This window comes from Pseudophryne corroboree, chromosome 9 (genome assembly GCF_028390025.1).
Source record: "Pseudophryne corroboree isolate aPseCor3 chromosome 9, aPseCor3.hap2, whole genome shotgun sequence".
In the NCBI taxonomy this organism is placed as follows: Eukaryota; Metazoa; Chordata; class Amphibia; order Anura; family Myobatrachidae; genus Pseudophryne; species Pseudophryne corroboree.
In genome coordinates this window covers 322,024,338-322,168,516 of record NC_086452.1, presented here as the reverse complement: position 1 = coordinate 322,168,516, position 144,179 = coordinate 322,024,338, and the positions used below count along the sequence as shown (strand labels likewise).

Here is a 144,179-nt window from a genome sequence, read left to right as displayed (position 1 = left end):
TCTGCTGCTGTATGTCCAGTGCTGCTGTATAGGGTGCTGTGTTGTGCTGCATCAGTTCAGTGGTGGTGTATTGTATTGCATCAGTCCAGTCACAGTGGTGTCTTCTGCTGCTGTATGTCCAGTGCTGCTGTATAGGGTGCTGTGTTGTGCTGCATCAGTTCAGTGATGGTGTATTGTACTGCATCAGTCCAGTCACAGTGGTATCCTCTGCTGCTGTATGTCCAGTACTGCTGTATAGGGTGCTGTGTTGTGCTGCAACAGTTCAGTGGTGGTGTTTTGTGCTGCATCAGTCCAGTTGTATTGTCCTGTGCATCAGCCATCAGTAATTCTAGTGACCAGTCACAGTGGTATACTCTGCTGCCATATGTCCAGTGCTGCTGTATAATAATAACAAGTCCCTTACAGTGTTGCTGTGTTGTCCTGCATCAAACCAGTGGAAGCGTCCTGTGCTTCAGCCATCAGTCATTCCAGTGACCAGTCACAGTGGTATACTCTGCTGCCATATGTCCAGTGCTGCTGTATAATAATAACAAGTCCCTTACAGTGTTGCTGTGTTGTCCTGCATCAGACCAGTGGTAGTGTCATGTGCATCAGCCATCAGTCAGTCCAGTGACCAGTCACAGTGGTATACTCTGCTGCCATATGTCCAGTGCTGCTGTATAATAATAACAAGTCCCTTACAGTGTTGCTGTGTTGTCCTGCATCAGACCAGTGGTAGTGTCATGTGCATCAGCCATCAGTCAGTCCAGTGACCAGTCACAGTGGTATACTCTGCTGCCATATGTCCAGTGCTGCTGTATAATAATAACAAGTATCTTACCGTGTTGCTGTGTTGTCCTGCATCAGACCAGTGGTAGTGTCCTGTGCATCAGTCATCAGTCAGTCCAGTGACCAGTCACAGTGGTATCCTCTGCTGCCAAATGTCCAGTGCTCCCGTGCCACATATTGGGGATCATTCCGAGTTGTTCGCTCGCTAGCTGCTTTTAGCAGCCGTGCAAACGCTAAGCCGCCGCCCTCTGGGAGTGTATCTTAGCTTAGCAGAAGTGCGAACGAAAGGATCGCAGCGGGGCTACAAAAAAAAGATTGTGCAGTTTCTGAGCAGCTCCAGAACTTCTCCTACCTTGCGAACACTTCAGACTATTTAGTTCCTGTTTTGACGTCACGAACACGCCCTGCGTTCGGCCAACCACGCCTGCATTTCCCCCGGCACGCCTGCGTTTGTATCTGAAACGCCTGCGTTTTTCCACACACTCCCCGAAAACGGTCAGTTACCTCCCAGAAACGCCCCATTCCTGTAAATCACTTTGCGGCCAGCGGTGCAACTGAAAAGCTTCGCTAGACCTTGTGTGAAACTACTTCGGCTGTTGTAAAAGTACATCGCGCATGCGCATTGCGCCACATACACATGCGCAGAAGTGCCACTTTTTTGCCTAAACGCTGCGCTGCGAACGAAAACAGCTAGCGAACTCGGAATGACCACCATTGTGTTATATAACTCCAGAAAAATAATGGAGAACAAAAATTTGGAGGATAAAATAGGGAAAGATCAAGAACCACTTCCTCCTAGTGCTGAAGCTGCTGGTGCCACTAGTCATGACATAGACGATGAAATGCCATCAGCGTCGTCTGCCAAGGCTGATGCCCACTGTGATAGTAGAGGGCATGTAAAATCCCAAAAACCAAAGTTCAGTAAAAAGACCCAAATAAAGAAATTTAAATGATCTGAGGAGAAACGTAAACTTGCCAATATGCCATTTACAACATGGAGTGGCAAGGAACAGTTAAGGCCCTGGCCTTTGTTCATGACTAGTGGTTCAGCTTCACATGATGATGGAAGCCCTCATCCTCCCACTAGAAAAATTAAAAGAGTTAACCTGGAAAAAGCACAGAAAAGAACTGTGCGTTCTGGGATGGTATCACAAATCTCCAAGGAGAGGCCAAGTGTGTCGGCGGTTATGATGCCTGACCTTCCCTGGACGGGAAGAGGTGGCTCCTTCCACCATTTGCACGCCCCCTGCAAGTTCTGGAAGGAGAACCCACAGTCCAGTTTCTGATATTCAAATTGAAGATATCACTGTTGAAGTACACCAGGATGAGGATATGGGTGTTGCTGGTGCTGAGGAGGAAGTTGACGATGAGGATTCTGATGGTGATGTGGTTTGTTTAAATGAGGCACCGGGGGAGACACCTGTTGTCCGTGGGATGAAGAAGCTCATTGTAATGCCTGGGAAAAATACCAAAAAAGCCACATCTTTGGTGTGGAATTATTTCTCCACAAATCCAGACAACAGGTGTCAAGCCGTGTGTTGCCTCTGTCAATCTGTAATAAGTAGGATGTAAGGACGTAAGGATGTCAGAGGCGGAACTACCGCCAGTGCAACCAGTGCGTTGCACTGGGGCCCACCTCTGTCCAGGGGCCCAAAGCATGTAATGAGTCAAACTGACTCATTACATGCCGCTGTTTGCTGCGGGCAAACGCTGCCCGCAGCCCACAGCCGCCCGGAGAGGAGCAGCGGTACGAGGGAAGGAGGAGGAGGGAGGTGGAGGAGGCAGCCGCAGCAGCGCTTTGTTACTGGTTGAGGCGCTGCTGCTGCTGCCCCTCTGCTTCACTATAGGCTGTCTTCCGAGAACAGCCTATAGTGAAGCAGAGGGGCAGCAGCAGCAGCGCCTCCACCAATAACACAGCGCTGCTGCGGCTCCCTCCTCCACCTCCCTCCCTCTCCTTCTCTACTGCCCGGGACTCGTCAAGCTGCACCGAGGAGCCTGAGCCAGCGTAGAGGGTAAGTATAATTCTTCTTTCTTTCTTTCTTTCTTTCTTTCTTTCTTTCTTTCTTTCTTTCTTTCTTTCTTTCTTGGGACTGCCTGCCGCAATGTGTAAAAAATTGGGAATCTGCCTGCCGCAATGTGTAAAAATGGGGAATCTGCCTGCCGCTATGTGTAAAAATGGGGAATCTGCCTGCCACAATGTGTAAAAAGGGGGAATCTGCCTGCCGCAATGTGTAAATATGGGGAATCTGCCTGCCGCTATGTGTAAAAATGGGGAATCTGCCTGCCGCTATGTGTAAAAAGGGGGAATCTGCCTGCCGCAATGTGTAACAATGGGGAATCTGCCTGCCGCTATGTGTAAAAATGGGGAATCTGCCTGCCGCAATGTGTAAAAAGGGGAAATCTGCCTGCCGCAATGTGTAAAAATGGGGAATCTGCCTGCCGCTATGTGTAAAAATGGGGAATCTGCCTGCCGCAATGTGTAAAAAGGGGGAATCTGCCTGCCGCAATGTGTAACAATGGGGAATCTGCCTGCCGCTATGTGTAACAATGGGGAATCTGCCTGCCGCAATGTGTAAAAAGGGGAAATCTGCCTGCCGCAATGTGTAAAAATGGGGAATCTGCCTGCCGCTATGTGTAAAAATGGGGAATCTGCCTGCCACAATGTGTAAAAAGGGGGAATCTGCCTGCCGCAATGTGTAAATATGGGGAATCTGCCTGCCGCTATGTGTAAAAATGGGGAATCTGCCTGCCGCAATGTGTAAAAAGGGGGAATCTGCCTGCCATAATGTGTAAAAAGGGGGACGCTGTCTGCTGTAATGTGTAACAAGGGTACGCTGTCTGCCGTTGTGTAAAAAGGGGTCGCTGTCTGCCGTTGTGTAAAAAGTGTACGCTGTCTGCCGTAATGTGTAAAAAGGGGACGCTGTCTGCCGTAATGTGTAAAAAGGGGGACGCTGCCTACCGTTATGTGTAAAAAGTGTACGCTGTCTGCCGCTATGTGTAACAAGGGCACGCTGTCTGCCGTTATGTGTAAAAAGGGGTCGCTGTCTGCCGTTATGTGTAAAAAGGGGTCGCTGTCTGCCGTTATGTGTAAAAAGTGTACGCTGTCTGCCGTAATGTGTAAAAAGGGGACGCTGTCTGCCGTAATGTGTAAAAAGGGGGACACTGTCTGCCGTAATGTGTAAAAAGGGGACGCTGTCTGCCGTAATGTGTAAAAAGTGGAATCTGTCCGCTGTAAGTTGTAAAAGGGTCTCTACCTGATGTAGTGGTGCTACTGTGCGGCGTAATTTGAATAATGGAGACTACTGTGCACCGTTGTATGAATTGGTATTATTTTGTGGCCACACCCCTTCCCCATGAAGCCACGCCACTATGTATTTTTGCGCGCGCCTACGGCGCGCACTGCCTCTGTTTTGCATGCAGGGGTGGGGCTCTGATGCCGTTTCTTGCACACAGTGCTAAAATGTCTAGTTACGGCACTGTTGCTAGGTATCCATTTCTCTGTCCCTGAGCAGGTCCCCCTCACCAGATCCTCTCCAGGGGTGAGGGGGTGGACTTGGATGGGATGGGGGGGCCCAAAGCTTTTTGTCGCATCTGGGCCCACCGCTCGCTAGTTCCGCCACTGAAGGATGTTAACCACCTAGGAACATCCTTCCTTTTACGTCACCCTTTAGCGCATTCATCAGAAGTCAGTGTCAAGTTGTGAAACTTTGGGTAAGAGCGTAAGCAGTCCAATGACATCTAAATCCCTTCTTCCTCTTGTACCCAAGCTCCTGCAAGCCACACCACCAACTCCCTCAACGTCAACTTCCTCCTCAGCCATGAACGTCAGTAGTCCTGCAGGCCATGTCCCTGGCAAGACTACAAAGTCCTCTCCTAACCGGGATTCCTCGCGAGGATACTTGAGTGGTACGCCTACTGCTGCTGTTGTTGCTGCTGGGAATCGATCGTCATCCCAGAGAGAAAGTCGGAAGACCACTTGTACTACTTCAACTAAGCAATTGACTGTCCAACAGTCCTTTGTGAGGAAGATGAAATATGACAGCAGTCATCCTGTTGCAAAGCGGATTACTGAGGCCTTGACACTTATGTTGGTGTTAGACATGCATCCAGTATCCGCCATTAGTGCAGTGGGATTTAGACAATTGATGTAGGTATTGTGTCCCCAGTACTAAATCCCATCTAGGTTCCACTTCACTAGGCAGGCGATACTGAGAATGTACAGAGACGTCAGAAAAAGTGTCACCAGTGTCCTAAAAAATGTGGTTGTATCCAGTGTCCACTTAACCACGGATATGTGGACAAGTGGAACAGGGCAGACTAAAGACTATATGACTGTGGCAGCCCACTGGGTAGATGTATTGCCTCCCGCAGCAACAACAGCAGCAGTGGCACCAGTAGCAGCATCTTGCAAGTCCAAACTCGTTTCTAGGCAGGCTACGCTGTGTATCACCGCTTTCCGTAAGAGGCACACCGCTGAAAACCTCTTACAGAAACTGAGGGACATCATCGCGCATTGGCTTACCCCAATTTGACTCTCCTGGCGATTTGTGATATCCGACAATGCCACCAATATTGTGCGTGCATTGCAACTGGGGAAATTCCAGCACCTCCCATGTTTTGCACATACAATTCATTTGGTGGTGCAGAATTTTTTGAAAAATGACATGGGTGTATAGAAGATGCTGTCAGTGACCCCAAAAATTGCGGGCCACTTTCAACATTCTGCCATTGTGTGCCGAAGACTGGAGCATCAGCAAACACTCCTGTACCTGCCCTGCCATCAACTGTAGCAAGAAGTGGTAACTGTTATGAGCCACTGCTGTGGCTTTTTGCATTTTGGTTATGTATTTTATGTTATACTTCTGTTCATGTTCCCCGTGGGTGTCATGGGGTGCTCGGAGCTCACCCTTAAGGAGGGGATACTGTTATGAACCACAGGTAGTGGTTCATTCCTATTTTATGTTTATAAAGTTGTCTTGCATTTCCTGTTGCTCTGTTTTAGAATACTCTTGTCTGCTGCCGCTGGTGAGTCTGTGTAATTGCAGCTTGTTCCCATGTGTTCAGCCTCACCTGGCTGCTAATTGCATCTTGTCAGTTTGGAGTCATGCAACAGGGCAGCTGCATTCGATTATTAATTAGGCCTCTCTGTTATATGCTGGCTGACTGCAATTCACAGATGCTGGTGATATTTCTGGGTATCCGGTCTGCTTGAGTTCTGAGCTTGGTTCCTGCTAGTTCCTGAGCTTCCTGTGTCGATTCCTGAATAAGTCCCTGTGTCGATTCCTATGTCTGATCCCGTGTCCTGCCGTGAGGCGTTCCTGTCCTGAGGTCCAGTGCCTTTGCCTGTGCCTGGTCAAGTTTCTGGCTTCTTGGTGTCCACCGGTCTTTCGTTTGGGATTCTGCCTGTCCTCCAGTTCTAAGAGTCTGTGTCAGCAGCATTGGGAGTTCCTGTCCGTTTGCCAGTATTCGTACTGGTTCCGTGAGTAGCGGCTCTGCCGCGTCCGTCGGCCTAGGCCGCTGTATTCCATTATTATTTCTTTCACTGGTGTTTTGCAGAGGGTTCTGCTTATGCTGTCACCGCCGGTACACAAAAGTATTGTGTGGGCGTGTGGTCAGCATTTCCTTTGTTGTTCTTTTCCTTTGGCGGCAAGCTGCACATACATTTAGTTTTAGGCTAGTTAGTAGCCCCTGGCTTTGGTTGTTTCAGTAAGAGGGCCCCTTGTTATCACCCTGTCTCGGTACACTCTCTTTGTCTCTCATTAAGACCTGAGGGGGCATCGAAGTTGGGCAGATGTAATCCGCCCTTCAAACGCGGCTGCCATGGGCTCAAGCAACCATATTCTCGCAAGAGTGTACTGACAGCACAGGCGAGACAACGGAGATAGGGCGCCAGGGGCTATTCCCTTTCCATTCCCCTTTCCCAGCATTACGTTCCAGTGTCCGGTCCTTGCAATAAGATCTCCTCAGACCAGAGTGCTGGAATCATAACAGTAACGAGGTGGAATTCAACACTCTATATGCTTCAGAGGATGGAGGAGCAGCAAAAGGCCATTAAAGCCTATACATCCACCTATGATATAGGCAAAGGAGGGGGAATGCACCTGACTCAAGTGCAGTGGAGAATGATTTGCGTCTTGTGCAAGGTTCTCCAACCCTTTGAACTTGCCACACGTGAAGTCAGTTCAGACACTGCCAGCTTGAGTCAGGTCATACCCCTCATCAGACTTTTGCAGAAGCAGCTGGAGAAATTAAAGGAGGAGCTAAGACGGAGCAATTCCGCTAAGTATGTGGGACTTGTGGATGGAGCCCTTCATTCGCTTTGCCAGGATTCAAGGGTGGTCAATCAAGCACTACATTTTGGCCACCGTGCTCGATCCAGGTTTAAAGCCTACGTTGTATCTCTCTTTCCGGCAGACACATGTGTGTAGAGGTGCAAAGACCTGCTGGTGAGTAAATTGTCAACTCAAGCGGAATGTGACCCGTCAGCAGCTCCTCCTTCAATTTCTCCTGCCACTGGGGCTGCAAGGAAAAGGATAAGATTTCCTAGCCCACCCGCTGGCGGTGATGCAGGGCAGTCAGGAGTGAAAGCTGACATCTGGTCCGGACTGAAGAACCTGCCAACCATTACTGACATGTCTACTGTCACTGCGTATGATTCTGTCACCTTTGAAAGAATAGTGGAGGATTATATGAGTGACAGCATCCAAGTAGGCAGGTCAGACAGTCTGTATGTATACTTGCAGGAAAAAGAGGCAATTTGGATGCCCTTGCACAAACTGGCTTTATGTTACCTAAGTTGCCCCCCCCTCCCCCAGTGTGTACTCCGAAAGAGTGTTTTGTGCAGCCGTTAACCTTGTCAGCGATCAGTGTATGAGGTTACTTCCAGAAAATATGGAGAAGATGATGTTGATCAAAATGAATTATAAATTCCTCTGAGCAGACCTTGACCAGCAATTGTCTCCGGAAAGTACACAGGGACCTGTGATGGTGGATTCCAGTGGGGACAAATTAATATTCTGTGAGGAGGGGGATGTACAAAGTGAAAGGGGTGAGGAATCTGAGGATGAGGTCGACATCTTGCCTCTGTAGAGACAGTTTGTGCAAGGAGAGATTGATTGCTTCTTTTTTGGTGGGGGCCTAAACAAGCCAGTCATTTCAGTCACAGTCGTGTGGCAGACCCTGTCGCTGAAATGATTGGTTTGTTAAAGTGCGCATGTCCTGTTTATACAACATAAGGGTGGGTGGGAGGGCCCAAGGACAATTCCCATCTTGCACCTCTTTTTCTTCTTTGCATCATGTGCTGATTGGGGACTATTTTTTTTAAAGTGCCATCCTATCTGACACGGGATCCGGTCTGAAGATCAACAGTATCTAGGTCGACAATGTTTAGGTCGACCACTATAGGTCGACAGTCACTAGGTCGACATGGATGGAAGGTCAACAGGGTTTCTAGGTCGACATGTGCTAGGTCGACAGGTCTAAAGGTCGACATGAGTTTTTCACATTTTTTTTATTTTTTTGAATTTTTTCATACTTAACGATCCACGTGGACTTCGATTGGAACGGTAATCTGTGCCGAGCGAAGCGGTAGCGGAGCGAAGGCACCATGCCCGAAGCATGGCGAGCGAAGCGAGCCATGCGAGGGGACACGGTGCACTAATTTGGGATCCCGGTCACTCTATGAAGAAAACGACACCAAAAATAAATAAATCCTCATGTCGACCTTTAGACCGGTCGACCTAGCACATGTCGACCTAGAAACCCTGTCGACCTTCCATCCATGTCGACCTAGTGACTGTCGACCTATAGTGGTCGACCTAAACATTGTCGACCTAGATACTGTCGATTTGATGAACCACACCCTCTGACACTTCCGTATATGTCCAGTGGTACTGCCATATAGTTCTAGTGATACTGCCGTATATGTCCAGTGGTACTGCCATATAATTCCAGTGATATTGCCGTATAATTCCAGTGATATTGCTGTATAATTTCAGTGGGAATTGTTTGTGTCGCTTGGCTTAGTCAGACAGCTACCTCATTGCACCTCTTTGCATGAGGTGCTGTTTCGGGGCCTTTTTTTATAACTGCCCTCCTGTCTGACACTGCAGTGCCACTCCTAGATGGGCCAGGTGTTTGTGTTGTCCACTTCTGTCGCTTAGCTTAGTCATCCAGCAACCTTGGTGCAACCTTTTGGCCTAAAAACAATATTGTGAGGTGTGAGGTGTTCAGAATAGACTGGAAATGAGTGGAAATGAATGTTATTGAGGTTAATAATACTGTATAACAAATGAAAATTATATGCTTTTATAGTTATCAAATCAGGCGCTCCGTTTAAAAAGCAGATCAGTATAAATTTTTGGTCACCTAATTAAAAATGTATATAATATAGCAGCTCCCATATGAGTATTCTGTAGTACTCAAAATCAAAAATCAAAGTTATATGATAACGAGTTTTATGGTAAGAACTTACCCTTGTTAAAACTCTTTCTGCGAGGTTCACTGGGCTCCACAAGTCTGGACAATGGGGTGTAGAGTAGGATCTTGATCCGAGGCACAAACAGGTTCAAAGCTTTGACTGTTCCCAGAATGCACAGCGCCGCCTCCTATATCACCCCGCCTCCCAGCACAGGAGCTCAGTTTAGTTAACCAGCCCAATGCAGTAGCAGGAAAAGAGACGACAACGGTTAGTAGCCACATACACCACACTCTCACGACAAGAGAAGTGTCAGCGGCTAATGCCATATCAACCCAAAGAAGCTAAGTGCGCCAGGGTGGGCGCCTTGTTGAGCCCAGTGTACCTTGCAGAAAGAGTTTTAACAAGGGTAAGTTCTTACCATAAAACTTGTTTTCTGCTGCGGGGTACACTGGGCTCCACAAGTCTGGACAATGGGGATGTCCTAAAGCAGTTCCTTATGGGAAGGGACGCACTGTAGCGGGCACAAGAACCCAGCATCCAAAGGAAGCATCCTGGGAAGTGGCAGTATCGAAGGCATAGAACCTTATGAACGTGTTCCCGGAGGACCACGTAGCTGCCTTGCACAATTGATCAAGGGTCGCACCACGTTGGGCCGCCCAAGAAGGTCCAACAGACCGAGTAGAATGGGCCGTAATATGAACAGGAGCTGACAGACCAGCCTTCACATAAGCATGCGCAATCACCATTCTAATCCACCTGGCCAGGGTCTGCTTGTGAGCAGGCCAGCCACGTTTGTGAAATCCAAACAAAACAAAGAGAGAATCAGACTTTCGAATAGAAGCAGTTCTCTTCACATAGATACGGAGAGCCCGTACCACATCCAAAGACCGCTCTTTGGGAGACAAATCAGGAGAGACACAAGCTAGAACCACAATCTCCTGATTAAGGTGGAACGAAGAAACCACCTTAGGTAAATATCCGGGACGAGTCCTAAGAACCGCCCGGTCACGGTGAAAAATCAGATATGGGGAACTACAAGACAAGGCACCCAAATCCGACACTCTGCTAGCAGAGGCAATAGCCAGCAAGAACACCACCTTAAGGGAAAGCCACTTAAGGTCAGCCGAACCAAGAGGTTCAAATGGAGGCTCCTGCAATGCCTCCAAAACCACGACAAGTCACAAGGAGCCACAGGCGGGACATAGGGAGGTTGGATACGCAACACACCCTGAGTGAAAGTATGAACATCGGGCAAAGTCGCAATTTTTCTCTGAAACTTCACCGACAAGCCAGAAATACGAACCTTGAGGGAGGCCAGACGCAGGCCTAAATTTAGGACCTGCTGTAGAAAAGCCAAAAGTTTGGCTGTACTAAACTTGGAAGCGTCATAATGGTTAGATGCGCACCAAACAAAGTAGGAATGCAAGACCCGATGGTAAATCCGAGCAGAGGCCAGTTTCCGGGCCCGCAACATAGTTTTAATGACCTCTTCAGAAAAACCCTTAGCTCTTAAGACGGAATCTTCAAGAGCCACGCCGTCAAAGACAGCCGGGCAAGGTCCTGGTAGACAAAGGGGCCCTGAACGAGGCGGTCTGGGCGTTGTGGAAGTAGAAGTGGACGCTCTGACGATAGGCCTTGCAGGTCTGAGGACCAGTGCCGTCTGGGACACGCCAGAGCTATGAGAAGCAGATTTCCTTTTTTCTTGCTTGAACTTCCGAATTACCCTGGGCAGGAGTGACACCGGAGGGAACACGTACGGCAGCCGAAACCTCCACGGCACTGCCAGAGCATCCACAAATGCTGCTTGAGGATCCCTTGTCCTTGCTCCGAAGACCGGAACCTTGTGATTGTGTCGAGACGCCATCAGATATACATCTGGAAGACCCCACCTTTCCACGAGGAGTTGAAACACTTCTGGATGGAGGCCCCACTCGCCGGCATGCACGTCCTGATGACTGAGAAAGTCTGCTTCCCAATTCAGGACTTCCGGAATGAATATTGCCGATATTGCCGGTAGATGGCATTCTGCCCAACGTAGAATCCGTGAGGCTTCCTTCATTGCCAAACGGCTTCGAGTGCCGCCTTGATGATTTATGTAAGCCACTGTGGTGGCGTTGTCCGACTGTACTTGAACAGGACGGTTCTGAATCAAATGCTGGGCTAGGTTCAACGCATTGAAGACCGCCCGCAATTCCAGAATGTTGATCGAGAGGAGAGATTCCTCCTTGGTCCACCGACCCTGCAAGGAGTGTTGCTCCAGCACCGTGCCCCAACCTCTTAGACTGGCATCTGTCGTCAACAGTACCCAGTTGGATATCCAGTAGGGACGGCCTCTGCACAATTGTCGGTCCTGGAGCCACCAGAGCAGCGACAGACGGACCTCTGGAGTCAAAGAGATCATTTGAGACCTGATCCGGCGAGGCAGGCATTCCCACTTGGCTAGAATCAGCTTCTGGAGGGGGCGAGAATGGAATGGAGCATACTCCACCATGTCGAATGCTGATACCATGAGGCCCAGCACCTGCATTGCCGAATGTATCGACACTTGCAGACGAGAAAGGAAGCAACGAATCCTGTCCTGAAGTTTCAGGACTTTCTCCTGAGACAAGAACAACCTCTGGTTGTGAGTGTCCAACAGCGCTCCCAGATGTACCATGCTCTGAGCAGGGACCAGGGAGGATTTCTTCCAGTTGATGAGCCACCCGTGGGCTTGTAGAAACCGGACCATCATATCTAGATGACGCAGGAGAAGATCTGGGGAATTTGCCAGGATTAACAAGTCATCCAGATACGGCAGTATCCTGACCCCTTGACGGCGGAGTACCACCGTCATCACCACCATAACTTTGGTGAAGACTCGCGGAGCCGTTGTTAAACCAAAAGGTAACGCCTGAAACTGGTAATGGAGGTCGCCAATAGCGAACCTCAGGTATTGTTGATGTGACACTGCTATAGGAATATGCAGGTAAGCATCCCGTATGTCTAGGGAGACCATGTAGTCCCCAGGTTCCAAGGCCAGAACTATAGAGCGAAGGGTTTCCATACGGAATTTGGAAACCTTCACAAACTTGTTCAGGTCCTTGAGGTTGAGAATGGGCCGGGAGGACCCATTCGGTTTCGGGACTAGAAACAGCGGAGAATAGTACCCCCAGCCCCTCTGAGCAAGAGGCACCTGTACTACGACTCCTGTATCCAGGAGGGTCTGTACCACCGAATGCAGAATGTTTGCCTTTGTCTGGTCCGACGGGACGTCTGTCTGGCAAAATCAATGAGGGGGTCGGTTTTTGAAGGCTATGGCGTAACCTCGAGTGACGACTTCCCGTACCCAGGCATCTGAAGTGGTCTTCAACCATTCCTGGGTATACCCTAATAAGCTGGCCCCCCACCCTGGGATCCCCCATGGGGAGACCCGCCCGTCATGCGGCAGGCTTATCGGTCTTGGCTGCTGGCTGACGGGCAGCCCAGGCTCTTTTGGGCTTCGGATTACCAGGTTTGGAAGTGCGGGCCTGCTTATGGTACGCCTGACCTTTTGCTTTACCTGAAGGACGAAAGGGGCAAAAAGACGTGCCTTGGGCCTTCGACACAGAAGGAGCTATATTAGGCAGACAGGCAGTTTTGGCAGTAGCCAAGTCAGCCACTATCTTATTTAAGTCCTCCCCAAACAGAATATCCCCATTGAAAGGGAGTACCTCCAGTGTTTTTCTAGAGTCCAGATCCACAGACCAGGATCTCAGCCACAATATCCTGCGAGCCAGGACTGACGTAGTAGAGGCCTTGGCTGCTAGGATACCGGCATCAGAAGCCGCCTCTTTAATATAGCGAGAAGCTGTGACAATATATGACAAGCATTGTCTAGCATGGTCAGAGGAGATTTCAGCTTCTAACTCCAAGGCCCATGCTTCAATAGCCTCTGCCGCCCATGTAGCTGCAATAGTGGGCCTATGTGCAGCACCCGTGAGGGTGTAAATTGCTTTTAGACAACCCTCGACACGTTTATCCGTAGGCTCTTTTAGAGACGTGACAGTAGTGACAGGTAGAGCTGAGGAAACCACCATCCTAGCCACATGTGAGTCTACTGGAGGAGGCGTTTCCCAATTCTTAGACAGCTCTGGCGCGAGGGGATAGCGAGCCAGCATCTTCTTTTGAGGCACAAACTTCGTACCCGGGCTTTGCCAGGGTTCCTGACGTATATCCACTAGGTGGTCAGAGTGAGGTAAAACTTGTTTAATCACCTTCTGACGCTTGAACCTATCTTGTTTCTTAGGAGGAACGGATGGCTCGGGATCATCCGTAATCTGCAGAATTAACTTAATAGCCTCCAAAAGATCAGGAACATCCACATGTGAACTACCCTCCCCATCAGCCGTATCTGAGTCAGAATCTGTGGGGTCAGTGTATGTGCTGTCTTCATCTCTAAGCCTTATCCCCCTTGCTGGCAAAACCACCGGGTACTGTGGGTAATATTAAAATTGGTTTTAAGAGAACCTGACCTGCGCCCATGCCCTGGTGATCTAGTGGGATCGCCTGTATCCACAGTGTCCACCGCCAGCGCGCGCGGCCCGCCTCCCACTGACCGCGCCAGATCGTGATAAAGACCGGGTCCCGCGAGTGGGACCCACTTACCACCTCCCGAAGCATGGCCACGCGATCTTGGAGAGCCCCAGCCGTGTGTGTCTAACATGAAGAAAGACATTTACCACCACTACTGTCCTTGAAGTCTTCACTTTTTACCTCATAAAAATCTTTTCTCAGGGCTGCTTGTTAAGTGCCTGCTTACTGCAGCACCAACTGACAAACTGAGCTCCTGTGCTAGGAGGCGGGGTGATATAGGAGGCGGCGCTGTGCATTCTCGGAACAGTCAAAGCTTTGAACCTGTTGGTGCCTCGGATCAAGATCCTACTCTACACCCCATTGTCCAGACTTGTGGAGCCCAGTGTACCCCGCAGCAGAAAAACAATATCACAAGAGAGCGCTTATATAATAAACATGCGCTCGTTCACAGTTGAGCAAACATAGCTCACTTTTCATTCATCCACTGTACTTTTCCCTTTGGAACTGTTTGGGACCTTATTGCTATTTGGAGTCCAGTGGATTACCATACCAATTGTTCTCTGGCTGTGGACTTTATGTACGGTATGCAAACGGTTTATCATACATGGTAGCGTGGCTTAGTGATGTGCACCGGACATTTTTCGGGTTTTGTGTTTTGGTTTTCGATTCGGTTCCGCGGCTGTGTTTTGGATTCGGACGCGTTTTGGCAAAACCTCCCTGAAATTTTTTTGTCGGATTCGGGTGTGTTTTGGATTTGGGTGTTTTTTTACAAAAACCCCTCAAAAACAGCTTAAATCATAGAATTTGGGGGTCATTTTGATCCCATAGTATTACTAACCTCAATAACCATCATTTCCACTCATTTTCAGTCTATTCTGAACACCTCACACCTCACAATATTATTTTTAGTCCTAAAATTTGCACCGAGGTCGCTGGATGACTAAGCTAAGCGACCCAAATGGCCGACTCAAACACCTGGCCCATCTAGGAGTGGCACTGCAGTGTCAGACAGGATGGCACTTCAAAAAAATAGTCCCCAAACAGCATATAATGCAAAGAAAAAAAGAGGTGCACCAAGGTCGCTGGATGGCTAAGCTAAGCGACACAAGTGGCCGACACAAACACCTGGCCCATCTAGGAGTGGCACTGCAGTGTCAGGCAGGATGGCACTTCAAGAAAAATAGTCCCCAAACAGCACATGATGCAAAGAAAAATGAAAGAAAAAAGAGGTGCAAGATGGAATTGTCCTTGGGCCCTCCCACCCACCCTTATGTTGTATAAACAGGACATGCACACTTTAACAAACCCATCATTTTAGCGACAGGGTCTGCCACACGACTGTGACTGAAATGACTGGTTGGTTTGGGCCCCCACCAAAAAAGAAGCAATCAATCTCTCCTTGCACAAACTGGCTCTACAGAGGCAAGATGTCCACCTCCTCCTCATCGTCCGATTCCTCACCCCTTTCATTGTGTACATCCCCCTCCTCACAGATTATTAATTCGTCCCCACTGGAATCCACCATCTCAGGTCCCTGTGTACTTTCTGGAGGCAATTGCTCGTGAATGTCTCCACGGAGGAATTGATTATAATTCGTTTTGATGAACATCCTCTTCTCCACATTTTCTGGAAGTAACCTCGTACGCCGATTGCTGACAAGGTAAGCGGCTGCACTAAACACTCTTTCGGCGTACACACTGGAGGGTGGGCAACTTAGGTAAAATAAAGCCAGTTTCTGCAAGGGCCTCCAAATTGCCTCTTTTTCCTGCCAGTATACGTACGGACTGTCTGACGTGCCTACTTGGATGCGGCCACTCATATAATCCTCCACCATTCTTTCAATGGTGAGAGAATCATATGCAGTGACAGTAGATGACATGTCAGTAATCGTTGGCAGGTCCTTCAGTCCGGACCAGATGTCAGCACTCGCTCCAGACTGCCCTGCATCACTGCCAGCGGGTGGGCTCGGAATTCTTAGCCTTTTCCTCGCACCCCCAGTTGCGGGAGAATGTGAAGGAGGAGCTGTTGACGGGTCACGTTCCGCTTGACTTGACAATTTTCTCACCAGCAGGTTGTTATGCAAAACAAATGGACTCACAGACAAACTGGGGAATATGACATAACGTACACAGAAGGTGATAGGGTAACAAAATACACACACAGTGAACAGAGAAGCCCAGAGGCTAAGGAACTGGGTATCTCCCTTGTATTAGAACTGCTCAGATGTAAAAAGCAAGATGTTGTGTTTTAATACGTAGAGAACCCGAAATGCTGTTGCTAAGGGCAACAGCAAAACCCTAAAGGGTTACCAACGGGTGTGGCAGTAAACTCCTTGGTCAGAGATGGAATGATAGACACAAGGAGAGCCTCCACAATCCTGATTCTCACTTGCAGTGCACAGGTTTAAGCTTACTGCCACTAAACTGACCCCTGACACCTAGCACAGTGAGACAGGATTAGACAGGCAAGTGTTAGAATACAGCCGCAAACTTGCTAAGTTCACAGAGTAATAACAGAACCCCAGCAAGCTAAACGACTGACTCCAGTCTTACTGCTAGGTCTGGATTGGCAGAGTGTAATACCAAATCCCCAGGCCTATTTGCAGTAAGCAACAAACAAATACAAAGCTACACAGTACTGGCTAACTTTCATGAACTGACTAACCAACAGAGATTCAGCAGCATCTGCTTACCCTGAAAAGAGGCCTTATAAAGCAGGTGCTGTCCACGCCCCACTCAGACCTCACAGACTGTGAGCACAAAAACCAGCACCGGATCCCCTGCCGTGCACAGAGCCTATAACCACTGCACAGCAAAAGACCCGAACCGGAGTATCAGCTGCGCTCAGGTTACTCCACTAGCACTTGTCTCCCGGTTGCCATGACGACGTGGCAGCACAGGGCAGGAGACCCTAACACAGGTCTTTGAACCTCTGCAGACTTGTGTCTGCCGGAAAGAGAGATACAACGTAGGTTTTAAATCTAGGATCGAGCACGGTGGCCAAAATGTAGTGCTCTGATTTCAACAGATTGACCACCCGTGAATCCTAGTTAAGCGAATTAAGGGCTCCATCCACAAGTCCCACATGCCTAGCGGAATTGCTCTGTTTTAGCTCCTCCTTCAATGTCTCCAGCTTCTTCTGCAAAAGCCTGATGAGGGGAATGACCTGACTCAGGCAGGCAGTGTCTGAACTGACTTCACGTGTGGCAAGTTCAAAGGGTTGCAGAACCTTGCACAATGTTGAAATCATTCTCCACTGTGCATGAGTCAGGTGCATTCCCCCTCCTTTGCCTATATCGTAGGCAGATGTATAGGCTTGAATGGCCTTTTGCTGCTCCTCCATCCTCTGAAGCATATAGAGCAGGCATGTCCAAACTGCGGCCCTCCAGCTGTTGAGAAACTACACATCCCAGCATGCCCTGACACAGCTTTAGCATTCTCTTACAGCAAAACTGTGTCAGGGCATGCTGGGATATGTAGTTTCACAACAGCTGGAGGGCCGCAGTTTGTACATGCCTGATATTGTTAGGGTCTCCTGCTCTGTGCTGCCACGTCATCATGGCAACCGGGAGACAAGTGCTAGCGGAGTAACCAGAGCGTAGCTGATACTCCGGTTCGGGTCTTTTGCTGTGCAGTGGTTACAGGCTCTGTGCACGGCAGGGGATCCGGTGCTGGTTTTTGTGCTCACAGTCTGTGAGGTCTGAGTGGGGCGTGGACAGCACCTGCTATATAAACCCTCTTCTCAGGTTAGGCAGATGCTGCTGAATCTTTGTTGGTTAGTCAGTTCCTGAAAGCTAGCTAGTACTGTGTAAACTTTGTATTTGTTTGTTGCTTACTGCAAATAGGCCTTGGGATTTGGTATTACACTCTGCCAATCCAGACCTAGCAGTAAGACTGGAGTCAGTCGTTTAACCTTCTGGGGTTCTTTTGCTACTCTGTGAACCTAGCAAGTTTGCGGCTGTATTCTCAGACTTGCCTGCCAAAATCCTTTCTCACTGTGCAAGGTGTTCAGGTGTCAGTTTAGTGGCAGTAAGCTGAACCAGTGCACTGCAAGTGAGGACTAGGATTGTGGAGACTCTCCTTGTGCCTATTATTCCATCTCTGACCAAGGAGTTTACTGCCACACCCGTTGGTAACCCTTTAGGGTTTTGCTGTTGCCCTTAGCAACAGCATTTCGGGTTCTCTACGTATTAAATCACTACATCTCGCTTCTTTCCATCTGAGCATTCCTAATACTAGGGAGACACCCAGTTTCTTAGCCTTTGGGCTTCTCTGTTCACTTTGTGTTTATTTTGTTACCCTATCACCTTCTGTGTATGTAATGTCATATTCCCCAGTCTGTCTGTGAGTTCATTTGTTTTGCATCCCTCACCGTTCAGACACCAGTACATTCCTGCTGGCACTGGTGTGCATAACATATTCAGCAGCCTAATACTCCTGTTGAAATTTTGTGGGAATATGGAGCATACCCCTCAAAATACTTTGCAACAGGTGGTCGATCAGGTGCAGGTCCTGACTCGACAATTTAATGATTTGTCCATTAAAATGCACACCTCGCAGGCCACTGGTGAAGCTCCCGCAGCAGCAGTACCTTCAGGGGTTAAGAAGCCGAAAGTAAATCTCCCAGATCGTTTTTCTGGAGATCGCTCGCAGTTCTTTTGTTTCAAGGAGAGCTGCAAGCTATATTTCCAGCTTAGGCCTCAGTCTTCTGGGTCGGACATTCAGCGGGTGGGCATAGTGATTTCCTTGCTACAAGGAGACCCACAGGTCTGGGCATATGGGTTGCAGCCTGACTGTCCGTCGCTTAAAAGTGTTGATGCTTTTTTTACGGCACTGGGCATGTTGTATGATGACCCTGACAAGACGGCCTCAGCCGAGGCTCAGATTTCGATCCTTAAGCAAGGGCGAAGGCCAGTTGAGGTTTTTTGTACGGAGTTTCGGTAGTTGGCCCATGATACCCAGTGGAATGAACCACCCCTGAGACACCAGTACCGAAGAGGTCTTTCTAACCAGTTAAAAGACCAACTGGTACAATATCCCTTGCCTGATAGCTTGGATCAGCTCATGCAGTTATCCATTCGGGTGGATAGACGGCTGAGAGAGCACAGGCTTGAAAGGGAGACCGAGGTTTCCTTCTTTCCTAAGGGAACCTCAGACTCTGAGGAATTTTCCGAGGAGCCTATGCAGATTGGGGCTACCCGCCTCTCCTCGCGTGAGAAGACGCGGAGGAGACAGCAGGGGTTATGTTTGTACTGTGGGAATAAAGGTCATGTGGTAGTATCATGCCCAGAAAAGCCGGAAAACTTCAGGGCCTGAGGGTGATGGGAAATATCCTGTCAGGTCAGAAGTCGGAATTTCCCAAGAAGACTTTTATCATTCTGGTGACCTTGAAGATCCTCGGTCAAACTGTCAAGACTGAGGCCTTTGTGGACAGTGGGGCCGACGGGGTTTTTATGGACCGCCAATTCGCCCTGAAACACTCTGTTCCCTTAGTACCCTTGGCATCGGAAATTGAGATTTGTGGGTTAAACGGGGAACCATTATCCCAGGGTAAAATTACCTCTTGCACTAGCCAGATTTCTTTGTTTATTGGAGCCACACACTGAAAAATTGTCCTTTTATGTGACTGTATGTACTTTTGCCCCATTGGTGTTGGGGTTACCCTGGTTAAGGGCCCACAATCCTCAATTTGACTGGGTCTCTGGGGAGATTCTTAGTTGGGGTACTGATTGTTTCAGGAGTTGCTTGAGCCTTCCAGTCAGGCTTTCGCAGCTAAGTTTGCCAGGATTGCCAGGATGTTATGCAGATTTTGCGGACGTGTTCTCCAAAAGAGTTGCAGAGGTACTACCTCCCCATCGCCCCTATGACTGTGCCATTGATTTGTTGCCGAATGCTAAGCTTCCCAAGAGCAGGTTGTACTCCCTGTCACGTCCAGAGACTCAGGCTATGGCAGAGTACATTCAGAAGAACTTGGCTAAGGGATTTATCAGACCTTCACAGTCTCCAGTTGGGTCGGGGTTCTTCTTCGTGGGTAAAAAGGACGGTTCGTTGCGACCCTGCATCGACTTCAGGGAATTGAACCGTATCACGATTAAAAACTCATACCCACTGCCTCTCATTTTGGTCTTGTTTGACCAGCTTCGTACTGCCACCATTTTTTCTAAGATTGACCTACGCGGTGCATACAATCTAATCTGAATAAGAGAGGGGGATGAATGGAAGACTGCCTTTAATACCCACTCAGGGCATTATGAATATTTGGTGATGCCTTTTGGGCTCTGTAATGCCCCGGCAGTCTTCCAGGACTTCATGAACGATGTGCTCAGGGAATATTTGGATAGATTCTTAGTTGTATACTTAGATGACATCCTAATCTTCTCCCATTCCCTGGAGGAACATCGGAAGCATGTACGCTTAGTCCTCCAGAAACTCAGAGACCACCGGCTTGGGGCGAAGCTGGAGAAGTGCGAATTTGAAGTTCAGCAAATCGCATTTCTAGGATATATTATCTCCCCAGAAGGTTTCCAAATGGAGGGTTCCAAGGTACAGGCAGTCCTGGATTGGGTGCAGCCCACTAGTTTGAAGGCGCTTCAGCGTTTTCTGGGCTTTGCGAATTTTTATAGACGATTTATCGCTGGATTTTCGTCTATAGTGGCGCCCTTGGTGGCACTCACTAAGAAAGGGGCGGATGTTGCTCACTGGTCTTGTGAGGCCAAAGCGGCTTTTGCCCGTCTCAAAAGGGCATTTATCTCGGCCAAGGTGCTGCAACACCCAGATCCAGAGCGTCCTTTTGTGGTGGAGGTGGATGCCTCTGAGATGGGTATTGGGGCAGTGCTCTCTCAGATGGGGGTGTCTGATAATCGCCTTCATCCCTGTGTTTACTTTTCCCGTAAATTTTCGCCTGCCGAGATGAATTATGACGTGGGTAACCGGGAATTGTTGGCTATTAAGGATGCACTCGAGGAGTGGAGACACTGGCTTGAGGGGGCTAAGTTTTTGGTCTCAATTCTCACCGACCATATGAATTTGGCATATTTAGAGTCAGCGAAGCGCCTTAATGCCAGGCAGGCACGATGGGCTTTGTTTTTCGCTCGCTTTAATTTTTTGATAACATATCGCCCTGGGTCAAAAAACATCAAGGCTGATGCGCTCTCGCGGAGTTTTGCTCCAATCCAGGAGACCACCGAGGAGCCATTGCCCATTGTGTCCCCATCATATATTAAAGTGGGCATTACCCAGGACCTCTTGTCATTAGTCCTTAGAGCACAGGAGCAGGCTCCTCCAGACCTTCCGGTAGGTCTTTTGTTTGTGCCTCCTAGGTTAAGACAGCGAGTGTTCCTGGAATTCCATGCCAAGAAGTCGGCAGGTCACCCGGGTATTGCCAGAACTCGGGAGTTGCTATCTAGGGCGGTGTGGTGGCCCTCGGTGGCTAGGGATGTGGATCAGTGGGTTTGGGCATGTGACATCTGTGCCCGAAATAAGACTCCTAGAGGGGTTCCTGTTGGCCCATTACATCCACTCTCTATTCCATCTAAGCCATGGACCCACATTTCAATGGATTTTGTGGTGGACTTGCCCAAATCCTCGGGGATGACAGCCATCTGGGTTGTCGTTGACAGGTTTTCGAAGATGGCGCACTTCGTTCCATTGGTTGGGCTGCCATCGGCCAGACGCCTGTCTGAATTATTTATGCTGCATGTTGTACGCCTCCACGGGTTGCCACTTGATGTGGTCTCTGACCGCGGATCCCAGTTTGTGGCCAAATTCTGGAGGGCATTTTGTTCCGATCTCCAGATTTCTGTCAGCTTGTCGTCAGGCTACCATCCGCAGTCTAATGGGCAGACTGAAAGGGTGAACCAGTCCTTGGAGCAGTTCCTCAGGTGTTATGTCTCCAAGTGTCAGACTGACTGGGTGGCTCATCTGTCCACTATCCTGTCATCTGTCATCTAACCTGAACTACTAGCCATGAACATAGGCCAGGGCCTCAGTCGTTCCTTGCCACTCCGTGTCATAAATGGCATATTGGCAAGTTTACGCTTCTCCTCAGACGCTTTTAATTTTGCTTTTTGGGTCATTTTACTGAACTTTTGTGTTTTGGATTTTACATGCTCTCTACTATGACATTGGGCATCGGCCTTGGCAGACGACGTTGATGGTATTTGTCAAAGTCGAAAAATATCATGATGCATATGCCTTGTACTAACCCCTCATGCACATGCGCGCTGCTCGTGCACTCAGTCCGCCGTACGTGCACACATCCGCAAGTTGCGTAGGATCGCTCCGGCGATCGTGCGCATAATGTGGGTATTTACAGCGGAGTTTGTGAGCGTGTAGCGTGCGACTCGATCGTAGCATATTTAACCCATATAGTGTGTTTTGTAGTAAATATTCCCCTAGACAATGTCAGCAAGTATGTTTAGTTTAAACTGTTCCTGGACAGAGAGATTCCTCTTTACATGATAGGAAGGATCAAACAAAGGTTGAAAGGTGGTGTCTAGTATCCAGCTGTAGGGTATGTTAAGGGTAACATTCCGATGCTAGTTAGGAAAGGATCGCTCGCTCCTGCGTATAGTTATGTACAAATGTAGTTTATGAACATTAACTGTATTTGCTGTAAATTACACATGCGGCGGGAATCCTGAGGATACCTCCCACCAGAGCAGTTGGGGAAAGACACAGCCCACCTGTTCAAATCCACCTATGACCTTTGCTATAATGTAGAGACACATCCCTGTGTCCAATGAACAATGAGATACAGGTACCATTGTATTGTGAATGTATGTTGTGCTATATAAAGACCACCATTGCCTGGCCAGCCTCACTCTCTCTGAAGGCTTTCTCCCTGAATGCTGAGGACTGGATCCAGGTCGCGCATGCGAATCATCCCCACGTATGTATTATTCTCTGTAGCCATTTTGTTTGCCATTTTGTTCGCCATTTATGTTCTCAATTGTTCGCTCTTGTTTGCAATTATTCGCCATTGTTCACATTATTTTCTGTTATTCTGTTTAGATTTCTATGTTAGTTTGTAGTGTATAACTTGTATTGTGTTTCCCTTTTTCTCTAAACCATCCACGGCGGTGTTAGAGCTGCTGTGGTTTTTAAATCCAAACCAGGTCTTGTGTTTTCACTGTTTACTGCAAAGAGCTTTTCTTAGCATCTCAATTAGCTCAAACAGCATACACATTGATAAGGTTTTTAAGCGTTGCATCATTGTAGTATCTGACTACTAAAGGTTTAGAGTATAAGCATATTCTTACTGTGTTTATTAATAAGGTTTTAAAGGTTATCAACTGTGTGTGCGCTCGCTGTGTGTATTCCGTACACTCAGCACAGCGTGTGTACGCCACATGCGTACCACGTACGGTACTCTGTACGCAAATAGCGTGCAAAGTGCGTAGCACGTGGTCTAACGGCCATAGCGGCTCATCTGTAATAGTGTATAGCTTTATGTTTAAAGGTAATATTTGACATTATCAATTGGGGCAATCGTCCGGTTCTCCTCATATCCGCAGCCTAGCAGGACAAGGCAGACTTTTATCTATCAGCAAAGGTCGGGAAGGTAGTATCCCCTGTTAGCCGTTTTGTGGTCGGGGATACACTGGTGCTGATTAGATAAGCGTCTGCTCCGCTTGGTTTGAAGGGATGCTGGTGGGTTCCGGAAAGGTAAGAACGTAAAGCTATTTTTAAAGTCTGTGAATTTCTGAATACAAGCATACACCTGTACTCTGCATATCTGATTATATTGTTGCAAAAACAAGGTTCAAATGAGTCATATTGTGTTTGATTCAGATTGGATTGCTTATCTGTTTAAGTAGGTTTAAAAGTATATTTAAAAGTTGCTGCAAAAGCCTTGATATAGTGTTGTTTGTTTGTTTTTTAACTCAGGCCTAAAATAACTTCAGGGGCTTGCATGGTGATTTTTTTTTGTGACAAAGGAAGCCACATGGTCTGTCCTCCATTTTTTGTAACCCTCATGGATGTGGAAGGGGAAGGAGCAGCGGCCATTTTGGGAAGGTCATTTTTTTTAAATGGCTGATTTTCAGTCTGCTCAGGAATAATCAGCCGTCCTTGGTCAAAAAGACATCACCATTTATGAGTTACCAATGCATTTATTTAACCCATGCCATAGTCAATTACAAATAGATTCAGATGGGGCTTAATAAAAGTTAATAGTAAGATGAATACGTGATGTAAGAACCACATACAGATAAACAAAGTTTTTTTTCTTTACCTCTAGGATTCAGTTAAACTCTGCTTGTTGTAAGAAAGCCATTGAAATGCAAATTAACCTTCACAGACAGCCAAAAGCACATTCATATGCAAATTAGAAGCACTTAATGAGTAAATAAGTCTCAGGAGACCAGTGAATAGTACATAGATATAATATTATAATTATGTGTGTGTGTTTATATCAATGTATGTTCTGCAAGATAGCTATCCAATATGAATCATACTATTGGAAGCATTGATTACTAGATTCATTCAGACCTGTATTTTGTGTATTTTGCATATCTACCCGCTTGTTTGCCATTAGCATTGATTACGTGCTGAGAAATTTGTTGCTATTTAGTTAAAAGTAAAGAGTAATATTTAAGGGAGTAAGTGTAAAACACACACGCAGCCTGACCCAGTTATAAAGGTTTATACAGGAGATACTGTGTGGTGTGGGTAAGCGATTATAGTTGAATATCGTTTACATTTATAGAAGCATGTTATTTGTATTACTGCGGATGTATCCGGCCTTTGTACATGTGTCCCGGACAGCGTGCGGGACTGCGTACGCAACGCAAAGGCCTACACACAAGGCGTATATTACGCAACGTGCGTACAGGTACGCTCACTAAATACAAATCACACAATAGCATTGTTTTAGTTTAGGCGATACGGTAGCCACGCGATAATAGCACAAATTGATCAGTATCCAATATTTAGTTTAAAAACACCTTTTTTTTCTGTATTACCTCTGGGGAAAGCTATCAGTTAACAGGAAATGATTTTTCTGATCAGAAAACTATAGAATGATAGTGTGGGCTGAAAAAGGTATGAGTGTATTGAACCCCGCTTGGTGGTCTTGGTGATCTTGGTGAGCTTGGTGAAACTTGGTGAAGCTTGGTGAAGCACGGTCTAGGTGAAAATGTTGCGAGCACGGTCCAGGTGTACACGTGCGACGGAGTGTGATAAAAGTTTTTGTGGTATTACGCTCCGGCTGTTGTGGAGCACAGTAGGGAGACTCCAATGATCCTACCATTTATAGATAACAAGTGTCTATAAGTGGTACGATTGGACCGCACGGTTGTATGTGTAAACAATTGATGCAACATGATATGAGGTTGCATATTCGTGCGTAAATCTTATCCTCATACGCGTTGTAGTGAGCACATGTAAGCGTGATTTGTGTAAAATAGAGGTAGGGCCTGCAACGGCTACACGAGTCTGCTAGAAGGCGGACCGGGGATACCCGGAGCAGAAGAAGTTCAGTGGAAGAGCTTTAAGGATTTCCATCGTAGACTACTGTGTTTGGTGCATTTTAGGAAGTTTTTCTGTGTTAAAAAGGTCCACAATGGAAGCCAAGTGCACAGCACAGGGACGTTTAGCAGTCAGAGTTCAGACTGCAGAGTTCAGACCCCGGGGGTCTGCCCGGTTAGTAATGTGGGGGAAGTATGGTCCCCACACTGAGACCTTTTGTGATGAATGGACACGAATGACTGTGGGGGATAAAGCACCATTTCCTGGGATAGGTAGTTTTGACTCAGAGGTATTGCATAATCTAAGGCTTAGGATCTGTCTCATAAAATCCCAAAAACAGAGGATCAGACACACAAACTGTTTACATTTATGGCAACAAGAGAGTGATATACAGAGGGAATTAGCTTACACAGCTGGTTCTAACCCTAGCAGGAAACTGATGGCAACCGGAGAGACAATGGCTACAGAGAATGGCATACTGGGATATGATGATAATAGTGCACTTAATAAATGTATTAATGACAATAAGAGTAAACATAATAAATGTGTTAATGACGATAGGAGTAAAACTGATAAATGTACAAATTCTAACCCGTGCAAGTTGCACCCCATGTTAAACTTCCCTCAGGATTACAAGCAAGAAAGTGAGCCCAGCACGATGTCGGCACTTTCTCCAGCAGCCACCATACAGGGCACCCAGGTGGGCACGGCCCAATCGGTAAAGGCAGTAGTAAAGCCCTCTAACGGAGGGTCAGGTGAGGTCGTGTCCACAGGTAAGTACAGTATTGTATATTATGCACAGACAATTGCACCTCACATTGTAGAGTCAACACAAGATGATGTAGTTGAACTTAATCCTGTCAGGATGATTGCAGTCCCAAATGGAGAGACTGACGCTCAGGGAGTCACTCCCATCAGAGACACTGCTATGCATTGTCCCTGGTCCCGGACAGAATTGAGGACAATTATGTCTGAATTTCCCGATCCCAGGAAAGATCTAGCCGCATGCCAAAGGTTCATTAAAGAACTAGGTAACGCCGCCGAACCCACTAACAAAGATTGTCGGACAGTACTGCGGGCATGTTTGCCCTCTACTATTGACCCTTTGAAATTAATTTCTGATTATAAGTTAGATGAAGAGAAACCTCTCACTGATGCATACAATCAGGAAAATGTTAAACTGATCAATCTGCAGTTAGGAGTATATTTCCCAACTGTTGTCAAGTGGAACAAAATTTTCTCCATTAGACAAAAAGAAGGGGAAACTGCTTCTGACTATTTCCATCGAGCATTAGAGGAAATGGCTAGATACACTGGGATCACGGACATTGAGGAAAGTGTACATCATAGAGAGGTAGCGGTGTCCGTATTAATGGAAGGTTTAAAAGAAATGTTGAGAACAAGGGTACAGACCATTCAACCTAACTGGAGAGGTATCTCGGTGGCTGCATTAAGGGAGTCCGCTATCGAACATGACCATAATATCCAAAGAACCAGGGAAGCACAGGGAGAGCGGTTGATGGTGATGAGCATCCAAGCACTAGAAGAGGCATCAAATCGACCAAAACCCCCAGCCCCTGGCACATGGAGGAAGCCAAGGGTTTGTTATCTGTGTAAAAGGGAAGGGCATTATGCCAGCAACTGTAACAGCACACATAAAGTCAGACCTCCTAGACAAGAACACGAGCAAAGTTATGACACACTGTATGACACACGCAATTGTAATCAGGGATCATATAGGAAAAATTTTGGGCTGCACCTATAGTCTGCAGCCAGTGAAGTTGATTGTTAGCCTTGATAGTAAGCCTGAGGTTACAGTCGGTGTAATTGGTAGGTCATTCCTTGTAGACACAAGGGCGGCCAGGTAAACTCTGTGATTTATCTTTAAATGTTTCCTCTTCATCTCTGACATTCACCAGCAGAACTACAGCTCAAACGTCACATGTCTATTTGGTCTTTTCAGAGGTCTACCCAACCCCAGTATATCTTACCAGCATCATTGTGCCTGGCCACACACAGAGGGTGGAGAGTGGAAATACTGATGGGGGAGACTGTGCAGAGATACTGATGGACATGTTGGTGTGACAGCCTGATGGTGAACGGAAATCTGACAATTTTTCTCTTTTTCTATTATTCTCTCTATTTTTGTTTTTTCATGTTCTACGGATGATATGTCACACAACAGTTAAACAAATGGTAATGCAAGATTTATGCTCCTTACAGAAAGATCGCTGATTCAGAAAGAATATCGTATCACTGAAGTGTTCGTTTTGGGAAGACTGAGAGGCAGCACTGTTGAGACGGCATCTGAGCAAGAAGAACAACAAGACTAGAGGACAATTATCGTAACAATTTTCTTTCCCTCCTAAGTATTTTCTCTACCCCCATTTCCACTCTTTCTTTCTCCTCCTGCAAGATGGACTTGCCCCAAGAGACTGCATTCCATGTTTTCCTGTTGACCCTGTTGTTGACCAGAGCAGTCTGTTTCGGTGAGAGTACCAGAGAGGTCGAGAAAGGATCTGGAATGGGTTCTGATGACAAGGATGGATTCGTAGAATTCCAAGAGCAACACAATCACCGAGCAAAGGCGAGTATCAGAAAACGATCTGGTAGTCATGACACTAAGAGACATTGCGAAGGATTGTTAGCTGAAGAAAATTGTATCTGTAGGAATTGTGAAAACATAGTTGAGGACGGGTGCATCCAGAGATGTCAGTCCAGCCTTAATATCAACATGGACCGTCATCCATTGAGTCACTATCACTCATTAGTGGGTAAGGTTTTAAACCAAACGGAATGCTGGGTGTGCTCACAAGTACCTCAAGGTCATAGAAAGTCAGGACTAGTGCCATATGCTTTAACGATAGATGAGGTACTTGAATTAAGGGGTGGGAGACCGGTGGACAAGAAATTTAATATTTCTAGGCCTCCTAGTTTGAAGCTCCACCAATATCATGTGGATAGGTCCTTAATATGTTTTAACATTTCCAATCCCCGAAAGCCGGGAAATTGGGAAGTGACATGGAACAACCAAACCATAACATTCTCACACAGAGCCGATAGAATGCCCATAGACTCAGAGCTTATACGCCAAATAGCCAACGGTGGGAGATATTTTCAGTATAGGTACACTCTAGGAAGTAGGACCATGCGGGTTGGAGAAGTATCACCAGGATACTGTGCGCATATCAAACAGCCTGATATGTGTACTGAACAGATGAGAGTGTTAGGGATAGGATTTTTCACCTGGAAGGTTTGTAATATGGTGATGTCATATTCTGTCCCATATGTCCTCCCCGATGATGCATATTTCATATGTGGGAGGAAGGCGTATAAGTGGCTTGCCCCAAACTCAGAGGGATTGTGTTACATTGGAAGAGTGTTGCCGGAAGTAATGACCATTACCCATGAAAAGATGAAAGACGTTCACCGCAATGCTCAAGCTCCTTACACTCACACTCATTACGAACACATTGTTAAGAGACACCTTATAGATAGGACAGAGCACGCAGCCTCTGATTTGATCCACGAATCCACCGGGATTCAACTCCTACTCGCGCTAGATATCACCCGTACCGCCAGAGGAGTTATAAATTTTAGGTATATAACTGCGCTAGCGAACCTGATAGACAATATCACCGAGATGTATGATGACACCTTCAGGTATACTGGGAGAGAATTGCAAGCTTACAAAACGGAACTGATCCAGCACAGGATGGTTCTCAATTACATCACAGCGGTGACAGGCGGGTATTGTGTCACCCTAGCAACTCAGTATGGCGTGAAGTGCTGTACATATATCACAAACAGCACCGATGACCCAACCGAGGTCATAGATCAAAAGATGGACAATATCTTGCAATTGAAGTGGGAGTTCCAAAGGAGACACAACCTTACCCTTACTGCTGTGAGTAATGAACTGACCGGCTGGGTTTCATGGTTGAACCCACGCAATTGGTTCTCAGGTTTAGGAGAATGGGCTCAAAATGTTATCGTTAATGTAGGGAAATTTCTCTTATGTATCCTAGGAGTTGTCATAATGATTGGTTTGATATTTAGATGTGTTCAGATTTTAATGCATTGCAAGCGCAGTACCAAATTGATGAGTTTGAGGAGCGAGGGCATTGTTACAACAACTGGTTTAATTTATGACCCATCAATCGAGACAATGTTGTGATAAGACGTGATTCCACGGTCCGTTTCTTTCACCCGTTTCTCCTTTGTTTTTCTCCAAGGTAAAAAGACATCCACTCGGAAGAAGATTGTGATGCACATTTCTACAGACCATTGATGATCATTCCTGCAGACCTTTGATGAACTTTTACACAGACTTTGCAAGATACTTTAGAGACTTTAACTTACTATGGACACCTGAAAAACATTGCTTACCACTTACAGCAAAGGTACAGCAATCCGGACAAGACTTCAACAGACGCCCAAGGACAATCACATACATTATCATATGAATGCATTTATAACACTTGTTCCTTATCTTCAGCTCTACGATCTTCAGGTAGTGACACACATAGTCGACAGGTGATATAGGCACATATATTAGCACTCACATATTTTCCCCCTCCATGTATCATCAACTAATGTGCACCCCATTTGTTGGAACTAAAAGCCGAAAAGAGCTCGGTAGAGTTTGTTAGCCCACTTACAGACCCTTATTACGGGATAAGAAGGATTCAATGTATACTTCGCAATACCTCGAAGCTTGTACGGCACGATGATACATGACCCCTCAGACATGATTTTCATACATACATGCTTTTACTATCCCACTAGGTCATACATTTCCCACCTTCTCCTCTCCTCCCTACACCCAATCATATATCGGTATTTCACGGTATTATATATTTTTCTGCTTAAATTGTTTAGATAGTGGCAGTTATTGTTGACTGCCAAAGGGTGGACTGTCAAAGTCGAAAAATATCATGATGCATATGCCTTTTACTAACCCCTCATGCGCAAGCGCGCTGCTCGTGCACTCAGTCCGCCGTACGTGCACACATCCGCAAGTTGCGTAGGATCGCTCCGGCGATCGTGTGCATAATGTGGGTATTTACGGCGGAGTTTGTGAGCGTGTAGCCTTGCGACTCGATCGTAGCATATTTAACCCATATAGTGTGTTTTGTAGTAAATATTCCCCTAGACAATGTCAGCAAGTATGTTTAGTTTAAACTGTTCCTGGACAGAGAGATTCCTCTTTACATGATAGGAAGGGTCAGACAAAGGTTGAAAGGTGGTGTCTAGTATCCAGCTGTAGGGTATTTTAAGGGTAACATTCCGATGCTAGTTAGGAAAGGATCGCTCGCTCCTGCGTATAGTTATGTACAAATGTAGTTTATGAACATTAACTGTATTTGCTGTAAATTACACATGCGGCGGGAATCCTGAGGATACCTCCCACCAGAGCAGTTGGGAAAAGACACAGCCCACCTGTTCAAATCCACCTATGACCTTTGCTATAATGTAGAGACACATCCCTGTGTCCAATTAACAATGAGATACAGGTACCATTGTATTGTGAATGTATGTTGTGCTATATAAAGACCACCATTGCCTGGCCAGCCTCACTCTCTCTGAAAGCTTTCTCCCTGAATGCTGAGGACTGGATCCAGGTTGCGCATGCGAATCATCCCCACGTATGTATTATTCTCTGTAGACATTTTGTTTGCCATTTTGTTCGCCATTTATGTTCTCAATTGTTCACTCTTGTTTGCAATTATTCGCCATTGTTCACATTATTTTCTGTTATTCTGTTTAGATTTCTATGTTAGTTTGTAGTATATAACTTGTATTGTGTTTCCCTTTTTCTCTAAACCATCCACGGCGGTGTTAGAGCTGCTGTGGTTTTTAAATCCAAACCAGGTCTTGTGTTTTCACTGTTTACTGCAAAGGGCTTTTCTTAGCGTCTCAATTAGCTCAAACAGCATACACATTGTTAAGGTTTTTAAGCGTTACATCATTGTAGTATCTGACTACTAAAGGTTTAGAATATAAGCATATTCTTACTGTGTTTATTAATAAGGTTTTAAAGGTTATCAACTGTGTGTGCGCTCGCTGTGTGTATTCCGTACACTCAGCGCAGCGTGTGTACGCCACGTGCGTACCACGTACGGTACTCTGTACGCAAAAAGCGTGCAAAGTGCGTAGCACGTGCACGTGGTCTAGCGGCCATAGCGGCTCATCGGTAATAGTGTATAGCTTTATGTTTAAAGGTAATATTTGACATTATCACATTTCATCGTCTCAGCCATGACTAGTGGCAGCAGCTTCAGTACGAGGTGGAAGTGGATCTTAATCTTTCCCTATTTTACCCTCCACATTTTTGTTCTCCATTTTTTAATGTGTGGAATTATATGCCAGTATCAATAGCAATGGCCTACTACTATATATACTGTGCACAACTGAAATGCACCACAGGTATGGATGGATAGTATACTTGACGACACAGAGGTAGGTAGAGCAGTGGACTACTGTACAGTACTGCTATATATTATATACTGGTGGTCAGCAAACTGTGCAAAACTGAAATGCACCACAGGTATGGATGGATAGTATACTTGACGACACAGAGGTAGGTAGAGCAGTGGCCTACTGTACCGTAATGCTATATATTATATACTGGTGGTCAGCAAACTGTGCAAAACTTAAATGCACCACAGGTATGGATGGATAGTATACTTGACGACACAGAGGTAGGTAGAGCAGTGGCCTTCTGTACTGTACTCCTATATATTATATACTGGTGGTCAGCAAAATTATGCACTGTACTCCTACTATATACTACAATGCAGCACAGATATGGAGGGTTTTTCAGGCAGAGAACGTATAATACTGGTGGTCACTGGTCAGCAAAACTCTGCACTGTACTCCTCCTATATAATATACTGGTGGTCCCCAGTACCCACAATAAAGCAGTGTGAGCACAGATATATGCAGCACACTGAGCACAGATATGGAGCGTTTTTCAGGCAGACAACGTATAATCAGTGGCGGATTTAGGGGGGGGGGGCACTCGGGCCCGTGCCCCCCCTGTCATTTGTGACCCTCCCCCGGTGCCGCCGCCGCCGCATATGGAGATGACGGGTTCCCGCTGAGATTGTGTTACCAGCGGGCGCCCGTCTCCCTGCACAGTGGCAGCCGGAGGCAGGAGCTCAGTACTGAGCTCCGGCTTCCGGCGCTGTCACTGCGCCGTGTGCTATGGGAGAGACGTCAGTCATGACGTCTCTCTCATAGTGCTGAGTGACTGAGGAGCGGACGCCAGGAGGAGGAGGACTGCAGCGGCGCGGGAACGGGGCTCGGTAAGTATGTATTTTTCTTCCTTAATGCATCTACTGGGGGCTAACTATGGGGGACATTACTACTGGGGGGCATCAACAAGGGGCATTACTACTGGGGGGTCAAACTACTGGGGGCATTATAACTGGGGCATCTACTGGGGGCATCACTACTGAGGGGTCATCTATTGGGGGCAGCTTCTGGGGGCCATATTTACTGGGGGCCATCTACTGGGGGCATTACTACAGGGGGGTCATCTATTGGGGCAAACTCGTAGGGGGGCATTATTACTGGGGGGTCATCTATTGGGGGCAGCTACTGGGGCATTATTACTGGGGGGCATCTACTGGGGGCACTACTACTGGGGGGGTCATCTATTGGGGGCAGCTACTGGGGCATTATTACTGGGGGGCATCTACTGGGGGCATTACTACTGGGGGGGTCATCTATTGGGGGCAGCTGCTGGGGGACATTTTTCCTGGGGGGCATCTACTGGGGGCATTATTACTGGGGGGCATCTACTGGGGGCATTACTACTGGCGGGTCGTCTATTGGGGCAAACTCCTAAGGGGCATTACTACTGGGGGCAAACTACTGGAGGACATTATTACTAGGGGGCATCTACTGGGGGCAAACTGCTGGGGGACATTATTACTGGGGGGGGCAGCTACTGGGGGACTATTACTGGGGGCCAACTACAAAGGTGCTAACTACTGGCGGTGTAACTACAGGGGCATTACTACTTGGGGGCTAAACTAAAGGGGGGGGTAAACTACTGGGGTCATGACTGCAGGGGAATTACCACTGGGGGCATAATGACTGGGGGCATTACTACAGGCAACATTACTACTGGGGGCAATACGGGCATTGCATAAGGGGCACCACTACTATGGGGTCTATATAAGGGGCACTACCAGTACAGTGGACATTGCATAATGAGCGCTACAACTGTGGGCATTGTATAAGAAGCGCCACCTCACATGCACCGAAGCCGCACGCAAATGTACTTGCCCCTTCCATGGTGCCCCCCCCTATCATTTTCTTCTGGATCCGCCCCTGCGTATAATACTGGTGGTCACTGGTCAGCAAAACTCTGCACTGTACTCCTCCTATATAATATACTGGTGGTCCCCAGTACCCACAATAAAGCAGTGTGAGCACAGATATATGCAGCACACTGAGCACAGATATGGAGCGTTTTTCAGGCAGACAACGTATAATACTGGTGGTCACTGGTCAGCAAAACTCTGCATTGTACTCCTCCTATATAATATACTGGTGGTCCCCAGTACCCACAATAAAGCAGTGTGAGCACAGATATATGCAGCACACTGAGCACAGATATGGAGCATTTTTCAGGCAGACAACGTATAATACTGGTGGTCACTGGTCAGCAAAACTCTGCACTGTACTCCTCCTATATAATATACTGGTGGTCCCCAGTACCCACAATAAAGCAGTGCGAGCACAGATATATGCAGCACACTGAGCACAGATATGGAGCGTTTTTCAGGCAGACAACGTATACTGGTGGTCACTGGTCAGCAAAACTCTGCACTGTACTCCTCCTATATAATACTGCTGGTCCCCAGTCCCCACAATAAAGCAGTGTGAGCACAGATATATGCAGCACACTGAGCACAGATATGGAGCGTTTTTCAGGCAGACAACGTATAATACTGGTGGTCACTGGTCAGCAAAACTCTGCACTGTACTCCTCCTATATAATATACTGGTGGTCCCCAGAATAAAGATATGCAGCCCCCTGAAACAAAGTGAGAGGACGCCAGCCACGTCCTCTCACTATCATTTCCAATGCACGAGTGAAAAATGGCGGCGACGCGCGGCTCCTTATATAGAATCGGAATATCGCGAGAATCCGACAGCGGGATGATGACGTTCGGGCGCGCTCGGGTTAACCGAGCCATACGGGAGAATCCGAGTATGCCTCGGAACCATATAAAATGGGTGAAGTTCGGGGGGGTTCGGTTTCCGAGGAACCGAACCCGCTCATCTCTACTTATTATCAGCAGTGAATAATACTTTTATAGATATTTTATTCTATGCATTGCATCTATATACTTTTTATTATATGTGATTTAATAAATTGTCTATGACAAAGTTTTTTTCTATATAAGCGCTCTCTTGTGATATTGTTTATCGTATAACTTTAATAATACCGTAGGATTAAAATTATCCCCAAATTCTGTGATTTTAGCCGTTTTTATGTTTTTTTCAAAAATCATCCAGATCCAAAATCAATACACGAAAGGGTGGTTTTGGCAAAACCAAGCCAAAACCAAAACACGAAAGCGGAATTAGGACCAAAAACACAAAACACGAAAAGTGCCAGCCGCACATCTCTACTAGTTACAGCCCTGCCACAGCTCCTCTGCCTCTTAGCTGCCCAAGTCTGAGGGTATAACAGAAGGGCCCTCATTCCGAGTTGTTCGCTCGCTAGCTGCTTTTAGCAGCATTGCAAACGCTAGGCCACCGCCCTCTTGGAGTGTATCTTAGCATAGCAGAATTGCGAATGAAAGATTAGCAAAACTGCTACTAAATAATTCTTTGCAGTTTCTGAGTAGCTCCAGACCTACTCACAGATTGTGATCACCTCAGTCCGTTTAGTTCCTGGTTTGACGTCACAAACACGCCCTGCGTTCGGCCAGCCACTCCCCCGTTTCTCCAGACACTACCGCATTTTTCCCTGACACACCTGCGTTTTTTAGCACACTCCCGGAAAACGCTCAGTTACCACCCAGAAACGCCCCTTTCCTGTTAATCACTCACCGATCAGCAGAGCGACTGAAAAGCGCCGCAGGATCCACAGCAAATCGACTAAGTTTTTAGTTAAATAACTAAGCGCATGCGCCCTGCATGCCTTGCGCATGCGCATTTAGCAACAAATCGCAGCATAGCGAAAATCGGCAACGAGCGAACAACTCGGAATGACCACCCATGTACGCTAGCCTTCACGCACAGTCACTGCACTGTATTTCTATGCTTTCGCCCAAATGAGGAACTCGTCATAGAAATGCTCAATATTGTTTTTCATGCTTACACAAAGTATCAAGATTAAAAACTGAAACAGTAGCATTTGATAGGTACTGTAGGATGAGAACCAGGATAAGACATGTGTCCTGAAGACTTAGGGATTGTAACATCTGTGTAAGAAGAGAGTTATTAATCGTGTCAAATGCAGCAGAGAAATCCATAAGGATTAAAAGTATTGGCCTTTAGATTTAACATTGATCAAATCAATGACCACCTTTTTCAATGCAGTGTCTCTTGAGTGTAGCAACAAAAGTCTGACTGAAGTGGTTCCAATATGGTGTGTGAGGCGAGTATAGTCAAGTTTCTCAATAAGATTGGACTAGGGATAAGGGGACAAGAGAGCTGAGAGATGGGGATGAAATAGAGTTTGATCAAAATGTTCTTTCTGTAGAATAGGAGTAATAACTGCATGCTTAAATTATTATAGAACGATACCAGTAGAGAGAGCGAGATTATAGATTTACTGTAGGTTGGAATTAGCGCAGGATACCAGCATCAACTGATATATGAGGGGGTAGGATGGTGCAAAAGGTGGTAATATAAGAAGATAGTAGTTACTTCATATTCATTTGTGGGATCAAATGAATAAAAGAAGCCAGTGGCTTAGCTGGGTTTAACTATGCCTAATATAAACCTAGAACACTTGCTACTAGAGCAGTGCTGAATGCATATTGAGATGCCTCTGAGTCAGCACAATATTTTTAGAGTTTATTTTTTCTTGATGCACATGCATCAAACTGAACATAAGCACCTACTAGAGCAATAGTGATTACAGGTTCAGTTACAGTATGATATACCAGCACCTGGGATGCCGGCCATCAGTATACCAACAATGGCATCCCAGCCGCCAGTATGCCGGCAGCGTGGTGAACGCAAAGAGTCCCCTTGCGGGACGGGGTTTAGCGGGTGTCAGGGGGTGGAGCTATGCTCCGTGTCCCAGCACCTTGCAAAAAAAATATATATATTTGTTTAGATTTTACCATCGAAGGAGGGAAACCATCTGGTTCTCTCCCATCGATGGCAAAAGCATTCGACATCGACCATAAACCATGGATGATTTGGAATCATCGATGTTCGATGGCTATCCCTACCCCCAGAAGTGAAAAGATTCTAGCTTACAGGTCCTGATTGAGTTATCATCAGCAAGTCTATACTGAACTTGTTTACAACAGATAGTTACTTTGCACATTAATGTTTCACTGTTACCTAACTAAGTGGAATATCACATCAAGCAGGGGCACACACATACAGAAGCCCCCCCCCCCCCACGCACACACTATTACAAATATCTATCTATCTATACCCTTACACATACTTTCAGAACACTTCAAGCAATGGATTTGAACGCCAAATCTCCTATGCCGTATTCAAACACTTAACTTGTGAGCTATTAGTAACAGTGTAATTTGTGTGCACCTTGTCATTCTGTTACATCCTCTCTATTTTGAACACAGAACACATACAGTACTTCTAGCATTGTCATACCCAGTACTTGAACACATTACACTGAGAAACCTAGCACATGGAGCTATTTGCTCCTGCATAGAAATCTTGGTGATTCTAACTATATGAAACTAGCTGTATGGAAAGTATAAAACCACTGCAGTTAAGTAAATCTATGTAATGTGCAGCAACTATCCAATCCTCTGCAGATTGCCATGCAAACCCATGCCTTCACTGTGTTTTATGGATGAGGTGTTATGCTTTGGATCACGAGCCATTCCAATCCTTAGCCATCATTTTTCATTTCATCATTCTGGTACAGGGTGATCTTAGTTTCATCTGTCCAAAAAATGCTGTTCCAGAACTGGGCTGACTTCTTAAATTATTTGGCAACGTCTAATCTTGCCTTTCTATTCTTGAAGACTATGAATGGTTTGCAACTTGTGGTGTCCCCTTGTTTTGCATTAAGAGCTACTTTGAACACATGTTGTGGGTTCACAGCAACAGATCTCAAATGTAAATACCACACTTGGAATCAACTCCAGAGCTTTTTTCTGCTTAATTGATAAAGAAATAATGAAGGAATATCCCAGACCTTTCCATGAAACAGTTTTTGAGTCAATTGTCAAATTACTTTGAAAAACATGGGGCTACATATGAAACAGCAGTAATCAGTATCAGACTGTCCCACAGGGGCAGGGGCGGATTGGTTAGCTGGTACATCGGGTAGGTTCCCACTAGGCCAGCCCCTTATTAGATCCCTTGGACATCCGGCAGCCACACACAGATGCCACTAGCTGGAAGCGGCAGAGGCTGTAGCGTGGCTCTGACGGTGGTTACAGGGAGTCACGGTCTCAGCAGGGGCGGGGCTACATGGGACTCACAGGGGGCGGGGCTACATGGGACTCTGGCTTAGAATGAGAGCAGTGAGAGGAGAAGCTGGCAGCTGCTGCAGATCTAGGTTAGGCCGTGTACCATTGCCAACGGGACCCTGCATGAAATCAGGAACCAAAGGGGTCATTCCGAGTTGTTCGCTCGGTAAATTTCTTCGCATCGATTTTCCGCTTAGTGCGCATGCGCAATGTTCGCACTGCGACTGCGCCAAGTAAATTTGCTATGCAGTTAGGAATTTTACTCACGGTTTTTTCTTCGTTCTGGTGATCGTAATGTGATTGACAGGAAGTGGGTGTTTCTGGGCGGAAACTGGCCGTTTTATGGGTGTGTGTGAAAAAACACTACCGTTTCTGGGAAAAACGCGGGAGTGGCTGGAGAAACGGAGGAGTGTCTGGGCGAACGCTGGGTGTGTTTGTGACGTCAAACCAGGAACGACAAGCACTGAACTGATCGCAGATGCCGAGTAAGTCTGGAGCTACTCAGAAACTGCTAAGAGAGGTCTAATCGCAATATTGCGAATACATCGTTCGCAATTTTAAGAAGCTAAGATTCACTCCCAGTAGGCGGCGACTTAGCGTGAGCAAATCTGCTAAAAGCAGCTTGCGAGCGAACAACTCGGAATGAGGGCCCAAGAGTAGAGTAATTTCTATTCGGCCCAGCCAGTAAGACTGCTCTACGACTCTGATTAGAGTAACTGGTATGTGAGGTTGTGTGTGCGTGTGTTAAGTGACATGCATGTAAGATTGTGTGTGTGTGTGTGTGTGTGTGTGTGTGTGTGTGTGTGTGTGTGACACACATTCATGTAAGTGTGTGTAACTTTGTGTTGCTATAATTTCACTTTACTGCCAATGGCTGGCTGCAGCTGCATCACATGGGTGCAAAGGATGTGCTTACTATGGGGCCCAGCCACTTAGGGGGACCCACCAGCCCTGCAAGCTACCTCACTGCACAATGCATTTTTTACCCTTTATTAACACTTTGCAGCAGAAGGGGGTATGTGGGGCGGCGGGCGGGGTGTCAACTCCATACTTGCAAGCGACAGTGGAGGCACGGGCTGGGTAAGTTTGCTGATTGGGCTGTGCTGCAGCAGCAGGGGCACAGTCTGTATGGCCACAGCATACAACGCATGGCCCTTTCCTTCCTCACTGTTGGCTCCTCCTCCTCCTCACAGGTTCACAGTGCAGTGGAAGCAGGCTGCTGAGGGTCCCGCTCCTCCTCCATGGCGTCCGCCATGCTCGGCTAAGAGTGGGAGACTTGAGCAATAAGCAACACTGCAAATTCTTACCTACAAGTTTGGTAATCTTACATTGTTGCCTCTCTCTGTCCCTGCTGCCACTCTCTCTATATATATGTCCCTGCTGTCTCTCTCTATCCCTGCTGCAACTCTATGTATGTCCCTGCTGTCTCTCTCTGTCCCTGCTGCCACTCTCTTTATGTCCCTGCTGCCACTCTCTCTCTGTCCCTGCTGCCACTCATGTCACTGTGGCCACTCTCTCTATGTCCCTGCTGTCTCTCTCTGTCCCTACTGCCACACTCTGTTCCTGCTGCCACTCTCTCTATCTCCCTGCTACCACTGATATCCCTGCGGCCACTCTCTCTATGTCTCTGCTGTCATGTCCCTGCTGACACTCTCTCTATGTCCCTGCGGCTACTCTCTCTATGTACCTGCTGTCTCTCTCTGTCCCTGCTGCCACTCTCTTTATGTCCCTGCTGCCACTCATGTCCCTGTGGCCACTCTATCTATGCCACTGCTGTTCCTCTCTCTCCCTGCTGCCACTCTCTGTTCCTGCTGCCACTCTCTCCATGTCTCTGCTGCTACTCATGTCCCTGCGGCCACTCTCTCTATGTCATTGCTGTCTCGCTCTGTCCCTGCTGCCACTCTCTCTATGTCCCTGCTGCCACTCATGTCCCTGTGGCCACTCTCTCTATGTACCTGCTGTCTCTCTCTGTCCCTACTGCCACTCTCTGTTCTTGCTGCCACTCTCTCTATGTCCCTGCTGCCCATCATGTCCCTGTGGCCACTCTCTCTATGTACCTGCTGTCTCTCTCTGTCCCTGCTGCCACTCTCTGTTCTTGCTGCCACTCTCTCTATGTCCCTGCTGCCCATCATGTCCCTGTGGCCACTCTCTCTAGGTCACTGTTGTTCCTCTCTGTTCCTGCTGCCACTCATGTCCCTGCTGCCACTCATGTCCCTGCTGGCAATCTCTATATGTACCTGCTGCCACTCTCTCTCTTTCTCTCTCTGTCCCTGCTGTCTCTCTCTGCCCCTGCTGCCACTCATTTCCCTGCTGTCACTCTCTCTATCCATGTCCCTACTGCCACTTTTTCTATCCATGTACATGCTCTCTCTCTCTCTCTCTCTCTCTCTCTCTCTCTAAGTCCCTGCTGTCTCTCTCTGTCCCTGCTGCCACTCATGTCCCTGCTGTCACTCTCTATATCCATGTCCCTGCTGCCACTTTTTCTATCCATGTACCTGCACTCTCTCTCTCTCTCTCTCTCTCTCTCTCTCTCTCTCTCTCTCTCTCTCTATCTATCTCTCTCTGTCCCTGCTGTCTCTCTCTGTCCCTACTGCCACTATCTCTATGTGCCTACTGTGTCTTCCTGTCCCTGCTGCCACTCTCTCTATATCCCTGCTGTCTCTCTCTCTATGTCCCTGCTGTCTTTCTCTGTCTCTGCTGCCACTCTCTCTATGTCCCTGCTGTCTTTCTCTGTCTCTGCTGTCTCTCTATGTCCCTGCTGTCTTTCTCTGTCTCTGCTGGCACTCTCTCTATGTCCCTGCTGTCTTTCTCTGTCCCTGCTGCCACTCTCTCTTTGTACCTGCTGTCTTTCTCTGTCCCGGCTGACACTCTCTCTATGTCCCTGCTGTCTTTCTCTGTCTCTGCTGCCACTCTCTCTCTCTCTCTCTCTGTGTGTTCCTGCTGTCTCTCTCTGTCTCTGCTGCAATAGAGGTTCCCTTAGGTATAAATAGTTTGTGCTATGCACTGACCACCAGTATGGTTACATAAAGTTCAGAAAATGACCACTGTAGTTGGGTATGAGGTACCGCCTACTAGCTCATTCACTAACCCATCCAGTTTTGGCAGATAAAGTATAATGGTGCAGTGCGGTGCACTGACCTCTTATGTGGCATGTAGTAGGAGGTGAGCAGATTTAGGCACAATCCGAGCATGTACGGCTTTCACGCGTCGGGTGGCCAATCGATATCTTGCAATAAAGTTTTGTCTGTCCCCGCAGGCTTAATCAGGATCAGCACTGCATCATTAGACTTCTGTGTGTATAGGAGGGGAGGGGAGTTGATGAAGTGGGAAAAATGGATTGGCATACTGGGAGAAGTCAAGGGCATGAGTGGAGCAGTGTGAAAGAAGCATTGAAGAGGCACGAGGGGAGAAGTGTGAGCTGTCACTTCTAGACCCATGTGTACCTTAATCTGGCACTGGACATTAGCATAAAGCTGCAGCTGCAGCAAAAGATGTAATAAAAGCCCAACTGCGTCTAATCTTAGAATCAGGCCTTATGAGGAGGGATCCTACCCCTCTTGAAAGACCCCCCCCCCTCTCAACCCCCACCCCCCTCCCCCTATTAGGACTGCCTCCCTAAATTTCCCAGGTTGATTTTCCATCCCAATCTGCCCCTGCACAGGGCTATAGGGGAAACCCCTGGTGGGCACATCCTCTCCTCTAGGTTCCAGAATGAAATCATACATATGATGCATTATATACTGTTTTTTTTTTCCCATTCACAATTATTATGTTGTTATTTACCCAACTCCACCATCCTTTCTCAGAGATGTTGCTCTCCACAGACTGTACATCATAGATTATAGCCTACTCATTTGTTTTTTTTGTGGGGGATTTTGTGAAACTGGAATAAGCACAGCACAACACAGGATCTGCCAAATTCATAGAACGTTGACGGTGTCACAAACAGATGAGTTTTTTCCCTGATGATGATCATGATGTTTATTTTCCCCGTCTAAATGAGGATCCCATCCCCATGGGATATTTTCCATTTCCTTTATATATATATATATATATATATATTTATTATCCAGTCTTTAGGTCGACACTCATTAGGTCGATCACTATTGGTCAACATGCATTAGGTTAACATGGTCACTAGGTCGACATGGTCCCTGGGTCGACATGGCAAAGGTTGACACATGAAAAAGTCGACGTGAGGTTTTTTTATATATTTTTTTTTACTTTTTCATACTTTATGATCCACTTGGACTACGATTGGGAATAGTAACCTATGCCGAGTGCAGCGATGCACTCTGCTTGAAGCATGGCGAGTGAACTGAGCCACGCGAGGGGACATGGGGAACTAATTGGGGTTCCAGGTCTCTTGTCGAAGAAAACAATACCAACATTTTTTACAAACACTCATGTCGACCTTTTTCCATGTCGACCTAATGACTGTGTCGACCTATTTCAGGAGTCAACCTAGTTACTGTCGATCCCAATGAGCCACACCCATAATGGGGTGAAATTTGTAATAGATTTAAATAGTACTTCTGTTCTCATTATGTAAGTCTACAAACCTGGTATATTAACCAATTCCAGAATTGCTTTGTACAGTTCACACATTAGCTGCAAATAGTGACTATGATATATATATATATATATATATATATATATTAGTGATGTGCACTGGCAATTTTTCGGGTTTTGTGTTTTGGTTTTGGGTTCGGTTCCACGGCCGTGTTTTGGGTTCGGACGCGTTTTGGCAAAACCTCACCGAAATTTTTTTGTCGGATTCGGGTGTGTTTTGGATTCGGGTGTTTTTTTCAAAAAACCATAAAAAAACAGCTTAAATCATAGAATTTGGGGGTCATTTTGATCCCATAGTATTATTAACCTCAATAACCATAATTTCCACTCATTTTCAGTCTATTCTGAACACCTCACACCTCACAATATTATTTTTAGTCCTAAAATTTGCACCGAGGTCGCTGGATGACTAAGCTAAGCGACCCAAGTGGCCGACACAAACACCTGGCTCATCTAGGAGTGGCACTGCAGTGTCACGCAGGATGGCCCTTCAAAAAAATACTCCCCAAACAGCACATGACGCAAAGAAAAAAAGAGGCGCAATGAGGTAGCTGTGTGACTAAGCTAAGCGACCCTAGTGGCCGACACAAACACCTGGCTCATCTAGGAGTGGCACTGCAGTGTCATGCAGGATGGCCCTTCAAAAAAATACTCCCCAAACAGCACATGACGCAAAGAAAAAAGAGGCGCAATGAGGTAGCTGTGTGACTAAGCTAAGCGACCCTAGTGGCTGACACAAACACCTGGCCCATCTAGGAGTGGCACTGCAGTGTCACGCAGGATGGCCCTTCAAAAAAATACTCCCCAAGCAGCACATGACGCAAAGAAAAAAAGAGGCGCAATGAGGTAGCTGTGTGACTAAGCTAAGCGACCCTAGTGGCCGACACAAACACCTGGCCCATCTAGGAGTGGCACTGCAGTGTCACGCAGGATGGCCCTTCAAAAAAATACTCCCCAAACAGCACATGACGCAAAGAAAAAAAGAGGCGCAATGAGGTAGCTGTGTGACTAAGATAAGCGACCCAAGTGGCCGACACAAACACCTGGCCCATCTAGGAGTGGCACTGCAGTGTCACGCAGGATGGCCCTTCAAAAAAATACTCCCCAAACAGCACATGACGCAAAGAAAAAAAGAGGCGCAATGAGGTAGCTGTGTGACTAAGCTAAGCGACCCTAGTGGCCGACACAAACACCTGGCCCATCTAGGAGTGGCACTGCAGTGTCATGCAGGATGGCCCTTCAAAAAAATACTCCCCAAACAGCACATGACGCAAAGGAAAATGAAAGAAAAAAGAGGTGCAAGATGGAATTGTCCTTGGGCCCTCCCACCCACCCTTATGTTGTATAAACAGGACATGCACACTTTAACGAACCCATCATTTCAGCGACAGGGTCTGCCACACGACTGTGACTGAAATTACTGGTTGGTTTGGGCCCCCACCAAAAAAGAAGCAATCAATCTCTCCTTGCACAAACTGGCTCTACGGAGGCAAGATGTCCACCTCATCATCATCGTCCGATTCATCACCCCTTTCACTGTGTACATCCCCCTCCTCACAGATTATTAATTCGTCCCCACTGGAATCCACCATCTCAGGTCCCCGTGTACTTTCTGGAGGCAATTGCTGCTGGTGAATGTCTCCATGGAGGAATTGATTATAATTAATTTTAATGAACATCATCTTCTCCACATTTTCTGGAAGTAACCTCGTACGCCGATTGCTGACAAGGTGAGCGGCGGCACTAAACACTCTTTCGGAGTACACACTGGAGGGAGGGCAACTTAGGTAGAATAAAGCCAGTTTCTGCAAGGGCCTCCAAATTGCCTCTTTTTCCTGCCAGTATACGTACGGACTGTCTGACGTGCCTACTTGGATGCGGTCACTCATATAATCCTCCACCATTCTTTCAATTGTGACAGAATCATATGCAGTGACAGTAGACGACATGTCAGTAATCGTTGGCAGGTCCTTCAGTCCGGACCAGATGTCAGCACTCGCTCCAGACAGCCCTGCATCACCGCCAGCGGGTGGGCTCGGAATTCTTAGCCTTTTCCTCGCACCCCCAGTTGCGGGAGAATGTGAAGGAGGAGATGGTGACGGGTCACGTTCCGCTTGACTTGACAATTTTCTCACCAGCAGGTCTTTGAACCTCTGCAGACTTGTGTCTGCCGGAAAGAGAGATACAACGTAGGTTTTAAATTTAGGATCGAGCACGGTGGCCAAAATGTAGTGCTCCGATTTCAACAGATTGACCACCCGTGAATCCTGGTTAAGCGAATGAAGGGCTCCATCCACAAGTCCCACATGCCTAGCGGAATCGCTCAGTTTTAGCTCCTCCTTCAATGCCTCCAGCTTCTTCTGCAAAAGCCTGATGAGGGGAATGACCTGACTCAGGCTGGCAGTGTCTGAACTGACTTCACGTGTGTTTTGGATTTTACATGCTCTGTACTATGACATTGGGCATTGGCCTTGGCAGACGACGTTGATGGCATTTCATCGTCTCGGCCATGACTAGTGGCAGCAGCTTCAGCACGAGGTGGAAGTGGATCTTGATCTTTCCCTATTTTTTTAACCTCCACATTTTTGTTCTCCATATTTTAATGCGCACAACTAAAAGACACCACAGGTATACAATGTAGATGGATGGATATACTACTAGTATACTTTATGTATGACAACGAGTGACGACACAGAGGTAGGTACAGCAGTGGCCTACCGTACTTCTATATGCAGTATAATGGACCTGGTGAACACTGTCAGCAGACTGCGTTTATAGTATAAAGAAAAAAAGACACCACAGGTATACAATGTAGATGGATGGATATACTACTAGTATACTTTATGTATGACGACGAGTGACGACACAGAGGTAGGTACAGCAGTGGCCTACCGTACTGCTATATACAGTATAACGGACCTGGTGGACACTGTCAGCAGACTGCGTTTATAGTATAAAAAAAAAAAAGACACCACAGGTATACAATGTAGATGGATGGATATACTACTAGTATACTTTATGTATGACAACGAGTGATGACACAGAGGTAGGTACAGCAGTGGCCTACCGTACTGCTATATACAGTATAATGGACCTGGTGGACACTGTCAGCAGACTGCGTTTATAGTATAAAGAAAAAAAGACACCACAGGTATACAATGTAGATGGATGGATATACTACTAGTATACTTTATGTATGACGACGAGTGACGACACAGAGGTAGGTACAGCAGTGGCCTACCGTACTGCTATATACAGTATAATGGACCTGGTGGACACTGTCAGCAGACTGCGTTTATAGTATAAAAAAAAAAAAAAGACAGACACCACAGGTATACAATGTAGATGGATGGATATACTACTAGTATACTTTATGTATGACGACGAGTGACGACACAGAGGTAGGTACAGCAGTGGCCTACCGTACTGCAATATACAGTATAATGGACCTGGTGGACACTGTCAGCAGACTGCGTTTATAGTATAAAGAAAAAAAGACACCACAGGAGTGTTTTTCAGGCAGACAAACGTATACTGGTGGTCACTGTCAGCAAAACACTGCACTGTACTCCTGCTATAGCTGCTCCCCAGTCTCCCCCACAATTAAGCAGTTTGAGCACTCAGCACAGTCAGATATATCATGCAGCACTCTAAGGCTGAGCACAGATATGGTATGGAGCGTTTTTTTCAGGCAGAGAACGGATTAAAAAAAACTAGCAAAACTCTGCACTGTACTCCTCCTGTCCTAACAGCTGCTCCCCAATCCTCCCCACAATAAGCTAAGCAGTAGCAATCAATCAGATCAACTAACTCTAAGGCTCTATAACTAAACGGAGAGGACGCCAGCCACATCCTCTCCCTATCAATTTCAATGCACGTGTGAAAATGGCGGCGACGCACGGCTGCTTATATAGAATCCGAATCTCGCGAGAATCCGACAGCGGGATGATGACGTTCGGGCACGCTTGGGTTAGCCGAGCAAGGCGGGAGGATCCGAGTCTGCTCGGACCCGTGTAAAAAGAGTGAAGTTCGGGGGGGTTCGGTTTCCGAGAAACCGAACCCGCTCATCACTAATATATACACACACACACATATATACACACATATATATATATATATATATATATATATATATGTGGCACACTGTATACCCAAATGAGATTGCTGATTACCTCGGAGCTATTTATTTTAAGTGAGCCATATATATCTATATATATATCTATATATATATATGTGTGTGTGTGTGTGTGTGTGTGTGTGTATATATATATACACACACACACATATATATATATATATATATATACACACACACACACACATATTTATTTATATATATATATATATATATATATATATATATATATATATATCTCACTTAAAATAAATAGCTCCGAGGTAATCAGCAATCTCATTTGGTATACAGTGTGCCAAATACTTTATAAAATAAAAAATATAAAAAAAGTTTTTGATATATGTTATACCCCATATCAAAACCAATTTAACCATTTAAGTATTTTTAGTAGTTTCCCAATTATCTGACAAAAGAGAGATCTACTGTAGAAATCTAATCAGACATTTATATACAGGCGTATTTTTGTTTGAGAGTATTGCTATGAACTATACTGAACTATTCCACTATATTGTTGCATGTGGCTTCATCTAATAATTGTTAGCGATTACATTTTGTTCATGTATAACATATTGTGTGTATATATGATGTGCTCTCCCACCCTCTGTCTGTCTCTCTCTCTCTCTCGTAAATACGTATGTGTATCTTACTATATAACACATAAACCAACATATTTCTCATGTGTTGTATTTAGTCGGTATACTGTTCTAAATGTACTTTGTAGGCAGCGCACTGAGGGGTTAAAACAAGCAGTGCTAGCTCACTAGGGGAATAAAAATGAAGAGGGGGAGGGAGATATGACGTCTAGCCCTCTCCTCCCTTTCTAAGTCAGAGACCAAGCAACGGCTGAGCACTGGAGAGGGAGAGCAGAGTTTGATCTGGGAGCTGCACAAGGTTCTATCCATCTGCTCATGCACTCTGCAGCCGGGGGAATAACGTCTTCTTCCGTAGCAAGGCAACTCCTCCAACTCAAGGGCTCGGCATCTCTTTTCTCTGTTAGAGTGTCCCACTGTAGCTGTCACCCTGAAGTTTCTGGCTGTTTTACTGGTGGCAGGAATGCTTGCATTCCTTGGTGCCATCATCTGCATTATAGCCAGTGTCCATCCAGCTGCCAAGGCACCTGTCCATGGTGCTGAAAATGAGTCGGCTCCGGCTACTCCAGTGGAGAAGAGCTTAGGAGCTCTCCATGGTGTTAAGACGTTGTATGGATCAAAGGATGCGTTTCTGGAGCTCTCTGGATCCAAGAGCCAGGCACCTCCAAGCTTCAGCAGGCTCTTGTGCACACCTCTGGCCATGGAGTGCCCATCTGATGTACAGAGAGATTCCCCACAGGCTGCGGGAGAAGAGGTTCTTTCTTTGCAGAACACAGCAGAACAGCTGAGGCAGACTGTGCTGCAGCAGAAAAAGCAGATCCTCACCGATCAGGAGGCCATCAGGGAGCTGACCGGAAAGCTCAGTCGCTGCGAGAACAGTCTTGACAAGGGTTATCAGGAAGGAGCTGACGGATGGGGACCGAAAGAAGGAGCCATGGGAGATCTGCCCCTGGATTCCCCCCAAGCGGTCCAGGAACTGGAGGAGGCAGTCAGGACACTCAAAGATCGCATTGAAAAGATTGAGGTGAGCAGGAATCCACATGGGTGCCATTTAGGGCTGATAATACAGACATGAGCTATAGGGTGACTCCTGAGACTTACGTAGAGATTTCATTATAAAGATTAGGTTTAATTGAGTGGGCTTTCTTAACTAAACTGTGATTTACAGCTGAATAAAAAAAGATGAGAGACAGTTGTCTATGTTTACATGCTTATGTATCTAATTAATGAAATATAAAATGTTAATCCACCTCAACATTCTAATTCATTAAATATTGATGTAGACAGTGATGTTCATTGTGAATGTTATCCAGCAATAAGTAATAATAATAATAATAATAATAATAATAATAATGTTTAGGAAAAGTTTTTTTACATGTACTATTGTCACCAGAATGGTTTTAGAAAAAATGAATTGATATTGTGCCCCTGCATATATAGGCAACCAATCCAGAAAGACAACCAATTTGCTTATATAATAGTATTATTGTGTTCAATTACCTAATCACATTTATGCAAAGGGTCTAAAGATTGTCACCCAACCCCTATTTTTATTTTCTTGTGTTCACAATTTTTCAATATCTTCTGAATTGTCCGACTTGTGCAGTAACTTAGTAAATTGATACATATGGTTATTTCAATGATTAAAGTTGGGAAATGTAGTTTTATGATTTGCTTAGGCAGAATAAGGTAAATAAGGCTCATGGGTTTATTATTTACACTGGACGATAGAACACAATGAAGTATACTGTATGTAGTGGATTCTGCCATTGAGAAGGCCAGTATTCAAGTGAGACAATACAGATGATGACAGCAAATCCAGTCATATTTAGTGTGCTTTAAAATAATACTGGCAGTTATATTAATATGAAATATTTCCAGATTTATCCCCATCTGCCCTACTGTGCATTATTACCTTGACCAAGTAGACATAGTAATAAACCCACAGTGAACACACACAAAGGCCAATTTGCACACATAAGCAACCAAGAATAATAACTGTGTCACCAAAGACGGATGCAACAGGTAGACTTTGATAGTAATATATCATCCACATACACTATTTCATTTACTGGGGATCTCCAAATTATATATATCTATATATATCTATATATATCTATCTATCTATCTATCTATCTATCTATATATCTATATGGGAGGCAGTCAATTTACTGGCTCAGGACTGTATACCCTTGATTTATTACAGACTTGCCAAATAGATCACAGCATAAGAACTGGCATTATTTAGTAGGGTCTCCCTAGCATCGATGGTTTACTATTTACATGTTTTATATACATTGCATGATGTAAATTATACAGTGGCAATATTACAGATCAGCTATTTCCTTTTTTATCTTCTACAATAAATATCTGCGCTAATAGATTTGAGCTTTTTTATGTTATGCTTTTCATGTAATCAGACATAACATATTTTCATTGTATGATTCTATTATTGTCTTGTGAGATCCTGGTTTTATGTCAATTCCAAGCTGGTGTTATCTGGTGCATGTCTGTGCATTATGCATGAATCAATATAATGAATTCTACATCCCATTTCCGGCCTCCCTCTAGCACGCTCTCTATGCTGTCTCATTAGCACTTCTTCTCAATCTTTATTCTCCTAAGGAGGGACTTCCTCTTTCAAAGGAACATAATTTTCTTTCCATTACAACCAGGAGAATCAATTGAGTAAAATGATGCAGAGCTTTTTCATTCAATATACAGTACTCGCACCCCGAGGTAAAGAACCAGCAGGGTTGCAGGAAAAGCATTCTGTACACTATGAACACACACTGGAGAAAAAAACAGCAGAGATTGTGGAGTGTGAAATGCTGCTAATGCTGGTCAGCTCTCGTTTTTCAGCACTATTCTGTATATGGTTGAAAACTAGTAAGTGTTCTGGGATCAGTCAATTTTAAATCAATATCTAGTTCTAATCAATCAGATTTGTACTGTCTCATTGAAGTAAGTGATCAACCATTGATTTGCATATGTGTGTGGTCATTGGTTATCCACACTGTTTGCACACCACATGATACAGCCTTATCACCTGATCTCCAAATGACTAAGTCTGAGTGATGGTCATCCACATATGTGGTCAGAAGTGCTGAATTTACTAGACCCATGAGGCACGGGCCTTGGAGCACCACTAACTGGGGGACACAGCAGTCCCTCTGCATCAGAGCTTTCTAGTGCCCCAATTCAGCTGTGGTTATTTGAACATAAAACAAACACTGCATCCCCCATGATATATCAAGGAAAATCTCAGGAGCATTCGCATGTGAAATCCGGGAGACTGGAAAAGAAGGTTCTTGGCCCACAAAATCCCAAAATATCAGGTAACTGGAAGGGGCAGAGTCTCACCAAAATCCGGGGGGATGAAGAGGAAGATGGAGACATGCTCGTAATAATATTGTGCCAATGGGTGGCCAGAGCCCTAATTTTGCCCATACTGGTTAGATTGGTGAGTCTGGTCACTTGACTATTAATAGCCATTTTATGGGTAGACAAATGATTGGATATATTATTAGAAGGCATCAGATAGGTCAACATTTTGAGTGAATCTCTGAATGAAATTGATAGTTTAGATGTCAATAGTATATAAACAGAGAAAGTCAAAATGTGATTTTAAAATATGTTCTCGCTGTTAGGAGGATTATATGTCAACTCTGACTATAAAGTCACATCATTGCACACTGTATATTAAAAGCTACTTATGCAACTTGGGAGGTAATTCAGAGTTGATCGCAATCGGGCAAAACCATGTGCTCTGCAGGTGTGGCAGATATAACATTTGCAGAGAAAGTTAGATTTGGGTTAGTTATATTGTTTCTGTGCAGGTTAAATAATGGCTGCTTTATTTTTACACTGCAATTTAGATTTCAGTTTGAACTCCCCCCACCCAAATCTAACTCTCTCTGCACATGTTATATTGGGTGGACTTCAGTATACTGACTGTTGGGATCCCGGCACACAGTATACCAGCGCCGGAATCCCGACAGCCGGCATACCGACACTTTTTCTCCCATGTGGGTGTCCACGACCCCCCTGGTGGGAGAATAAAATAGCGTGGCGCGCATAGCGCGCCACCATGCCTGCAGCGTGGCGAGTGCAGCGAGCCCACAAGGGGCTCATTTGCACTCACCACGCTGTCGGTATGCTGGCGGTCGGCCTCCCAGCGCCGGTATGCTGGTCGCCAGGAGCCCGGCCGCCGGCGGTCGGCCTCCCAGCGCCGGTATGCTGGTCGCCAGGAGCCCGGCCGCCGGCATACCATACTACACCCGTTATATCTGCCCCCCCCCCTGCCGTGCACATAGGGGGTCATTCCGAGTTGATCACACGCTGCAACTTTTTGCAGCCTGTGTGATCAGATAGTCGCCGCCTATGGGGAAGTGTATTTTAGCTGTGCAATTGTGCGAATGCTTGTGCAGGGGAGCTGTACAAAAACAGTTTGTGCAGCTTCTGAGTAGCTCTGAACTTACTCAGCCACTGTGATCACTTCAGCCTGTCAGGTCCTGGAATTGATGTCAGACACCTGCCCTGCAAACGCCTGGACACACCTGTGTTTTCCTCTCCACTCCCAGAAAATGGTCAGTTGCCAGCCCGGAACGCCATCCTGCTGTCAGTCACCTTGCGATCGAAATCATCATTAAAACATTTGTTGCCTGGCTTTCCCCATCACCGGGCAGCGACGCGCCTGCATATTGTGGCCGCAGCACATACACATTCCGGACCCGATCGCACAGCTGCGAAAATCTGCAGTGTGCGACCCAGTCGGAATGACCCCCATGGTTTTGCCCAACTGCTAACAAATTTGCTGCTGCGATCAACTCTGAATTACCCCCTTCTATTTTTATTTCATTATTATATTCAGCTACCTTTTGAAGACCCATTGAACTCCACATAAAACATGTTGTGTATGGTCACCTACAAAAAGGCAGCCTGCTTTATTGCTCTTTTAAAAAAATGAAAGGCTGCGTCCGATGGAAGATAAAATGAAAAAGCCTTGACCAAAAGGATAATTTAAGTGAAATATGACTTAAGTGCTGTTAATCACTGGTTGGGTACACTATAGTTTAGTGCAGAGGTTCTCAAATGCGGCCCTCAAGGCACCCCAACAGTACAAGTGTTAAGTATATCCATGCTTGGCCACAGGGACTTAATTAGTACATAGTATCTGAGGTTGAAAAAAAGACAATTGTCCATCGAGTTCAACCTATTTGTGGTCTCCTATGAATGATGATTTGACTAAAATTTCTGACTGATGCTGCTGTCAGCCGTTGCATTTTATCCCTATTTATAGTAACTATAATGCATGACTATGCACCATACCCCTGGATATCCTTATCCATTAGGAATTTATCTAACCCATTCTTAAAGGAGTTGACAGATTCCGCCATTACAACTCCCTCGGGCAGGGAATTCCAAACACGTATTGTCCTTACCGTGAAAAAGCCTTTACAACGTATTGTGCGGAACCTGAGCGAGTGTCCACGAGTCCTCTGTGTTGATCTAAACAAAAACAGGTCCCGCGCAAGCTCTGTGTATTGTCCCCTTATATATTTGTAGATGTTGATCATATCCCCTCTTAGTCTCCGCTTTTCCAATGCAAAGTACCTCAGTCAATTTGATTTAACTATGTGTCCTGAGCCATGGATATACTTAAAACCTGGACCATTGGGGTGCTTTGAGGAATGCCTTTGAGAACCTCTACTATAGTGTATCTAACTGCACTTTTTCACTTCCCGCTTAAAAATGGGTTTTTCACTGATATTCAGGTAAACCTCAGGAGAATTGTGTATGTAACTTGTCTCCTCTTTAGATTTGCCCTAGCATTTTATTTTAACTTCCCATAAAACATTGCATGGCTTTAATACAGTGGTTTCTGACATAAGGTCTCATAACGTCAGTTTCCTTATTAATGGAATGTAGTTCCCTTTTGGCAGAAGTTGCAGTTGTATGTGAAGAGCATTTTGCCTGCAGCAAGATCACTTTGTAGAAATAACCAGCAAGAGTCACTGCATCAGAATTTTGGAAAGTAGACAGAAGTTGATATTTCAGTCCATAAAAAAAAACTAGAACATCACTTTATCACATTATGATTCCTCTTTCTATATGTGTTTTAATTTTTCATCAAGAAAGCCTTTAAATATTTCTCACCATTGAAAGGTGTTTCCTCTTTAACACAAACCTTGACTGATATCAGCGGTTTTCAATTTCAGCTCTCAAGTAGACCCAGCAGGTCATGTTTTCAGGATTTCTTCTTGTGGAAACAGGTTTGATAAATATTGATATACAGGGGTGCACACCGGTAATGAGAGGTGCGGAGACCTTTCAGTACTGCATACAAAGACAAGGTTGCAGGGGCACAATTCCAACACTACCAATTGATTAATAATTTATTTATTTATTACCAGTTATTTATATAGCGCACACATATTCTGCAGCGCTTTACAGAGAATATTTGCCCATTCACATCAGTCCCTGCTCCAGTGGAGCTTACAATCTATATTCCCTACCACATGTACACACACACACATTCAATCGAGGGTTAATTTTGTTGGGAGCCAATTAACCTGCCAGTATATTTTTGGGATTGTGGGAGGAAACCGGAGTACCCGGAGGAAACCCACGCAAGTACGGGGAGAATATACAAACTCCACACAGTTAGGGCCATGGTGGGAATCGAACCCATGACCTCAGTGCTGTGAGGCAGTAATGCTAACCATTACACCATCCGTACTGCCCATCCGTATTGCAATAATAATCATTGCAATAAAATTTAGCATTTTGAGCAAGGTTCTTCGCATAGTTATGGCCATAAGTAATGGCTTGCCCACTGCGTTCACGTGACCTCATTAATCATGCAAGTCCCTAATATATAGGGGGCTACAAATCTAGGGAACGGGACACCCCAAACCCATGCAGCTGAGTGACCCCCATAGTAACACTAGAGTAAAAAAAATATATAGTGTAAAAATGGGAAGATTTGTATGCAGGGATAAATATTAAGCAAGCAAAATAGAAAAACTTACCAGTGCAAGGTCAAAAAAATCCTGAAAACATTATGTGCTGGGAGTACTTAAGGATTGATGTTAAAAACGGTTATATTTAAAGAAAGTAGCATGCATCTGGCATTATTCATAAAGTTCATTATTTCCTAAAGCTCTTTTTTTTTGTATATTGTGATGGGGAATAACCATTCTATCAATATCCATTAATTCCACTCAATCAACTTTTCAATGGAAGTGTTTCAGTTGTTTTCAATACTCTTTTCTGGCTGCATCGCACTCTTCAATTCAGCTATGTACTTATGTGAAGAGCCGCTAACCAGGTGTGTGCACTTGCCCTGTGGGCGCACCTTTTACATACACCCCGAGTGGCCGAAATATCCCTCCTGCTGGCGGCCGCCCTCCCGCTCCCCTGTTCCTTGCGCCCGCTGCAGCCCCAAGCTCCGACCAGCTGGAACCACTAATTGCTCGCTGTCATGCTGTGTCTAGTCAGCAGCAGCGCTGAACAGGATATCCCCCCTGTGCTGCTGCGCTCCCGCGGCCCGCCCCCTCTCTGCCTGTGAAGTGGACAGACTGTGTAGAGGAGTCAGGAGCCGGCAACAGCGCTGGAAGAACTTACACATCACGTAAGTGCCTACACAGACACTGCACTAAACTACAGTACACTACACTACACTATATTACAATACACTTCACTACAGTACACTACACTACACTTCACTACACTCTAAGGGTAGGGGGGTAAAAGGGGGAATTTGCCTGCCATACTGTGTAAAAGGGGGGACTATCCTGCCGTAACGTGTAAAATTTGGACTCTGCCTGCCGTAATGTGTAAAAGGGGATGCTGTCTGCCGTAATGTGTAAAAAGGGGACTCTGTCTGCCGTAACGTGTAAGAGGGTCTTTGTCTGCAGTAATGTGTAAAAGGTGAAGCTGTCTGCCGTAATGTGTAAAAAGGGAACGCTGTCTGCTGTAATGTGTAAAAAGGGGACGCTGTCTGCCGTAATGTGTAAAAAGAGGACTCTGTCTGCCGTAATGTGTAAAAGGGGATGCTGTCTGCCGTAATGTGTAAAAAGGGGACTCTGTCTGCCGTAACGTGTAAGAGGGTCTTTGTCTGCAGTAACGTGTAAAAGGTGAAGCTGTCTGCCGTAATGTGTAAAAAGGGAACGCTGTCTGCTGTAATGTGTAAAAAGGGGACGCTGTCTGTCGTAATGTGTAAAAAGAGGACTCTGTCTGCCGTAATGTGTAAAAAGGGGACGCTGTCTGCTGTAATGTGTAAAAAGGGGAATCTGTCCACCGTAATGTGTAAAAGGGGCTCTACCTGGTGTAGTGGTGCTACTGTGCGGCGTCATTTGAATAATGGAGACTACTGTGCACCTACGGCGCGCATTGCCCATATTTTACATAAAGGGGGGGTGCCGATGCAGTTTCTTGCACACAGCGCTAAAATATCTAGTTACAGCACTGGCACCAACAGATTGTCTAGACCCTGGTACTTGAGAGTTGCTTGGCCAAGGATAGGCGCATGGTCACACCCTGACCCTATGTGTATATTGGGGCCCTCAGAAGAGGCTGCATGCTGAGGGGGCACGGACCTGTCATTTTGGGGCATGGTTAAATCTCACTGAGATGTTGATGCCCCTAGACAGTCCCTTACTCATGTACTCTGGAACGTCTTCCATCTTGGCATCCCTGCTTATGTCGTGTCATGATCTGCTAAATACATTATAGGTTGAGTCTAGTCAAGACTTTCGTAACTCTGGTCTTCAAGCTACAACTGGCAAACTTTTTAATGTGTCAGCTCTAGTGGGGACCATTCAGTACTCTCGCACATGGGTCCTTTCTTGTTTTGTGTTGCACCTTTGCAAAAGCAAGAAATGCAAAGAGCAGAGTCAGAATTTAATATATTCCAAAAGTCAAGAGTCAACCGTTCCCAATTTTTTATTGTAAGGTTGTGTAACCCTCACCGTGCTAGTATTCTGATAAATACTGATGCCATATCTCAACCAACATAAAATGTGATGTTCTCAGTAGTATTCATACAAGAACAATAAGCCTGATTCTTAGCAGTACAGTGGTTAAATAAGTATACTACATGATTATACAGTATTATTTATAGGATAATATTTAAACCTCTTTTAAACAAAATGTCCTGCCATACAATTTAGATGACAGTATGTTGTGATTAATCATAAAATGATTACATATTAAAGCACCACGGCTCCAAAATAACTCTTTAAGCCCCAGATATATCTCTAAGTAACCACGTTATGCTGTTGATCTTTGGTTACATATTAATCACAATAAACCATATTTTGCTAACAGATTTTTTTTCCATCTTCTGTTTTATAACCTCTCCAACCTGCACTACTTCCGCTTTCCCTCACTCTGCCTGTTTCTGTCTTTAATAATTAAGCATCACTAGAATCACAAGTTACATCTTAGCTGTGAGTGGCTTATTACTGGAGTGTAATGCTTGGCTGAGCTTCCAGCTCTATGGAGACTTCTATCTCATTAACATCAGCTGGCGAATTTATGAATCAATATTACCAAACTATGTGATGGTTCAGGGACACAGAATGCCAACTAGTTACTGTATACGGGAGGACAGGAGGAAGATTGGAGGCACCTTGGAGTTGAATCATTAAAAGATGTAACAGAAAAGTAGACTCTTGGCTGTAAATAAAAAGACTGATTAAATGTACTATGAGGCACTGGCCGTAGCAGGAAGCAGTATGAGAAATGTAGAAGGGATACGGAAAAGGACACCTTCAGGAAAAAAAAAAAAATTGTGTTTTGTAAGCTTGTAAGTATCGTGTGAATGTACAGTTATTGTTTTTTATTTCATTTTTTATTTGGAATGAAAAATCACTGAAGCCTATCATTTTCAATGTGGAGAAGGAGTAGTGCACTGGCAGGCACTCAACAATGGCCCTCAGAGACATACTAGAAAACTGGAAACTCAGAATGGTCAGCTCTTTGCAAAATAATAACAGTGCCTCGTCTTACTATGTCGAAGACACATAGTAAGCCCTACAGGCATATCACATTGGCCACATAATTTTATTTAATTATTGGACCAGCACCAATTAAGCTACTTGAAAACTTCCAATTGCCTAATTAGTCAAGGGTCTGGGACTCCAGGTCGACAACAAAAAGGTCAACACACCTTAGGTCGACGCCAATTGGTCGACACACCTTAGGTCGACATGGACAAAAGGTCGATAGGAACAATGTCGACATGGAAAAAGGTCGACATGAGTTTTTTATGTTTTTTTGGTGTAGTTTTCTTCGTAGAGTGACCGGGAACCCCAATTAGGGCACCGTGTCCCCTCGCATGGCTCGCTTCGCTCGCCATGCTTCGGGCATGGTGCCTTCGCTCCGCACAGATTACCGTTCCAATCGTAGTCCACGTGGATCGTTAAGTATGAAAAGGTTCCAAAAAAGAAAAAAATTGTGAAAAACTCATGTTGACCTTTTTTCCATGTCGACCTTGTTCCTGTCAACCTTTTGTCCATGTCAACCTTTTGTCCACGTCGACCTAAGGTGTGTCGACCAATTGGCATCGACCTAAGGTGTGTCGACCTTTTTGTTGTCGATCTGGAGTCCGGATACCTTAGTCAATAGGGGAAGGGGATCCAATGGGTTCTGGCAGGGTCCCAGACAGCAGTAGAAATTACCGCATCTGATTTCTAACCAGAAATTGAATAGGAAAAACCGAGCAATGTGAGGTTTTTCAAAATTTCCCCAGCAATTGGATATGCATGGTGTAAGGAAGAGCAGGGAAATGCCTGAGCAAGTCTGTATAGCTCTGTGTACAAGTGTATGTGCTTTAAAGATAAAACCTGCAAAAACATTGAGGTAAAATAGTGAAACCACTTTTGTAGTTTTATGATGTAATTGTGCCTCACTTACAAAGAACACTGAATGTGTACCAGTATTTGAACTTTCAGTTCCACTGCGCATGTCCAATATGTCTAATCAGCTCATGTATACACAAATCCACAGAGACTGGTCTGGTGAACTTTTCCAGTTTATCCATGCCATTGTTGTAACACCAATAATGATGGCTCAGTTAATATTGAGGAGCTGCCACTAGTGGTGGAACTACCATAAGTGCAGCAGGTGCTTTGCAGCAGGGCCCCTGGAGACTAAGGGACCCACTGCTGCCCAGCCCAGCAATGACTTTTACCCTGGGCTATCACACGACCATTTTGAGCAAAGGTAGGTGACTGGCTCAGTGAAGAGAGCAGGGTGGGCCATGAGAAACCTGCCCCTTACCTCATGGTTGACCTTTGGTGGGTGCAACTGCTCAGAATACCACCTGACCCAGACTGATAGGGGTATCCTGGTGCCTGTTAGCGCTGATGATTATTGATCACAGATGCAAACTGCCTCTAATTCAGAGAGCTCTGAATTATTCCTGAATCACAGCTGTCTGTGAATTAAAGGCAGCCTACGGCCTACGGTCTAATTGGCATTGTCGGAGCCTGTTTGACCATGTTCCGATCATAGGAAAGCACATGGGGTAGGGACCCCTCTCTCAGACAGGGCAGTGGCCGCTGTGTTCCCACTGTTAGAAATGATTTGTGTGCAGGAGTACACCTGCAGATGACTCAAACTATGAACAGCTCAGTTACTTAACCAGTGGTGTTGGCTTATTGATAGATAGCAGATTCAGCCATACCTACTATTACATGTACACTGGTGATGGAGCAGAGCTGGAGAGGATCGGAGTTTCATACAGCTCACCAGGCAGTAAGTATATACTGCAAACGGGTAGCTGAGCAGGAAGCTGGAACTGCTTTATAGCAGGTGTTAACCAGGTCTCTCATAGGCGCTAAGTAGTAGACTTCTCTCTCTGACCATGTCATTACATAATCTTATACAGTAACGAATAACATAGTCCCAGCACAATCTCAATAGTGATCTTGGCAGCTATCTTGGGATAAGGCATGAGGCATTCCTGGAGGACAGGAAGACGAGAGTCTGTTCAGTAGCACTCTTCTTTCAGTGCCCACCATCACCAAGGTACATCCTCCCTGGTCTCCACACAACACAGGACTGTGGGGGTCATTCCGAGATGATCATAGCTGTGCTAAATTTAGCATAGCTACAATCATTCACACTGACAGCTCAGCACAGGACTATCCCGCCCCGCATGTCAATGCCGCCCCCCCCCCCCCAGTGCTGCTTTAGCATGCTGGCCAGGAGCTAATCATCGCTCCCCAGCCCGCAGCGGTTGCGTGTAACGTCATGCAGCCGCTGCGGCCCGTTCCCCGTTCTGTCCGGCCACGCCTGCGTTGGCCGGACCGTGCCCATGATATGGTGCCCAAATGTGCCGTTCCGCCACCCCCTCCCAGAGGCGATCGTAGCGACCCGACGGCCTTCGGCGCCGGCGCATGCGCAGTTCTGACCCGATCGCACCGCTGTGATAAATTGCAGCGTGCGATCGGGTCAGAATGACTCCCTGTGTGCAGGACATTGTGATTGTACTGCTGTCACCCTCTCCCTGTCATTCACAACCTGTCCCTGTCACTCTGTGCCTCTCCCTGACACCCACTGCTTGGGATGCATTCAGCATGCCAGTCCCACTGCTACTCCCTGTCACTCACTGGTGTGTGGCATATTATGTACTTTGGGTGGGTCAGAGGAGGGAGCCCAAAGTATATTTTTGCACTGGGGCCCACCACTCACAAGTTCTGCCGCTGGAGTCTGCCCTCATGGTATTATATTAAAAAATAATAAAATGGGTGAGGATGCTGATAGCAAAGACAGGACAATGAAAAAATAGATAATTCTTTTTTTAAAATTTAATTAAATAAATAAAAATTCTAAAACAAAACAAACGTACACTTTTTTTTACTACTTTATCAAATGTGGAACTGGGAGCCCAAATACAGGTCTCCTGTACAGAGTGCATGTGTGAACCTGCAAAGCTAATTCACACACACCCGTAGGGATCCAGAATGGGCAGTGAAGCCCTAAAGGGCCCTATACACTGGGCGATTTGGGTGATTTGAACGATGAACGATATGAACAATGAACGATTATTCAGTAACGATTTTCTGCATGCACACTGAACGATTTGCATGAACGATTTTAACATTTGCAACATCGATATCACTCAAATTGGCTTGCAATAATAAATGATAATAGACCGCCGTTGAACAACTGCAGGGATGCACATCGCTCATCGTCGGTGCCTCCACACTGAACGATATGAACGATATATTGTTAATTTTTGAACAATATATTTCATATCTTTAAAATGTCATCCAGTGACCTGGTGCCCTCGCATCTCCATTCAATCTATCCCTCCTGCTCGGATGGATGTTGGCGTCAATGTGGTCAACGCGGAACCCTGCTGCACATTTGGTGGAATTGCCCGCGGATTAAGGGATATTGGACTAGGGTCCATAAACTTATTTTTAACGTCCTTGGCCTAGCGGTCCCGATGTCACCTTTCTATTCCCTGTTCTCTCGCCCAATACCTCACACTCCTCGCCAACAACAGAAGCTAACTAAGCATATTCTAAATACGGCCAAATGCCAAATTGCGGCTAACTGGAAATCTATGTCACCCCCTACAATCCCAGCTACCATAAATGCTATATGGCAAACCTATAGACTAGAACGTATTACTGCGGTACTCCGTGACACCCCAGACAACTTTATTGCCACGTGGTCTCCCTGGACGACATATTTTGGTGCTGAACCTCCGTTAGCTACCATATAATATAATATAATTTATCATAATATCTTATCCAATTGGTGTTAACCTGACGCATTGCTCCGGCGGTTGGGACCGACCGTCTATCCCCCCCCCCCTCCATTTCTTTCCCCCTCTTTCGCTCTTTTTTCTATCGCTACGTTTACTTCTTGCTCCTCTCTCATAGTTTGTATTGTTTCACTAAGAGATATTACTCCACCCTTAGCTGTGGTTCATACTTGATGCACAATACCACCTCTTTGTGGTTCTTCATGCATAGGCATACCTACTTGTTTGGCCTACCGCACTCCCACTATCATCTCTAGGTAGATATTCTGTTACTGCTATTTAACTGTTGAGTGCGATATGTGCCATTGTTTGATACCTGTAATTCATGCTTTACGAATATCTTGTTAAAAGTTAAAACTCAATAAAAACTTTTTCTCAAAAAAAAAAAAATGTCATCCAGTGTGTAGGGCCCTTAAATCCGCACAGTATCATTAGGTAGCTGAGTATTATTCAATTGCATCAACAAACTTATCTTAGTAAATTGTGGTTATAAATTATTTTCTATATAAGCAGTTATAAAGTATCAGCTCTATCACTGCAGATTAGTAAATTGAACGCTTAGGGCAGTATCATATTAGCTGCTGTGAATTACCGCAGCTAAATACGTCACTCTGGGCTTCCTAATTAGCGCCAATGACAACACTTTTCGGGGATTCTGCAGAGATAACCAAATCCACGATAAGAAGTCCTTTGTTCCCAATCACGTCCGCAAAAATACACAGGTCCGCAAATGTTTGCAGATCCTATGTATTTTAAGATGGCTTTAATTGGATATCCTCCAACAAATCACGAAAACTCAGTGTTTTTCGCATCTGAAATTATTTTGCGGCTAATAGGATACCCCACTTAGTCTCATGGGTTGGGTATGGGATCCCGGCGCTCAGGATGCCAGCGGTCAGAATACCGATGCTGGGATCCGACCGCCAGAATGCCGGCTGGGGGGAAAAGCGCAATGAAGGTCCTTGCGGGCTCACTGTGCTCTATTCCCACTCCATGGGTGTCGTGGACACCCAGGAGTGGAAATAGCTGTGGCGGCGCTGCCGACATTCTGGCGGTCGGTATCCTGACTACATCCCAGTCTCATACTTCCCAATTATTAGTTTATTAGAAAAATATAAACAATTTCTTCAATATTAATATAAATAATTAACAACGGGAACAAAAATGACCACAGACACAAAAAAAAAAAGATTTAAAGATTCTAAAAGAATATAAAAATCTCAAGTACAAACTTTAATATGCAAGTGAGTGTGGAATATTTATTTTTACTTTTATTTGTTAAACAATAGACACCAAAGGTGTACCCAGTGATGTACAAGAAGTAACTCATCATAAATACAATGCACAATGCAGCCACAGGGACAGAGTGACATGTACAGGGGAAAGAGTAGGGTAAGAGTCAGCAAGCAGGGATGAGTTGCAGGAAAATACACAACAGCTCACAGTGAACTTGTACCCTGGGCTGTAAAGGGTGTGTGTGGTGCCCCAAAGACTGAGGGGGTTGCACTGGTGTTGCCCTTGTGGTTGGGTGTGGTTCATCAAATCGACAGTGTCTAGGTCGACAATGTTTAGGTCGACCACTATAGGTCGACAGTCACTAGGTCGACATGGATGGAAGGTCGACAGGGTTTCTAGGTCGACATGTGCTAGGTCGACAGGTCTAAAGGTCGACATGAGGATTTTTTTTTTTTTGTGTCGTTTTCTTCGTAGAGTGACCGGGATCCCAAATTAGTGCACCGCGTCCCATCGCATGGCTCGCTTCACTCGCCATGCTTCGGGCATGGTGCCTTCGCTCCGCTACCGCTTCGCTCGGCACACTTTACCGTTCCAATCGTAGTCCACGTGGATCGTTAAGTATGAAAAAATTCAAAAAAAGAAAAAAAAGTGAAAAACTCATGTCGACCTTTAGACCTGTCGACCTAGCACATGTCGACATAGAAACCCTGTCGACCTTCCATCCATGTCGACCTAGTGACTGTCGACCTATAGTGGTCGACCTAAACATTGTCGACCTAGACACTGTCGATCTTCAGACCGGATCCCCTTGTGGTTACCTGTCTCTGGCTTGCAGGCTAACCTATAATGGCATTCTGCAGCCTAGAGAGCCATTGGGTCGCTCATGTCCTTAGATGCACCTGGTGATATCCTTAGGGTGCACCTGGTGCATCAGCTTCCTGGTCCCGGACCCTTCTTGTGACATGGTGACATTACATGTGCTGGGGAACAGGGGCCAGAACAAGGCACGTAAGTGCAGTTTGATGAACTGCCTGTACCCATCACAGACACTTTCAGAGCCACTGATGGGAGAAGGAGGCAAACAAGGAAGGCTGGTGATAAATCAGGGGAAGGAACAAGGCAAAAGCGCCAAGCCAGAGAGCTTACATTCATATTTTGCTATCTTACATATTAAATCCTATAAATAACTATTAAAATATTTCCGTGTAAATGGGAAGTAAATGTATGATCGAGTCTCTAATAAACATCTACCTGATTAGCAGACAGATGGACTCATAAACAAGAGTCACTAATAATAGATTGTATCCTTACAGTATTATTACTATCAACACTACACGCTAAAACAGGAAAGGTCTCAATGCTGGGAAAAGAGCCAATACAATGTGTATTCATGCCAGTCCTCCTGTGGATCTATCCATTCCTGGCACAACACTCTTAGCATGAATCAGCATCAATAACAGATACTAGTTTGTCTACTAACATCAAGAGGCATAATAATTATGGTGAGCAACTGAGCTCGGCATAGGCTGTCCAGAGCCACTTTATAACCTCTGACCAGAATCTAATCACTGCACACATCCACACAACATGCAGGAATGTGCTTCTTTACAGTGATCACTTTATGTATCATTGGGCAAGCCTCCCTGACTAATGTAACCTATAATACAAATATCTAGCTTGAATTTTACAAGCACTACCATAGATTACTGTATCCATAAATGAGTCTGCCATCTCCTCCCAGTCCTCCTCACTCAAACCGAACACACCGTCCATCCAAATAGCATAACAGTACGGCACTGGAATGGGGATCTAATACTAATCCTTGTGCAGTGCTAGTAGAATGGACATGAAAACAACGGGCCTAATTCAGACCCGATCGCTGTGCTACAAATTTTGTTGTCCTGCGATCAGATAGTTGCCGCCCAAGAGGGGTGTAAATTTGCCCGTGCAAATGTGCGATCGCATGTATACGCCATGGGAAAATGTGCCTCAGTCAGCGGACAGCTGCAAATCTGTTCACAACTCACCATCAAATGGTTTTTCCAGTTTGTGCAGTGTGTGCGCAGCCCAGGACTTACTCCTACAGTGTGAAAAGAACAAGCTGATCGGCTCCAGAGCTGATGTCACACCCCCTCCCAGAAAACTCTTAGGACGCCTGCGTTTTTCCTGACACTCCCAGAAAACGGGCAGTTATCACCCACAAACGGCCTCCTCCTGTCAATCAACTTGCGCATGGCTGTGTAATCAAAAATTTCGCACCAGCATGTCGCTGTTTGGTGACGCGCGTGCGCATTGTGATGCATACGCATGCGCAGTCAAACGATAATCACCTGCTGTGCGAAAACACACAGCCCCAGAAAATCTCCAGTATTAGGTCTATGAGGAGTTTATGCACCAGTGCTAAGGGAACAAACTGACTCTGACCGGCATGGCGGAACTGCAGAACCGAGTTTATAAAAATTATTATTATTAATTATTATTATTATTATTATTATTATTTAGACAAGTTCACAGACATTTTCAAAACTTATGATTCATGAGGGGGTATCCAATTACCCACGTTCGGTGAATGGGGACTATCCTGTAAGCCCCAATGCGACATGCTCCTCCCCCCGGTGCCGGCACTTAACGCAGATTATGTTCCAGGTACCTCAGGCCACGATAAGCAACTGCTGGAGCTGTGATAATACATGGGTCTCATCCCTAATCCCATGTGTTATTGCGCGTTCGCGGGTCCGTTCTTGGATGTTCATTACTCACGATATCCTGCCATTTTCACCAGGCAAAAACGGATTGTGGATAATTGAATACCCCCGATGGCAGGTACTTGGGTTTGTTGTTATGCAGTGGATGCTGGCATCATTCGCCCAGTTTCTGTACTCATTACTAAATGAAACTTATTTTCTGCTTCAGGGAACAGCACAGGTGTTGCTTAGCTCTGATCACGTGACTGAACTTCCATACTTTCTCCTAATGATTCCCCAGGTTTTTGTTTTTTTTAAGGAACAAGAAATAATCATTTTGAAAAAATCTGTGCATTAGTATAAACAATTAATTGGTGTCTCTATAATGGGTGCAATGTGTGCACACGGGCCCCTGGGTCCAGGGGCCCCACAGCACACACACTACACCCATATTTAATACTTACCTTTCCGGAGTCCCACGTAAGGTGCTGCATCCATAGTGAAGATCACAGCCAAGATGTCCGCCGTGCATGCGCACTAGTGAAATTGGTCTCCAGAACACGGCAAATGCCATTTTTCAAAGACCTGCGCATGCGCAGTAGACTCCGACACAATGCCGGCCACTATTGCGCCTTGCAGAGGAGGGGGCCCATTTGAGTCTGCACAGGGGTCCCTGTTAAAATGCCCTTGAAACGATTACTATATGATGGACAGTATATGGTAAGAAAAATTAACATTTATTAAAATTAAAATTAAAACATTTAAAATCACAAGATGTAAATAGCAACCACTAGTTTTTAGCCACATTTCTCATTTGGACATAAAATTTCCCACCTTTCATTAGTAACATGATATACCGGATACGTTCGGCATCCCGTGGTTGGGATGCCAGCGGTCATGTGACTGATGCCAGAATCCTGACACCATTCAGGAGACCGGTGCCGAAACACCAACAGCTGACATCCTGAAGTTGAGTTATCGGGGAACGGGTTAGGGTTGGGAGGGAGGGTTAGGGTTACACATTAGGGGGGTGGCTAGCCATAGCCGCAACCCCCCCTCCCCCCCCTCGAGGGCAGCCTAAGGGCCTCATAGGGAAATTACATTTGTATTATTGTGATTTAACAGATTAACCATTGCATAAAACCAGTGCGCAAAGTAGCGCAGTTCTCATGGAGATCACATTGGTACTTTAGCTATTTATGTAAATGAGTAGAGGGGAGGCAGTTGCAAATGCAGGATTCCTAGAGGGGGTTTCCAAATGCAGCCCACAGAGTCCCACTCTGCAGAACATTGGAGCAAGTGTGGGAGTCTGGGTAAGCGGTAGAAGAACCTAGTAACATTAATGGACATTAATGTAAACATTGGTCTTCTAATACATTATATACTATTTGGAATACAGTATTAATATTTAACACTATAGATGCTCTGTGGTAAGGTCTGTATCAAACATTTAAATAATGTAAATAAGTGGTCAGGAAAAGGTTAAACATACTACAATAAATAAATAAATAAATAGACAAACATAATAGAACCAGTACTGCACGTTCGTAGCACACATTCCAGTACTGCACTTCTAAGCACACATTCTCCCACCTAATGGTAAAGCTCCTGTCTCTTCTTCATGCTACAGTAGCTACTCTCTGGTCCAAAGCACTGATGGAGGACTCAGATCCACACACACTGCAAACTGCAAAAAGAAGACACTGCTATCACTGGGCATGTGCAGCAGCTCTGCCCTGTTCTTTGGACTGCATGATGTGGCGGCTGTGCTATTAATCATATTATATACCATTGCTACTAATAATAATATAATAATTTGAGCCACTAGCCAAGAGGAGGGGGTTTCCAGGCAACCGGAAACCCCCATGTGTTTGTCTATGGGAGGGAGACAAACAGAAAGGAGAACACAAGTGTATCTATTGTTGAACTATATTTTTATAAAATAAAGGGGTCTATGTACTAAGTCTTGGAGAGAGATAAAGTGCTGCTGGGAGCTGACGTTTATTTGTCATTTCTTCACTGTGCTGTGAAAGGCACAGGTTCTGGTGAACCTTCATGGGCTACAGACATTATCCAATGTAGCTGAGCAGATAACGCCAGCTACTATACCAGTGATAGGTTATCCTATTAACCCATACATGCAACTTTCATTCTGAGGTTATCCTCCTAGGGAATGGCAGCCTCTTAACAAAGGCAGGCTGAAAGGCCGGTGGTAAGTAAATCACATAGACATGATACAACATCCTCACAGTCTACACATGTTTAGCTCATTGCACTTCAGAAGGTCTCAGCTCAGTGGCCATACCTGAGCTAATTAGTGCTATGTAAGCCATTCTATCCTCAGAAGCAGCAGAGCCTGTGTTAGAAACTAAGGCAGCTGTGTTTAAACATCCCAAAACAGCTGATGGAAATTATGTTGGGTTACGCCCAATAAGAAGTTAGAATTTCAGGAAAGGGAATTCCAATTATCCTCGTCCAGCTGGGGACTGTTTAAAAAATAAGGGTGGCTCCCAAAGTAGATTCTCAGATCTTAGATTGCTGCGAAAATCTACATTATTTTTGTTTTCAACATAAATAAATGTTGTCACGGATAGGAGACTCAATGGTTTTCTAAAAGACCATTTTTTCTTTTTGTCTGGGACAATCATTAGACCAGCCTTGGTTGTGGCAGCCTGGGCTGATGCATTGAAAGGGGATCTTTCAATGGCATCTAAAAAGCAAAAATGCTATATTGCATATCAAACAGGCAGCGATAAGCGGACCTGGATATGGGTACAATTGCCTCTCAGACAGCAGCTGCAGCAGCAGCTCGCAGAGCGGGTTGGCTATGTACATGGTAAGCTGACTCCAGAAGTCAGAATCCAGGAAGTTTCTGGAGTCTTATCTTTGTTACTGGAAATATTCATTTTGGTAAATAATTAACAGTATTTGGAATCAGACTCAAAGAAAGTGAAGTTTCTTTTCACACAAAAATTCAAGCCTCATTTCCAGCTTTCTGGTCCTTTCAGAATCAAGGAAAAGCAAAAAGGAAAGGGTAAAAGGCAAACAGTCCCAATCCAACAAGTCTGGTAGGACTAAAAGGTATTGGGCTACCAGAGGACCGGTTTTCAAATCTGAAGATAAGCCATCAGCCTGATGGTGAGGGCCTCCACCTGGGGCAACCCAGGGTGGAAGGCTGATTTCTTCAGTTTGCACAGAGCTGGCAGCAGTCTACTACAGTTTACAGCAACAGATGTCCCTGGTAAATATGCGCAACAAAACTTGATGTTCAGCTACAATGTGCACAAATAGAAGTGTATCCCACACATCAAAGACAATGGAAGAAAAAAGAAGAAATATTGTACACACAACTGCAGCGCTCACCAAGCACCATGACACCACATGTGCAGACCAAAAAACATATCGATAAAGAATGAATGCATTCACCCTAATATGGATGATAATCCTCAATTTTTGAAAGAGCAAGTTGGAAGGGTAGGTTGTCTGTAAAATCTTTTCCTTCACATATAGGACCCAGCAAGCCTGATTATTCCTTGAAGGCACCTGGAAGAAAAGTACCTCTTTCCCCAGCAGAAATGGGAATGATGGGAGGTACTAAAAATAGCAGACCATAGTGTAGTAGTATTTAAAAAACACGCACCAGTTTAATGCCACAGATTAAACTTACAGAATACATATAAAAACATAGCATGTCATCCAATCACATAACGGATATATCACCAAAGGGATCCTCAAAGCCACATAGATCGATGGTGTGGAGTACTGGCAGGCTTTCCGGATACTCAGCCAGTGTGCAGGATCAAACCCCAGGCAGATGGTCGAACTTCCGTATGGATCAGAGTCAGATGCAGAATAAAAAACGGGAACCAAGCTTAACGCGTATCGGACGCAAAGTCCTTCATCAGAAGCGTGGTTCACAAGTACTGATAGTCCGTTTATAAACCCCATTCATTAGGGATACCAGCTGTTACGAATCTCCATTGAATCTCGCGCTGTCGGACGGGCGCTTTCCCCGTCATCATCGACGACCGGAACCGGAAGTGACGCTCGCGGTTCACCCGCGTTCCACGGGTCCGGAAGTCAAAGCGGCTGCTCTCCATAGCCGCGATGGTCAGCTGTTCCTGCGTTCCATCATCAGGAAGTATTGTACAGTGTTCTCTACAGTCGGAGTATGCCACTTTTTATGGAGATCTGTATGGTATCCATATACATATGGGGTCTTCGTAGTGTCCTTGAATTTATAGAGTCCCAGCAATAATAATTCCAAGTTACATTCGTAAATAAAAGAAAAAATAAAAGACAAAAAACAGCATGTATCAATGATAATTTTGAAATGTATGTAAAGTAGTATAAAGCAGTATTGGGACTGAGAGCTACATTAGATGAGAAAACATTTAAGCTCAAAGTCTCCATTGAGACCCTTTGGGATGAGAGTGCCCAGACGATGTATACTTTTCATCTCTGCTTGGGCCAATCTTTTTTCTAAATCCCTAGTTCTCCACTTTTGTTGCACTACTTGTATACCCCAAAAGTTTTTTAGAAAGCAAGTGTCCGACCTGTGTACTTTCTTAAAATGTGAGGATACATTATGGGTGTCTAAGCCCTTACGAATATTATATATGTGCTCGGCCCACCTAACCCTTGCACTCCTTCCTGTCCTACCAACGTAGGAAAGGCCGCAGGTACATTCAAGCACATATACAATATTCTTAGTGTGACATGTGATAAAATCCCGAATGGGATAAGTGTGACCGTTCACAGTATATTCTGTAAATTTCCTCACCGGGATCTTCACTGTCTTACACATTAGGCATTCACCGCATCGGTGAAAACCCTTCGTTCTCACACTCTGCCTTATTTCTGTATCTAAACTGCTTTTTACAAGTTGGTTTTTTAAAGATGGTGCCTTTCTATAGATAAAGGTGGGTCTGTTGGGAAGCACATCACCTATTACTGCGTCCTGCTTAAGGATATTCCAGTTGTTGATAAATATTTTTTCTATTCCTTTAAATGACTTGCTGAATTGACTTATAAAGGCCCATTTATAGCGATCATCATTAGTGTTCGGTTTTTCCTTAATTTCCAACAATTTAATCCTTTCTACATCATCCACTTTTTTTCTTGCTATATCCACAGTTCCTGATGTATACCCCTTTTGCAGTAGTCTGTCTGAAAGATCATCTAATTGTTGGTTACATGTATCTACATCTGAACAGTTTCTTTTTACTCTTATAAACTGGCTGAATGGTATTCCATCCAGCCAGTTTGAATGGTGTTGGCTGGTTCTGTCAATGAAACTGTTTGAATCAGTTTCTTTCCTGTAGGTTTTGGAATGAACCTGATTATCCAAGATATAAATACTTAGATCGAGAAAAGAAACTTCCTTGTTACTTTTGGTGAACGTAAATTTAATGTCCATATTATTGGAATTTAATATATTGCAAAAGAGTAACAATGACTCCTCGTCACCCCTCCAAAAAAATAGTACATCATCGATATAGCGCCGCCAGGACACCAGGCCCGCCACCAGAGTGCCATTTGGCCAAATCTGGATATCCTCCCAGTACGCCATAAACAAATTAGCGTAACTGGGGGCGAACCTGGTGCCCATGGCGGTGCCAACCCGCTGTAGATAAAATGTACCGTCAAAGAAAAAATAATTATTTAGCAAAATAAACCTGATACTGTCCAGTATAAAGGTTTTTGTGAGGTCATTGTAACTACTGAGATTTAGGAAATAAGAGACTGCTGTAAGTCCTTTCTCAATGTCTATAATTGTATATAGTGTACACACGTCAGCGGTACAGAGAAAGTCTCCCGCCTCCCATTCGTATGCTGTTAAACTTCTTAAAATATCTGCTGTATCTTTGACAAAAGATCTAGTCGTCATCACCAGCGGCTGCAGATAATAGTCAACCATTGCTGAAAGATTACTGGTTAGACTATTGCAGCCCGATATTATCGGTCTGCCCGGAGGGTGGAGGGGATCCTTATGGACTTTTGGGAGAACATACATGGTAGGAATGGATGGATTTTTTATATTCAAAAACTCAAATTCACCTTTTGAGATGATATTATTCTCCAATGCTTTAGTGCTTAGATCCAACAGTGCTTTAGCAATCCGCACTGTAGGATCTGTCCTGAGCTTTTGATAAGTTGCACCATCATTTAGTTGCTTATATACTTCCTCCATGTATGCTTCCCTTCTCATAAGGACCACACCTCCACCCTTATCGGCTGGTTTAATCACCAAGTCCTTGTCTTCTCTTAATGATTTTATAGCCTCAAATTCCTTTTTAGTTAAGTTGAGTCTATTGTTTTTGTTTTTGGGAACTTTTTGTATTTCCTTTTCAATTTGTTCACAAACCACTTTATTGAAAACCTCAAGGCAATTTCCCCTGTACTGGGTGGGGTAAAAGGTAGATGGGGCTTTAAAGCGAGATACTTCTCCAGAAGTCTCTACTCCTGGACTATCAGTCTCCTTATTTTGAAAAAAGCGTTTTATGGTAAGCTTTCGAATAAACTTTTGGACATCTAGAAATATATTGAATGAGTTAGGTTTACTAGAGGGGGCAAAGTTGAGACCTTTCTGTAGTACTTTAGTCTCATGGATAGATAGGGGTCTATCGGACAAGTTGAAAATCTTACTCTCTGAGGATACTTCGATAATTGGCTCTTGAGCTGGGTTAGGATCCTTATTAGTGGTAATATTTTCCGATGGAATTTTGACTTTATTTTTAAATGTTTTAGTTTTAGTCTTTTTACCTGCCCTTGTGCCTCTTTTTATTTTTGCATGTTTTTTTGAATTGGTAATTGCTGCCACATCACTGTTTCCTACCTCCATCTCAAAGGTGTCCTTGGGCCAAATTCTAAAAAAGAAGTGGATTTCTCCTCTTCTCTATTTCTTAATGGTAAAAATCTATTAGAGGTTTTTATCTCGAATGATCTATTTGTGGTGTTGGTCACATTGTGTCTAGGATGATACTGATAGTTCTTTCTCTCATTTTGTTTGTTATTTCTCCCACCTCGGGATTCATAATTCTTCCACTGATCTCCATAGGACCTCATGGTGTAACCGTCCCTTGGAGGATAGGGAGCTGTCTCACATCTAGGTTGATAACCTGTGTGATTATTCTTCCTCCATGCAGGGAGGTTTTCTAATCTATGGGTGTAATTACGGTATTTATCTCCTTTTAGGTTTCTATCAAAACCAGTGGATCTATTCTTTACATTCCTAGATTGTGCTTTCCTCATAGGGACCCTCTGTTCTACTTCCCTTACCAATGGTACTTCAATTTCAGAGTCTGGAGACTGTACTTTAACAGAATCTCTTTTAAATTTCTTTTGTTTCCTCTCTCTTAATTCACTTGTGCTCTTATTCATTTTTTGCAACAGAGATTTCTCTAGTATACCAAATTCCTCTAAGTCTTTATACGGATGTAATAGACTTTGAAGGATAGAGATTTCTTCATTTAATTTTACCAGATTAGCTTTTCTCTCTCTAATGATCATATCTATTAGAGCTGCTGAGCATGAGTAGAGGATTTTATCCCATTCCTCCCTAAAGTCAGAGTTGGGTGAGTTGAAGGATGGAGGTTTTAGAATTTTTATCCCCTATAGGTATAAGATGGGCTTCTTGGTAGCGTTCCAACGTCACTACCTCCCACCACATTCTATTCTCCTTCAACATCACCCCCTCCAATTTTTTAAAGGCGGAATTGAGATTCTCATCGTTAATATCTACATGTTCCCCAATTTCTGAGAACATAGTTTTTAGTAGAGCCTTTCTATTTTCCCTAAAAGAGAACATGTTTGCAGCAAAGTAACCAAGAACTAGGATAAAAAATACAATATACAGCAACAGATGTCCCTGGTAAATATGCGCAACAAAACTTGATGTTCAGCTACAATGTGCACAAATAGAAGTGTATCCCACACATCAAAGACAATGGAAGAAAAAAGAAGAAATATTGTACACACAACTGCAGCGCTCACCAAGCACCATGACACCACATGTGCAGACCAAAAAACATATCGATAAAGAATGAATGCATTCACCCTAATATGGATGATAATCCTCAATTTTTGAAAGAGCAAGTTGGAAGGGTAGGTTGTCTGTAAAATCTTTTCCTTCACATATAGGACCCAGCAAGCCTGATTATTCCTTGAAGGCACCTGGAAGAAAAGTACCTCTTTCCCCAGCAGAAATGGGAATGATGGGAGGTACTAAAAATAGCAGACCATAGTGTAGTAGTATTTAAAAAACACGCACCAGTTTAATGCCACAGATTAAACTTACAGAATACATATAAAAACATAGCATGTCATCCAATCACATAACGGATATATCACCAAAGGGATCCTCAAAGCCACATAGATCGATGGTGTGGAGTACTGGCAGGCTTTCCGGATACTCAGCCAGTGTGCAGGATCAAACCCCAGGCAGATGGTCGAACTTCCGTATGGATCAGAGTCAGATGCAGAATAAAAAACGGGAACCAAGCTTAACGCGTATCGGACGCAAAGTCCTTCATCAGAAGCGTGGTTCACAAGTACTGATAGTCCGTTTATAAACCCCATTCATTAGGGATACCAGCTGTTACGAATCTCCATTGAATCTCGCGCTGTCGGACGGGCGCTTTCCCCGTCATCATCGACGACCGGAACCGGAAGTGACGCTCGCGGTTCACCCGCGTTCCACGGGTCCGGAAGTCAAAGCGGCTGCTCTCCATAGCCGCGATGGTCAGCTGTTCCTGCGTTCCATCATCAGGAAGTATTGTACAGTGTTCTCTACAGTCGGAGTATGACACTTTTTATGGAGATCTGTATGGTATCCATATACATATGGGGTCTTCGTAGTGTCCTTGAATTTATAGAGTCCCAGCAATATAAATTCCAAGTTACATTCGTAAATAAAAGAAAAAATAAAAGACAAAAAACAGCATGTATCAATGATAATTTTGAAATGTATGTAAAGTAGTATAAAGCAGTATTGGGACTGAGAGCTACATTAGATGAGAAAACATTTAAGCTCAAAGTCTCCATTGAGACCCTTTGGGATGAGAGTGCCCAGACGATGTATACTTTTCATCTCTGCTTGGGCCAATCTTTTTTCTAAATCCCTAGTTCTCCACTTTTGTTGCACTACTTGTATACCCCAAAAGTTTTTTAGAAAGCAAGTGTCCGACCTGTGTACTTTCTTAAAATGTGAGGATACATTATGGGTGTCTAAGCCCTTACGAATATTATATATGTGCTCGGCCCACCTAACCCTTGCACTCCTTCCTGTCCTACCAACGTAGGAAAGGCCGCAGGTACATTCAAGCACATATACAATGTTCTTAGTGTGACATGTGATAAAATCCCGAATGGGATAAGTGTGACCGTTCACAGTATATTCTGTAAATTTCCTCACCGGGATCTTCACTGTCTTACACATTAGGCATTCACCGCATCGGTGAAAACCCTTCGTTCTCACACTCTGCCTTATTTCTGTATCTAAACTGCTTTTTACAAGTTGGTTTTTTAAAGATGGTGCCTTTCTATAGATAAAGGTGGGTCTGTTGGGAAGCACATCACCTATTACTGCGTCCTGCTTAAGGATATTCCAGTTGTTGATAAATATTTTTTCTATTCCTTTAAATGACTTGCTGAATTGACTTATAAAGGCCCATTTATAGCGATCATCATTAGTGTTCGGTTTTTCCTTAATTTCCAACAATTTAATCCTTTCTACATCATCCACTTTTTTTCTTGCTATATCCACAGTTCCTGATGTATACCCCTTTTGCAGTAGTCTGTCTGAAAGATCATCTAATTGTTGGTTACATGTATCTACATCTGAACAGTTTCTTTTTACTCTTATAAACTGGCTGAATGGTATTCCATCCAGCCAGTTTGAATGGTGTTGGCTGGTTCTGTCAATGAAACTGTTTGAATCAGTTTCTTTCCTGTAGGTTTTGGAATGAACCTGATTATCCAAGATATAAATACTTAGATCGAGAAAAGAAACTTCCTTGTTACTTTTGGTGAACGTAAATTTAATGTCCATATTATTGGAATTTAATATATTGCAAAAGAGTAACAATGACTCCTCGTCACCCCTCCAAAAAAATAGTACATCATTGATATAGCGCCGCCAGGACACCAGGCCCGCCACCAGAGTGCCATTTGGCCAAATCTGGATATCCTCCCAGTACGCCATAAACAAATTAGCGTAACTGGGGGCGAACCTGGTGCCCATGGCGGTGCCAACCCGCTGTAGATAAAATGTACCGTCAAAGAAAAAATAATTATTTAGCAAAATAAACCTGATACTGTCCAGTATAAAGGTTTTTGTGAGGTCATTGTAACTACTGAGATTTAGGAAATAAGAGACTTCTGTAAGTCCTTTCTCAATGTCTATAATTGTATATAGTGTACACACGTCAGCGGTACAGAGAAAGTCTCCCGCCTCCCATTCGTATGCTGTTAAACTTCTTAAAATATCTGCTGTATCTTTGACAAAAGATCTAGTCGTCATCACCAGCGGCTGCAGATAATAGTCAACCATTGCTGAAAGATTACTGGTTAGACTATTGCAGCCCGATATTATCGGTCTGCCCGGAGGGTGGAGGGGATCCTTATGGACTTTTGGGAGAACATACATGGTAGGAATGGATGGATTTTTTATATTCAAAAACTCAAATTCACCTTTTGAGATGATATTATTCTCCAATGCTTTAGTGCTTAGATCCAACAGTGCTTCAAAGTCCTTCAAAGTCTATTACATCCGTATAAAGACTTAGAGGAATTTGGTATACTAGAGAAATCTCTGTTGCAAAAAATGAATAAGAGCACAAGTGAATTAAGAGAGAGGAAACAAAAGAAATTTAAAAGAGATTCTGTTAAAGTACAGTCTCCAGACTCTGAAATTGAAGTACCATTGGTAAGGGAAGTAGAACAGAGGGTCCCTATGAGGAAAGCACAATCTAGGAATGTAAAGAATAGATCCACTGGTTTTGATAGAAACCTAAAAGGAGATTAATACCGTAATTACACCCATAGATTAGAAAACCTCCCTGCATGGAGGAAGAATAATCACACAGGTTATCAACCTAGATGTGAGACAGCTCCCTATCCTCCAAGGGACGGTTACACCATGAGGTCCTATGGAGATCAGTGGAAGAATTATGAATCCCGAGGTGGGAGAAATAACAAACAAAATGAGAGAAAGAACTATCAGTATCATCCTAGACACAATGTGACCAACACCACAAATAGATCATTCGAGATAAAAACCTCTAATAGATTTTTACCATTAAGAAATAGAGAAGAGGAGAACTCCACTTCTTTTTTAGAATTTGGCCCAAGGACACCTTTGAGATGGAGGTAGGAAACAGTGATGTGGCAGCAATTACCAATTCAAAAAAACATGCAAAAATAAAAAGAGGCACAAGGGCAGGTAAAAAGACTAAAACTAAAACATTTAAAAATAAAGTCAAAATTCCATCGGAAAATATTACCACTAATAAAGATCCTAACCCAGCTCAAGAGCCAATTATCGAAGTATCCTCAGAGAGTAAGATTTTCAACTTGTCCGATAGACCCCTATCTATCCATGAGACTAAAGTACTACAGAAAGGTCTCAACTTTGCCCCCTCTAGTAAACCTAACTCATTCAATATATTTCTAGATGTCCAAAAGTTTATTCGAAAGCTTACCATAAAACGCTTTTTTCAAAATAAGGAGACTGATAGTCCAGGAGTAGAGACTTCTGGTGAAGTATCTCGCTTTAAAGCCCCATCTACCTTTTACCCCACCCAGTACAGGGGAAATTGCCTTGAGGTTTTCAATAAAGTGGTTTGTGAACAAATTGAAAAGGAAATACAAAACGTTCCCAAAAACAAAAACAATAGACTCAACTTAACTAAAAAGGAATTTGAGGCTATAAAATCATTAAGAGAAGACAAGGACTTGGTGATTAAACCAGCCGATAAGGGTGGAGGTGTGGTCCTTATGAGAAGGGAAGCATACATGGAGGAAGTATATAAGCAACTAAATGATGGTGCAACTTATCAAAAGCTCAGGACAGATCCTACAGTGCGGATTGCTAAAGCACTGTTGGATCTAAGCACTAAAGCATTGGAGAATAATATCATCTCAAAAGGTGAATTTGAGTTTTTGAATATAAAAAAATCCATCCATTCCTACCATGTATGTTCTCCCAAAAGTCCATAAGGATCCCCTCCACCCTCCGGGCAGACCGATAATATCGGGCTGCAATAGTCTAACCAGTAATCTTTCAGCAATGGTTGACTATTATCTGCAGCCGCTGGTGATGACGACTAGATCTTTTGTCAAAGATACAGCAGATATTTTAAGAAGTTTAACAGCATACGAATGGGAGGCGGGAGACTTTCTCTGTACCGCTGACGTGTGTACACTATATACAATTATAGACATTGAGAAAGGACTTACAGCAGTCTCTTATTTCCTAAATCTCAGTAGTTACAATGACCTCACAAAAACCTTTATACTGGACAGTATCAGGTTTATTTTGCTAAATAATTATTTTTTCTTTGACGGTACATTTTATCTACAGCGGGTTGGCACCGCCATGGGCACCAGGTTCGCCCCCAGTTACGCTAATTTGTTTATGGCGTACTGGGAGGATATCCAGATTTGGCCAAATGGCACTCTGGTGGCGGGCCTGGTGTCCTGGCGGCGCTATATCAATGATGTACTATTTTTTTGGAGGGGTGACGAGGAGTCATTGTTACTCTTTTGCAATATATTAAATTCCAATAATATGGACATTAAATTTACGTTCACCAAAAGTAACAAGGAAGTTTCTTTTCTCGATCTAAGTATTTATATCTTGGATAATCAGGTTCATTCCAAAACCTACAGGAAAGAAACTGATTCAAACAGTTTCATTGACAGAACCAGCCAACACCATTCAAACTGGCTGGATGGAATACCATTCAGCCAGTTTATAAGAGTAAAAAGAAACTGTTCAGATGTAGATACATGTAACCAACAATTAGATGATCTTTCAGACAGACTACTGCAAAAGGGGTATACATCAGGAACTGTGGATATAGCAAGAAAAAAAGTGGATGATGTAGAAAGGATTAAATTGTTGGAAATTAAGGAAAAACCGAACACTAATGATGATCGCTATAAATGGGCCTTTATAAGTCAATTCAGCAAGTCATTTAAAGGAATAGAAAAAATATTTATCAACAACTGGAATATCCTTAAGCAGGACGCAGTAATAGGTGATGTGCTTCCCAACAGACCCACCTTTATCTATAGAAAGGCACCATCTTTAAAAAACCAACTTGTAAAAAGCAGTTTAGATACAGAAATAAGGCAGAGTGTGAGAACGAAGGGTTTTCACCGATGCGGTGAATGCCTAATGTGTAAGACAGTGAAGATCCCGGTGAGGAAATTTACAGAATATACTGTGAACGGTCACACTTATCCCATTCGGGATTTTATCACATGTCACACTAAGAATATTGTATATGTGCTTGAATGTACCTGCGGCCTTTCCTACGTTGGTAGGACAGGAAGGAGTGCAAGGGTTAGGTGGGCCGAGCACATATATAATATTCGTAAGGGCTTAGACACCCATAATGTATCCTCACATTTTAAGAAAGTACACGGGTCGGACACTTGCTTTCCAAAAAAACTTTTGGGGTATACAAGTAGTGCAACAAAAGTGGAGAACTAGGGATTTAGAAAAAAGATTGGCCCAAGCAGAGATGAAAAGTATACATCGTCTGGGCACTCTCATCCCAAAGGGTCTCAATGGAGACTTTGAGCTTAAATGTTTTCTCATCTAATGTAGCTCTCAGTCCCAATACTGCTTTATACTACTTTACATACATTTCAAAATTATCATTGATACATGCTGTTTTTGTCTTTTATTTTTTCTTTTATTTACGAATGTAACTTGGAATTTATATTGCTGGGACTCTATAAATTCAAGGACACTACGAAGACCCCATATGTATATGGATACCATACAGATCTCCATAAAAAGTGTCATACTCCGACTGTAGAGAACACTGTACAATACTTCCTGATGATGGAACGCAGGAACAGCTGACCATCGCGGCTATGGAGAGCAGCCGCTTTGACTTCCGGACCCGTGGAACGCGGGTGAACCGCGAGCGTCACTTCCGGTTCCGGTCGTCGATGATGACGGGGAAAGCGCCCGTCCGACAGCGCGAGATTCAATGGTGATTCGTAACAGCTGGTATCCCTAATGAATGGGGTTTATAAACGGACTATCAGTACTTGTGAACCACGCTTCTGATGAAGGACTTTGCGTCCGATACGCGTTAAGCTTGGTTCCCGTTTTTTATTCTGCATCTGACTCTGATCCATACGGAAGTTCGACCATCTGCCTGGGGTTTGATCCTGCACACTGGCTGAGTATCCGGAAAGCCTGCCAGTACTCCACACCATCGATCTATGTGGCTTTGAGGATCCCTTTGGTGATATATCCGTTATGTGATTGGTTGACATGCTATGTTTTTATATGTATTCTGTAAGTTTAATCTGTGGCATTAAACTGGTGCGTGTTTTTTAAATACTACTACACTATGGTCTGCTATTTTTAGTACCTCCCATCATTCCCATTTCTGCTGGGGAAAGAGGTACTTTTCTTCCAGGTGCCTTCAAGGAATAATCAGGCTTGCTGGGTCCTATATGTGAAGGAAAAGATTTTACAGACAACCTACCCTTCCAACTTGCTCTTTCAAAAATTGAGGATTATCATCCATATTAGGGTGAATGCATTCATTCTTTATCGATATGTTTTTTGGTCTGCACATGTGGTGTCATGGTGCTTGGTGAGCGCTGCAGTTGAGTCTACTACAGTTGTCTGGGTGCAAAAAAGCGGTATCTCACAGTATGATCTACAGCCACACCACACTGGACATGTCCAATTTTAACTGATCTTGGAAGCAAAGCAGTATTGGTCCTGGTTAGTACTTGGATGGTAAACCACCTGGTAATACCAAGTGCTTTATATGTTTTCAAGAAACACCCTCATACTAGCCCGTCTTCATTGGAAATGAAGATTAGGGCTTTGCAAGATGCAGTTCAGGTGCTTCAGTCAGGATTGATAATTCAGTTCCTCCTGCACAATAAGGACATGGTTTGATTCCAATCTGTTTCTAGTCCAGAAGCCAAATGGGTCATTCCGGCCCATACTCAATCTCAAAGCACTGAACAAGTACTTTTGGGTGCCTCGGGTTTCATATGGAGACTTTACGTTCCATTATTTCTGCCATAGACCAGGAGATTTTAGAGCATTCCGGAATATTCAGGATACCTATCCACATGTTCCTATAGCACTGTTCCATCAGCGCTATGTTAGGTTGCTATCCTCCAGCCTCAATTTCAGGCCCTACCTTTGGGCTGACCATAGCTCCCAGAGTATTCACCAAAATTATGGTAATGATGGCATCTTATCACTGTTAGCAGGAGATAAGTATTTTATAAAAACCCATACCTCGATGACTTAAGAATCCTGGCACAGTCTCAGGAATTGTTCACTGGCATCTGTAACAGACAACAGCTTGTTACAGAGATATGGTTGGCTCATAAATTTGGCAAAGTCGTCTCTGGTTCCGTCACATCGGATGACTCACTGGAGGGCTGTGCTGGAATTGGGCATTCAGAGAGCAATTTACCTCTGAACAAAATATCCAAAATTCACTTAAGGATTCAGGAATTGCTACACAGTCAAACGGTATCCATTTACGCAGTAATGCGTGTGATGGGTTTGAAGGTGTAGACATTGGACATGATGGAGTATACTTAGTTCCATTAGATACATCTGCAGTGTCTGGTCATTTGCAAATAGAAAGGTTTTTCATCAGACAATAAAAGTGAAGATTATAGTCTTCCTCTGGAAGTTAGGATGGTCAATAGCTTGATGGTTATTGGACATCCTATCCTATTCTTTGAATATCAGATGGCAATTCTGACAATGGATTCCAGCCTGTGAGGCTGGGGTGAAGTGTCAGGAAGGAGTTGCTTCCAGGGGCAGTGGACCAAGGAAGAAATGTTGCCTGCCAATAAATATATTGGAACCTCGGGCCATATATATGGCATTTATTCAGGCAAAAAATATACTTCTGATGAATCCAGATCGTATCTGCTCAGACATGCAATGGCAGTGGCGTACCTCAACCATCAGGGAGGATCTTGCAGCCAAAACATAATGACGAACGTAAGTCACACTTTAAGGTGGGCAGTCCCAAACTGGGAAGCAGATTTTCTCAGTCAACTCACCATTCAGGTAAACGTATGGACTTACACCCCAATTTCTTAAAAACTCTGGTAGATAATGGGGGATACATCTCATGCTGATCTATCAGAACAACAAAGGTTTCGCATATGGGTCAAGAACAAATCCCAGAGTGATCTTGTGGATGACTTGTCAACTTTCGTCTGGATCATGTGTTTCCACCAATCGCCTTGTGATACAGGGTGATACGAAAGGTAAGACAAGGTAAGGATGCCGTGATACTAATAGCTCTGGCTTTGCCCAGAAGACATTGGTACACAGATCTGCAGAGGATGTCGATGGATGCTCCATTTCTACTCTTTCAATGGCCAGATCTACCGTCTCAGGGTCCTGGTTATCACAAACACCTCGATGGACTGTTTTTGATGAAGTGACTCTCGAGACTTCCATCCTGAAGGCAAGAGGACCCTCACAAAAGGTCCTTCTAATTATGCTCAGAGCAAGGAAAGTTTCCTCAGCTCACATTTATAACCAAATATGGCAAACCTATATTCAGTGGTGCAAGGATCAAATATTTGACCGTTGGTATTTCAGAGTTTCCAGAGAGTTAGCATTCCTTCAGGCAGGAATGCATAAAGGTTTATGGCTGACTTCCTTGAGAGTACAAGTGTCAGCATTGACTGTATGGTTCCAAAAGAAATTTGTTAACCTACAGGATGTGCAAATTTTTTTTCCAAGGAATGCTGAGCATTCAACCTCCTTTTGTTCTTCCTACAGTGCTTTGGAATTTAAGTTAGTCCTAAAGACCCTACAGGTTGTCCCATTTGAACCACTTGAAAGATTGAATCTTAAATGGTTGACAGCTAAAGTTCTCTTTCTACTGACTTTTGCTTCAGTTAGAAGAATTTATGATTTAGCCGGCATTGTTATGTCATCCTCCATTTCTGAATTTTTTATCCAGATAGAGCAGTTCTTCTAACCAAATCTGGGTATGTTCCTAAGGTGGTTTCTAAATTCCATCTTAATGAATAAATTTTAGCCTTGGTCTTCTAGGAGCCGGACTTTGCTGCGGGAGATGCATCGTTGGATGTAGTCTGTGCCTTAAGGATCTACATGGATCATACCAGTGCCATCAGAAAGACACATACTCTCTTCATTCTCTATGAATTTCACAAGAGAGGATGGCCTGCGGATAAGCAGACACTTGTGAAGTAGCTTCGGATGAAAATTTCAGAAGCATACAGTATTCTCAAGCTGATCTCCCTGTTTCTAGCTAATGTCTCTGCTCGTTCTACTTGTAAGGTAGGCCATTATGGGCAGCACAATGTGCTGTTTCAGCAGAATAGATATGTTAGGTAGACACGTTCTCCATTTACACATTCATTAGACATTTTGCCTTGATACCTTTGCCTCTCAGGACACTGAATTCGGGTGAAGGATTCTCCTGTCTAATCAGGAGTGTCCTCACCACTAAATTGCTTTGGGACATCCCAATGTATCCTGTGGATACCCTGTGGACGCTGTAGGAGAAATATACCTTATGGTAAGAACTTACCCTCGATAACAGTATTTCTCCTAAGTCCACAGGTTCCACAGGGATCCCACCCTGATGCACCTGATTTGAGGCTACCTTTACTCACTAACCTCTTCCCTCTTGTATGGAAGGGTGTGCATGTGTGTTCTTCTCATCTGATTAGGGCTCTAGATGATGCTCCTGTCTTGAGCTTTGGAAAACACCTGATTTCCCTGAGCTAGGAGCCGGGGATATATGGACAGGCCTGTTTTATGCTGGGAGGCCAAAAAGCTTTGACCGTTTGGTGCAAATCCGCTGTCGCTAGGGAAGTCAATCCCGGGCCATTTTTTCAATCCCGATACCCGGGATTCCTGGCCAATCCCGGGATTCATGGGATACCCGGGATTCCCAGGATACCCGGGATTAGTTTTTAACTAGGTGGCCGCCCCCCTCGCCCCGCCCCGCACATATAACACCATATACCGGGGGCGGGCGGGAGGGGAACATCTTTTGAACGCTGCTGTCGGCTCCCAGCAGCGGCTGACAGCGCAGCGTGACCACTCATGCTGCGCTGGGGACCCGGAAGGAGGAAGCTGGGCAGCGTCTGAGCGCCCTGTGGACGCTCAACGCTGATCCCTCAATCCCCGGGATTGGAGCTTCCAATCCCGGGATTGAATCCCGGCCATTTTTGGCCTTAAATCCCGGGATTGGCCACCATAGCTGTCGCTCCACCATATCCCAATGTATCCTGTGGAACCTGTGGACTTACCATAACGTATATTTTTACTTCCAGTATCGCATGTGGCTTTGAATCAGGTCCAAAATGTTGCTAGAGGAGGCAAAACAAATCTGTAGTGTGGCAGCTGTCAGTTTGACGAGGTCGCTATCAGGGGGGACTGTGGGGACTCCAGTCCTGGGTCTTGGCTGCAAAGGAGCCCACATGGTGTGGATTAGAGCACACCGCGGGCTGCCATGGAGAGACTGTGATAGTGGCATTTTGAATTTGGAGTCAGCTGCAATATAAGCGGAGCTTGTGAACCAGCAGCTAATCAGGAGCGACCGCAGAGGCTGCTCCTGCTTTACTGCTGGTCTGCGAACTCCGATGGCCAGCTCCATTTGAAATACCCCAGGGACCAAACATTTCTGATGGCAGCCCTGAGTTTGATCTTATAATGTGGGAAAAACTCCTTTATAAGTTCTCTTGATCAATCACTGCAATAATGTCCTTTACAGAATAATATTATATTGTAATGAAGGAAATTAGATCTTTTCAAGATTCTGAATTCTCTGACTTTACCACAGTTAGTGTAAGCCCACTATTTTGCCTATAAATGTAATTAGATAGTTATCAGAATATAGAGAATCCCATAATATGCAGGGCTGTACCGGGATCCGGTGCTAGTGGGCGGCATGGTCTGGTCACACATAAGGGCTTGGCAAAACATTATAGGGGGCTCTATGTAGATGTGGCTGCTGTGCAATATAGGGAATGTGATTATGCCTCTCCTCTATTCCTTAGCACCCAGAGAGGTCTACTACCATTTCCATAAAGTCATTATTTCTGAGATTTCCTATAAACCTATTTTTTAATAACCATCTACCTTTTGTTTTCTCATCTGAGCTTATTTTGTTTACTTTGTATGTCCGTGTTCTATACTGCATACATGTCAGAATTTTCTGCCAGCCATGGGTATACTGGCATACTCAAGCAGGTTTCTGGTTGCCAGTGCCACAATAATGCTATTATTCATTATTTTTTTTTATTATTATTATTATTATTATTATCATCATCCTTTATTTATATGGTGCCACAAGGGATCCGCAGCGCCAAATTATAGAGTAATAAAAAAGGGAAAACAATGACTTACAGTTCAACACAATATAGGACAAGTACAGGGTATAAAAACATAGCTGCTTCAGCAGACGACACTGAAAAAAGTATTAAGGTAGCAGAAAACTGAGGGATTTGGTGTCGCAAAAGGGAATATGCAGTAGAAGATAGTTAAAGTAAGAGAAAGAAAAGCACATAAGGGTTGAGGGACCTACTCATGAGAGCTTACATTCTAAAGGGAAGGGGCAGACAGACAGAGGTGACACAGAGGAGTAGACAGTGAGCGTGGGACAGAGGGCTTAGGATGAGAGTTAACTGGGTTTGGTGAAGAAGGTGGTTTGTAGAGAGGTGGAGAGTCTGAGGCGGAGAGGTAGAGAATTCCAGAGAAAGGAGTGGAGAGGATGGAAGCCTCAAACAGTGAGTGAAAGAAAGGCAGTAAGGCGGTTGTAGACAATACGCTCAAGGAGGCAAAAGGGAGTAAGGAGAGGGGTTGTTAGATGGAGAAGGTGTTTGGATCAAGGGTAGGTTTTTTAAGAATAGGGGAGACAAGTGCATGCTTGAAGGCAGAGGGGACAGTGCCTGATGAGTGGGCGAGATTGAGGAGGTGGGCAAGACAGGTACAGGCAGAAAGAAAGACGTAGTGTAGGAGGTGGAATGGGATAGGGTAAAGTGGGGTGGTGGTGGTGGGGAAGTAATGTATAAGGGCCATGACTCTCTCACCAGATATATGGGAGAAAGATATCAGAGTTGGTAAGAGGGATGGGGAGGATGGTAAGAGAAAGGAGGTGGCTGGTTGCTGATGGTCTGATTGGATGTGATGTCCTAAAAAATGGAGTAAATTTTGGATGTGAAGTAAGAGGCAAAGTCAATCACAGTGAGTGAGGAGGACAGATGAGGTGGGAGTGGGCAGAGAAGGGAGTTAACAGTGGCAAAGAGGCACCGGGGGTTCAAAGACTGGTAGGAGATGAGGTTCTTTAAGTACAACCTTTTCACCAAGGGAAAGGGCAGGACCGAAGGATGAGAACATAAGTTTGAAAAGGAGGAAGTCTGCCTTAGAGCCTGATTTCCTCCACTGTCGCTTGGCAGTGTGCAATTTTGCAGATATCTCTTGCATTTGGTGTGCCAGGGTTGAAGTGTTGATCTCTGAATGTGAATAGTAGTCGGTGGAGCGACAGAGTTAAGAGCAGAAGTAAGGGATGCATTGTATAGGGGAGTGGCTTGTTCAGGGCAAGAGATAGAGAGATTGGAAGAGAGAGATTAGGAGAGAGAAGTGAGTCAAACAGGGAGGATAGGGATGTGATTTCGATAGTCTCAATATTACGCTTAGTGTTGGTAGCCTTAGGAGATAGAGATGGAGTTGAGAGGTAAAACAAGAAGAAAACTGTATTGTTGACGCACTAAAAAAGGATTAATTTGTCATAAAATATAACCTTTATTGAGTATGTATTCAAATATATTTTATTTTATTATCCCAGTCTACAGTGAAACATAGAGGTTAAAATCAGACAAACCAACAAATATGTGAATTCAAAAAGATTGAAAAATGTGAATAAAGGAATTAAAAACGTGTCCACATGTGGTTACTGTGTATAGCACTCATAAGATTACTGTACTTATCCTAGTGTTACTGAAATTCGGTCACTCCTGATATTTTATTATCTGATGACTGTCACAATTGATACTGGATTGATCCCGCTATCCGGATTAACAATTTTAAAGATCAATCCTATCACGTATACTTCGATTGCACAACAGAAATACCTAATGGGAAACCGGCCCAAATATAAAGGCTGTGAGTGTAAATAAATGTAAGTATATTGGGGGTAATTCCAAGTTGATCGCAGCAGGATTTTTGATAGCAACTGGGCAAAACCATGTGCACTGCAGGGGAGGCAGATATAACATGTGCAGAGAGAGTTAGATTTGGGTGGGGTGTGTTCAATCTGCAATCTAATTTGCAGTGTAAAAATAAAGCAGCCAGTATTTACCCTGCACAGAAACAATATAACCCACACAAATCTAACTCTTTCTGCACATGTTATATCTGCCTCCCCTGCAGTGCACATGGTTTTGCCCAGTTGCTATCAAAAATCCTGCTGCGATCAACTTGGAATTACCCCCATTGATTGGTCTCCAGTTAAGAGTTGCTTAAATTATTCATGCCGTCAATTGTCACTTCTGTACATCCCCAGTGTATGTGGTCCAGAGCCGGCCCTAACCAATATGATGCCCTAGGCAAGATTTTGGCTGGTGCCCCCTAGCACCACCACTGGTTCCGCCTCTGACCTTGCACCTCTTTCCCAGCACCATCACCCCTCCCCATAGCAGTCCTTATTTTGGTGTTTGTACCCCCTATATTTTAAATAGGAACAGTTTGCACATTTGGCACACAGCCCAAAAAGGGGTGTGTTCTTGCTGTGGAGGGGCATGGCTACACAGTAGTAACCCCAATTCCAATTACGCCACACAGTACTGCAACTTTATTCACAATTGATCATGTGATAGTGTCCATAATTCATATTACTTCCCACAGTAGTGTCACTTTACCTTATAAACATTACTCCTCACAGTAGAGCCCCTTATTCACATTAGATCCCACTGAATTGTTCCTTATTCACATTACACCACACCCTATTGCTCTTTATTCACATTAGACGACACAGTAGTGCCCTTTCTATATGCAACGACACATAGTAGAGCACCTTATACACATAATGCCACAGAGTAATGCCCCTTACACATATGAGACACATTATTAATGTCCTTATAAACATAATGCACCTTACGCATTATGACAACCTTTATTAATGTCCTTTTACACAATGTCCCTTACACATGTAACCCTACCCTCAATACCTTGAACGAGAGCTGTCTATGTATTCTATTAAGGGATGGTTACCTAATAGCTGTGCCTCCACTCAAGCTATGTGTAGTATTTAACTACCGTTAAGGCTTGCTTGAGTAAGCCTGATCTCTATCCTTAGGGGATGATTCCCTTATATCATAGATATATTATCTAATATACCTGTCTCTTTCTTCCTGGATCTTCAGATCAACTTCCAGACGGACCAGACACACATGGAAAGTATAACACTTTAATGACCAGTACCAAATGGATTAAGTATACAATAACATTTCATCAATTACACATTCCCCTTTAAGTCATTAATCCATGCTAACCCCCGGTCAATTAGGCCTATACACAGTACCTGCATGCAATACAACAAATCCTTTTTCTTTTCAAGACACCCTTAGGTGTTAGAGTGACCCGGGTACTCTTAATATGATAGTGCACTATAAGGGCCCATAAACTTCCTAAAAATAACAGCAGTTAATACAGAATGTCTGACACTATGTTTTAGTATCAACTATCAGTTCTCCCTTCAGTTAAAGAGAAAGATGTTTGGCTCAGTCTACTTATGGTAGCGATTACTTTCTCCTATAAGGTTACTTATAGTTCCTCCTTGGCAGATAACAGAAAGTATCTATTTAGCTCATAGATAGTAACATCAACAGTTGATTACCAAGGAATCTGTATCCTTTCCTCAGTAAAAATGTTACCGTAGTTGTCCAGTATTAAACTAAACTCCTAAGAAGCTGGTATGATAAACCTTTGTTATGCTGCGTCCTTGTGTCCATTTGAAGTAGCTGATGCTTTCTATATTTCAGAGCATATATAGCTTTTCGATTCCTGTATGCCTCAAATTATTGTTGTCTCTTAGGATGAGTCTATATTAAATATATCTGCAAGAGATGGTTTCTCTTATCATAGTCACAGCGAGCTCAAATCCTTTAACTTTAAAACTAATAGTCTCTTACGTGTCAGTCCTTCTTACGGGTTCACGAATATACATATAACACAGTTGTATTAAAGTGCCACAAGCTAGTCCTTGAATCGGGATGATAGTCTAATCCTTTGTGGCTAAGAGGCTTTAACATCCATCCAATGTCACTGTAGTATGGCTACCTTTAATGTCCTTGACTCTAATTCTGCTAATTCAGGGGCATAAATACACACATTAGGTGGCAGCTTTAGGGTGTTACTTTCTATTTAGCGCTGCGGAACAATGTCTCTGGCTCTCCTTTGACTGATGTGATGCTGATATATGGGGGAGCTTTAAAACTATTTATGAAGCGTTAAACAGTTCAAGTTTCACTCCACTCCTCCTGTTACATATATATACCCAGTGCTTTCTACCTTCTCCTTAGCACTATGATTAAGCCATACATGGAACTGTAATTATAGGTCACTCTGACTACTGTGACCCATTACTATCCTCCTGCTTAATAGCCATTATTGCGGCCTAGCCCTGGAGTCCTTAGTCCCAATATGAAATTGACTATGTACAATAGTCACCTATGGCTTGCTGTGCTTAGTGTAGGGGTAATATAAATGGCTGGATTATGCACTCACACTTCTACGATCTAGTGATGCTGCTGCAGGATGCTCCCCCGACTCCTTCCTTACACTGACAGCCACACAGAATGGAGCCTCTGCTGCTGGTCCTGGCTTCTTTGTTGTGGCTGTCAGAGTCTGTGCCGGTAATAGGAGGAACCCTCTCTGTCTCCCTGTCATAGGTGCGCCCTTCCAATACTGCTGGGTGAGTTGACTAGCGCTGATGCCGGGTTCTGTGAACAGTGCTGAGTCTCAATGCTGCTGTCACCACCTTTACAGTAAGGAAGCCCTGTTCTGGCTACACACACTAAGCCCCCTCCGGCCGCCGCAATGTATACCGCTCAGCTCTAATGCGAGCGACGGCCGGAGCAGCAAAAAACTATGTCCTCTCACCAAGGGATATGCAGTCTCTCCCTCAGCTACACTCACAGCACCTCTCCACCCCTCTCTAGTAGTCACATGACCCACTCTGAGGTGATGCCCCGCCCACTGGCAATCACCCCACTAGGTGATTGACAGTTAGGAGCACAAGGACATTAACCCTTTAGATACACTGTGAAACCATAAAATAAGCCTTCATTGTATTCACCACTACATTTACATCAATGTACATACAATTACATATATGTGAACTGTATTATTTACCTCAAAACATGCATACAGTATTACAACATCCATTAACTTTTATATGAATAATATATATGCTTATACTCCATTTTAGTCACCATATTATAACTACCTCAGTATAAGTGTTGTTTAAACCCTAAATCAGGGTTACACACATATGCTGCACATTATTAATGCCCTTATACACATAATGACACACATACAGTAGTACCCTGTTACACATATGCCGCACATTATTAATGCCCTTATACACATAATGACACACATAGTGCCCCTTGCACATGTGTTGCACATTATTAATGCATTTTTACATGACACACATAATGCTCCTTACACATATTCCAAACACTACTGCACAACCAACCCACTCACATGCACACAGGACTCACACTGCCACTAACACTGTGACCTCTGCCTCTGCTTGGATACAGATGTGTCCTCATAAATCTTGCCTCAATGCTAATGTTGGGCACCTTTATTTATGAAAATGCATCTTATTTGCATTGCTGTATGGCTAGGATGCACAAGCAGCTTCTGATTAAAATGATATGTAGCATGCCTATATACTGTGTGAGACTGTGGCTGTATCTGCATATGAAATGTTAAACACAGAATATAGGCATGCAGCATATCATTTTAATCAGCAGAAGCTGCTGATGCCCCTAGGCATATCAAATGCCCTAGGCAATTGCCTAGTTTGCCTATGGCCGGCTCTGATGTGGTCCCAGATCAAAATCAGCTGGGATATGGATCTCTAGATGCCAGAAAACATCTTGCACTCACTATATTATTACGAGAATGATAATGGATAATTCAACTATGCATGTGAGAGAAGGTTGCTTGAGCAATCCCAGTCTTAATGTGGAGCTTTAAGGGATATAGCAATTTCAATTTTAATATCTAGCAATCCACATATGCAGCAAACCTTTATTGGTCCTATTGTATCTAACTGGAAGTATAACGAGTGTTGCTTCTCTTAAGGGTATGGCAACCCCAATTCAAATGAAATTTAATTCGTATCTGGATATGGTCTAGTTCTTATATTCATACTCTAATTATAGTTACCTTTGGTTACTGTTACTATATAGCACTTATCTGTATAGTCTGAGTTCAGATTCAACTGAAATATAAACTTCCATATGTCAGGACAGATTGAATTCACTATCTATACAATTAAAGAAATAATCCTTATTTGTTTGGTTAGAAAGTATAAAAAAAATTCAGGGATATAGCAATCCCAGTTAAAGTATAAAGCGACCCACATGCACATTATTCCTTTGTGGCGATATATCAATCCTGTTTTAGATATAGAATAAGTGATATGCAAGGAAGTTTTTATCATTCATTCATCCTATCTGTATTCCAAAGATAAGACTAAAATTAAAGTCTGGATATCCATGTACATACTGGTGGGGTTTACAGCATTTGTAATAAAACACACTCTCCCATTGCCGTAACTAGACATTTTAGCGCTGTGTGCAAGAAACAGCATCGGCGCCCCCCGCCCCATATACAAAACAGGGCGTGGCTTCATGGGGAAGGGGCGTGGCCATAGAGTTCCCTTTTAAACATTACGCCAGCATAGTCCCCTTTTTACACATTAGGCAGGCAGAGTCCGCCTTTTTACACAACAGGCAGCAGAGTCCCCCTTTTTACACATTAGGCAGACAGAGTCACCCTTTTTTACACATTACAGCAGCAGAGTCCCCCTTTTTACACATTAGGCAGGCAGAGTCCCTTTTTACACATTACGGCAGCAGAGTCCCCCTTTTTACACAAATGTATGCATTGTATGGCAGCCTGCAAGCACCAGTAGGGGATACTATGGTGCTGAGGAGGCTCTGTGGGAAAGGTTGTGTCTATGTTCCCCCTGTGGGAAGCTTCTAGAGCCTGCTTACACAGAGTATGAGGAAACCACACAACAAAGGTGGTAAAAAAGGAGTACCTCGCGGCCACTCTCAGAGGAATACAGTATGTAAGCACCCCGAGCCGTGATAGAGACCAGACTGCACTCTCACATCCTTCTAGCTGCCTGCGCTGCTAGCAAGAGAGCTGTGACTGGGGGATAGTAAATACAGAGCAGGGCAGCTGGAGTGTGGCATGTCCTTCAGAGAGAGGCTGGTGGCGCTAGTACCTGTAATTGCGCCAGGAAGCTGGTCCCCTGAGCGGCTATCACGGCGGCATCTACAAGAGACCACAGTAGAAACCGCTCAGATAGCTGATGAGCCGAGCCGGAACAGAGAGCACACAGCACAGCACCCGAAAGTGAAAGCAGCATTGAGAGACCAGCCAATCCTGGGCCAGCTCTCAGTGGTCAATTGGAGTTATGACAGCCTGAAGCGGGAACTAAGCAGCAGTGAAGAGATTATGAGTTTGTAAGTGTGACTGTGATCTACGGTGGGCGGACAATGCTAGTGAGGCACGGGTGGCTCTGCGGGTGTTGTCAGTGGTTCTGCGCCTACAGTGCATAAGTGCTGTGTGCCAGGCACCACCGGCACACGCCTAGTTACGGCCCTGCACTCTCCCAGTAATAGCGGTTACAATATTCCATTACATCATGCAGCTGCTATCTAGTTCTTAAACGTTACCAATTTACTTGCTACAATGTTGATATATTAGTGTTGTTACTATCTCAGCCACTTGGTTTCCTAGAAATATCACAAAGTAACTACACTGTGTGTAAATAGCACAGTAATAGCTGTTACAATATTCCATTGGATCATGCAGCTGCTATCTGGTTCTTAAATGTTACCAATTTGCTTGCTGCAATGTTAATATATTAGTGTTGACACTATCACAACCACTTGGTTTCCTAGAGATATCACAAAGTAACTACATTGTGTGTAAACAATATAACATACACAGTGCTATTGGTATTTGTAACGGCTGACACAGGGGGTATATTTACTAAGGTCCCGATTTTGACCGAGATGATGTTTTTTCTTCAAAGTGTCATCTCGGGAATTTACTAAACTCAAATCACGGCAGTGATGAGGGCATTCGTATTATTTTGGAAGTCCTAGGAAAAAATTACGAATCAATACACCATCGGTCAAATACGCCTGCAATTTGGTAGAAATCGGTCATTTACTAAAAAGTGCAAATCACAAACACTGCTGACAATAGCCAAACACTGCCGTGCTGAAATACAAATCGTGAAAAAGTGCTAAAAAAAAACAGACCTGCTTTTTTTTACCGTGTTCGGATAGGCACGCACGGATCCATGAGATCCGTGCATGTTTTTCAGTGGGAAGGGGTGGGAAATTGTTTTTTTTGTTAAAAAAATTGCATGGGGTCCCCCCTCCTAAGCAAAACCAGCCTCGGGCTCTTTGAGCTGGCCCTGGTTGAAAAAATATGGGGGGGGGAATGACAGGGGTTCCCCCATATTTAAGCAACCAGCACCGGGCTCTGCGCCTGGTCCTGGTTCCAAAAATACGGGGGACAAAAAGCGTAGGGGTCCCCCGTATTTCTGAAACCAGCACCGGGCTCCACTAGCCAGATGCATAATGCCACAGCCGGGGGACACTTTTATCTAGGTCCCTGCGGCCCTGGCATTACATAACCAACTAGTCACCCCTGGCCGGGGTACCCTGGAGGAGTGGGGACCCCTTCAATCAAGGGGTCCCCCCCCTCCAGCCACCCAAGGGCCAGGGGTGAAGCCCGAGGCTGTCCCCCCCCATCCAAGGGCTGCGGATGGGAGGCTGATAGCCTATGTGTCAAAAAATGAATATTGTTTTTAGTAGCAGTACTACAAGTCCCAGCAAGCCTCCCCGCAAGCTGGTACTTGGAGAACCACAAGTACCAGCATGCGGTGGAAAACCGGGCCCGCTGGTACCTGTAGTACTACTACTAAAAAAATACCCCAATAAAAACAGAAGACACACACCTTGAAAGTAAAAGTTTAATACATACATCCACACCTCCATATACACATACTTACCTATGTTCACACGAGGGTCGGTCCTCTTCTCCATGTAGAATCCATGGTGTACCTGTTGAAAAAATTATACTCACATAATCCAGTGTAGATGGCTCCTCTTCTTTTCTATTTGTAATCCTGGTACTTTGCAAAATAACAAAATGAACACCCGACCTCACACTGAAAGGGGCCCCATGTTTTCACATGGGACCCCTTTCTCCGAATGCCAGGAACACCCCCTGACTTCTGTCTAAGAGGGTTCCATCAGCCAATCAGGGAACGCCACGTTGTGGCATCCTCCTGATTGGCTGTGTGCTCCTGTAGTGTATGACAGGCAGCACCCGGCAGTGTTACAATGTAGCGCCTATGCTCTCCATTGTAACAAATGGTGGGAACTTTGTGGTTAGCGGTGAGGTTACTTACCTTGGGTAATCCAGGTTTCAGTAATGGCTAGGAGATGCAGGGGGTTGGAGATGACGGATAGGGAGTGTGAGTTTGTGGGAGAGATGCAAGTGAGATTATCAGGGTTGCTGTAGCGTTGGGGTGATATTAATTTGGATGGCAGGAATAAAGGGTGTAGTATTGGTGCTGGCTCCTAAACTAAGATGGGAAACTGCAGGAGGTGAGCAGGGAGGCTGTGATGCGGATACAGGTGAGGTGAAGTGACAGAGAAAGGAGGGAGGGAGCAGGGCCGAGTGGTGGGGTAGTAGTCCGGTATCTGGACTCCAGGTCGACACCAAAAAGGTCGACACCTGCAATAGGTCGACATGGACAAAGGGTCGACATGAACAATGTCGACATGGAAAAAGGTCGACATGGGTTTTTCACATTTTTTGTTTACTTTTTTTGAACTTTTTCATACTTTAAGATCCACATGGACTACAATTAGGAACGATAACCTTGCCGAGCACAGCGGTAGCGGAGTGAGGCACCTTGCCCGAAGCATGGCGAGTGAAGCAAGCCATGCGAGGGGACACGGTGCACTAATTGGGGTTCCCGGCCACTCTACTTCAGGTGTCGACCTAAGGTGTGTCAATCTTTTTGGTGTTGACCTGGAGTCCCATACCCATAGGTCCATGGTGGGGCAGAGGTGACTGAAAGCCAGGGCCGGTTCTAGACAGTGTGGTGGCCAGGGCGAAAGTTTCCTTTGGCGCACCCCCCCTCCCCCGCCACCATCACCTCCCCAACAGGTAAAACAGGTTTAGTGCACGCCGTAGGTGTGCGGCCAAAATAGGGGCATGGCTTCATAAGGATGGGGCGTGGGCACAGTTATGCCCCCTGTAGTTGTACCCCCAATAGAGTTATGCCCCCTGTAGCTGTCCCCCCAGTAGATTTGCCCCCTGTAGCTGTGCCCTCAGTAGTTGTGCCCCTGTAGTTTTGCCTCCTGTTGCTGTGCCCTCAGTAGTTTTGCCCCCTTTGCTTTGCCCTCAGTAGTTGTGACCCTGTAGTTTTGCCCCCTGTTCCTGTGCCCTCAGTAGTTTTGGCCCCTGTTGCTGTGCCCTCAGTAGTTGTGCCCCCTGTTGCTGTGCCCTCAGTAGTTGTGCCCCTGTAGTTTTGCCACCTGTTGCTGTGCCCTCAGTAGTTGTGCCCCATTGCTGTGCCCTCAGTAGTTGTGCCCCTGTAGTTTTTCCCCCTGTTGCTGTGCCCTTGGTAGTTGTGCCCCCTGTTGCTGTGCCCCATTGCTGTGCCCTCAGTAGTTGTGCCCCTGTAGTTTTGCCCCCTGTTGCTGTGCCCTCAGTAGATGTGCCCCTGTAGTTTTGCCCCCTGTTGCTGTGCCCTCAGTAGTTGTGCCCCTGTAGTTTTGCCCCCTGTTGCTGTGCCCTCAGTAGATGTGCCCCCTGTTGCTGTTCCCCTGTAGATTTGCCCCCTGTTGCTGTGCCCTCAGTAGTTGTGCCCCCTGTTGCTATGCCCCTGTAGTTGTGCCCCTGTAGTTTTTCCCCCTGTTGCTGTGCCCTCAGTAGTTGTGCCCCCTGTTGCTGTGCCCCTGTAGTTTTGCCCCCTGTTGCTGTGCCCTCAGTAGATGTGCCCCCTGTTGCTGTGTCCCATTGCTGTGCCCTCAGTAGATGTGCCCCCTGTTGCTGTGCCCCAGGTAGCTGCGCTTACAAAAAAAAAATACTCACCAGCCCCGCTCCTGCTTCCAGACCGCTGCTGCTATCCTCTGTCTACGGCCGCCACTCCTCGGATCTATGGGAGAGACGTCATGACATCTCTCCCATAGCGTTGCACACAGACACTAGAGGTCAATTATGACCTCTAGCGTCTGACGCCGCTCCCACAATGCCGTGCGGTGCGCAATGACGTCAGGAGCACCGCACAGCACTAGTGGGAAGGGACAGGCAGTGGTGGTAGCGGCGCCCCGGGCAAAAATCCTGTTTGCCCGCGGCAAGAGCCACTACTGCTAAAAGTGAAGTAACAGAAGAGGAGGGGAATGGAAGCAGAGTGGTGAATGGGAAAGAGAGGAGGGAAGAGAGTAGGAGGTGTAGGAGACTGGGGGGAAGGATAGAGGTAGGAGGAGGGGGCAACTTAAAGGATTAGGTAGACAAAGAGTGATGGGAGGGTTGATTAAAGCCTTGACATAGTATAGATGAGGTAAATGGGGGATAAAAAATGTGGAAATAAGAGTGGAGACTGTATAATAGAGACAGAACTGTAGAATTGCAGGAGTAGAGGTAAAGTACAGTGTTGATAAATGCGGCTGCAGTGACTAAGGGGGGGGGGGACTGCAGCTGCAGTTAGTGCAGCCCCGGTAATACAATGCGGGGGAGAGGGGTCCACGGCTGCAGGGACACGTCCAGCCAGGCTGCCCGACACTTGGGATTTTTGCAGTAGCTGCAGCAATACCTTCTGTAGCCGTTGCTGCTGGGGGATGCTGCCCCAGACACGGTTGCCAGCGGGGTGGAGTGCGGCCCGGGAGACTACATCGGCTGTGGCCGGGAGACAGTGACACATGTGCCAGCGAGGGATCTGCAACCGCGGGAGAGGGGGGGTGCGGCACCGTCCAGGAGACGACATCAGCTACAGCTGGGAGACAGTGACACATGTGCAGGTGGGAGAAATGCGGCCGGAGACAATACAGGTGTTGGCGGGTGAGAGGGAGTGCTGGTCCAGCTGGGACACACAAGTAAGTGGTGTGTGGGGGGGGGGGAGTGGGGGGTACGCATGCCATTAGGACACAGGTGGTGGTGGAAGTGGGTTTGTTGTTCATATAGGTGCGGCAGGGAAGGGTAGGGGTTGGGTTCTGCAGCCGGCCGGCGGGGGGTGCTGCAGCGTCAGAGGGGACGTTATCACTTTCCGAAAAACTGTCTTCTTAAATAGCCCAGTTTTTCGAAAGTGACAATTTTCTCTTGGTGGCATGATGAATTGTGAGAGAATACAGTGAAAAAATTGTGAGAGAATACAATGAGAATTGAAAACTAAAAATTCTCATTGCACAATTTTTCCTGATGAATATGCCCTTCAGACTGGAGTTGTTTGATATGTAGAGTAAGTGGACTCACATTTCATGTTTGAAAACAGTTCTTCAGTGTTTCAGATTTTGGGTAAAATGTTCTTCTGTTTTCCTTCAGTTTAACATCGGTGTAACGTTGAAATGATGTTTACAATCTTAGCTATCCCTTGAATTAATGGACACAAGCCTCTATCAGCAAAGCCTCTATAATACTATTTAAATAATGAGACCAAAAATGTGAATGCAATGATTACATCCAAACTCCAATGTACCCTCCCCCAGCAATGGCTAGCAATAAAACGGTAAAAAAAAACACACACACACAGACACACAAAAAAAAACAAGCTAACATACCAAACATCTAAGATTTAACAAAGAGTCATGCCCTTACCATATCTCCCAACTGTCCCGAATTTCACGGGACAGTCCCATTTTTGGGGGACTGTCCTGCTGTCCCACCGGTGGGCCACAGTGTCCCGCAGTGGGGGGGCAGTTGGGAGGTTCCCTATCACTCGCTGCTCTCCTGTAGAGCAGCGGTGAATAGACGTTGGGCGCATGCGCACACATTGTCTATTCAGGAGAGAGAGGGGCTGGGGGCATGTGAGCAGCTCACTGAACGCTAGCCATGCCCCCACAGTGATGGAGATTGGGGGTGTGGCTCATGATCATGGCAATACAGCAAAGCCATGCCCCCTTTCTATGAAGCCATGCCCCCTTTTCCCGGCGGACACGGCTTCACCGCGCAGGAGTCCCTCTTCCTCCCTCGTCAAAGTTGGGAGATATGCCTTACTCAGCCTATATTCAAGAGATGGCAAACATTCCAATTTAACAATAACACATCATGTACTGCCTTATGCCTATGGTAATGCTATAATTCTTTATCACACAATTAGTTAACTAATATTTCAGTGCAATCAGTAGAGATAATCTGCTGGGGAATTCTAATTTATTTTTACCTAATCATAACCGTTTAAACATGCAGCACATCAAGATAAAATACCCACCATTATTCCAACAACCATTGGTTAGGGGTCTTGGGAGGGGCCAAGTGCGTTCAACACGTGACTCCTAAAAGGTATGGGGCTTCACTTTTTTGTTTAGGTAATTCAAACTCCTTCTGAATATTCTGTGGTGTGTCACATGAAGACCACTCTGCATTTCACTATTATAGTGTGACCATGTTATATCCTGGTGCTGGTTGAGGCTTTTTGGGGGGATCCACATTGGTTGCTTCCCACAATGGCCTCTGTAAATATTGGTTATGATCGCTGGGTCTTAAGGGGGTTACACACGTAGCGATGTGTGCTTAAATTCTAAGCAATCTGACTAGATAGCATGGAAAAGAAGCACTCGTCTCCGTGTATGTCCCATAGCGATATTGCCGACTCTAGACTGACCTGCATGCAGGCACAATCTAGTTAGATCGCTCACTTCACCTCTGGATGAAGTGAGCGTTCCCCTGGCTCAGCACACATCGCGCTGTGTGCTGAGCGGGGGAAGAGATGTGTGCTGAGTGTTCTGTGCTAGATCGGTCAGTACACATCAGTACGTGTGTACCCCCCTTTAGACCACTTTTTTTAGGAGCAACATTGTTTCATTTATTGATATACATTAACTTTCCCATGGAAATGGCACTCATCACCAAGTCTGATATCTCTGCTACATCATGTTAAATATTCAGTGCATCATCTCATTTAAACATACCTTCCTGCTGCTGATTCATTAAGATACAGTAGTATGCTGCCACACATATCTTAAGAAACATGGAACTCATTCTTGATAATTTTGTCAAGGTGATATCCTGAAGATCTGTGAAGAGGAGGATTCCGTTAAAAAGGGTGAGGGTGTGGACCCACTTATTACAAGCCTGTTATTATTTAAATATGATAATTCACAAATATTCATAAATATTAAATATTTGATGGAAAGATGATAATTATATTGATTATTGTAAACTAGGTGATTCATCGCGCCCAACGGGCGCTCTTCACACTGTCATCAGGGGCTACGCCCCCTTAACCCTTGCATGCCCTTGTGGCGTGCAATATTTTTATTATATGGAATATTACCTCCAATCATAATTGTGTGAGTGGTTAAATATTGCACGGACAAAGGGCGTGCGATGGTTAAGGGGTTGTAGCCCCTTGCAACGGCGTGAACAGCGCACGCAGGGCCTGATGAATCACCTAGTGGGAGCTTTGATTGGGGGAGTGGTGGGTTCGGGGGAGATGCAGATGAAGGAGGGGGTCGAGGGGAGACGCGGGTGGGGAGGGCCGGTTGCGTAGGTGCCGCGGGTGGGGGAGGGGCTCGTGCAGTGGTGCTGTGGGTGGGGTCCGGAGCCACCGTGGGTGGGGGAGGGGTCAAGGTGTGCGGCGAGTGGGGAAGGGGTGAGTGAGGTGGTGCCGTGGGTGGGGGAGGGGTGGGGGTGCTGCATGTGGGGGAGGAGGTTTGGAGCCACTGCGGGTGGTGGAGGGAGGGGGTGTGGGGGTGCCGCAGATGGGTCCTGGAGGTACTGCGAGTGGGGGAGGGGTGGGTAATGCTTCTCCTCCTGGAAGCAGCTAAGCTGCTGTCCTCCCTTTGGCAGTGGCTCTCATAGAGACTTGCACAGCAGCCAAGCATCCAGTCACTATTGTTAGCGCCGGTGTCCAAACGCACCGTATTACAGGGAAGATGATGCACTCAATACACTACAGCTCCCAGCAGGCCTTAGCAACAGAATGCTTTGGCCAAGGTAATGGCCAAAATACTGGCAGGTGAGGTAATGGCCAAAATACTGGCTGGTGAGGCTACACAGACAAGAGCCAGACTGCAGTACACAGACTCACCACATACTGACCAAATTATCTGACAGGTGAAGCTTAACACATAGAAAACAGGCTGCAGTTACACATCATCGCCATAGGCGGCCAACAAGAGTCTTCTAAACAAGTACAAGAGAAATCCTGGCATGCAAACAGAAATATAACATAAAATTCATGACTAGAAATCGAACAGGAATGAACCACTGCTTGTGGTTCATAACACTGATCACTGATAATGCCATGCAATTCAAGAGTAGAGAGTTCAAGGACTTTGCGATTACATGGGACTTCCAGTACATCACTAGTAGTCTACGCTACCCACAGTCAAATGGATTGGCAGAGCATGCAGTCCGCTCTGCAAAGCACCTAATGGAGAAGTGTGCACGAGATGGATCGGATATATACCTGGTACTGTTAAACTTGAGAAACATGCCCTGAAATGGACTTCCATCCCCTGCACAGTGCCTATTAGCACGGCGCACCCGCACAGGCATCCCCATGGCAAAGCAGCTCCTGCAACCCAGAGTAGAGCCACAGGTACGGGAAAACATCAGCAAGTGCAGAATGGCTGCTAAAGCTTCTTATGACAGATCAGCATACCGCCTGCCACCACTGTCTCCAGGCCAGCCTGTCTGCATGCAAACCGAGCAAGGATTTGACAGAATGGCAGTGGTTCAGCATCCTGCAGGTCGTCCAATTAGCTACGTGGTACAGTCTGATAATGTCCTCTATGAACGCAACCGCCGCCATCTGTTAAGTGTACCTGAAGAAAGCTCTACACAGCCTGACTCATCAGTTTCTACCACAGCTGCAACCAATGTCAGTGATGATTCGTATTGCATTGACAGTCCTTCCTCAGAGACCACTTCTGAATTAATAGAGCCCTCTGGTGTCACAGCGGACATTCCTATAGGTTCCCAGTGTACCATTGCCAGATCGGGCCGTGTGTCTAAACCCAACCCAAAGTTCCAAGACTTAATTGTATAATGTATTTTCTTTTGTTCACTCCTAACATTGTCACATTGTTGAATTTGTTTCATCTATGTTCTGCATCCTCCCAGTTTGAAAGGGGGGATGTAAATGCATGCTGTGCATCATGGGAGAAGATGTCATGCCGAGGTGACTCACTTCCTGTTTGTGTCCTGTTACTTCCACTTGGTGTCTGGCTCATGCTGAGTAAAGACCTGTATTACACTGATGCTGCAAGTGTCATCCTGATTTTGTTGTTACACATCTACAGGGGGTTTAAGAAATGAGTTGATCTCTGTGCAAAGTTGTTTTTTTACAAAACTAGCTGTTCTACCCGTTCTTCGCACTGGAGTTTTTCATTTTCACGGTTGTAAATATAAATGTCTGTTAAAAATTTAGTGAGTCTAAAGAGCTGTAAATCTGAGACGTCTTAATGTAAGTAAATAAAATATTAATCCATGATTCTTGGTGTTACCCGAGGAGCACCCGTAGCGTATACAGTAAAAAGTGTCAGGACCATTTTTGTAGTTTATTCAATTCTACACACTGGAGGTGCAATCCAAATTTTTATTTGATTGTCCGTTTGGGTGTTATCATTCGTTCAACGCAAGCCACGCATCGGTAATGATGTCAGTATGTCAAGCCCCTATTCATCCCCTTAGGGGAGGTTTATTAAAATTCTACTTATGTCGTTTTCCAATTTCCCACCTGCAGAATACCTATGTTAAATTTAATCTTCCTAACCTATCGGGAAGTAAGATAATTAGTGATGAGTCAGTCAGTGAGAGAGTGAGTGAGTGCTTTCGCTTTTATATAAATAGATGATGAGGTTTGGAGTCTATCAATGATTGGGAGTCAGTCATTACCCCCTCATACATTGTTCTGTTCAGGGAGAGGACCAGATAGCACATTACCAACAGCAAGAGTTGGTAATGGGCCATTGTAATTACAGTATTGCAGGGTGGCTTCATGTGCACTGTACACCCTGCACCCATGGTAAATATGCCATTTGTATAGTATAATCAATGGCACAGAGAACACAAGGTAGGTTCACAGTACCTGGGCCAAAGCAGTTATATATTTTGAGGTCGTTGAGATGAGTATGTTGATCATGTGTACTCTATTTCATATTTCACATTTTTCATATTATATTTTGTAAAAAAAAATGTGTCTAGTCAAAATATCATCTTAATCATTGCACCTATAATTCTGTAATAAATATCCTCAAACTATAACAGCATTATGTTTGTGAGCAGTGAATGCATGTTGTTAATCTTAAAGATGCAGGATGTGTTACCTGAGCAGGACAAAGAATGCCGTTTACTACCAAGTTGATCAGTTTTACTTGTCTTTCTGCAGTTGGAAATTCAGCAGCGAATGAACAATGTGACCTCTCCAACATCCACCTCTCCATCGCCTCTCTATGGTAGGGACTCCCTACAGTCTAAACTGCTTGAACTAGAGGCTCAACTTCTTGCCAAATTATTGGAGTTGGAGAAGGAGCAGGCAACAGCTTCTGGGGAGAGAGACAAGCAGGACATAGAGAAGGAGCTCAGCATATTGCAGAACCGCATAGCAGAGTTGGAGCATGGTAAGCTTCACATTATAGGTCTATGGGGAAGATTTATCAAACCTTCTAAAGATATTAAGTCAAGGTGTTTCCCGTAGCAACCAATCAGATTCTAGCTATTATTTTATAGAATGTACTAGATAATTTATAGCTAGAATTTTTTGGTTGCTATGTGCAACGCCGCCATTCTCTTAAGGAGGCTTGATAAATCTCCCCTTATATCATAACCTGAATCTACAGCATAATAAGAGTCTGTGATGATCTTTAAATTTAAGAATAGTTCATCTTCAATAGCGATGGCACATTCAGTCATGGATTACTTTAAAAATAATTATGAAATTCAAGGGAGCAAAGTCTAATTTTGTATATATATATATATAGAAAACGATAAACATACTGCGGCACTCGGAGTCTTTAGTAGTGAATAACTGTATTTCAAAACAGCAACATCAACAGCTCCAACGTTTCGGGGCTCAGCCGCCCCTTTGTCAAGGTGCAAATAACAATGTAAAGTGAATCAAGGCTTACCTAAATACCCAAGAAGCCCGCCAGTGTGCCCAACGCCAGCCGAGCCGTCGCGTGTCAGTCCCGGTCCCTGGCGCCTTCCATACGTGTCATCAGCTGCGCCGCTTCGGGTTACCATGGAAACCCTAAAAAACACAGGAGAGCGGTCCTCGAGCACTGCTAGATTTTCTCAAACTAGTTTCGTGAACACAGTTCTGTAGGTATATATAAGGAGAGATCACCACAACACCATAATATTCAATAATCAATCTCAGCTCTGATCTTTCCAGGAATGGACTCCTTGACTCACCGTTAAACAGTGAGATGCATGCACATAAAGGTATCTTTTACTTGGTATTCCACTTGTTCATAATAAACTTTTCTCCTATGGAGCAACACTCACCTGGGTCAATAGACCCTATATGCACAAAAAGGTTTCTTTTTCCTCAAGATATCCTTCACGACACATCCAAGTCCCAAAGATACACAGGGTAAAATCCACAAGGGTTTAAAAGGATTTTATTCACTTGAGAAGAGGTCCATAAAATAGTTAAAAAGATTTTTTAATTTTTTTTTATATAAAATACAAAAATTGAAAGTAACAAAAAAACCTGGAGGGCATAAGATTTTGTATCACTCTATACCCATCGGCTAGTAGGAATGCAAAAGATAAGGAGCCGGACTCATTCACCTCATTGTTCCCGGGAAAAACAAAAAAGGGACCCAAACAAACTCCTTAAATTTAGATGGTAAACAAACCACAATGGAATAAAGCCAATAGGTAGACTAAGAGTGAATGCCAATCTTCAGGAATACCTCAACACCTGGTGATAGAGTGATACAAAGTCTTTATCCCATTGCCGGATCCTCATATATATTTTTTGGACATATGAAAGTATTGTAGGTAAATTAAATAAAAATTTGGACAAATTAATTACAAGCCTTTGGAAGATTAATATTAACCATCAGATGGTCGCAAATAGGAAGATTAATTAAATACTACAAAACTATGGAAGTTAATTATACATAATAATTCTTAGTAAAATATGGATTATAATTTTGTGAAAATACAGCTGTTTAAATTAATTAATTACCTTTTCATAAAAAACACTCCTGAAGAAGTCGACATACGACGAAACGCGTTGAGTGAAAAAATCTTTTATTGTTTGGAAAAGTTGTTATTCAATTATTTGGCTGTAATGAACAATAACACATTGTAAAAGTGTACATCATTTTTTATCAGTATTGAAATTTAATTATGTTAGCAATAAAAAGCAATAGATGTTTTAAAGTTTAAAGGGTGTTTGTGTGATGTCATCCTCTTTTTGTCAGAAACCAATATAACCATATTAAATTGTATTATACATAAATATATTTATTTCAGTCATTAAGTGCGCTCCACAGAGATATACTATTTCTTGATTTCTATTTTTGGTCTTGTTCGACAGGGGACCATCTCTGTGTAGAAGCTTGCCCCTTAATAAAATTATTGAGTACAATCAAAGGTATAGGTCCAATTTTAGAGCGCAAAAAGGATCTCTTATTCTATATATATATATATATATATATATATATATATATATATACACTCCCAAATGAAAAACAGCAGCACTCAGGGATTTTCAATTCGATAGTGTTTATCCAAAACACGGCTTTTTCTTGCGTGTTTTGAATACACACTAATCGAATTGAAAATCCCTGAGTGCCGCTGTTGTTCATTTGGGAGTTTATACAACGTTTCCAGAGGGCACTGGGGGAAACAGTGGCCACAGAGAGACGAGTGCCAGTCCATATACAAACTATATATTATATATATATATATATATATATATATATATAAAAAGGATAGGATACTGTGAGTGACTGCTGGTGTCACACAGGTGTATACAGAGACCAGGTTTTAAAAATATATATACAGTCAGGTCCATAAATATTGGGACATCGACACAATTCTCATATTTTGGGCTCTATATACCACCACAATGGATTTGAAATGAAACAAACAAGATGTGCTGTAACTGCAGACTTTCCACTTTAATTTGAGGGTATTTACATCCAAATCAGGTGAACTGTGTAGGAATTACAACGGTTTCTATATGTGCCTCCCACCTTTAGGGGACCAAAAGTAATGGGACAATTGACTCAAAAGCTATTTCATGGACAGGAGTGGGCGATTCCCTTGTTATTTCATCATCAATTAAGCAGGTAACAGGTCTGGAGTAGATTCCAGGTGTGACATTTACATTTGAAATCTTTTGCTGTCGATCCTCAATATAAGATCCAAAAAGCTGCCACTATAAGTGGAGCTAGCCATCATTAGGCTGAAAAATCAAAACAAGCCCATCAGAGAGATAGCAAAAACATTAGGTGTGGCCAAATCAACTTTTTGGAACATTCTTAAAAAGAAACAACGCATCGGAGAGCTCAGCAACACCAAAAGACCCAGAAGACCACGGAAAACAACTATGGTGGATGACAGAAGAATTATTTCCCTGGTGAAGAAAAGCCTCTTCACAACAGTTGCCCAGATCAAGAACACTCTCCAGGAGGGTAGGTGTATATGTGTCAAAGTCAACAATCAAGAGAAGACTTGACAAGAGTGAATGTAGAGGGTTCACCACAAGATGTAAATCATTGGTGAGTGATGGGAAGAGAAGAGTATGGAGAAGGAAAGGAACTGCTCATGATCCAAAACATACCACCTCATCAGTGAAGCATGGTGGTGGTAGTGTCATGACTACCAATGGAACTGGTTTTCTTGTATTTATTGATAATGTGACTGCTGACAAACACAGCAGGATGAATTCTGAAGTGTTTCGGGCAATATTATCTGCTCATATTCAGTCAAATGCTTCAGAACTCATTGGACGGCGCTTCACAGTGCAGATGGACAATGATCCGAAGCATACTGCGAAAGCAACCAAAGAGTTTTTTTAAGACAAATAAGTGGAATGTTATGCAATGGCCAAGTCAATCACCTGACCTGAATCTTATTGAGCATGCATTTCACTTGATGAAGACAAAACGGAAGGGAAAATGCCCCAAGAACAAGCAGGAACTAAAGACATTTGCAGTAGAGGCCTGGCAGAGCATAACTAGGGATGAAACCCAGCGTCTGGTGATGTCTATGCATTCCAGACTTCAGGCTGTAATTGACTGCAAAGGATTTGCAACAAAGTATTAAAAAGTGAAAGTTTGATTTAGGATTGTTTAGTTTGTCCCATACTTTTGGTCCCTTAAAAAGTGGGAAGCACATATAGAAACCGTTGTAATTCCTACACCGTTCACCTGATTTGGATGTAACTACCCTCAAATTAAAGCAGAAAGTCTGCAGTTAAAGCATATCTTGTTTGTTTCATTTCAAATCCATTGTGGTGGTCTATAGAGCCCAAAATATGAGAATTGTGTCGATGTCCCAATATTTATGGACCTGACTGTACATCAATTTATTTAAACATAAACCAGTAAAATCGCACAGGTTTTGTAAAGTACAGTAACAAAAAAAGACACTTTAAAAATAAGACATAAAAGAGACATACCAGATTAGTTAAAGGATGCTTATCTTTGCAGGTGAGGTATAGTTAGAGAATTTCCAACACGTTTTGTCATGCAGACTTCATCAAGGGGCCTTGATGAAGTCTGCATGATGAAACGCAATGGAAATTCTCTGACTATACCTCACCTGCAAAGATAAGCATCTTTTAAATGATCGTTTGTCTCTTTTATGACTTATTTTTAAAGTGTCCCTTTTTTTTCTTACTGTGCGTTACAAAACCTGTGCGATTTTAGTGGTTTATGTTTTAATAAATTGATGGATATATATTTTTAAAACCTGGTCTCTGTATACACATGTGTGACACCAGTGGTTGTGCTTACAATATCCTATCCCTATTATTGTATTTTTTTACTAAGCAAATCACCCCTGCTACATATAATATATTTAGTACTATGGAGTGTCGTATGTGACCAATCTGGATATAAAAACTTTTATGATATTAGGAACACTGCACCTTGACGCTGAAAACTCCCCCTGTACAATATTGGATATGTGTGTGTGTGTGTGTGTGTGTGTGTGTGTGTGTGTGTGTGTGTGTGTGTGTGTGTGTGTCTAGCAGGTGTACAATGTGTTCATGATGTTTTTGCTTGTCTATACATTTAGAGTCAAAAAGTAATACCACTACTTGATATTTACAAAAAACGAGAGGTGCACAGGTAACTGAAGAAAGGGTTCTGCAGTCTATAGAAACCAGACATATTCTTCTGTTTTCTAAAGAGTGCTAGGAAATGGTTTCTACAGATTATGGGTGAGGTTTCCCAAAGCTTGGAGAGAGATAAAGCTCAGAGTACCAGCCAAACAGCTTTTGTGATTTTTCAAACACAATCTGTAAAATGACAGTAAAGCTACACTTTAAAATTTTCTGTCCAACCAACCAACCAATTGGTTGGTCTGCCAAACAAACCAACCAACCAACCAACCAACGAAAATCTGGTAATGTGTGGGAGCAAATGAAAATAAATGATATGCTCTCAAACACTGTAAAAAGCACAACAATTGTCTTTGAGACAAATTGGTTAAATCTATTTTGACTTAACCGATCTGTCTGAAGGACCATTTTGGTCCAATTGTCAATGTTTGGGAGCAAATGGTTGATTGTAATTTGATCCCATCCCACTGGGGTATCTATAATGGGTGCAAGGTGTGTTGTACATGGGCCCCTGGGTGCAGGGGGGCCCACACACTGCATACTCTGCACCCATTTAATTGTACTCACCGCACCATCGACCCAGCGTTGGCTGCAGAGCTGCAAATATCACTGGGAAAATGGCAGCTGCTGTCATTTTCCAGTGATTTGCACACGCGCAATAAAGATATCCCCTACCAGAGACCTGAGCATTTGCAGTAGAGGGGTCCTGATCGGAGCCTGCACACGGGCCCCCTCCTGTCTTTAAAGTGCCTCTATTCCTTACCAGATTTCATTCCAACCAACTAATTGATTGGTTGGACAAAAAATCTTAAGATTCCTAGCCAGATTTAGACGCCAATTGGTTAGTACTTAATCTCTCTCCAACCTTTGATAAATCTCCCATTAAAACACCTTTCTCTGTACTGATGTGCACCTGTTTTGTAAATATCCCCAGAGATTTCTGTACCATCATTCACTTCTTTCCATTTACAGTTTTTACATTGACCCTCTCGCTTTCCAAAGCAACACTGTGATTTTTTTTTTTTGCTAACACAGTTTTTAATGTATTTATTTATTTATTTTTTAAATTCTTTCTTTTTGCGTGGTTAAACAGAGTGGGCAAACAATACATTGACAAAAGGGACAAGCGGTCAGGAGAACCAACGTCCAACAGAAACCACAATTTTAGAATAGACAACGAAAATAATCAAAAATAAAACATTAGTAATCAAGTATCAAATTGGGGGGGGGGGGGAAGGAGGGAGAGGGGGGTAGGGGAGAGGGGAAACCTCGATATAATCCAATCACAGCACATAGAGATAGTGAGATTAGAAAAAAGAAAGAGAAGGAGGGCAAGGGAGAGACGAGAGAAGATAAGAAGGAGAAAAAGAAGAGGAGGGAAGAAGAGAAAAGAGAAGAAAAGGAGAGAGGAGATGGAGGAGGAGCAGTAGGCAATGCCCATGGGTCTGCGGAAGGAGCTAGGAACAAGGGAGGGGGGACGGCGATCTACGTTCAGCAGCGAGCCAGGGGGCCCAAACCTGCTCAAAAACATGACCCCGGTCGTGGAGATAATATGTAATCCTCTCCGTTGATGCAATATGCCAAATTTTGGTTTTAAGAGACGGGAGAGAGGGTGGAGAGGGGTTCTTCCAATTAAGAGCTATCAACAATTTTGCCGCAGTTAGAATATGTGTAGTCAGTTTTGGGAGAATTTATTAAGCATCGGGGGAGGGTAACAGCAAAAAGATCCAGGGATCTTTCAGCACGGGGGAATCCAGAAGGGAGTTAAGGAGGGAGTAGACTAGATTCCAAAAGGAAACGATGAACGGGTCCACCATATGTGTAGCATAGTGCCTCTAGATCCGCAGTTCCTCCAGCAATTAGGGGAGGAAAACGGAAAGAGTTTGTTAAGTCTATCAGGGGTGTAGTACCAATGGTAGTAAATTTTGTAAGCCATCTCTTTGAAAGCAGTAGCAATAGAGCATTTAGCAATCCCCAGTCTCATGTCCTCCCAATCTTCACTCTCCGGAGGGGGCCCAAGATCACGCTCCCATGCGAGTTCATTGGGCCAGGAGGAGGGAAGGGAAGAATCTAGTAAAAGGGAGTAAAGTTGGGAGATTAAGCCTTTGGAGAGGTGAGAGTTTATGCATAAACTTTCAAAGGGAGTGAGGACTCGGAGCAAAGCGGAGGAGGGCAGAGAACCTAAGAAGTGCCGGATTTGTAGGAATTGAAAGGGATTAAGTGAGTGCAAGGGGGTCTTCTGTTCGAGGTCAGGTAGGGACAACCATTGACCCCGATCGGCAAAATCAGTCGGGAATTTGAAGCCCAGCGTTATCCATGTGCGGAATCTCGTAATCGAGAATCCGGGAGGAAACATAGGGTTCTGCCAGATAGGGGTCAAGGGTGAGGGGGTAGTGGTAAGACCCATCTTCAGAGAGTGGGAGTCCCAAATTTTAAGGTTAAATTTAATAGTGGCGAGGAGTTTGGAGGTTAGGGGTCGGGAGGTAGAGGGCAGACCCCATAAGGGGGTCAGGTCCGAAAGGTTGACGTGGGCTGCTTCGATATCCAACCAGGATACGGACCCCGGAGGAGCATAAGAGGTGACAATTTGGGAGAGATGGGAGGCTAGGTAATAGAGTTTGATATCAGGAAGACCTCTACCGCCAACGGAGGTTGCCCATTTCAGGGTATTGGCAGCGATGCGGGGGGGGTCTGTGGTTCCAGATAAAACGCACGAGGGCTCGCTGGGTAGTATGAAGAAAAGAGGCCGGGACTGCCACAGGGAGGGTCTGAAAAAGGTAGAGCCATTTGGGGACTATGTTCATTATAACTGCTATGATCCTGCCCAGCCACGAAATGAAAAGACTGTTCCAGGACGTCAGGTCAGCGAGTGTTTTGGTGAGGAGGGTGTAAAGTTTTCCCGGAAGAGAGAATCGTAGCAGGAGGTCAAGATATTTGATCTTTGTAGGCTGCCATTTAAAATTGAAGTTGTCGCGAAGGGATTCAGCTTCTCGGTGGGGGACATGGAGCAGCATAGCCTCGGACTTGGAATAGTTGATCTTGTAGCCTGATACAAGGCTATAAGAATGGAGGACTGAGAATAGATTTGGGAGCAAGATAAGGGGCTGGGTCAAGGAAAGTAGAATGTCATCTGCGAAAAGGGAGATTTTAGGATCGGTACAGCCTACTGGTATACCATGTATACCTTGATGAGCCCTAATTTGAGAGGCGAGCGGCTCAATAACAAGGGCGAATATCAACGGTGATAGAGGGCATCCCTGATGCGTACCATTCGATATGCGGACCGAGGCAGACGGGACACCATTGATTAAGACTGTGGCGGAGGGGGTGGAGTATAGTGCCAGAACACCAGTGAGGAAGTCACCCGACAAGCCATAGGCCTCCAGGGCGGCTCTCAAAAAACTCCAGGAGATCTGGTCGAAAGCTTTTTCAGCATCCAAGGAGAGCATGATAGCGGGGGATCCCCTGGAGTTCGAGATGTGTATCAGATCGATAGCACGTCTGGTGTTATCCCTCGCCTGGCGGCCCGGAATAAACCCCACTTGGTCGTAGTGGACAAGGGAAGGGAGATATGGGTTAAGGCGATTGGCTAGGATTTTAGCAAAAATTTTTAGGTCCAGGTTCAGGAGGGATATAGGGTGGTAGCTAGCGCAGTTAAGGGCGTCCTTGCCTTCCTTAGGAATCACCACAATTCTGGCCTCTAACATTTCAGGAGGAAAAGAGTCGCCATGGATAATCTTATTAAACAGGGATTGGAGGTGGGGGGAGAGAAGATCGGAGATTTTTTTGTAGTAAAGAGCTGTGAACCCATCTGGGCCAGGGGACTTACCAATCTTTTGCATGAGTATAGTCTGGGCAATTTCTTCCACCGAGATCTCGCTGTTAAGATGGTCCATGGCGTCTTGAGGCAATCTAGGCAGGTTAGAGGCTGAGAGAAAGTGAGAGACCAGGTCAGAGTGGGACAGGGAGGAGGGACCAGACGGGGAGGGTGGCAGATTGTACAAGTCAGCGTAGTAGGATTGGAAGGCAGCCCTAATGGCGGTAGGGTCATGAACTAACTGATTGAGAGGGTCTCTAATAGAAATAATATTAGTTTTGGCTCTTGCGGAGCGGAGTCGTGCCGCCAGGATCTTGTCCGCCTTATCTCCCTTCTCAAAAAAGACTGGCAAAGCCATTTGAGACGTTTAGCCACCCATCTGGAGAGAAGGAGATCGAGTTCCGCTTTAACAGTACGGAGTTCAGACAAGATAGCCTGGTCGGAGGACGCCTTGTGCTGGGTCTCAAGGGTGTGGAGTTTAATAGAGAGTCTGTTAAACTGGGTGAGAGACTGTTTCTTAGCTTTCGAAGCTAGGCTGATGATGTGCCCACGAAGGACTGCCTTGTGTGCCAGCCAGAGAGTGGACCTGGAAATGTCAGGGGGAGTCATTCAGGGTAAAATAGTCAGAAAGCTTATCCCGAAGATGGGAGAGTATCTCCGGATTGTGAAGGAGGGAGTCGTTGAGGCGCCAAGTCATGGGGCGGGGGCGAGAGAGCAGGCCCGAGAGGTCGCAAGAGATAGGGGCATGGTCAGACCAGATCAATGGGTATATATGGGCAGCGTGGAGATGTTCATGGCTGAGCAGGACCATATCGATGCGGGAGTAAGAATTATGAGGAGCAGAATAGAAGGTGTAGTCACGCGCTGAGGGATCTTTTATCCTCCAGGAGTCGTAGAGAAGCTGGGATCGCATGAGACGGAGGAGGGATCTAGAGTGGAGAGAGTCTGACGGGAAAGCAGAGGGCAGAGAGGGAGAGCAGTCTATATTTGGATTTAAACCAGAGTTAAAATCCCCGGCCAGTATGAGGTCGCCTTGCCGGACTTGAGTAAGGAGAGTATCTAGTTTTGCAAAGAACAACTCTTGTCGCTGGTTAGGGGCATAGATGTTAGCTAAAGTGCATAATTTGTTGTTAAGTTTCCCCACCAACACAAGAAACCGGCCGTCCTTATCAGCGTGGGAATCTAGAAGTTCAAAGGTGAGGTGATGGGCAAATAAGATCGCGACCCCCCGTTTTTTGGCCGAATGGTCACAGGCGTGGAAAGAATCAGGGTATGGTTTACATTGTAGCGTAGGGTGGGAGTTATTTAGGAAATGAGTCTCCTGGGGGAAGACCAGGTCGCCCCTATGGAGTTTAAGGGAGGCAAAGAGCTTACCTCTCTTGAGGGCTATTCAGGCCCTTCACATTAAAAGAGAGTACCGGAGACCCATGGGCAAGCAGCAAAGAGGTAGGCAGAATAGAGAGAGCGTAGAGTTCCGAAAGTAGGGTAAGAAGGAAGAGAAATAGATGATAGGGATACAAAGCGTAAGATAGAGTGGTCAGAAAGGAGGGAGAAAGGAAAGGAAACCGGAAGGGAGGGTAGGGTAGTTGGTCGTCCGGCAATAGAGGCCAGGACCGGTGGTGCTGACAGGGGGAAGGGGTACTAGGTGTCGGGAGGGCACCTAGGTCAGCAAGGGGGCTCGAAGCCCTAAGGGGGCGCAGCATGGCATCCAGACGATGCATCACAAACTGCGTAGCAATGGGTAAGAGGCAGACCCCCCTGGAGGGACCCGAAGGGAAAAGCTGGAGAGAAAACAGGAATGAGGAACAGGTGGAGCGCCAGCTCCAGAGAGAAATCGAAGAAGAGAAGAAAAAAAAAATAAGAGCATGAAAAAAAAAAAGTATCACACTGTAACAAGGGGTAACATCATAACGGTTGAGAACCGACTAAGGGATCGGGAAGTTAGAACATGGGAGATCTAAAGGTAAACAGCTCCCCGGATAGGGAGTACGACCAGGAAAGATCGACACAAATATAGGTATGGTACGTCAACTCAGAAAGCTGGAAGTCCATCAGGGAACTGGAGGAGGAGCCGGAGAGGCCGAAGATGCTGGAACCGTGACCCACTGCGAACGGGGGGCGGAGGTGGGTTCCGCTGTGGAGGCAGACGTGAAGCAGAAAGGTCCTGTTCGTCGGTGTGGATACCCAGCTTGAAGAGCAGCAATTGAGCATCGGGTGGGTTTCTGGCTGTGAGTAGCTTCCCTTGATGCCAAACCAGGATACGGAATGGGAAACCCCAGCATTAACATTGTGCTGGGAGAGCAGGGAAGTGATGGGCTTAAAGTCCCTACGTTTGGCTAGGGTGAGCGGGGATAAGTCCTGGAAGATCTGCAGGGAGACATTTTGGAAGGTCACAGACCCCAGTCGCCGGGCTTCTCTCATAACGGACTCTTTCGCAGTGAAGTAGTGCATTCGGAGAATGACGTCCCTGAGCTGGGAAGAGTCTTGGGAGCGGGGTCGGAGGGTTCGGTGTGCTCAGTCCAGGAGGAGATGGTCTTCGGGGGTGTCAGGTGACAGGTGGGTAAAGAGGCGTTTAAGGTAAAGATCAAGATGGGCCGCTTCAACTTCTTCAGGAATACCCCGAATCCTGAGATTATTTCTCCTCGCCCGATTGTCCTGGTCCTCATGCTCCTCCCGCAATTGGGCAACATCTTGGCGGAGTTGATGGAAGTCGGTCTCAACCGATTGTTGGAATGTCACCACCTCTTCCACTCGCCGCTCGAGTTGATCCGTTCTTGAGCCAATTTCGGCGATATCAGACTTCAGGGAGTAGAGAGCCTGGACAGAGGTCTTGACATCCCGCACCTCTTTAAGGAGGGAGAGAAAGTCCCTGCGGGTAAGGGGTGTGAGATCGTCGTCATCAGGATCGGAGTCGGAGGGACCATGGAGGTGTTCAGGAGCATCGGACCTGTTCTTGGCTGGAGTGCTCTTTTTAGTAAGGAATGGTGTGAGGTCAGATCCCTGTGATTTTTTGCCACCTCTGGGCATCTTGTACAGATGAGAAGGGGGGTAGACGGCAGAATGGGGGGTAGAGAAGGCGCTCCAGCAGTCTGGCTCAGGGCCAGGGGGGGTAAGGCGGGGGTACTAGAGAGATGTCATGACGCGGCCAGCAGGGCAGCGTGCGTGGGACAGGGTCGGGGAGCTTTGGCCGATAGAAAGGCCCACGTGGTCCTGGAGGGGAGTCAGACAATCAGAGGGTGCAGGAGATGAGCTGGTGTATTGTGTATATCCGCCCCTATCCAGGGTCTGCGGGGGTGAGGCCCGGCCACGGACCAGCCAGTGACCGGGGCAGTACCAAGCTCAGGTGGCGGGATAGGGGTGTCAGGCCCCAGCAGTAGTAAGGGCCGTCACAGGAGCCGGGAGAAGCAGGGGCCCGTGGGGGGGGGGGGCTGGAGTGTGCAGGGCCAGAGATAGTGCAGGGGCCATGTGGCTAGTTGAAATGCGGGCTCCGGAGGGCCACAGCAGGGGGGCCCTTAGCGCGGGGTCCCGGGCCGCCGGGGTGCTGAGGAGACACAGGCTGCCGGGGGGATGGGGATGGCAACGCTGGGCTGCGGTAGCTGAGGGACCACGTGGAGAGGTTATGGAAGGAGGGTAGGGATGTGCAGGCTGCTAGCAAGCAGATAGGAGAGGGCTGGTGGTACCTGCACAGAGCCTCAGCAGTCTTCCGCGGCTATATATGCCACCCGTCTGTGTCCCCCGTCACAGCCGCACGGCGCCCCCCGGCACCCACCTCAGAGCGTGCGGCGTCGGGCCCCGGCATCCGGAAACAGAAGAGGCCGGAGATCTGGAGTGCAGTGGATGGCGTTCTCCGGGCGGGTGAGGAGGCCAAGGAGGACCAGGGGAACCCGGAGGACCCGGACGGCAGACGGGGATCCAGCGGCCGAGGTGAGAACCGCCGCGCTGGGACCGGACGAGTCCCGGTGTCTGCAAGCAGGAGAGAGTTTTTAAATTATTAAATTGAATAGTCCAAATTAAATTATGTAAAAAAATTTGAAAAATGTTTTCATGAATTTCTTTTTTTTTGCACGTTTGATCTACTTATTTGAAAGCACCCAGAGCATAGATGCAAATTTGAAGTAACTATTAAACATCTTATCCTATACTCCATGTACTGTTTCTAACTTGATGAATTTATAAAAAAAAAAGTTCCATGTTTTAAAGCTTCATTTGTATATTAAAACTAGAGATGTGCAGCGGCCATTTTTCATGTTTTGTGTTTTGGTTTTGGATTCGGATCAGCGGTCGTGTTTTGGATTCGGACGCGTTTTGGCAAAACCACCCTTTCGGATTTTTGTCCGATGCGGATGCGTTTTGGATTTGGGTTTTTTTTTTTTTTTAATCTCAAAAACAGCTAAAATCATAGAATTTGGGGGTAATTTTGATCCTAAAGTATTATTAACCTCAATAACCATAATTTCCACTAATTTCCAGTCTATTCTGAACACCTCACAATATTATTGTTAGTCCTAAAATTTGCACCGAGGTCGCTGGATGACTAAGCTAAGCAACCCAAGTGGGCGGCACAAACACCTGGCCCATCTAGGAGTGGCACTGCAGTGTCAGACAGGATGGCACTTAAAAAAATAGTCCCCAAACAGCACATGATGCAAAGATAAATAAAAAAAAGAGGTGCAAGATGGAATTGTCCTTGGGCCCTCCCACCCACCCTTATGTTGTATAAACAGGACATGCACACTTTAACAAACCAATCATTTCAGCGACAGGGTCTGCCACATGACTGTGGCTGAAATGACTGGATGGTTTGGGCCACTACCAAAAAAGAAACAATCAATCTCTCATTGCACAAACTGTCTCTACAGAGGCAAGATGTCCACCTCATCCTCATCCTCCGATTCCTCACCCCTTTCACTGTGTACATCCTCCTCCTCACAGAGTATTAATTCGTCCCCACTGGAATCCACCATCACAGGTCCCTGTGTACTTTCTGGAGGCAATAGCTGGTAAATGTCTCCACAGAGGAATTTATAATTCATTTTGATGAACATCATCTTCTCCACATTTTCTGGAAGTAACCTCCTACACCGATCGCTGACAAGGTGACCGGCTGAACTAAACACTCTTTCGGAGTACACACTGGAGGGGGTGCAACTTAGGTAAAATAAAGCCAGTTTGTGCAAGGGCCTCCAAATTGCCTCTTTTTCCTGCCAGTATACGTACGGACTGCATGACATGCCTACTTGGATGCAGTCACTCATATAATCCTGATACTGAGCACTGATGATACTACGGAGAACTGACACTGAGCAGCACGATTAGCAAAAGACACTGCACTAGTATTAGTAATGTAGTATTACTGAGCACCACAAGACAATGAGCAGTGATACTGAGCACTGATGATACTGAGCACTAATGATACTACGGAGAACTGACACTGAGCAGCACGATTAGCACAAGACACTGTACTAGTATTAGTAATGTAGTATTACTGAGCACCACAAGGCAATGAGTAGTGATACTGAGCACTGATGATACTGAGCACTGATGATACTGAGCACTGATGATACTGAGCACTGATGATACTGAGCACTGATGATACTACGGAGAACTGACACTGAGCAGCATGATGCAGCACAAGACACTGTACTAGTAATGTAGTATTACTGAGCACCACAAGACAATGAGCAGTGATACTGAGCACTGATGATACTGAGCACTGATGATACTATGGAGAACTGACACTGAGCAGCATGATGCAGCACAAGACACTGTACTAGTATTAGTAATGTAGTATTACTGAGCACCACAAGACAATGAGCAGTGATACTGAGCACTGATGATACTACGGAGAACTGACACTGAGCAGCATGATGCAGCACAAGACACTGTACTAGTATTAGTGAGCAGCACAAAAGCACTCTGGAATTGTCACCCCCCAGATACCACTGTGACTGGAATGATGATGACCGATACACAGTCACAGGACACTACTACCACAGCACCCTACAGCAGCAAGATGCAGCACAAGAGAGACACTGTACTAGTATTACTGAGCAGCAAGAAGCACTGATACTGAGCACTGATACTGAGATTTGACACTGAGAGAACGTAGCCACGTCCTCTCTGTACCCTCTACAATGCACGAGTGAAAATGGTGTAGACGCGCGGCTCTTTATATGGAATCCGAATCTTGCGAGAATCCAACAGCGGGATAATGACGTTTTGCCTCGTTCGGGTTTTCAGAGTCAGGCGGGAACAACCGAGCCTGGCTCGGACCCGTGTTTGACACGTGAAGTTCGGTAGGGTTCGGTTCTCAGAGAACCGAACCTGCTCATCTCTAATTAAAACTAATTAGAATGATAAGGAATTCTTAGAAGAAATAAAGGAATCACTGCTGGCTTCAGGAGGCTTGTAAATACAGTCGGAAGTTAAACAACATTCATGCATTTCCACTTCAAATTATACTGTAGTTATAAATAAACTGTCCTTTTTTCTAAAGGTTCATATTTGGTAAATAAAGGGTGTGGTGTGGGCTGAACGCATTTCCCTATATTCTCCCTGAAATTAGGCATATTTAAGTTTACATCCAATTTTGCCTAGCCCGTAGTTGTTATGGAGCTTGCTGAGTGCAAGAACACGCTAGATATACTCAGAAAACAGGTGTACATTCAACTCAACATCAAGCCCAAAGTCTTCACATGTTTTGGAGAGACTAGTGCTTTAGAACTAAGATAATCACAATCCAGACACTACATACTGAAAATGTCTTACAGTACATTAATTACACAATAAAAATAATCTACATAATAACAATAATTCTAAAATAATATATTAAGATACATTTCAGTACAATTGTCTATTGTTTTGCATTGTTTTGCAGGTTATCCAGGTTACCACCCAGAGAATTTCAAGTTAAGCTTTTCGGTCCGCACCAACTACATGTATGGACGGATGAGGAAGACACTACCAGAGCTTTATGCTTTCACTCTATGCTTGTGGCTGAAATCTAAATCAACCTCAGGGTCGGGGACTCCTTTCTCTTATTCTGTCAATGGCCAGCCTAATGAGATTGTGTTATTGGAGTGGGGTCATAACCCAATGGAACTTCTCATCAATGATAAGGTAAGGCAGGAGGGAGTGGCCTATCCTGTTCAAGGCTGCTTTATAAAGGGGCAATAGACCTGGGCCCAGCAGAACACCACTATACCTCTTAGAAAAAGGCCTGGATAGGAAAGGTGCTAAAAGTCAGCAGGGGCATATTAGGAGAGGAGGGGTCCGGTGTGCACTTCCCATCCAGACACCCTCCTATCTAGCAGGCAGCGTCAGTGACTTGGAGCACTAGGTGGTGCACAGGTGTCCAGGAAAATAGCGCTGTGATTTTCACTACTGTGCAATGTGCATGGGCAAACACCAGGGAAATGGCCTGGAGACCTGTTCACCACTTAGTGCTCACAGACACTGTCACTGCCTCTGCCATGGGACTCTGGAGAGGCAAGTATTGACGGGTGCAGAGTTTGTGGTGTTGGTCCCTTCTGGAACCAGTGGCCCGTGTGCACCACACACACTGCAGTCATTATAGATACGCCACTGCATCTGTGTCTTTTGGTGTATTAAGAAGACAAAAAAACTATTTCCATCTGGAAGTTCATTGCAGATGGAAATCTCAGAAAATCTGTAGGTTTAAATAAAAATAAATTGTAGTAGGAGAGACATCTCTAAGATTTCATAGTCCCAACATTTTATAATATCCTAAACCAATCCCACAATTTACCAGTAGACCTAACATTAGTCAAAGCCCCATCAGAGGCTATTGGACGAGATTGTCCATATTGGCATGCATGTATATAAGATTGTGCATACCTCCCAACATGACCCATTCCAGGAAGGACAACATGCTCTTCACTTGGACTTCCCTCTTAATTTATGATTGTAGTCACCTGTGTTAAGCTATTTAATTGATGAGAAAGTTATATCAACACAGGTGATTACAATCATAACTTAAGAAGAAAGTCCAGGTAGAGAGCATGTGTCCCTCCTGGAATGGGCCATGTTGGGATGTATGGATTGTGTATATTAAATTTAGCCCAATAGTGTATATAAGATTTAAACTAATAGTTTAATAATACCTGGGATAGCTCCACCTAATTGAAAGACAACTGGTTTGTAAAATGTTTTAGACAACTTAAACAACCTTAAAATACACATAAAAAAATAAAATCTATAATTTATCATGTCACATGCAAAAATAGCAGCAGCCTCTGTACTACTTACACACTGGGACAGGACTCAGGAGGACTGTGTGTGTGTGTGTGTGTGTGTGTGTGTGTGTGTGTCTCTCTCTAGACCATCATTAGATAACAAGTTATACAGTCCTCCCACCCACGTGTGTCACCCTGTGTCACTTACAACTCTCTCCACCCTCCCAGTCCTGCATCCCATAGGTAAAATCTGCCACTGCATATGACTCCTTTATCTTGACAAACCATCTTCCTGCCTTATTCTCACAGAAGAAAAGCAGTTAGTGGACTCTTTTCTACATTTCTTATTTTCATATAGTTCAGAATTGTAAGCAGTACTATATGCACCGGTTTCCAAAGTACTATTTTCCCTCCCCAAATAATATAAAAATAGGGAGTCTAAGTTTTCTTAGAATGATTAATGCAGTAGTCTTTACTAAAGGCCAGGATTTAGGGAATCATTCAATATTCAAGCAATCTACTTAATTATTGCTTTTATTAAAAATTCTAAACGCAGGATTCTAGGCAATTTGCACCAGTAGTGGTTTCGTTTGTGACTCCTTTTTATATAGCAACACAACAAAGGTCCTTCCTATCCTTTTCATAAGTCCATGTAGTCAGAAACAGTAAAATATGTTGTTCTGATGTAATGCCCTGTCCTGAAATATACTGTCTTGAATCATGACTTACCAGGTTACTCAATTGCCAGTTAGCCTAAAGGATGGGATGTGGCATCATATTTGTGTAGCCTGGACCACAAGAGACGGAATGTGGACAGCATTCCAGGATGGTAAAAAGAAAGGGTCGAATGAGAATCTCTCTGCCTGGCACCCAATCAAACCAAATGGAGTCATCATCTTTGGACAGGAACAGGTACATGCTTGGTAATCTAGGTTTTTTAACATTATACCCAGGGGAACTGATCACCCCAACTAAAAACAACGCAACAGCTTAAATTAGTGTTTCCCTTTCTGCAGGATGCTGTAGGTGGGCGTTTTGATGCAACTCAAGCATTTGTGGGAGAGGTGGCACAATTCAACATGTGGGACCGGGTTTTGACCCTCAATGAAATAGAAGGAATCGCCAACTGCACAATGCCTCTGTCTGGCAACCTTATCCAATGGGATGACCGTCAGGTGGATGTCTTCGGTGGAGCAACAAAGAGTCCTTTTGAGAGCTGTGAAGAGCGTTTGGGTCACTGAACCATACAACAGCATCCACATCTCTCACACCCTTACCTTCCCCTTACTGTCACCATTGCAGGATTTCACAGCTTCCCAAACTATGGGTGTGAAAAAAGCACCAGCTTATGTTATTCATCATGATATATATAAAACTGTGTCTGTGTTTGGGGTCAGTTAACAGGTTTAGAATGAAATAGGCTATCAAATACAGTGCTTGGATATTTTCCAATAGACCTGTACATATCCTGTGTCGTTACTTTAATTAGGGAATTCCTTGGCTAGTAAGCTAATACTTTCTGGAGAAGTAAAGCACAAAACTGTCATAGGTTCACTGCAGTATTACAATATGACAAATACATTTTGTATACAAATACCTTAAAGGGGAACTAATTATATATAAATAATTTATTTTTATTTTAAAAGCATATAGGCAGGTCATAAAAAATGTGAAATATTTTTTTCACACTAAACAACATTTTGATGCAACTTCTAACCCTATCGGCTTAATGTAATAGCCTCCACTTTTCGGAGATGCAGGAATTATGTGCAAGTCTGCCCTTTTTGTTAAAGCATTAACCATTTACAAGACAAAACCAGGTTGTGCCTTGTAAATGATTACTGCTTTAAAAAAACGGGCAGACTTGCACAAAATTCCTGCACCTCCGAAAAGCGGAGGTTATTACATTTAGCCATATGCCTCTCTCTTACCTGGTATTTATTGGCACTCAATAGTAGTGTTAAAAGCTAACAACATGCATTTCAGTGTGGATATGGCTGTGAGGATGAGGATCTGGCAGGCTGGGAGGATTTGCCATGCAAAATACAGGATTCTGATGGCACATGCCAATCTTTCCCTCCCCCCCCCAAACCCCCCCCCCCCCCCCCCCTTCCCCTCATTCTTTCTTACTGGTGAAGTGAGGACCGGGCATTAGAACATAAAGTTTAATATAATTTTTTTTTTTTTTATGTTTGTCCTCTTGTCCGTATCTGACATTGACAGTCTAGTGCTATCCCCCTCCCCATCATGGAGGGGACCAAAGCTGTTGTTCCCCTTTAGGTTAGTACTGTAAAAGAGCTAGTTGGTTTATTTATATTATATAGTATTTATATGCCATGACATATCTTAGGTCAGTGCAGAATATATATTGTTATATTTATTTTTTAAAAGTGCTACTGTAAGATGTAACCTGAATATGAGAGCACATTCATTAATGGTCATTACATAAAGATCTGTGATTTCCCCCAGCATATGAACAAAGTTCACGAGGCTATAAACTACAATCATGCAATCTCTGTGGTTCTGTATTGTACAATCACAACTTTGACACACTGTGACATCAGATATCACTGCCATGTCTCCCATTCCTAAGTTCCTCCCACTTCCTATATATTTATTGCTGTAGCCTTAAAGATTTCCATTAAACACTAAATTAATGAGACGATTGTTAATCTCTGTCCATGCTCACCAAACTTTTCTTTGCCTCTTTCTCTCCCTTCATTCCTAGATTTCTCCTCATATTTTCTCACTTTTCTTGTTTATTTGGTACATTTGTGAACTTAATTGTGTCTATTTTGTAAAATATCAGTGCGGAAAATAAAGATGGAGTTGTGTTTGTTTACTTGGTGACAAAAATGTGGTCTATTTGTAAAAAAAATTAAATGGTACTGAAAAATAAAACATTTCTATTATTTCAAAGACAGCGATTACTGCATCAGTACAATTAGCAGCTTTGCATTGACACATCTCTGAGAGCTTCTTGGCTCTCCCTTAAAGAGGCCTTAAGAATTAGGAGTATTATCCACAGTTACCAATTGGTGGACACCAGGTGCCTGCTTCACCCACCAGAGAGGAACTTTACTTTTTTATTCTCTGCAATATACCTACTCCCATATTGAGTAACTCTCACCTAGTCCTTTTGACAGTTGCTTCCACAGGACAGATTATCGACTCATGCACCAGTTTGCTTCAACTACATGTCTCTGAACCCCTTCACAGGCACTGGAATTAGAGGCTTAGGGACTGATTCTGAGCTGTGAGCAGAGCCGGGCCTAGGCAAAGGCAAACTAGGCAAGTGCCTAGGGCATTTGGAATGACTAGGAGCACAAGCAGTTTCTGCTTATTAAAATGATATGTGGCATGCCTATATTCTGTGTGTGACTGCAGCTGTATCTGCAGCCAAAATGCTACGTTACAGTGTATTCCTGGAAATCACTGTAACGTAGCATTTCGTATACAGATACAGCCACGGTCGCACACAGAATATAGACATGCTAATTATAATTTTAATCAGCAGAAGCTGCTTGTATGTCCTAGTCAAATAGCAATGAAAATAAGATGCATTTTCTGCAAAAAAAGGTGACCAACGTTAGCAGAGCTGGATGGGAGCTGCATGGCATATTGAGGCAAGATGTATGAGGACATATCTGCATCCAAGCAGAGGCAGAGGTCACAGTGTTAGCGGCCATGTGAGTGCTGTGTGTGGGTAGGTTTGTTGTGCAATAGTGTTCGGCATATGTGTAAGGGGCATTATGTGTGTCATTATGTGTATAAGGGCATTAATAAAGGTTGGCATAATGTGTAAGGTGCATTATGTTTATAAGGACATTAATAATGTGTGTCATATGTGTAAGGGGCATTACTGTGTGGTATTATGTGTATAAATGCATTACTAATGTGTGGCATAATGTGTATAAGATGCTCTATTGTGTGGCATAACGTATAGAAAGGACACTACTGTGTGGTCTAATGTGAATAAAGACCAATATGGTGTGGTGTAATGTGAATAAGGAGCAATTCAGTGTGATGTAATGTGAAGAAGGGACACTATTGCATGATATAATGTGAAAAAAGTTGCACTACTGTGTGGCGTAATTTTATTTGAGGTACTATTGTGTGGCCATGCCCCTTCCCAAAAGAACATGCCCCGAATGTGCGCACTGTTCCTATTTAAAATATATGGGGTAGTATTGTGTGGCCATGCCCCTTCCCAAAAGAACATGCCCAAAATGTGCGCACTATTCCTATTTAAAATATAGTGGGTAGGAGCACCAAAATGAGGATTGCTATGACCGAGAGGTGATGGTTATGGGAAAGAGGTGCAGGGTCAGAGGCGGAACTAGCAGTGGTGCTAGGGGGCACCAGCCAAAATCTTGTCTAGGACATCATAATGATTAGGGCCGGTTCTGGCTGTGAGCAAAGTAAAAAAAGAGCAAGTAACTGTGCACCATGTTAAAGCCATGTAACACTGCAGGTGGGGAAGATGTCACATGTGCAGAAAGATTTAGTTATGAGAGTGGTGTGTCCAAACTGAAATCTAAACTGCGGTGTACAAACATAGCTGTCAGCTCCTTAATGAGCAACTTTTCCAGTATATTTACTGTAAATCCCAGTTGGAAGAGACTATTACAGACTATTTTTATTTTAACAATAATGGTGATACCTTGGCTGTCACTGTCTGGGAGGTTCACAAATGTATCATCCGGGTAAAGTTCATTCAATTGGGATTCTTTCTCAAAAATCCAAAGACTAGGGGATCTATTCATGCAGAAACTGAAATGGGTACCAGTAATTACCACTATCAGTGCCATTTCTAGCTGTGGACGAGCCGTGTGATCTCACGGGGCGCCAGCTGTGGGACTTGCAGGCTTTTCTATCACTTCCATAGTACTCCGCTTGGGGGGTCGTGATGTCACAATGCAACCGTGTCATTCCATGAAACTCCGCCTCCAAAGCAGAGTACTGTAGGCAGTATGGGCAGGAGGACAGGGAGCAGCGCTGGCAGGCGCACCCTTGGCAAAGAACATTACCCTTGGCAACGAGCATGACAGCGCATGAATCCCCTGGCAACGAGCATGACACCCAGCGCATAAAGCCCTTGGCAATGAGTATTACCCTTGGTAAAGAGCATTACCCTTGGCAACAAGCATGAAAGCCAGCGCATGAAACCCCTGGCAACGAGCGTGACACCCAGTGCATAAAACCCCTGGCAACGAGCATGACATCCAGCACGTGAAACCCCTGGCAACGAGCGTGACACCCAGTGCATAAAACCCCTGGCAACGAGCATGACACCCAGCACATGAAACCCCTGGCAACGAGCGTGACACCCAGTGCACCCCTGGCAACGAGCATGATACCCAGCACATGAAATCCCTGGCAATGAGCAGGTTACTTAAAAGTAATTAGAAGCTTTACTGTAGGGTAAAGAGGAAATTAAAACAGAAGGAAGCGAGGATAGTAAGTCTTGAAAAAAATCCACAGTTATTTGGACATTTATGGACATATATTTTATACCCTTCTTCATCTATTGTGTGTGGTAACTTTATTCCGAGATGTTTCTAAATATGTGGAAGCTGTAGATTTCTCCATCTTTCCTGAGATTGTGTGCAAGTGCTAGATACTCCCTTTACAAAACAGAACCTCTTGGAACCCATTAAGTAATTCCCCATTGACTACAGTCTTGGCCTGATGGCTTCTCCTCTGCCTATTACAGCAGGGGTTCCCAACCATGGTCTTCAAGGCACACTAACAGTCCAGATTTTAAAGATGGCCATACAAGAGGACAGGTGACTTACTCAGTACATCAGTTATTTTGATTTTACCATCTGTGCTCAAGCATAGATATCACTAAAGCCTGAAATGTTAGTTTGTCTTGAGGACTGAGGTTGGGAAACCCTGTACTACAGTATAAGACATTTTCTGATATACATCTACTTAATTTACTGATATCTCAGACATGAGATCATTCCCAGGTCAGTCCTTAGAAGCTCATTTAACAGTATTCTGCAATTGATTTTTGTCTTATGTTTGGAGTCCTTGGCAAGGACAATTAGACTGAACCCAGACATAGCAGGAGTTAGAGTGGGCCACACGGATTTTCGCCCTGCCATTTACAGATGACTTGTTGGCTATAATCTCAAATCCCCAGATTACTCTCCCAAACCCTATAGAATTAGCTGCCTCGCCAATTGTTAAATAAATTCCAAAAAATAATCATCCCTTACAATCTCTCTGCCCTGCTCAGTTGTGGATACTCTAGCCCATTCCTTCCAATAACATGACATCCTTCTCATATTAGGTATCTTGGTATTCTTTTAACTAAGGCTTATTTCCACTTATTTGATCAAAATTAAATTCCCCATCATTGTAAGACGTGTAGGAAGATGGAGGTGTGAGCCGCATGACTGTTCTCCTGGCTGGGTCACCTTAACATCATCCAAATTAATGTCCTGCCAAGAATCTTATATGTCCTCCAGGCTTTGTAAATGGCGATCCCAGCTAGCTTCCTGATGAAAAGCCTTAGAGTTACTGTCAGTAGCGCACTCAGGGGGGTTTCTGGATACCCAGAACCCCCCCTGATGGACTGAATTCCTTATTTTTGAAACAGCTGTGTCTCCATTTAAAAAAAAAAAAAGCTTCGACCGCAATCGCGATCTCAGCTACCACTGCAGGGATCTATTGCTGGCAAAGCTCTCTGCCTAGTGAACTGCAGATACTGGGAGCTGCTGCGCATGCACAGCACAGCAACTCCGTATATCCTCACAATTCCAGTGGCTGGCAGTGTCTCTCCTCTGCAACCCCGGGTACGTATGTGTGCAGTACAATGTACAGTATATGTTTGTTTAATTGAATGTACAGTATGTGTGTGGTCAGTGGTGTGTTATGTATGTTTGTGTGTGGAGTGTATGTGCAGTGTGTGTCTGTGTATTTTGTCATACAAACACACACATATATAAATATATATATTTATATATAAATAATATATATATATATATATATATTTATATATATTATTTAATTTGCCACCTGACCTCTTTGAATTTCACACACACACACACACACACACACACACACACACACACACACACCTCAAAAAGTAGGGGCAGCACATCTGTAAACCTTGTAATACTATCTGTACCCTCCGCAGGAACTCTTAGCACGGAGCCCACAAACAGCGATACAGCATGGCTGCACACGGTGGAATAAATTAGTCACAACAAGCGGGTAACTGCAACGTTTCGATGCTTTACTGCATCGTCATCAGGCACCTGATGATGCAATAAAACATCAGAATGTTGCAGTTACCTGCTTGTGACTAATTTATTCTACCGCGTGCTGTAATGCTATATATATATATAATTATGTATTTGTGTGTACTGTATGTGGGTTCAGTTATTTATATATATATATATATATGAGTCCAAACCTTCAGACTCGTTTGTCTGTTCTTTCTGCGCCGTGAGTGCCGCCCAGATTCTGCTTTTATATATATATATATATATATATATTACAGATCTAAGTGCGCTTTACAATGGTACTGTATATCAAATCAATTTTGATATATACACAACAAATTAAAAGTTCAACTTCAGTTTTAATACATAAAAAATGTCACGATCACATAAAATGTCAGTGAGCATATCAGCATCTTTTTACAGAATGTATAAACAGTAAATACAAACAATTTCTGCCAAATGAAAAGTCCAGATGAGACTTATAACTCGCGACAATTCTTCCTTAGCAGCATAAGGCACTGATGGAATACAGTACTTGAACACAACCTGTCACGATCCGGGTATCTGGACGCCATTACTTACCCTTCAGATGCCTCCTAAGGCTGGCTCAGCGTTCCAGGACCGGATCCCGCTGTTCCTGAGTTTCCACATGCAGAATGTCAGAGTGGTGATTTCATCAGCCGCGGCCTCCGCTGTGCCCGCGTGGTTAAATGTGCGCTTGTCAGTCTGGCGTCTCCTGTCTCCTGTGGCCGGCGTCGCCATTACTGTTTCAATTCTCATATGGATTACAAACCAAACTTCCCTCCAAGTGTCTGCATGGGCGCAGCCATCTTGGATTTTGTCATCTGAGCATTTCCACCAATCTGCTGTCTGTATTGTTGATTTGCATAATTGCCTAGCCAACCCCTTCCTTGCTGCAGGTATAAGTAAGCTGTGCCTGAGCAAGGAAGGCGTCAGTGCTTTGGTTGTCTAACCTAGTTCCAGTTTGTCTCTCTCCTGTGGTTGTCTTCCAGGTTCCAGCTCCTGTCTCCAGACTTCTGCTATAGAGACCCGCACCAGCATTCCATCTGCGGTGTAGCCTGACTCTCCGATCCATTCTGGACTCACCTGTTTCCAGTTACATCAATCACCTGCTTCCAGCTCAGCTTCCAGAAGTGTACAGCTTCTCTTAAAGGGCCGGTGTCCTTTCTGCAGTTTACCACTCTCCACCGGTATTATTATTTCACCGCTCTCAAACTCCAAACTTCATTATTATTTCATCGCTTTCAAGTTCGTTTATTATTTAACTGGTTCCAGCCAGTATCCACTCCGTACCAACAACAGTCTGGTTCCAGCCAGTATCCACAGCAGCCGTTTTATCTTCAGCAACCCAGCCTTTCCTGGAACACCAGCTGGTACGATCCTGGGTTCTCTCCATTGCTACAGTCAGGCCTGGTAAGGACTTTCCAACTAGAAGATTATAAGAACTGTCTCACTCTACCAGTGCCTGTGGCCCTTGCCACCCTGTAGTACCCAGGAATTGTATTTATCCTCTGTTGACTTTTATGTTTCCTTTACTGCTGCTGTGTTACGGAGTTTGTCTTAATAAACATCATTGACTTTTATCCTGGTTGTCGTGGTCACGCCTTCGGGCAGTTATTCTACATGTTACTTACATGTCTAGGGGTCTGATACAACCTCCTAGGTTCCGTTACATCTCAGCCCCTACAACTGAGGCTGCCTCCCGTCCGCTCAGGCCCTCAGTTGTGACACAACCCAATGCGTTTCGTCCCTGTCTGGGACTTCCTCAGGGGTAATTTCTAAATTATAAAATACAGTCACTATATCACATTTATTAATGTTCATCAGAAGGTAAGTATCTAACGTGACTATACATACCAAGTGCCAGATGTTTTAAAGATAATCCAAGAGTGTGTAAAAGCTCACTGAATATATCAATAAAAGCAGGTATAAAACCTGTTAAATGGAAAAGGAATAATATATTGCTACATAAGGTGCATTGCTACATAAGGTGAAAGATGTCCCTAACGCAAGCGAAAATACTTATCTTAGTTGTATGTATGTAAACGCCAGAAGCATTACTGGTAAAAAGGGTGAACTAGAAATACTTGCAGCAAGCAAACAGTATGATATTATAGGCATTACTGAAACTTGGTGGGACGAATCTCATGATTGGACAGTCAATCTAGAGGGCTAAACACTGTTTAGGAGAGACAGACTAAATAAAAAGGGTGGAGGGGTGTGTCTTTACTTAAAGCTGTTTTTAAAACCTGATATACGGGAAGATATTCAGGAGGGGACTGTAGACACTGTCGAGACATTATGGATAGAAATTGAATGCGGGGAAAAAGGAATAAAAAAAGTTAGTATTGGGTGTATGCTATAGGCCGCCTGGTATCAACGCATCTGATGAGGAATTGTTACTAAAGCAAATTGAAAGAGCAGCAGGAGTAGGAGACATAGTAGTGATGGGAGATTTTAACTATCCAGAGATAAACTGGAAAAACGATTCATGTGATACTGCTAGGGGCAATATGTTTTTAAACACACTTAATGATAACTACTTAGTTCAACTAATTGAGGAACCAACTAGGTACAATGCAATCTTAGACCTGGTATTAACAAACAATGGGGATTTGGTATCAGGTATTATAGTAGGGGAACCCATAGGAAACAGCGACCACAATATGGTCACATTCAATATCAGTTTCCATAAACAGCCCTATACTGGCTCAACTAGGACTCTAAACTTTAGCAAAGCAAATTTTGAAAAGATGAGGGTATTTTTCAGGCATATTGAATGGGAAGGTTTGTTTTTAGGAAAAAATACTACAGAGAAATGGGAGGTACTAAAATTCCTGCTAGCTAAAAATACACTCAAATGTATTCCTACGAGCAGCAAAAAAGGAATAAAAATCATAAACCGATGTGGCTTAACAAAAAGATTAAGGAACTTATGGGCAAGAAAAGGAGAGCATTTAAAAAATACAAATCTGACGGGGAAGCAGAGTCATTTCAGCACTATAAGGAATGTAACAAAATATGCAAAAAGGAAATAAGAGTGGCTAAAGTAGAAACTGAAAAACTAGTAGCAAAGGAAAGCAAAGCGAATCCCAAAAAAATCTTTAAATACATTAATAGCAAGAGATTAAAGAAGGAGAGTATAGGCACTTCAAAAGACAAGTTGGGAGTCTTAAGCAAAAATGTTAATGACACAACAATGTTAATGACATTGAGTTTTTTTCAACAGTATTTACTAGAGAGGACCCAATTCAGGGACTAACATATAATCTCAATAATGAGAATATCCCACTGATAGGTACTTATTTAAGCAAGGAAGTAGTCTGTGACCGATTAAAACATTTAAAGATTAATAAGTCACCAGGTCCCGATGGTATTCACCCAAGGGTTCTAATGGAGCTTCATTCTGAACTTGCAAAACCGCTATTTTTGATCTTTAAGGATTCAGTAATATCAGGTATGGTTCGCAAAGACTGGCGTATAGCGGAAGTAGTGCCTATATTCAAAAAGGGAAGTAAAGCTGAACCAGGTAATTATAGACCAGTTAGTCTTACATCTATAGTGGGGAAAGTATTGGAAGGTATTCTAAGAGATAGTATTCAGAAGTTCCTTGAAGTCAATAAGGTCATTAAAAGGAATCAACATGGGTTTATGAAGGACAGATCCTGTCAAACCAACTTACTTGGCTTTTATAAAACAGTAAGCGCAAACCTAGATCAGGGTAAAGAGGTGGATGTAATCTTTTTAGATTTTGCCAAAGCGTTCGATACTGTACCACACATGAGACTTATCTACAAGCTACAAGAATCAGGGCTAGGAAGCACAATATGCACTTGGGTCAAAAACTGGTTAGATAATAGGGAGCAGCGCGGTGTGGTTAATGGATCTTTTTCAACTTGGACTGAAGTGCTAAGTGGTGTGCCGCAAGGCTCAGTATTAGGACCACTATTGTTCAATATTTTCATTAACGACCTAACAGAAGGTCTAGAGAGCATGGTGTAAATTTTTGCAGATGATACCAAATTGTGTAAAGTTATAAATGCGGAGGGGGATGCTGAGTCGCTTCAGAATGACTTAGTTAAATTAGAAGCTTGGGCAGCGAAATGGAGAATGCGCTTCAATACAGACAAGTGTAAGGTAATGCACTGTGGTAACAAGAACAAAAATAACACCTACCTACTAAATGGGGTAAAATTAGGGGATTCTGTATTGGAAAAGGACTTAGGTGTCCTCATAGATAGCAAACTAAGCAGTAGTACCCAAAGTAGGACTGCAGCAAAGAAGGCTAATAAGATATTAGCATGCATAAAACGGGGAATTGATGCTAGGGACGAGAGTATTATACTCCCGTTATATAAATCACTTGTGAGGCCACACCTTGAATACTGTGTACAATTCTGGGCACCTTACTACAAAAAGGATATCGGAGCTAGAAAAGGTTCAAAGGCGGGCGACCAAACTAATTAAGGGTATGGAGACGCTGGAATACGAGGAAAGGCTTGCAAGACTAGGCATGTTTACACTGGAAAAGAGGAGATTAAGAGGGGACATGATCAACATTTACAAATATATAAGGGGACAATATACAGATCTTGCGCAGGACCTGTTTTTGGTTAGATCAACACAGAGAATTTGTGGACACTCGCTCAGGTTAGAGGAGAGCAGATTCCACACAATACGTCGTAAAGGCTTTTTCACGGTAAGGACAATACGTGTTTGGAATTCCCTGCCCGAGGGAGTTGTAATGGCGGAATCTGTCAACACCTTTAAGAATGGGTTAGATAAATTCCTAATGGATAAGGATATCCAGGGGTCTGGTGCATAGTCATGCATTATAGTTACTATAAATAGGGATAAAATACGGCGTAAAGCCTTTTTTACGGTAAGGACGATACGTGTTTGGAATTCCCTGCCTGAGGGAGTTGTAATGGCCAACTCAGTCAACACCTTTAAGAATGGGTTAGATACATTCCTAATGGATAAGGATATCCAGGGTTACGGGGCATAGTCACGCACTATGGTTATTATAAAAAAAAGAGGGGTTAATCGGAACGGCAGTCAGCAACTTCAGTCAAAATTTTATACAAAATAATCGTGCATAGGAGACCACAAATAGGTTGAACCCGATGGACAATTGTCTTTTTTCAACCTTAGATACTATGTTACTATGTTACTATATATAAGACTTAATATTTTGGGTCTCAGAGCCTCATCTAACAGGAGGTTCATCTAAGTTGCAGCTCAGTTCTTTTCCACTTAGCGCCTAAGGGTACCCCTTCTTTTCGGATATATATATATATATACTGTGTGTGTGTGTGTGTGTGTGTGTGTGTGTGTGTGTGTGTGTGTGTGTGTGTGTGTGTGTGTGTAGAAATTTCCCTCTGGAAATCCTGCGTTTGCCACTGACTGTAAGGTATACACAATTTTGTCTAGAAGGGATGTAGGCCTTGTTTCAAGCATGCATTATAATTTAGCATAGACACCAAGGAAGCAAACATCTTCCCTGAATATCAGTTTACCATCAAGAAATCTACTAATTAGGGTTTTACATTGGTTCAGGAATAATCGAGAGAAAGAGTGGATAGAAACTGAGAATGTGTCATCCCCTTCCACGTTAATGTTCCTTCCTTGGGGTTTATAAAATCCCCAAATCCTCCCATCCTATAATATGCCTTTCACTTGATATACTGTATAGAGGAAATACAGATGCTGGGCTTCTATTTTATTAGTGATTTTGCCTCTTACCCCTTAGCTTCATTTTGTGCCTGGGTAGCAGCAGGTGTTACAAGACTAGACAAATTGTTTATGACGGGGAAACATAAGTCCTTTATGAGTCTGGCATTTCAGCATCTTCTCCCAGGACAGGGGCACTGCAGCTTTGATATTTCATAGCATTTCATAAAGTAATTAGTACAGATGTGACCTCTTTTGACACTGTGTGTTTGCAGATGTCTACCCTTACACATATGGAGGATTTCTACACTTTTACTACAGAATAATTATTCTGTTCCCCTTCTTTTTAACTATAGTGTGGGGTATATGCAATTGCGGTCGAATTCCCGAAATTGTCGAATTTCGGGTCATTTTCGCCAAAAAAAAAAAAATCGTCAATGCAATTCAGTGCTTTCCGTCAAAAAAACGGACTTTCAAAATTCGACTTTTTGAAATTCGACTTTTTGCAAATTCGACTTTTCTGCAATGATACAAGTGCTGCAATTCGACAAAAGCATATTCAATTCAAGTTTGGAAATTCGACAGCAGTGCTTTTAGACAGTAAATTCGTAATTTTCAATTCGCCACACTTTGGAGGGTGAAAACAATAAAAAAAAAAATTAAACATGTTTTTTTTGGTGTTTTTTTGGGGGGGAATAGCATATCTATTTATATTAGAAGGGATTAGGTACTTTTTTTTTTTTTTTGGAGGCACAAGTATTATTTATATATTTTTTAAAATATTATTATTATTATTTTTTTTTGTGCTGGAACGGGAAAATTTAAAAAAAAAAATGGCGTGGGGTCCCCCCTCCAAAGCATAACCAGCCTCGGGCTCTTCGAGCTGGTCCTGGTTCTAAAAATGCGGGGAAAAATTGGGCAGGGATCCCCCGTATTTTTAAAACCAGCACCGGGCTCTGCGCCTGGTGCTGGTGCAAAAAATATGGGGGACAAAACGAGCAGGGGTCCCCCGTATTTTTTACACCAGCATCGGGCTCCACTAGCTGGACAGATAATGCCACAGCCAGGGGTCACTTTTATACAGTGCCCTGCGGCCGTGGCATTAAATATCCAACTAGTCACCCCTGGCCGGGGTACCCTGGGGGAGTGGGGACCCCTTCAATCAAGGGGTCCCCCCCCCAGCCACCCAAGGGCCAGGGGTGAAGCCCGAGGCTGTCCCCCCCATCCAATAGGCTGCGGATGGGGGGCTGATAGCCTTGAGTAAAATGACAAGAATATTGTTTTACCAGTAGTACTACAAGTCCCAGCAAGCCTCCCCCGCAAGCTGGTACTTGGAGAACCACAAGTACCAGCATGCGGGAGAAAAACGGGCCCGCTGGTACCTGTAGTACTACTGGGAAAAAAAAAACAAATAAAAACAGGACACAGACACCGTGACAGTAAAACTTTATTACACACTGCCGACACACACATACTTACCTATGTTCACACGCCGACATCGGTCCACTTCTCCATGTAGAATCCACGGATACCTGAAAAGAAAAGTTCAATATACTGACCTCAGCCAGGGTCCAGAGATAAATCCACGTACTTGGCAAAAAAAGAAAACGGACACACGGACCACCGGACTGAAAGGGGTCCCATGCTGACACATGAGACCCCTTACCCCGAATGCCGGGACACCACGTGACTCCTGTCACTGAAGTCCCTTCAGCCAATCAGGAAGCGCTACTTCCGTGGCGCTCACCTGATTGGCTGTGCGCTGTCTGTGCTGTGACAGCGCATCGCACAGCTCGGTCCATTAGTTTCAATGGTGGGAACTTTGCCGTCAGCGGTGGGGTTACCCGCGGTCAGCCGCTGACCGGCGGGTGACCTCACCGCTAGCCGCTAAGTTCCCACCATTGAATATAATGGACGGAGCTGTGCGATGCGCTGTCACAGCACAGACAGCGCACAGCCAATCAGGTGAGTGCCACGGAAGTAGCGCTTCCTGATTGGCTGAAGGGACTTCAGTGACAGGAGTCACGTGGTGTCCCGGCATTCGGGGTAAGGGGTCTCATGTGTCAGCATGGGACCCCTTTCAGTCCGGTGGTCCGTGTGTCCGTTTTCTTTTTTTGCCAAGTACGTGGATGTATCTCTGGACGTGGATGTACCTCTGGACGCTGGAAGGTGAGTATAATTTTTTTCACAGGTACCCTCGGATCGTCGGAGACCGTGGCAGTCGGCGAGTGAACATAGGTAAGTATGTGTGTGTCGGCAGTGTGTAATAAAGTTTTACTGTCACGGTGTCTGTGTCCTGTTTTTATTTGGGTATTTTTTTTCCAGTAGAACTACAGGTACCAGCGGGCCCGTTTTCCCCCCGCATGCTGGTACTTGTGGTTCTCCAAGTACCAGCTTGCGGGGGAGGCTTGCTGGGACTTGTAGTTCTTCTGGAAAAAAACAATATTCTTGTCATTTTACTCTAGGCTATCAGCCTCCCATCCGCAGCCATTGGATGGTGGGGACAGCCTCGGGCTTCACCCCTGGCCCTTGGGTGGCTGGGGGGGTGGACCCCTTGAGTGAAGGGGTCCCCACTCCCCCAGGGTACCCCGGCCAGGGGTGACTAGTTGGATATTTAATGCCACGGCCGCAGGGCACTGCATAAAAGTGACCCCCGGCTGTGGCATTATCTGTCCAGCTAGTGGAGCCCGATGCTGGTGTAAAAAATACGGGGGACCCCTACTCTTTTTGTCCCCCGTATTTTTTGCACCAGCACCAGGCGCAGAGCCCGGTGCTGGTTTTAAAAATACGGGGGATCCCTGCCCAATTTTTCCCCCGCATTTTTGGAACCAGGACCAGCTCGAAGAGCCCGAGGCTGGTTATGCTTTGGAGGGGGGACCCCACGCCATTTTTTTTTCGTGTTTTTCATGTTTTTTCCCGTTTTTTTAAATCGCGGCAAAATCCGGCAAATCGCCCGTTTTTCGCCCGCGGGACTGTCGAATCCGTTTTTCATTGAATATGGTGAATTCCGGCAGCCACCTGCCGGAATTCACCTGTCGAATTGTGTCGAATTTAAAAACGGCGATAATTTGCCGCGATTCGCCGTGAATTGCATATACCCCTATGAGTCTAGTGGGGATCAAATCAATTGGCATAAGGTATTTTAGGTCACTATTATTTGTTTCTCTAGTGTTGAGGTGCTAAGGATACAGTATAAAGCACTGGCAAGGTGGTATAGACAGGGTTCATAAATAATTTAAACCTGTCTCCCCTCTCAGCTGGAGATGTTATGGAGCAGTGGACTCGTTCTACCACATTTGGAGGGACAGTCCCCTCATTGTCCCCAAATGGTTAGCAATTGCAGATTTCACAAGAGAGATCCCTTCAGCCCTACCTTTTGGCTGCTATCATATCGGATATACCTTTTTATACCATGTTATAAGAAGTCCCTCCTCAAGCAGCTTAATGCCGCCTGTACATACTCCTCCCACAATAGAGGAATGGTGTAAGAGGGTGGACTCACATCAAAATGGTTGAGTTGAATTGATTTCAAATACTCTCCAAGATATAGAACAAAAAACTTCACCCCATTGCCAGGTCTTACAAGTCTCCTGGTGACCAAGCTGCTCATTAACAATGCTGATTATTATCCTTGTGACCCCTCTTCCTCTATTATGCATGTTCCATTGGTAGTGCTTGCAGGGCTAGCGACAGGGGGTTCAAAGGGGACACCTGTACTGGGCCCCAATTACCAGAGGGGCCCCAAGGATATGCTACTTAGTGCCCGGCAAGGATGTGATCCATCTTGTCCAAATAGGGCAGCGAGCTGTAAGCGATGTTGATGCCGCCTCAGAGTGACAAGAGCTCTCACACACAGTGACTGTGCAGCGCGAGTGTACCCCGCTTTTCTGGGTACAGCTCTGTTATAGGCTAAATGAATAATAGAAAAATGCCTTGGCGCCACAAAAGATCAGCTGCACACAGGCTGGTCAAAAAGGTATCCCCAATACCAAAGACAAATGTGGATAAGGTGAAGTGAGACCAGATGTCGTGCGCTTAATCATATAATAGAAAAGGGTACTTTCCTCAAAAATCTTCTGTTTAACACTTCATATAATTGGGCTCCATATATGGGGGGGGGGAAATCCAAATATAGTGTAGTATATTTAGAAGTTAGAAATGAATATAGAATAAATCGTATATTTATTGCACAGATGGTGCAAATGGAAACAGATGAAGGATTACCAGAGTTCAGTGCAATGCAGGCCTCAATAAATGACTTTCAGTGTGTTTCTCAACTGGGATGATCGTGCATGAATCCCCTCACAAGCCCTCTGTCGTCAACTTTTGCCACAAGCACTCCTCAGAAACGAAATTTATATAGAAAAAGCAGAATTCCAAATATAGTGTAGTATGTTCAGAATAAAAAATATTTTTAATATAAACAAAATAAAAAGTTGCCAATGCACATAAGAGGTAATGGATGGAGAATTACCACAAATAAATGTTACAATCAGCGTTGAATAATGCCTTTATGATAAATGTCACTGATAAAGACGCTGCTCAAAATATCCCCTGATGTAAAAAGGTAAAGTTGGAGGTTTACCGGATTTTCAAGAAAAATGTGCCCTTCTGATGTCAACTTAAGGAGAAGCTGGCACCGGAACCCGTCTCCAAAGTAGCACACAGTTCCGTCCGTCCGGTGAAACTCTTTGTCTCAGAAAGTTCTCCTGTCATGCAGTGCCGACCGGTTTCGGGATCTCTCCCTTCATCAAGGCTGTATGACAGGAGCTAAGCCTGAGCTATTTATGCTCAGTATAGAAATCATTTCCGGGTCATCGGGGTCACCTGTATGTTCATAATACAGGCTTAATCTCCTAATATTAAATTGTTAAATGGTCTGTATATAATAACTTTGCATATTAAAAACAATAAAACACTTTATATATAAATATAATACACTGAACTTTGGCCAGAAAACCTGACCTCTGTACTTTCGGTTCAAAAGACTTAAATAATGCCTCCATTTTATTGTTTATAATGTCCTCTGATTTATATAACTCCAGCATTGGTGGTACTCGTGGATTTCTTATTTAAAACCGTTTCGTGCAGATAGACCGGGGAGCGGCCGCGCGCTTCCGGTCCGTGGAACGCATTGCGGACCGCATCCCGGCTTCCGATGACGTATTTCCTGTATAGCAGCCGCGTGCTTCTGCTCCGTGGAACGCACCGCATGGAGATCCTCTTTAATGTCTTTTTTCTTCCTTAGCGGGCGGCCGCGTGCTTCCGGTCCGTGGAATGCACCGCGGACCGCATCCCTGCTTCCTGCCTTCTGTTTTAATACCTGATGTGCGTATCCATAGGCACATGGTTTTTACAGCGCATAGGAAAACCACAACATTACCATTCCTTAATGCAAAAAATATATAAACATAATTAAAAAATGTATAGTCGACTTGTCTGTTAGATCTGTTACAGGCAGTTATGGGACATGGTAGCAGCTCCGCTGGCCAGGATTTCCATGCCGTGCGCTGGCCTCTTCTGGTGGGGTGCGAGGGCCGCATGCTACCTGCTGTGCTGTGTTCGGGTCTGAATACTGGGGAGTGCAGCGCAGGTAAGTCTCTCCCTGGGGTAAGAGTGGATTGGTGAGAGGATACCAGGCTTTGGGATGGGGTGGGAGAGCTGGGAATGCAGCATGGAGTCATTGGGGAGAGACAGACTGTGGGGTGTGTGGGAGAGGAAGGAGAGATATACATATTTATATATGTGTAATGATAAATGAATAAATATATATATAGCGCATCCATTTCTGTTGCACTTTGTATATATATATATATATATATATATATATATATAGAGAGAGAGAGAGAGAGAGAGAGAGAGAGAGAGAGAGATAACGTGTAGCGGTTGCTAGGCGGCACTCGTGGGACTTTAAATCAATCATATACTGGAAACCAGGTAGAGCTACGTTTCGATTTAATGAAAATCGTCGTCAGGCATAGACGACGATTTTCATTAAATCGAAACGTAGCTCTACCTGGTTTCCAGTATATGATTGATTTAAAGTCCCACGAGTGCCGCCTACCAACCGCTACACGTTATCTCTGCATTTTTGCATTGGAGGGCACCGGGCACTATATATATCTTATTACAAGGAGTGCCGAACGATAGAGAGAGAGAGAGAGAGAGAGAGAGAGAGAGAGAGAGAGAGAGAGAGATAGAGAGAGAGAGAGAGAGATAGAGATATATATGGTGCAAAACGACCCGGCACTCAATAGTCCCTTGAAACAGAATATAGTGCTCACGGTGCCTTCCCACAGGGTTGCAGCCCAGTGGGAAGGCTATGTTGACAATAAAGTCACTGCACTTTAATTACTAAGACTGAGACTCCGAGTGCCGCCCGTTTTGTTCTCTATCTCTCTCTCTCTCTATATATATATATATATATATATATATATTAATCTCAGATCTGAGGGGCCCCAGAGATATCACTGTACCCATTTCTGTTGCCAGCACCGAGTGCTTGCTAGCCATCCCAAAACCTGCCCACCTCTTATCTTACCCTTTCACTCCTTCTTTCCCTTTTCTTTACTTTTACTTCTACTAAAATGTATTTGTGGATTTGAATTGTGTCAGTTTCATACAATATGGTTATGTTGCTCACCCTTATATCCATCTATAAAAAATGTAATTAAAATTCTAAAACAAATAATTTGAGTGTGACTTGGGAGTCTGCCTCTTCAACTGACTATGTTCAAGTCAGCCTTGATACTATGTGCTTGAGTGTGCGGAGAGTTGGGGAATGAGCTAAAAAGAGATTACAGAGCAGAATGCTGCTGTACTTACCTGTCAGAGGGGCTAATTTGGACTGGATCGCTGCAGTGTCGGTGATCGCAGTCTGAATTTTTTTGTGGAGTGCGCATGCGCTGCGGCCTCCCTGTGCTTGCGCAACCCGGGAGCCCAGTGAGACAGTATCAGCATCTCTGGGCTCCAATTGCCTCTGCCTGATTGACAGGCAGAGGTGGTCGCGGGGCCGGAGGGGTATGACAATGGCATTAGAACACCATTGGCAGGATGCGCTGTGTCTATCACAGCTGCTGCTGTACTCGAGATGTAGAATTCGACTTCACTCTTCTTCAAAGCCTGCACCCAAACTCCTGTGAAACCTAGCCAATGGGAGTCTGGGGGTGGGCTTAGAAGAAGTCTGATACCTAATGTTGCGCCTGTGATAGATAGCGCTACCGATCCCCGGGGACCTGCAGTCAACACATATGTGCTAGGCCCCCTCCTCCCTGCACTATAAAGCCGGCGCTGCAGCTGAATTATGTATTAAACAAATGTATATTACTGTAAATGTAAAGAGTATGTTGTCTTCTAATCTGTGGGATGCTAAGTACAGGAAGTCATCATGGATGAGGAGGGAGGATGTCACATTGATGATTGAATTATTTTACTGTTTGCAAATGTTCCAATCACACAGTTCTGTATATATGTTATAGCTGAATCCCAATTTTAGGCATGCATTGCTCCCTTGTCTAGAATTTCCATCTAAATCTAAATACATTATTAAATATGTAATAATCTTCATGTTGAAAGTTAAAACTATGATTTGCTATTTGTAAGGAAAAGAGGTGCATCTTGTTACTTAATGTAATTGACAGGGGCGGATTGGCCCACCAGGACACCATGACCGATTCCGATGGGCTGGCCCCATATCCCCTCAGCCAGGCTGATTCACACTCAGGCTGGGTTGGCTCACACTGCTTCCAGTACTTGTGGTTCATTGAAATGCAATCCGGAAGTTAGGCTAGCGGGCACTTCCAGGTGCCGCTAGCCATGAAAAGTGGTGATGCTGTTCTACCAATGGGGGACCTTGAGAAAGTTAACCAGCCCAGCAGCATCCTCTCCCTGGCCCCGGCCAAAGGTCTGTTCAACGAGCCCGGCACAGGAGCAGCAGCAAAGCGATGGTTGGAGCCGGGTTCACTACACCCACTGCCACCCCAGCTCCCGCACTCTCACTGAACTGGCCAAAGCGGCGACTGAGCACTGAAGAGGACCCGGCAGAGAGGTTATTTTTAATTACATTATTTGCATTATCATGTTAGTGTAAGGGATAGGGTGTCCCCGGTCACAGTGTATGGTTTGGGGACTGGACAGGAGCAGGATGTACTTTGTTCTCAGGATGTCAGCTGATCAGGCAGCACTCACAGCCAGCCCTGGGACAATCTCTAATACAACGTCCTTCAGCCCTATAGCTGCCCAATGTCTGTCCATGATGATGGGCCTATTTATGCGGTGTCTACATGTGTAATGCGGTGGCTACGTATGTAATGCGGTGGCTATGTATGTAATGTGGTGCTAGTCATATAATGCGGTGCTATACGTGTAGTGCGGTGCTATACCTGTAATGTTGTGCTATTCGTGTTATATGGCGCTATTTGTGTAATGCAGTGCTATACGTGTAGTGCTATACATGTAATGCGGTGCTATACGTGTGATGTGGTGCTATACGTGTAATGCAGTGCTATTTGTATAATGTGGTGCTATTCATGTAATAATGTGGTGGCTATGTATGTAATATGGTGGCTATGTATGTAATCAGGGTCGGATTGGCCACTGGGACAGATTCTGCTGCCCTGGTCCCCTGTGTCTGTGTTTCCCTACTTGTGTGTGCTCCCTCCCTGTACTGTGCTGTATGTAGTGTGTGCTCCCCCTCCCTGTACTGTGCTGTATGTAGTGTGTGCTCCCTCCCTGTACTGTGCTGTATGTAGTGTGTGCTCCCTCCCTGTACTGTGCTGTATGTAGTGTGTGCTCCCTCCCTGTACTATGCTGTATGTAGCGTGTGCTCCTCCTCCCTGTACTTTGAAACATATAAGGTTAAAAAAAGGGATTTGTAGAATGAAAAATCAATAAAATTAGAAGTAGATTAAAGGTATGACTGCAGTGTCAGTAGACCCTGAAAGTGGGCATATCAGTCCTTGTATATTCAGACGTACAGATGTGCATCAGGGAAGGGTATTGTAGCAGGGATCCGGTCTGAAGATCGACAGTGTCTAGGTCGACAATGTTTAGGTCGACCACTATAGGTCGACAGTCACTAGGTCGACATGGATGGAAGGTCGACAGGGTTTCTAGGTCGACATGTGCTAGGTCGACAGGTCTAAAGGTCGACATGAGTTTTTCACATTTTTTTTCTTTTTTTCATACTTAACGATCCACGTGGACTACGATTGGAACGGTAAAGTGTGCCGAGCAAAGCGGTAGCGGAGCGAAGGCACCATGCCCGAAGCACGGCGAGCGAAGCGAGCCATGCGAGGGGACGCGGTGCACTAATTTGGGATCCCGGTCACTCTACGAAGAAAACGACACCCAAAAAAAAAAATCCTCATGTCGACCTTTAGACCTGTCGACCTAGCACATGTCGACCTAGAAACCCTGTCAACCTTCCATCCATGTCGACCTAGTGACTGTCCACCTATAGTGGTCGACCTAAACATTGTCGACCTAGACACTGTCGATTTGATGAACCACACCCATTGTAGCAGCATATGCATAAAGGGGGCCATACCGAGTTGATAGCTCGCTGCCGATTTTTGCAGCACTGCAAACAGGTAAAAAAATGGCAAAACTGCGCATGTGTATGCGCCGCAATTCGCATGCGCATCAAAGAGCATCGTTGTTATGCAATGCTTTTAGCGACAAATCAATTCGCACAGCCGATCGCAAGGAGATTGACAGGAAGAGTGCATTTGTGGGTGGCAACTGAGCATTTTCTGGGAGTGTTTGGGAAAATGCAGGCGTGTCCAGGCATTTGCAAGGCGGGTATCTAACGTCAATTCCGGGGCCTCCGTCGCTAGAATCATCGCACAGGATAAGTAACTACAGGGCTGGTCTTGTTTTGCACAAAATGTGTTTGTGTTGCTCGGCTGCACATGTGATCGCACACTTGCAAAGCGAAAATACACTCCCCCGTAGGTGGCGACAATGGCTGCTAAAAGTAGCTAGCGAGCGATCAACTCAGAATGAGGGCCACAGTCACAGGTAAACAATAGCATAACATAAAGCAAAGGAGGCACCAACTGTGTCTATCTCAGAATCAGGATCTCTGAGTAGTGACCCCGCCCTCTTGACAGGCCCCTCCCCCTCAACAGATTCCCCCCTCATTAGGGCTGCTTCCATAAATTTCCCGGGCTGGTGTTCGGTCCCAATCCGCCCCTGGTAATCGACCTCCTCTGCTAGATTAGCCACCATGCTGAAATTTCCACAGGGATTGGTTCAGTATTTACAGTGCTTATGGTACGGCTATTCATGACAGTAGTTCAAGACTCTATCTAATTGTTATGAGTTACTGCTGTAGCCAGGGGCGGATTGGGAACAAAAAGCGGCCCTGGAAAAATTTGTACTAGTGGCCCCACATGGGCAGCACCAGAGGTGTAAGGTCTAGCCATGGGCCATGGCAGCAGCACCCTCCCCCCAAGACTTTCCAGATAGTGGGCATGTCCAGCATCAAGGGGGAAGTTAAAAATAAATAAAATTAAATATTATGAGCACATTATATGATACACCTTCAGAATTTAGGAAACTATATCATTCTTTAGAAAGATATATTTTCTTGCTTATTACACCAACTATATACCAATCACTATTCACTCAATCTTATATGTCAGCCAAGCAGGCAAACAGAGCATACACTAGATCATCTGCAATCACAGGCTAAGTGGCAAAGTAATTTTCATATATGCAGATTATTTTGCATCTTATTCATTATGTCTATAAAAAGGACCACATGTCCTCAAACAAAACAGGCCCCGCTGGTGCGTTGGCCCACCCGGAATCTTCCCTGTAAACCCTATGGCCAATCCGCCTCTGGCTGCGGCTCATTTCTGTCTGTATTCTGGCTGTCTGCTAGCAAATAATATGCTGGCTGTCATGTGCAGCAGGACACCTGTTTGGAATGCCATGTTAACTGACTGCAGCCTGATGACTCCTGTGATTGATATCTCTTCCTTTTATTAGGGATTCTAGCTAGTTCCTGTTGCTGGTGATATTCCTTAGTTCCTGCACCTAGTGAGCTTGTCACGCTGTCGCTGTACCCGGTACAGTTCCCAGCCTGCCTGCCTGTCTGTTCCTGAGTCCTGGTTCCCTGCCTTTGTGTACCTGCATTCTTGTACCTTGCCTTAAGTCAGCAGTGTGCTGTTCCTGCCAGTCCTGTTCCCGTGCTGTACTGGATTCTGCCCTGCACCTATGTCCTGTGTTAACCCAGCTCTGTGCCATTGCCTTGCCAAGACCCTCCAGCTTACTTTTTGTGTCTCCTTCAACCCGTGTCCAGTTCCAGCAGGTTTCTGTGGATTCACACTGTCAGTTTAGTCATATCCAGTCTTAGTTCCACACACATCCAGCCTCTGTGTCTGTGGATACCTCTAGCAGTAAAGTACATTTGTTTCAGCCGTGCCTATAGCTGCAAGTCTACAGCTAACTGTTTCCAGTATACCCACAACAAAGCGACTCTTTTCTATTATCTGTTATTTCAGGCTGTGGCCTAGCCACAGTTCATACAGCAAATGCCTGCAGTTGTTTGCCATTCTGCCATCTCTCAGCCTGAGTTCACAGTACACACCCTGCTCCTGATTGTTTCTGCAGTTAACCTTCGCCTGGCTGTATTCACCTGCAACAAACACCTTATTACTCCAGTAATCATTTTCCTGTCATGTAACCAGTGCACATCCAGTCCAGCAGTCTTCAGCCAGCATATCTTGCCAAAGTCTGTTTGCAAATACCATTGCAGTGTCTAGTCTGCTTACATTTAACTCTTGCCTTGCCAGCTGCTGCACTCCAGGTTATTAGCTATTGGTCTCCAGCCTATTGTGTGAGCCCCTACTATTAGAGGTTTAAGACCAATCAGCATCTCAAGTATCGGTGAGTGTGTTCAGCTCTATGGGAACAGGAGCAGTTGTTATTGGCGGAAGACCCTCTCACGGGCTCTAGGGGTCTCACACAAATAGTACTGGAGTTCCCTAAGAACAATGAGCATACGTGCTGCATTGTGTATGTGTGTGTGTGTTTCCCATCTTGTAATGCTATGAGGTCATGAGCTGTAAGTCAGAACTGATGAGTGGTTATGACTCCTGTTGGCTTGACTGGACACTCATAGAGCCACTGAAATGTTACGAGGAATACAGTCTTCTTCCTTTACCTGGGTCTTAGAGAGTCGTGTAAATCTGTGTGTATGCCACAAGCAGAATGACAGTAAAGCACCTTACTGGCAGCACCAGGGGAAGTGCCACTACAGCTTTGACACATACTGAATCAGGTACCCAGGACTGGTCATGTATGTCCTACTGTATTACTGGGCC

General features: G+C 44.7%; 1 protein-coding gene across 1 annotated transcript; it reads left to right on the top strand.

Moving 5' to 3' along the window:
* Positions 1-47,387: 47,387 nt before the first annotated feature.
* NPTXR (neuronal pentraxin receptor) lies at positions 47,388-121,757 on the top strand. Its single transcript, XM_063940491.1, has 5 exons — positions 47,388-48,183; positions 101,984-102,215; positions 117,598-117,839; positions 119,648-119,827; positions 119,932-121,757. Exons 1-5 carry the CDS (start codon positions 47,623-47,625, stop codon positions 120,154-120,156), a joined length of 1,440 nt encoding a protein of 479 aa, XP_063796561.1. The 5' UTR covers positions 47,388-47,622; the 3' UTR covers positions 120,157-121,757.
* Positions 121,758-144,179: the final 22,422 nt, after the last annotated feature.

Bases quoted from the DNA above. Each gene is read 5' to 3' on its own strand.
- NPTXR (XM_063940491.1), top strand. From the start codon at position 47,623: ATGCTTGCATTCCTTGGTGCCATCATCTGCATTATAGCCAGTGTCCAT. The intron at 48,184-101,983 runs GTGAGCAGGAAT...GTCTTTCTGCAG, and splicing joins ATCGCATTGAAAAGATTGAG to TTGGAAATTCAGCAGCGAAT. The intron at 102,216-117,597 runs GTAAGCTTCACA...ATTGTTTTGCAG, and splicing joins CATAGCAGAGTTGGAGCATG to GTTATCCAGGTTACCACCCA.